General features: G+C 35.6%; 5 protein-coding genes, 2 long non-coding RNA genes and 5 pseudogenes across 16 annotated transcripts; 1 reads left to right on the forward strand and 11 right to left on the reverse strand.

Moving 5' to 3' along the window:
• Positions 1-27,156: 27,156 nt before the first annotated feature.
• Positions 27,157-29,618, reverse strand: LOC110268586 (uncharacterized). The gene is made up of 2 exons (XR_002356826.2): positions 29,175-29,618; positions 27,157-28,896 (listed from the first exon to the last, which is right to left on the reverse strand). It is a non-coding gene; the product is annotated as an uncharacterized LOC110268586 (long non-coding RNA).
• Positions 29,619-31,112: 1,494 nt separating this feature from the next.
• Positions 31,113-35,615, reverse strand: LOC148578644 (uncharacterized). Of its 2 annotated transcripts, none has more exons than XM_088501974.1 (7): positions 35,299-35,615; positions 35,036-35,169; positions 33,834-33,932; positions 33,612-33,726; positions 32,703-32,837; positions 31,911-32,088; positions 31,113-31,446 (listed from the first exon to the last, which is right to left on the reverse strand). In XM_088501974.1, exons 2-6 carry the CDS (start codon positions 35,137-35,139, stop codon positions 31,978-31,980), a joined length of 564 nt encoding a protein of 187 aa, XP_088358100.1. In that variant the 5' UTR covers positions 35,140-35,169; positions 35,299-35,615; the 3' UTR covers positions 31,113-31,446; positions 31,911-31,977. The 2 variants fall into 2 exon arrangements, with proteins under 2 accessions (XP_088358100.1, XP_088358099.1); XM_088501973.1 differs by having other exon boundaries at positions 31,850-32,088.
• Positions 35,329-41,651, forward strand: LOC148578645 (phosphoribosylaminoimidazole-succinocarboxamide synthase, chloroplastic-like; annotated as a pseudogene).
• A 3,837-nt stretch (positions 41,652-45,488) lies between these two features.
• On the reverse strand, positions 45,489-47,164 carry LOC107624684 (uncharacterized). Its single transcript, XM_088503137.1, has 5 exons — positions 46,942-47,164; positions 46,726-46,875; positions 46,154-46,566; positions 45,655-45,841; positions 45,489-45,595 (listed from the first exon to the last, which is right to left on the reverse strand). Exons 1-5 carry the CDS (start codon positions 47,162-47,164, stop codon positions 45,489-45,491), a joined length of 1,080 nt encoding a protein of 359 aa, XP_088359263.1.
• A 1,983-nt stretch (positions 47,165-49,147) lies between these two features.
• LOC148578646 (uncharacterized) lies at positions 49,148-73,251 on the reverse strand (annotated as a pseudogene).
• LOC148578647 (uncharacterized) lies at positions 61,331-62,576 on the reverse strand. The gene is made up of 2 exons (XM_088502094.1): positions 62,459-62,576; positions 61,331-62,370 (listed from the first exon to the last, which is right to left on the reverse strand). The coding sequence occupies exons 1-2, from the start codon at positions 62,574-62,576 to the stop codon at positions 61,331-61,333; spliced, it is 1,158 nt and encodes a 385-aa protein (XP_088358220.1).
• A 52-nt stretch (positions 73,252-73,303) lies between the features above and the next one.
• Positions 73,304-80,649, reverse strand: LOC110268589 (glutathione transferase GST 23-like; annotated as a pseudogene).
• Positions 80,650-81,210: 561 nt separating this feature from the next.
• Positions 81,211-84,427, reverse strand: LOC107619864 (phosphoribosylaminoimidazole-succinocarboxamide synthase, chloroplastic-like; the record flags this gene model as incomplete). The annotated part of the gene is made up of 12 exons (XM_088503138.1): positions 81,211-81,270; positions 81,354-81,411; positions 81,686-81,732; positions 81,813-81,863; positions 82,002-82,091; positions 82,183-82,272; positions 82,600-82,680; positions 83,048-83,136; positions 83,224-83,316; positions 83,683-83,812; positions 83,908-84,009; positions 84,182-84,427. Coding segments are annotated over 12 exons (1,137 nt in total), but the record flags the coding sequence as incomplete, so codon positions are not given.
• Positions 84,428-86,318: 1,891 nt separating this feature from the next.
• LOC148578648 (uncharacterized) lies at positions 86,319-88,227 on the reverse strand (annotated as a pseudogene).
• Positions 88,228-88,277: 50 nt separating this feature from the next.
• Positions 88,278-108,861, reverse strand: LOC148578649 (glutathione transferase GST 23-like; annotated as a pseudogene).
• A 151-nt stretch (positions 108,862-109,012) lies between these two features.
• LOC148578650 (phosphoribosylaminoimidazole-succinocarboxamide synthase, chloroplastic-like) lies at positions 109,013-115,665 on the reverse strand. 6 transcript variants are annotated; one of them, XM_088501969.1, is made up of 14 exons: positions 115,290-115,665; positions 112,938-113,368; positions 112,282-112,600; positions 112,007-112,108; positions 111,782-111,911; positions 111,325-111,411; positions 111,156-111,244; positions 110,704-110,784; positions 110,286-110,375; positions 110,105-110,194; positions 109,920-109,970; positions 109,792-109,838; positions 109,459-109,516; positions 109,013-109,375 (listed from the first exon to the last, which is right to left on the reverse strand). In XM_088501969.1, the coding sequence occupies exons 3-14, from the start codon at positions 112,594-112,596 to the stop codon at positions 109,316-109,318; spliced, it is 1,200 nt and encodes a 399-aa protein (XP_088358095.1). In that variant the 5' UTR covers positions 112,597-112,600; positions 112,938-113,368; positions 115,290-115,665; the 3' UTR covers positions 109,013-109,315. The 6 variants fall into 6 exon arrangements, with proteins under 6 accessions (XP_088358095.1, XP_088358094.1, XP_088358097.1 ...); XM_088501968.1 differs by having other exon boundaries at positions 112,282-112,607; positions 115,290-115,660; XM_088501971.1 differs by having other exon boundaries at positions 109,792-109,825; positions 112,282-112,607; positions 112,938-115,661.
• A 6,869-nt stretch (positions 115,666-122,534) lies between these two features.
• LOC148578651 (uncharacterized) lies at positions 122,535-138,891 on the reverse strand. 4 transcript variants are annotated; one of them, XR_015902536.1, is made up of 5 exons: positions 138,562-138,891; positions 138,299-138,432; positions 137,095-137,179; positions 136,873-136,987; positions 122,535-122,667 (listed from the first exon to the last, which is right to left on the reverse strand). It is a non-coding gene; the product is annotated as an uncharacterized LOC148578651 (long non-coding RNA). The 4 variants fall into 4 exon arrangements; XR_015902535.1 differs by lacking the exon at positions 122,535-122,667 and adding an exon at positions 124,703-126,058; XR_015902534.1 differs by lacking the exon at positions 122,535-122,667 and having other exon boundaries at positions 131,630-136,987; positions 138,299-138,389.
• Positions 138,892-144,179: the final 5,288 nt, after the last annotated feature.

The following is a 144,179-nucleotide window of genomic DNA, read 5'->3' on the forward strand; positions in this document are numbered from 1 at the left end:
GTGATGGAGTATGGGACCCCGAACCTTGTAACAATATTTCTATATAGGAATTTTCGACTTCTTTGAGTAGTGGCGTTAGCTAGGGGTTCTGCCTCGATCCACTTTGTGAAGTAGTCTACCCCTACTATGAGGAATTTAACTTGTCCCGATCCCTGAGGAAAGGGTCCGAGAAGGTCGAGTCCCTATTTTGCAAATGGCCAAGGTGAAGTTACGCTGATGAGCTCTTCTGGTGGGGCGATGTGAAAGTTGGCATGCTTTTGACATGGTGGGCATGTCTTTACGAACTCTGTGGCCTCCTTTTGTAGCGTTGGCCAATAAAATCCTGCCCAAAGTACTTTTTTGGTGAGTGCTTGTGCTCCGAGATGATTGCCACAGATGTCGCTGTGTACTTCTTCTAGAACTTCCTTTGTGTTGGAAGTTGGTACACATTTTAACAATGGGATTGAAATTCCTCTTTTATAAAGAGTATTGTTTATGATGGTGTAGTATTGTGCCTCCCGTTTTAACCTCTTTGCCTCCTTCTCATCTGTAGAGAGTGTTTCTGTTTTCAGGTAGTTAATTATGGGAGTCATCCATCCTTTATCTAGGCCTGTTATGGCTAGGACTTTCTCCTCTTCCGAGATTGACGGGTTCTATAGTGTTTCCTGGATGAGGCTTCTATTATTGTCCCCTGATTTGGTGCTGGCTAATTTTGAGAGTGCATCAGCCCGGCATTTTGTTCACGGGGTATGTGACAGATCTTATACTCCCTGAGTTGTCCGAGTTGTTCCCTGGTTTTATCCAAGTACTTTTTCATGGTGGGGTCCTTAGTTTGGTAGCTTCCTGCTATTTGTGAAGTGACCACCTGGGAATCGCTGAAGATGATGAGTCTTTGAGCCCCGACCTCTTTAGCCAGCTTCAAACCAGCTAGTAGTGCCTCATATTCAGCTTGGTTGTTTGAGGCAGGAAACCCGAATTTGAGATAAAGTTCGATTTGGGTTCCTTGATTACTTTCAATTATCACGCTCACACCACTTCCTGTTTTATTTGAGAGAAAGTTCGATTTGGGTTCCTTGATTATTTTCAATTATCACGCCCGCACCACTTCCTGTTTTATTTGAGGAGCCATCCACGTAAAGATTCCATTCTGAGGGGATTTCCGCGGTGTCTGTAAATTCTGTAATAAAGTCGGCTAAGTACTGTGATTTGATCGCTGTCCGAGCTTCATATTGTAGGTCGAACTCAGATAACTCGACTGCCCATTGTAAGATTCAGCCTGCTAGATTTGTTTTCTGTAATATCCCTTTTATGGGCTGGTTGGTCCGAACCTTAATGGTGTGAGCTTGGAAGTACGGGCGAAGTCGTCGAGATGTTACTATGAGAGCATAAGCAAACTTTTCTATTTTTTGGTAGTTCAGCTCGGATCCTTGTAGTGCTTTACTGGTGAAGTATACGGGTTGTTGCCCACTGTCGTCTTCTCGAACTAATGCTGAGGCTACTGCCCGGCTTCCTACCGCGAGGTATAGTATGAGTGGTTCTCCTTCTCGTGGCCGAGATAGTATAGGTGGCCGTCCTAGAAATCTTTTGAAATCTTGGAAGGCTTTTTCGCACTCTGTTGTCTATTCGAACTTTTTTCCTTTCCTTAGAGTAGCATAGAAAGGAAAAGATTTTATCCCTGATTTCGCTAAGAATCTGGACAAGACTGCCAACCTCCCGTTGAGTTGTTGACCTCTTTGACACAAGTTGGGCTCTTCATGTTGAGTATGGCCTGGCATTTATCTGGATTTGCCTCAATTCCTCTTTGTGTGAGCATAGAACCTAAGAATTTGCCCGCTTCTACTGCAAAGGTGCATTTTGCAGGATTGAGTCGCATGCCGTGCTTTCTTATAGTGTCGAACACTTGGACCAGGTCGGACAATAATGCCTCTTCACTTTGTGTCTTTATCAACATGTCGTCCACGTAGACTTCCATGATTTTTCCGATATGATCAGAAAAGACTTTATTCATTAGCCTTTGATAAGTAGCTTCCGCATTCTTAAGACCAAAGGGCATCACAATGTAGCAGTAATTTGCTTTTGGTGTTAAAAACGAGGTATTTTCTTGATCTGGTGGATACATGGGGATTTGATTGTATCCGGAATATGCATCCATAAATGAGAGGTATTTATATCCGGAGGAGGCATCTACCAGGGCGTCGATGCTTGGGAGTGGATAAGGGTCTTTTGGGCAGGCTTTGTTGAGATATGTATAGTCGGTGCACATTCGCCACTTCCCGTTTGATTTTTTCACCAAGACGACATTAGCTAACCACAGTGGGTACTTGACTTCTCTTATGAAACCTGCCTCCAGTAGAGCTTGTACCTGCTCCTCCACAACTTGGGATCTTTCGGGTCTGAGCTTTCTACGCCTTTGTTGTACTGGCCGAGATCCAGGGTAGACTGCTAGCTTATGACACATTATCTCGGGGTCTATGCCTGGCATGTCTGCAGCCTTCCAGCAAAGAGGTCGACGTTGTCTCGTAAGAACTGTACGAGTGATTCTTTTATGTCTCCTTTTAGTGTTGTGCCAATATTGGTTGTTTTGTCCGGGATGTCCCCGATATGGACTTTCTCTATTTCACCTTCGGGTTGTGGACGGAGTTCTTCTCGCCTCTGAACTCCACCAAGTTTGATTGTGTGGAATTCTTCTCCTCTGCCTCTGAGGTTTAGACTTTCGTTATAACAGCGGCGCGCCATCTTCTGATCTGCTTTTATCGTAGCTATCCCTTCTGCGGTTGGGAATTTCATGCATAGATGCGGAGTTGAAACTATTGCGCCGAGTTGATTTAATGTTGTCCGACCTATTAGGGCGTTGTAGGCTGAACTCACATCGACCACGATGTAGTCTATTTTGAGTGTTCTGGATTGATTTCCTTTTTTAAAGGTTGTGTGTAGCGGGACGTATCCCAGTGGTTGCACTGGAGTGTCTCCCAGTCCGAATAGGCTGTTTGGATATGCTTTGAGTTCTTTTTCTTCTAAGCCGAGCTTATCGAAGGCAGTTTTGAATAAGATGTCGGCGGAGCTTCCTTGGTCTATTAATGTGCGGTGGAGATTGGCGATTGCCAGTATGATGGTGATGACCATGGGATCGTCGTGTCCTGAGATGATACCGGATGCGTCTTCTTTGGTGAACGTGATTGCAGGGATGTTAGGTGCTTCCTCCTTTCCTTCGACATGATATACTTCTTTAAGATATCTTTTGCGGAATGATTTGGAGATTCCTCCTCCTGCAAATCCTCCGTGTATCATATGGACATGTCTTTCTGGTGTACGAGGTGATCGCTCGGTTCGTCCGACCTCCTCGTCCCTCCTCCTTTTTCTTTGTTCATCATCTCGGGTCGCCAAATACCGATCTAGTTTTCCTTCTCTTACTAACTTTTCTATGACATTTTTTAGATCGAAGCATTTGTTGGTGGAATGTCCACGGACACGATGGTATTCACAATACTCGTTTCGGTTTCCTCCTCCTCTTTTGCCTTTGAGTGGTCGAGTTGGGGTATTTTTTCTGTGTGGCAGACTTCCTTGTATACATCCACAAGGGATACCCGGAGGGGGGTGTAATTATGATATTTTTTAATTTTTTCCCCTTGTCGATCTTCCTTCTTTTTGGACTCTTTATCCTAATCCCAGTAGGTGAATCCGGGTTTTGAAGTTTTCCCTAGTCGAGAATTTTCTTCCATGTTGATGTATTTCTCTGCTCGTTCTTGCACTTCATCCAGAGATGTAGGATACTTCTTTGATATGGATTGGCTAAAAGGTCCCTCTCGTAGGCCATTGATGAGGCCCATGATGGCGGCCTCTGTTGGTAGACTTTGTATATCTAGACATGTTTTGTTGAATCTTTCCATGTAGTTTTAAAGACTTTTCTGATCTCTTTGCTTGATTCCTAATAGACTGGGGGCGCACTTAGCCTTGTCTTTTTGGATGGAAAATCTGGCCAGGAACTTTTTTGCTAAGTCATCAAAGTTTGAGATGGACTTTGGAGGTAGGTTGTCGAACCATCTGATTGCTGTCTTTGTGAGAGTTGTTGGAAAAGCTTTGCAGCGAACTGCATCTGAGGCGTCGGTAAGGTACATTCTACTTCAGAAATTGCTGAGGTGATGGTTGGGATCTGTAGTGCCATCGTACAAAATCATATCCGGAAGTTTGAAGTCCTTAGGGATTTTGGTCTTCATGATTTCCCTAGTAAACGGATCTTGATCTTTGTGAGCTTTATCCTTAGGGGTGGACCGAGTAGTTTTGGTGTTGAGGTCGGTTTCGAGTTTTAGAAGTTTATCTTCTAATTCTTTTTCCAGTTGCTTTAAACGATCTTGAAGCGCTACTATTACTCCCGGATTTGATGAGTTTTTGTCCCCGTTAGATTCTGGGGTATCTTTCAGTGTATTGCCTGCGTTTTTGTGCGGTGTTCTATCCTATAGATCTGAGTCGTGGTCGTTGTCATGGTCGTCCGCCATGGTGATGGGATGACTTCCAGGTTCCCCGGCAACGGCGCCAATGTTCCGAGGGTTACCTGAAACAGGAGGTCGATCTCGGATGAGAACTTCTGTACTGGTCGGTGCTGACGTGTCCGGCTGGTGAGTGGCGATCGGAGCGGTTGCGTCCAACTTGTTGGACCGATTGCACTGCTGATCCTTTGTCACCGGAGGGTGGGGGTACCTGCAAGGGACTCCGATGCTTAAGTTAGCAAGGGTATTAAGCAGGTTTTTAGTAGAATCTGAGTATGAGTTATACCTGGGTGCTCCAGTGTATTTATAATAGTTGTAGAGTGACCTTTTTAGATAAGATAAGTTAGTTATCTTATCTTATCTTATCTTTGAGTGAGGTCGTCTTATCTTCAAGGGAACCGCCCTTTATCTCTATAGGCTTGGGCTGCCTTTGGATTTGGGTCGTGTTCCTCTGTTTGAGCCCCTTACTGGGCTTTCTCGTCGATTTGACCGAGCTCTTTGAGAAGAGGTCGGGTATTCTGACCTGAAGAGGTCGGTCGCTTTATTACTGAACATCCCGGATCGGATAGCTCGACCCAGGGTGTGAACAGTTTCGTTTTGAATGCGGAACGTTTTTCTTTCTTCTTCTTTAATTTTTGGAAACGCGTGTTCCTTACCTTGGGAACGTGTGATGGTTTTTAATGCCCCATTAATTCTTTTAATGTTCCATTTCCTTTGCCTCCCGCTTTCTCATTTCATTTTGAATTACACTAAAACTTTCTCCTTTCTGTTTCTTCTTTCTCTTTTCTCGCTGTAACTTCCTTCTTTCTCTTTTATTCTTTTGATTCGTTTGTGCCTCTTCATTCTCTGGCTCCAAGTTTTCACGTCTTCGTGCCTTCCTTGGAGTGGTTGTTGGTGTGGGCTCGCCGTCGGTCTTCATCGCCTTTCTTACTTTTATAGGTTGGTCCTCTTTTCTTCTTCTTTCTTCCCGCATTTTTGGAAAGTTTTGATCTTGCTTGAGAGGTGTTCAAACTGTTTGGGTATTGTTCATACCCTGGGTCAAGCTATCCGACCCGGGATGTTCAGTAATAAGGCTACCGACCTCTTCAGGTCAGATTATCCGACCTCTTCTCAAAGAGCTCGGCCAAATCGACAAAAAAGCCCAGTAAAGGGCCCAAATAGAGGAACACGACCCAAATCCAAAGGCAATCCAAGCCTATAGAGATAAAGGCGGTTCCCTTGAAGATAAGCTGACCTCACCCAAAAGATAAGATAACTTATCTTATCTAAGAAGGTCAGCCCACGACCATTATAAATACACTGGAGCACCCAGGTATAACTCATACTCTGATTCTACTAAAAACCTATTTAATACCCATGCTAACTTAAGCATCGGAGTCTCTTGCAGGTACCTCCCACCCTCCGGTGACGAAGGATCAGCAGCACATCCAGTATAACAAGTCGAACACGACAGCTCCGGCCGCCACTCACAGCCAGACACGTCATCTCCGATCAGCCCAGAAGATCTCATCTGAGATCGGCCTACAGTTTCAGGTAACCCTCAGAACATTGGCGCCGTTGCCGGGGAACCTGGAAGTCATCCCATCACCATGGCAGACGACCATGACAACGACCACGACTCAGATCTAGAGGATAGAACACCGCACAAAAATACGGACACAACACTGAAAGATACCCCGGAATCTAACGGGGACAAAAACTCATTAAATTCAGGAGTGATAGAAGCGCTTCAAGATCGTTTAAAGCAACTTGAAAAAGAAACCCAGCATCAACGAGAAGTGGGAAAGGATCTACAAAGAGAGGTAAGGCGACGCCGAGAATTAGAAGATAAACTTCTAAAACCCTAAGCCGATCTCAAAGCCAAAGCTACTCGGTCCACCCCTGAGGACAACTCTCGCAAAGATCAAGATCCATTCACTAGGGAGATCATGAAGACCAAAATCCCCAAGGACTTCAAACTTCCGGATATGACTTTATACGATGGCACTACAGATCCCAACCATCACCTCAGCAATTTCAGAAGTAGAATGTACCTCACCGACACCTCAGATGCAGTTTGCTGCAAAGCTTTTTCAACTACTCTCACAAAGACAGCAATTAGATGGTTCGATAACTTACCTCCAAAGTTCATCTCAAGCTTTGATGACTTAGCCAAAAAGTTCCTGGCCAGATTCTCCATCCAAAAAGATAAGGCTAAGCACGCCCTCAGTCTACTAGGAATCAAGCAAGGAGATCGGGAAAGTCTTCACAACTACATAGAAAGATTCAACAAAATATGCCTAGACATACAAAGCCTACCAACAGAGGCCGCCATCATGGGCCTCATCAATGGCCTACGAGAGGGACCTTTTAGCCAATCTATATCAAAGAAATACCCCACATCTCTGGATGAAGTGCAAGAACGAGCGGAGAAATACATCAACATGGAAGAAAATTCTCGACTAGGAGAAACCTCAAAATCCAGATCTACCTACCGAGATAAAGATAAAGAGCCCAAAAAGAAAGAAGATCAACAAGGGGAAAAAATTAAAAAATATCATAATTACACCCCCTCTTCGGGTGTCCCTTGTGGATGTTTACAAAGAAGTCTGCCACACAGAAAAAAGATCCCCAGCTCGGCCACTCAAAGGCAAAAGAGGAGGAGGAAACCGGAACGAATATTGTGAATACCATCGCGTCCGTGGACATTCCACCAACGAATGCTTCGACCTAAAAAATGTCATAGAAAAATTGGTAAGAAAAGGAAAACTAGATCGATATCTGGCCACCCGAGACGATGAGCAAAGAAAAAGGAGGAGGGACGAGGAGGTTGGACGAACTGAGCGATCACCTCGTACACCAGAAAGACATGTTCATATGATACATGGAGGGTTTGCAGGAGGAGGAATCTCCAAATCATCTCGCAAAAGATATCTCAAAAAAGTATATCATGTCGAAGGAAAGGAGAAAGCACCCAACATCCCTGCAATTACGTTTACAAAGAAGATGCATCCGGTATCATCTCAGGACACGACAATCCCATGGTCTCACCATTATACTGGCAAATGCAAATCTCCACTGCACACTGATAGACCAAGGGAGCTCCGCTGACATATTATTCAAAACTGCCTTCGACAAGCTCGGCTTGGAAGATAAAGAACTTAGAGCATATCCAAACAGCCTGTTCGGACTGGGAGACACCCCAGTGCAACCACTTGGATACATCTCACTACACACAATGTTCGGAAGAGGAAACCAATCCAGAACACTCAAAATAGACTACATCGTGGTCGACGTGAGTTCAGCCTACAATGCTTTAATAGGTCGGACAACATTAAATCAACTCGACGCAATAGTCTCCACTCCACATCTATGCATGAAATTCCCAACGACAGAAGGGATAGCTACAATAAAAATAGATCAGAAGATGGCGCGCCGATATTATAACAAAAGTCTAAACCTTAGAGGCAGAGGAGAAGAATTCCACACAATTGAACTTGGTGGAGTTTAGAGGCGGAAAGAACTCCGTCCACAACCTGAAGGAGAAGTAGAGAAAGTCCAGATCGGAGACCTCCCGGACAAGACAACTAATATTGGCACGATTCTAAGAGGAGACATAAATGAATCACTCGTACAGTTCTTACGAGATAACGTCGATCTCTTTGCATGGAAAGCTGCAGACATGCCAGGGATAGACCCCGAACTGATGTGGCACAAGTTGGCAGTTTACCCAGGATCTCAGCCCATACAGCAAAGACGAAGAAAACTTGGGCCAGAACGATCCCAAGATATGGAAGAGCAGGTACAAGCCCTATTAGAGGCAGGATTTATAAGAGAAGTCAAGTACCCACTATGGCTAGCAAACGTCGTCTTGGTGAAAAAGTCAAACGGGAAGTGGCGAATGTGCACTGATTACACTGATCTCAACAAAGCCTGCCCAAAAGACCCTTATCCACTCCCAAGTATCGACGCTCTGGTGGACGCCTCATCCGGATACAAGTACCTCTCATTTATGGATGTATATTCCGGATACAATCAAATCCCAATGTATCCACCCGATCAAGAAAAAACTCGTTTCTAACACCAAAAGCAAACTACTGCTACATCGTAATTCCTTTTAGTCTTAAAAATGCGGGAGCTACTTATCAAAGGTTAATGAATAAAGTCTCTTCAGATCATATCGGAAAAATCATGGAAGTCTATGTGGACGATATGTTAATAAAGACAAAAAGTGAAGAAACATTATTGTTTGACCTGGTCCAAGTGTTCGACACCATAAGGAAGCATGGCATGCGACTCAATCCTGCAAAATGCACCTTTGCAGTAGAAGCTGGCAAGTTCTTGGGTTTTATGCTCACACAAAGAGGAATCGAGGCAAATCCGGATAAATGTCAGGCCATACTCAACATGAAGAGTCCAACTTGTGTCAAAGAGGTACAACAACTCAACGGGAGGTTGGCAGCCTTGTCCAGATTTCTAGCAGGATCGGCAATAAGGTCTCTCCCCTTCTACACCACTCTAAGAAAGGGAAAGAAGTTCGAATGGACAACGGAGTGCAAACAAGCCTTCCAAAATTTCAACAGATTCCTAGGACAGCCACCTATCCTATCTCGGCCACGAGAAAGAGAACCACTCATATTATACCTCGCGGTAGGGAGTCGGGCAATAGCTTCAGCGCTAATTCGGGAAGACGACAGTGGGCAACAACCTGTATACTTCATTAGTAAAGCACTACAAGGATCCAAGCTGAACTACCAAAAAATAGAGAAATTTGCCTATGCTCTCATACTAACATCTCGACGACTCCGCCTGTACTTCCAGGCTCACACTATTAAGGTTCGGACCAACCAGCCCATAAAAGGGATATTGCAGAAAACAGATCTAGCAGGCAGAATCTTGCAATGGGCAGTCGAGTTGTCCGAATTCGACCTTCAATACGAAGCTCGGACGGCCATCAAATCACAACACCTGGCCGACTTCATTGCAGAATTTACAGACACTCTGGAAACCCCACAGAATGGAATCTCTACGTGGACGGCTCCTCAAATAAGACAGGAAGTGGCGCGGGCGTGATAATTGAATGTAATCAAGGAACCCAAATCGAACTTTCTCTCAAATTCGGGTTCCCTGCCTCAAACAACCAAGCCAAATATAAGGCACTACTAGCTGGTTTGAAGCTGGCTAAAGAGGTTGGAGCTCAAAAACTCATCATCTTCAGCGATTCGCAGGTGGTCACTTCACAAATAGCAGGAAGCTACCAAGCCAAGGACCCCACCATGAAAAAGTACTTGGATAAAACCAGGGAACAGCTCGGACAACTCGGGGAGTATAAGATCCGCCCCATACCCCGCGAACAAAATACCTGGGCTGATGCACTCTCAAAATTAGCCAGCACCAAATCAGGGGGCAAAAATAGAAGCCTCATCCAGGAAACACTACAGAACCCGTCAATCTCAGAAGAGGAAAAAGTCCTAGCCATAACAAGTCTAGATCAAGGATGGATGACTCCTATAATTAACTACCTTAAAACAGAAATACTCCCTACAGATAAGAGGGAGGCAAAGAGGTTAAAGCGGGAGGCACAATACTACACCATCATAAACAATACTCTTTATAAAAGAGGAATTTCATTCCCATTGTTAAAATGTGTACCGACTTCCAACACAAAGGAAGTTCTAGAAGAAGTACACAGCGGCATCTGTGGCAATCATCTCGGAACACAAGCACTCACCAAAAAAGTACTTCGGGCAGGATTTTATTGGCCAACTCTACAAAAAGAGGCCACAGAGTTTGTAAAGACATGTCCACCGTATGAAAAACATGCCAACATTCACATCGCCCTGCCAGAAGAGCTCATCAGCGTAACCTCACCTTGGCCATTTGCAAAATGGGGACTCGACCTTCTCGGACCCTTTCCTCAGGGATCGGGACAAGTTAAATTCCTCATAGTAGGGATAGACTATTTCACAAAGTGAATCGAGGCAGAACCCCTAGCTAACGCCACTGCTCAAAGAAGTCGAAAATTCCTATACAGAAATATTGTCACAAGGTTCGGGGTTCCATACTCCATCACCACAGACAGTGGCACCCAATTCACAGATGCAGGCTTCAGAAAATTAGTAGCCGACTTGAACATAAAGTACCTGTTTACTTTCGTCGAACATCCCCAAGCCAATGGACAAGCCGAAGCTGCCAACAAAGTCATATTGGCCGAGTTAAAACAGAGATTACAGGACGCAAAGGGAGCTTGGGCTGAAGAACTCCCACAAGTCTTATGGGCATATCGAACAACGCCACATTCCACCACAAAGGAATCACCCTTCCGATTAGCGTACGGAGTGGAGGTAATGATCCCAGTAGAGATTGAAGAAGGGTCGCCTAGAGTAGTCCACTACAATGAAGAAGCCAACTCCCAACTGCAAGGGGAAGAACTCGACCTACTTCCGGAAGTCCAGGAAAGAGCTCGGATCAGGGAAGAAGCACTAAAGCATCGAATGGCTTCAAGATATAATCAAAAGGTAGTGCCACGAGGTTTCACGGAAAATGACCTCACCCTAATCTGAAATGATATCGGAACAACTCGACCTGGAGAAAGAAAGCTGGCAGCAAACTGGAAAGGACCCTACCGAGTCGTAGAAGTACTTGGGAAGGGCTACTACAGACTGTCCAAACTCGATGGACGAGAGCTTCCTAGATCGTGGCACGCCTGCAACCTAAGAAGGTACTATAGTTAGGGATGATAAAGGATCTTGGTATAAGGTACACTCTTTTTCCTGAAAAGGTTTTTTAATGAAGTACCAAGTTAAGACCTACAAACTATCCGACTTAAAGGGATGAAAAACTCCCGCATGTATATATTTGCACTTTCTTTTGAGTAAAATATGTTTTAGATATTCTACAAATTCTCAAGACGCATTAATCTGAAACATTCATCGTCCGATTATATAGCAACAGATCGGCAGAAAGTGAAAAACAAATTCACTGCACGATCACGATAAAGACCAACAGAGATGAAAACACAATTCATCTAAAGGTCGACCAAACAAAGATTGAACTCACCTTCTACAAATCGGCAAAGATGAAAATAGAATAATGCAAGAAGTTATCGAAAGTGATCCGGAGAAAGGACCTGACGAGGTCCTAATGGATTGTTAAATAATAACTTAAAGACTAGCCGACGTTAAGAAGTCAGACCAAGTCAACCAAAGTTATAAGTAAACCCTGGAAAGAGGTCTGGCCAACCCTATTAAAGAGGATTACTTTAACTTAGAAGGGCTCGACATGACGAAGTTGGCCCAAAACATAAAAGTTATAAAAGTAATCCCTGAAAGAGACCTGAACAAGGTCCAAGAAAGAGGATTACAAAAATAACTTAGAAGGGCCCGACATGGCGAAGTCGGCCCAAAACATAAAAGTTATAAAAGTAATCCCTGAAAGAGACCTGAACAAGGTCCAAGAAAGAGGATTACAAAAATAACTTAGAAGGGCCCGACATAGCGAAGTCGGCCCAAAACATAAAAGTTATAAAAGTAATCCCTGAAAGAGACCTAAACAAGGTCCAAGAAAGTGGATTACAAAAATAACTTAGAAGGGCCCGACATGGCCAAGTCAGCCCGAAACATAAAAGTTATAAAAGTAATCCCTGAAAGAGACCTGAACAAGGTCCAAGAAAAAGGATTACAAAAATAACTTAGAAGGGCCCGACATGGCAAAGTCGGCCCAAAACATAAAAGTTATAAAAGTAATCCCTGAAAGAGACCTGAACAAGGTCCAAGAAAGTGGATTACAAAATAACTTAGAAGGGCTCAACGTGAAGAAGTCGGCCCAAAACGTAAGGTAATCCCTGAAAGAGACCTAAGCAAGGTCCAAAAAAGAGGATTACTAACAACAACTTGGACAAAACCGACATGGCGAGATCGGGCTTCCGAAAGCTTTAGCGTTATACCAAGTAAATTCGGATAAAGACCCGAATGAGGTCCAAACAACACAAATTACTAGAAACAACTTCAGGAGGCCGACATTCACAACCTCAAAGGAACCAAGCCACAAGTATGAAAAACAGAGGCAATCCAAAGAGGTCGAACAAACGAGGCTCCAACACTTCCAAAAAACCAAGAAAGATAAAGACCGACATGATATTAAAAGCATGAAGTTATAATAGAAACAAGTTCAAAGAGGCTACCCAAATCAGCCCCAAGAACTTGGGAAGCTATTTTTGTTTTCCAAAAGGAAGTTGCTAAACAAGCAACTGAAAAGTGTCAACAGTCAGCAACATCACTTACAAAATAAAAAGTTTAAAAAATCCCACAAGCCAGGCAATCTACACCAGCAGTTAGAAAATTCAGTTAACATCAGAAGGCTTTGCGGCAGCATCGACACGGGGTGAAGGAGGGCGAGTCTGAAGAGGCACTGCATCCACCGTCCCGTCATCCCGATTTAATATCTGACAATTAGGCTCTGGTTCGGGATGACTAATCCCAGCAGGAGGAGCTGAAGAACTCGGCACAACAATGACTTTGGCGACCGGCACAGGAAGGGGTTCGACATCATCGTCATCGGGATCATCAAGGACAATCTTGCCATCCTTCACAACATTATCCAGACTGAAGAGAGTAAGGTCGGCCTCATGTGCAAGAACCTGAACCTGCTCCTTCAGGTTCTCATAAGCAGCAGTTACGTTGCCTACAAGGTAACCCTGGAGCTCGGCATAATCAACCCGGGCAGACTCCAACTCCTCCCTAAGACGCATCACCTCCCTGTAGGCCGTAACATAGCTATCCTTGTGCCTCAAAGCCGTGTCTTCAGCCAACTTTACAGAAGCCGCCAAGGCAATAGAACTAGCCTTCTCACCCTCCAACTCTTTCTCAAGCTTGGACACCTTCACCTCGAGCTCCTCCTTCAAACCTTTCATCCGATCGAACTCTAATTTGGCCTCCTCCATAAAGGCCTTCGTAGCATGAAGAGGAAGATCTTGAGCAGTCTGATATAAGGCCGCCCCCATATGTGCCATCTTGACACTACTTCGAGTTATAAAGTCTAAATGGTGAAGGAGTGACACATCATCCATAGGGAGGGCACCATAAGGACCGATCTGCTGGTCGACAAACCCAACAGCATCGAAGTCAGGGGCATCCAGATTGAAGGGTTCAACAGTTCGAGATCTTTTGGAAGGTGGAACAACCGGAGGAGAAGACGCAGCAGCAGCAGAAGACTGTGGAAGATCCACCACATGGACTCGAGGAGTAGGGATCATTCTCCTCGGGTCGGGAGAGCTCTGCACAGACGGTTTTGACGTCACCTGTGAAGACCCTTCCCCATCCGTTTTGGCCAAGATGTTCTGAGCGGCAGCAGCCTTTCTCGCCTTCTTGAAAGCTTTCATCGAGTCATTATTCTTGGCCATCTCTGTAAAATAGAAACCAGTAGTTTTACAGACCAGGAAAAGAGAGGAAAGCAAAGTAAAGACAAGAAGCAATATATATCAAGTAATACCCAATGCGGTTCGGACAAGGGAGGGGTCCTCCAAGGATTTCTTAGTATCTAGATGAGGAGGTTCCCCCCAAAGGTCCTCCAAAACAGTTACAAAAGCCTGCTCAATCTCGTCAAGTATTTCCCACGTATATCGAGATACTACTACATTCTGCTGCCAACACAAAGGGAAGGATGGCTCATCATTCGCTTCCAGAAAAAAGGGGCGAGCTCCCTCAACAGCTCGAACCTTGAAGAAATAATTCTTGAAGTCCCTAAAGGACTCGTCATACATGGTAAAAACCTTATGTCCTTGTGCAGATCTAAAAGAAACCCACGAGGCTTTCTTTTTCGAAGAAACCCCGGGCTTAGTTAAAACAAACAAGTAAAGGAAAAGAGTTTGAGAAGGGGTAACATCCAATTCTTTGCAAAGAAGCTGAAAAATCTTAATAAAATCCCAAGAGTTCGGGTGAAGCTGGGATGGAGCTACATTACACGACCATAGCAAATCGGTCTCAAAGGAAGTAAAAGGAAAAGTAATGTCCAACTGGCTGAAAAAATAGTCGTAAGCATAAAAGAAAGGGCGCTCCCCTTGGGTTGGGACAAGAAAGCAAACCCTCTCCTCGGAGTCAGGTGCCACCAATTCATAATTCCTCTCTTGACCTCTACTCTTGCAGAGACGGTGATGTTTTCTAAGCTCTACACAAAATTCAGAATTGGCTAAAGAAACACACAGCAACACCAGGGAGTCTAACCAATCAGACATTCCCTCGGGAACTTTAGAAGATGCCTCGACAATATTTTTGCAAGAAGACATGGCCAACTAGTCCTACAAACAAGAAAAGAAGAGCGTATAACTAAAAAACATATCGGACAAAAGTCAAAACAACTCAGCTAGTATAGTTCAGACAGCACAAACAACAAAAGGAAAACCCCAGGACCCACACCAAAGATCCAGGGGCATCCTTTGGAGGCAGTGACAGAGTAAGGACCCAGGAAAAATCTACAAGGCTAAAATCTGGACAAAACCCTCGACGAAGAAAAAACCCCCTTTTCCAGACAAACAACAACACGAAGAGAAAGACAAAGCAAAAGAAAGAACGTTATCTGCTACAAAGTCTATCAGCAAAGAAAATCACAAAAGGCACAGTCTTTTTCAAAAGATCATCAAACAGTTCATCAACCCAAAATTCCAAAATATGAAGGCGACAGTCAGAAATAGTAAGCAAACATGCAAACAAGCAAAACCTCAATCATCGGAAGAAACGCCAAAAGCATGCATTACAACAGTAAATTTGAGCATAACGACGCAAAAGGTTCAGACTTTCCAGCATACATTCCGAAAATTAAAGCTTTATCAAAAGACAACCGAAGGCAAAACGATGAAAGAAGTGAAGAAACAGAAAGAAAAATCAACCTGAACAAAGGAGGAAGCTTCGATAGGAGATGGAAGATGGAGAGACGGAATCGCCTTTCAAAGAAACACCCAGAAATTGCCAAATGACGCCGCAACGCAAAAAATGCAAAATTCAGGCGAGAACAGAAAGCGAGAGAATAAAAGGGGAAGTTACAAAGAGAAACGAAGAAGAGAAACCGTTTTTGTGTAAAATTCAAAATAAAAGAGCCAAGGGAAACGGAGCATTAAAAAGCAATTAATAAAGGTATTAAACCCTCGCACATTCCCAAGGCTAGGACGCTAATACAAAAAGCGCGCGCTCTCAGAGGAAAACGAAAGAAGAAACGTTCCACATTCAAAAATAAAGACTCTACAAAGAAAGAAAGAAGTCGACGAATGCTCTAGTTCGGCTTCATCAAAGAAGGATCGAAGTCCTAAGAACTAGGACTCGACCTCAAAAAAGACCGAGCTCGAGCAGGGGCACTGTTCATACCCTGGGTCAAGCTATCCGACCCGGGATGTTCAGTAACAAGGCGACCGACCTCTTCAGGTCAGATTATCCGACCTCTTCTCAAAGAGCTCGGCCAAATCGACTGGAAAGCCTAGTAAAGGGCCCAAATAGAGGAACACGACCCAAATCCAAAGGTAATCTAAGCCTATAGAGATAAAGGCGGTTCCCTTGAAGATAAGCTGACCTCACCCAAAAGATAAGATAAGATAACTAACTTATCTTATCTAAGAAGGTCAGCCCACGACCATTATAAATACACTGGAGCACCCAGGTATAACTCATACTCTGATTCTACTAAAAACCTGTTTAATACCCATGCTAACTTAAGCATCGGAGTCTCTTGCAGGTACTCCCCACCCTCCGGTGATGAAGGATCAGCAGCGCATCCAGTATAACAAGTCGGACACGACAGCTCCGGCTGCCACTCACAGCCGGACACGTCATCTCCGATCAGCTCAGAAGATCTCGTCCGAGATCGGCCTACAGTTTCAGGTAACCCTTGGAACAGGTATAGATTGTTGACTTCTCTTCTCTGTGTTCTTACCCTGTTGTTGCCTCCAAAGGGTGCCCCTGGACTTTCGTGTAAGTCCTGGGGTTTCCCTTTTACTGCTGTATCTGACACTTGATGTTTTGCTGTTATTGTCCGAATTGTTTCCTTATTTGCCTGAGTTGTTTGGTAGTAACCCCATTTTTCTTTTTCTCACTAACATTGCTAAGATGTCTACTAAGATCCCGGATGGCATGTCTGACTGGCTGGATTCCATAGTTTTAATGTGTGTTACTATGGCTGACCCTGAGTACTGTGTGCAACTTAGGAGGTTCCATAGAATATGTAGGGATAGGGATGAGGAGAAGAATTATGAGTTGGTGTCGCCGGACTCTGAGGAGAGGGTTTGTTTTCCTTCCTTAACTCCGGGGGAACGACCCTGACCTGATATGGTTAGGACCTTTTCTTCCTCCGAGGTTGATGGATTTTGTAGTATTTCTTGGATGAGGCTTCTATTATTGCCCCCTGGTTTGGTGTTGGCTAGTTTTGAAAGTGCACCAGCTCAGGTATTCTGTTCCTAAGGTATATGTCGGACCTCATATCCCCCGAATTGTCCGAGCTGTTGGTGCTGGTTAGTTTTGAAAGTGCATCAGCTCGGGCATTCTGTTCCCGAGGTATATGTCGGACCTCATATCCCCCGAATTGTCTGAGCTGTTCTCTGGTTTTGTCCAGGGTCCCCCAAATTGTCCGTGCTGTTCTCTAGTTTTGTCCAGGGTCCCTCGAATTGTCCGAGGTATTTTTTCATGGTGGGATCCTTAGCTTGGAATCTTCCTTCTATTTGTGAGGTGACTACTTGTGAATCACTGGACACGGTAAGCTCCTACCTTCTTAGCCAGCCTTAAACCAGCCAGTAGTGCCTCGTATTCAGTTTGGTTATTTGGCTCGATTTAGGTTACCTTATCGCTTTCTATAATTACACCTGCACCACTCTCGGTTTTGTTTGAAGAGTCATCCACGTAGAGATTCCATTTTGTGGGAGTTCCCGGGGTGTCAGTGTACTCTATAATGAAGTCGGCAAGATATTGTGATTTGATGGCTGTCCAAGCTTCATATCAAAGATCAAATTCGGATAACTCGACTGCCCACTATAGGATTCTTCCAGCTAAGTCTGTTTTCTGTAAGATGCCTTTTATGGGCTGGTTGGTCCGAACTCTGATAGTGTGAGCTTGAAAGTATGGGTGGAGTCATCGAGAAGTGAGTATGAGGGCGTAGGCAAACTTTTTCTATCTTTTGATCGTTTAGTTTGGCCCCTTGTAGAGCTTTGCTAATGAAGTAGAGGGGTTGTTGCCTACTTTCGTCTTCTCTGACTAGTGCTGAGGCTATTTCCCGACTTCCCACTACGAGGTATAATATGAGTTCTTCACTTTCCCGTGGTCTGGTAAGAATGGGTGGTTGCCCCAAGAATTTTTGAAATCTCAGAAGGCTTGTTCGCACTCCGTTGCCCTTTTCAAACCTCTTTCCCTTCCTTAATATACCTCTTTGAGGTGTCTTTTTGTGAGATGATTTAGAGATCCCTCCTCCTGCGAATCCTCCATTTATCATATAAACATGTCTCTCAGGGGTGTGAAGTGGACGTTCAACTTGTGCGACCTCTTCGGTGTGAGGTGGACGTTCAACTCGTCTGTCCTCTTTGGTGTGAGGTGGACGTTCAACGCGTCCGACCTCTTCGGTGTGAGGTGGACGTTCAACTCGTCCGACCTCTTCGTCCCTTCTTCTTTTTCTTGGTTCATCCACTTTATTGGCTAAGTACCGATCTAATCGCCCTCCTCTTGCCAATTTCTCTATGACATTCTTTAGGTCGAAACACTCGTTAGTAGGATGGTGGTACTCGTAGTATTCTGTCCGACTTCCTCCTCCTTTTTTGCTTCTGATTGGGCGAGGTGGTGGGATCTTCTCAGTGTTGCATATTTCTCGGTAAACATCCACAAGAGATAGGTTTCTCAGTGGGTTGGTCTTCTTTCTTCCTGGATTCTTTATCCTTGTCTTGTGGTGGTTTAGGAGAATCCGGTTTTTGAGCTGTCTCCCCTTCGGGAGTTCTCCTCCATATTGATATATTTTTCCGCCCTTTTGTGAACCTTGTTTAGAGATGTTGGGTACTTCTTGGATATTGAGTGGCTGAAAGGTCCTTCTCTTAGGCCATTGATGAGTCCCATGATGGCCGCTTCTGTTGGAAGACTTTGTATGTCAATGCATGCTTTGTTGAATCTTTCCATGTAGCTGTGAAGGCTTTTCCGATCTCCTTATTTAATTCCTAGCAAGCTTGGAGCGTGTTTGCCTTTATCCTTCTAGATGGAGAACCTGGCAAGGAACTTTTTAGCAAGGTCGTCAAAACTTGTGATGGATCTTGGAGGCAAACTGTCGAACCACTTTATTGTTGTCTTCATTAGGGTAGTCGGGAAGGCTTTGCAACAAATAGCGTCCGAGGCATTAGTGAGATATATTCTGCTTCTGAAATTATTGAGGTGATGGCTTGGATCCGATGTGCCGTCGTACGGGGCCATGTCGGGAGCTTTGAAGTCCTTTGGGACTTTAGCTTTCATGATCTCTTTGGTGAATGGGTCTTGATCTTTGTGGGGGCTATCTTCATGACTGGATCGAGCGGTCTTGGTTTCGAGATCGGCTTCGAGCCTTAAGAGCTTGTCCTCTAGCTTTCGACGTCGTCTTGTTTCTCTCCGAAGGTCTCTTTCGGCTTCACGTTCATGTTCAGCTTCTTGTTCTAGCTGTTTAAGGCGATTCTGTTGCTCACGGATAGCTTCCAAAATTTTTGTGTTTGGGGGTTGCTTATCTCCCCCATTTTGAGGTGTGTCTTTGGAGGTGGCGTCCGTGTTTTTGTTTGGCGTTCTGCCCACCAAACCAGAGTTGTGGTCATTGTCATGGTCGTCCGCCATGGTGTTTTTGTCTATGCTTAGGGAATTTCTACTCTAACCAAACACCGCTGTCCCACAGCCTTCGCCAACCTATCCTCCATGCGATCCCATCGCCATCGCCTTCCGAACCTCCTCAATCCCAGTAGAAAGCACAATTAATAACAATGCAAGTAATTCACAAGTAAAAGCATACGAAGCAAGTAGATCAAGTAAGCAAATAGGCATGTTATTTAATTAGGCATACAATTACAAGTCGGCAAAGCAAACAAACAGATAGAAAATGCATACGATGAATGCCTGCCCTACTGGCTATGATATCACATTGTCGGTTCAACTGCCAACCCGACACATCTCCATGGAGACGTCGCCCTTCAGAATTATCAATGGGAACCCCCGAGATATAGTGCTCGAATCATTGTCCAGGGTTTTGCGCCTGCACGCTCTATTGATCTGAAGGGATGCGAGTAGAATACTCTTGCCTCAGACCTCACATCTCAACGTAAGCGGGATTAACCACCGTCCTTACGCCGCCACCGCTACCTCGACAGGCGGGATTAACCACCGTCCCTGCTGGGTGCATAGCATCTCATAATCTCAGTAAAAACATTATTTCAGTGGTTTTCAAAAAAAAAATTTCAGTATACAGAGATTCATCATCTCAATCCGAGTCCTCAACTCATCTCAACCACTGTCCATTCATAACTCAGTTTCCAAATATCAAAAGTTCATCATTCCTCATCACATACATCAATCATCCTTCACCTAATGTCAAACCATTCTCAGCACGTCAGAAACCTAGGCCTCCGTTTTCTAATTTATCATAACATCATGTACTAGAACCCTTAAGTTATATCCCATGTTCTATTACTCAAAACTAGGCCCAAAAGTCCTAAAATGGTGTTATAGAGGCTTACAACCTTGTTAGGAAGGTAGAATAGTTGAAAAACAAGAAAAATTTGAGAAACAGGACGTGTGCGTCCGCACAGGGGTCTGTGCGTGCACATGCCCAGGAAATTTTTAAAAGTGTGCATACGCACAGGTGTCAAAACTAAAAAGGTCTATTCACACGCACAACCTGTGTCAGTGCCCCCAATAGACTGGCCTTCCCGACGTGTGTGTCCGCACAGGCCTGTGCATCCGCACAGGCCTGTGCGTCCGCACAGGTTGAAATTATTCTTTAGATATGCACGCGCACAAGCTGTGCTAGCGCTGCAAACAGAACGCAGTTCCCTGCCTGTGCATGCGCACAGGTGTGTGCATCCGCACAGGTCAAAATTTTTCGCAGGGTGTGCGTCCGCACGAGAGTGTGCGCTCGCACATATCAGAAATCATGAAAGTATGCAACTTTGAATGATCATAACTTCCTCTTCAAAATTTCAATTTTCATAAAATTTATATCGATTTAAAAGGTTTTCAAAGATCTTTAATTCTAAATAATTTTCAATCAATTTTGAAAACCGAGGCAAAAGTTATGATCGAACAAAGTTCATCAAGAACTAACTTTTACCCAAAATTACAATTTCCACAATTCCTTTATAAAACACAACCAAGACCAAACCAAACCATTCCAAACTCCAATTCTCATCAAAATCAACACCCTATGGCATATTACACCAAGCTTACCACATATTTCTTCACTTTACCTCGTCCTCAATCTCCATATTGATATATCACATATAATCAAACCTCATTAATATATTCCCAATCAATTAACATCAATATCACATTTATCAACATAATTCACTCCCCAACTTCAAAAATCATTCATCCTCATCATACCACTATCAATTATCAATATCTAACTCAAAAATCATCATTTTATCATACATCATCATACAATAGCATCCAACAACTCATCAACCATTCAAATCCAATCCTATCCTATGGGTCACTAGCCTAAGTGTCCATGAATATTATATACTACATAGAGGAAACTAAAATCATACCTTGGGCGATCCCCTATATGTCCAAAACTCAAAATTGAGCACTAGAGAGCTTTTAACCAAAATCCAAACTTTCACTTCCACTCCAATAAACACAATTAAGTTCCAAAAGCTCCCAAAGCCACAATAATCAAACTATATACATATAAATCACTTCAATCAACCTAGGGTTCCAATTAAATATAAATTCACAAGGGTTTAATGGCTCTTACCTATTCCAACAGATTTGGATGTCAAAACCCAATACTAAGCAAGGCTTAGAGCAAACCTAAACATCCAAAACACAAGATTTCACTCAAAACCAAACCAAAAAATTCGAATTTCACAAGGGCACGAAAACTGGGCAGAGAATCTCGAGAAACTTACCACATGGCCTAGATAGAAATGACGGGCTCGGCGAGAGCTTCGCGTAGCCGCTGACGGCACGCGAATTGGAGCACCGTAGCTCGAGATATCGCGACTTGAAGTGAGAAGTGAATAGTATTTTCCCCCTTCTCTTTTCTCTCTTCTCATGCAGCTGGTGTTTATGTTGTGTGAGTGGTTTATGGATGAAAAGGGTTCACTTAAAGGACTTATATATGTCGGGCTTGGGCCCAACTTGGTTCCGGTCCAACCCATTAGCGTTTTTAGCCCGTTTGGCCCAACTTCGGACCAAACTTTTAAAATTAATGCCTGGTTTTCCATTTCTAATGTTTTTCTAAGGTTTTTGACAGTTTTCACTTTTTCTCATGCAATACCGGGCAGAGTTGAACCGGTTCAACTGTTAGTTCGCAATTTTTTACGATTTTTCGTAGAAGACACATTTTCTGACTCAGAAAAATCCACTAAGTCCAAAAATCACCTTTAAATCCTCAAATTCTCTCTCTAACTTTTCGGAATCTAATTTAAGCAATATTAATTGTTTAATTAACCGGTTGATTAATTGCGGTTCTTACACACTACAGGCTTCAGGTACCATTTATTGTAAAGAATAACTTCACTTTTTCCACACATAAGCAACAAAAACTAAATTGAATCTAATTCCAAACTCAGAATGAAAATTAAATTGAATTCAGAATCGCACCAGCATTCAACAAATTAAATAAATTAACCATCAATAAAATTAACTCATGAAATCAGAAAATCAGAAATCCAGCAACAATATTATTTCAGAAAATAAGCAACTCAGAATAAGCAAAAATTAACAAAATCAGTAATTCAATATCGTTATCTCAGCAACTTAGAATCGGCATTATTACAAAACAAGCAAAAATATATTAAAGCAGCAATGCTTACCGGCGGCGAGGGAGGAAGGGAAGTGGCGGCGATGAAAGAATGAGAAGTGATGGCGACAACGACAGTTCCACCCGCCGGCAAGGGTTCGGCGATGAAAATGGGGTGGTGGCTGGGTATCGAAGAGGGTTTAGGGCTGGGTTTTTGAGTTTTATACTTCTTTCCAAGTTTTCAGAGGGAGAAAGGGCCAAAGGGTATCTATCGAAGAGGGAATTTTGATTTTTGAATCTGTTTTTGTTTTTTAATGAAAAAATAAAAACGACGGCATTTGGAGGCCTTTCGTTTTGAACTGGTAACACTCTAAAAATCGGGCTGGTCTAACAATTGTTAATTACTGGCATAGGGCTGGTCTAACAATTGTTATTTTATACTTGTAATTAACTAGATTGCATGCTTTAATAAGGTTTCAAATCACACTAATGAATCTTGTTCAGGTTCTTCCTGAAGCTCCTGAAGATCTTGTTTGCGATTGTCTTGGCGGTATTTCTCTAAAATTTTCTCCTTTTTTTCCACTTGATATGTGCTTCTTTGTGATAAATACACAAATAAATTGCCTATAGAATTATTTGTTTCTTGGTTTTGAGAATCAGGATTGCTTGAATTAATCATTCAATTTTTACACAAAGATGCTTCAACCATGGTTTTGGTTGCATGGCACGTCTGTCATGTCTAATCCTCATTCAAATAGATCTACCTGCTGCTTTATTTCTCCAAACCAACGTGTAATCTTGTCGTTATACTAATTCTGTTGGACAGATATATTTTCTTGTATGAGACTATAACAAAATCAAAGTTTGAGGTGCTGTCGTCTGAGGTAATCCATGTTTCAACATTTCATTTTGGCTATCTATTATCTGATAAAGTCATAGGAATATAACTCCATTTCCTTTTGCAGGAGCCAATACATGAGCGAATATCACGAAATGTTGCATCTGCACTGGCATCTTTGAAGTAGACTGGGAATGTTGGGACTTTTTCAATTCTGTATTCTATAGACCCCTTTCTGAGGATATATTTAAAACTTACAAGCAGCAAAAATTCTACCAAAAAGTGTTTTTTTAAATAAAAGAAATTATATAAATAAAGCTTAAAACCAAAAGACAGATGAACATTTAACTCATAGAAATCATGCTTGGTCTTTGCCAATTGCGCCATGTATTTAACTTGTATACTTATCAACCAAACCGATGTCTTTGGCACACATTGTTACTGAATAATGAATGATGAATATTTCATTAACTTATGTCACATTGCTCTGGATCTTTCTTTCTTCTTATACTCTCTCTCTTCACATGAAGTCTCAGGGAATATTGCTCTTCCAATTTTGCCTCCGATTCTCTTCTACAATTCCTCCGCCTCTCTTTCTCGTTGTCAGATCCATTTAGTTCTCTGTTTTTTTTAATTCATATATTATTTTTTTATTTAAATGTTGATTTAAAATTGTGTTTATATATTAAATTAGATTGGATCTGAATTTTTTATTTATTCTGTATTTGTTATTATTAATAGTTATAATTTGTTTTGAAATGGTGGTAGAGAGGTGGTTATGGTGATTTTAATGGTAGTAATTTGAATTGAAATAATGGTAAAAAAGTGGTGTTGATGGTTTGTGGTAGGGATAACATTGTCATTTTCTTAGAATCATAAATTACATATAGTGTTATGTCCTTGAGTACCAAACAAGTTCTCAAATTTCATGTGTCATTGTGTCTATGTCATTTTGTATATTTGTGTCTGTGTCTTATTTATCTCCACCCACTAACCAAACGAAGCCAAGTACACATTATTATTGTACACAGCTCTGCATATAATGCAGAAGTACTTGGCCTTGTAAACACGTTAATTCTCTGCACCTAGTGCAATTGATATTCAGTTCTTTACTTTTCTCTGAGTTTACTCAAAACGTGTTATCAATATCATGTTTAGTTTAAGATAAATATAGAGGCTGAATAGTAGATTTGTAATTTAAAAAGTTAAATGAGAATATTTTTGAAAAGAAATGTTATAAAAGTTTCAATCTTCGTCCCCAGAAATTTTAGTCCCGTATGTCCCAACTTTCTGGAGGTATTAAAGGGACTGAAATTTTGTGTCGGAACTGAAATTTTATTTCTAATCTCTAGTCACCAAACACAATACTCAGTCCCCAATCTCAATCCCAGTTTTAGGAAACAAACGCTATCTAAAAGTATTAAAAAAGAAAAAACTATTATTTATGAGCTGCGTTTGACCTTGTGATATTGATATTTACCATTTTTCATGACTAAGCTCGTGGTTCCTCTTTTTTAATATGGAGAGAATTTTGTGAATGACAATAAAAAGATACTACATTACATAAATGACAGTGTTAAGTTTTTTTTTTCCTAGATGTTAACTTGGTGAATTTTTTTTATTTAAAGAAATTTTTTAAAGATATTAGTTATCATGCATACAAACAAATATACTGATTTAACCCGAAAGCTATTTACCTTGAATTCCGGATTTCACACTATCTATGGAGACAAGGAGATTAAAAAAATGTGTGACAACAAGAAGGAGAACAAGGATAGAGATGAGCTTTATTTATTTTTCGATCATTATATTTTAAATAATGTGATCTTAAGTAGTAGTGAAGAAGAAAACAATAGTACAACTGGAGATATGGAATTTTCTAATGTTGCAATTTCTCATGAAATATAGGCCTCCACTTTTAAGTTTTAAGGAGGATGATAGTGAAGAAGTCACAATGTGCAATTTTTTTCCCAATAAGGCTGCAAGTAATTAAAACAATATCAGGTTCTCCAAGACTTGAATATCACTTCAATTCAACTAACGAAAGGTTCAATTCAATCAATAACATTATTACCTTGAATTAAGGACAACTAAAGAATGATCTTTTTGGGTTCTTTGTATGCTAGACTCTATGACAATGGTATATGCTCCACAATGACGTTTTAAGTTTTCTTCTTTAGCCTTTCAATTTCTTCCTCCATTTGATACACAATTAATGCTTTAATCATCACTAACACTTTTTTTCTCGTAGGCGACATGGAGTTGACGAGCTTTCAAGGGTCGCAATGTTCACCAATCACATACCTAAATTGGGAAAAGAATTTGTTTCAAAATAATGGTTAGGATCATGGAGAATAGGAGCAATATTGAAGGAAACAGAGTGTTATTTGTGCACAAATAGGCGTAGAAACCAATTTGTCTTTTATGTATGCGTGATATTTAACGTCTGACATAATAACTTACCGTGATAAATAAGATAGTTCTGTTAAGAGTTGGCGGAGCAAAATGGGTTAGAAACCAATGTGACTTACCAAATGAATTGTTGGGGATTAATAAGCTAATTAAATTTATTTGGGGATTTAAATGTCTAATCTAGAATTTGTTGGAGACAAAAATAGCATGGTTCTAAAAAATCAGACTGGACGATTTGATCGGATTAACTGATTTTTTTACCGGTCCGGTAAGGATAAAAACTGTCTGGTAAAAAATGGTATACAAACCGGTCGAACCAATAATTAACAATTGTTAGACCAGTCCGATTTTTGGAGTGTTACTGGTTCAGAACCAAAGTCCCCCAAACGCCGTCATTTTTATTTTTTCATTTAAAAAAAACATTCAGAATGATACCCTTTGGCCCTTTCTCGCTCTGAAAACTAGAAAAGAAGTAAAGAACTCAAAAACCCAACCCTAAACTCTCTTCAATATTCAGCCACCATTCTATTTCAGAGCTCAAATTCATCGCCAAACCCTTCTCCTCAGGTGGAAGATTTATTAAAATAAAATTGTTATAAGATATATGAATAAATCTTAGTGCTAGTCATATAACTTAAGAAAAATACTATATGAACAAATGTTTTTGTGTTGTCTCACTCTTTAATCCTTATTTTAACATCTAGCAAGTTCTTGTTATGTTGACACCTAAATTGTTTAGACTTAGTTGAATATCACTTGTATATCTAACACTGCTCATAAATAAACATGCTTATTTTGGATAATGTAACATAAAAAAAAAAGTTCTACAAATAAAAATATTACGAATATAAAAGGCTAGAGAGTAGATAATTAGTACGAAGAAAATTAGAATTCTTAAAAGAGAGAATAAAAAATTTTCAATTCAAATATTAAATTTTATTTACTATGCTGCACATATACGTCAAATATTAAATATTTTATATCGACTAACATATTAATATTATATTTCTAACACTTCAACATCTTTACAATGATAGAAAAAGTAAGAAATTATTAATTCCATCAATTGTATTTTTCCAGTAAAGCTCAATCTAGGTTTACAAGTTTTATCCAAACCAAGATTTTGAAATTAAAATTGAGCCAATCATCGAACTAATAGAGTTAAAAATTTCAAAGTTTAAGGTTTAACTGAGATTTAATTAAGACTAAATCAAATATAATAAAATAATATATTTATATATAAATATATATTCTTAAACAAATTATATTTTATTATTTTAAATCGTTTAATCATTAAAAACTAGGTCAGTAAATCAGTTACCCAAATTTTTAATTTTTGACCAGTTTTTTTTTTTTGTGACAATTTTTGACCAGTTTGCTAAAGACAATTGGATTTTACCCTAAACTAGATCGGTCTTTCTCGGTTAAAACTAATAAAACTAGTATGAATCATGATCCAAACACATTCTTTTTGTTTCACCAGCCTTATCTAATATTGGGGATGGCCAATAGAAAATCAAACGCACACCAAACTCCAAAAGAGATTATTTCTGAAAATTTTCTAGTGACTTAAGAGAGGGGAATTGAATTAAGAAAACACAATATATAGTAACTTTTACAGATTATACATAACCTAGAAAAACAAGAGATTATTTCTAATTTTATCTCGTAACACAGAAGAGAGAAAGAGAGATAGGTTGACACCAGGATATATAGCATGGTTTGGTCTCCTATTCACTGAGACCTACGTCCAATTTTTACCATAAATCACTCAAGAATAAAGAAGAAAACTCGAGCTTCATTGGCTGGATATGCAAACTATTTGTTGCTTTCTTCCTTAAAAAGAATATTCTCTTTTGTTCCTTCAGCCGTTGCATACAATCTGACATAGACCGTTTGGCTTGATTGAGGAGAACTTCCTTGTTTTACTTCACAATAAGTGCAACATCTTTTTTTTTTTTTTTGTGCTTGATATGTTGTGGAATATTGTATGCTTGTTGTTTTGTCCTTGATCATGATTTCCTGATATCAAAACCTGCAAAACATGAAATAGAAAGTTAGTCAATTTAGGCAAAATTAAATGTTTGTCATTATCAAGGTAGTTATGACAATGCTTGACTCAACAATCTCCTCTTTGATGACGAACACTTTTAAACTGAATCAGAGTGACAGGATAAAGATAACTTCCCTGATAATGCAACCAGCTAGCTCTCGTTGTCTATGTGCGCTAATGCCATAAGATAAATGAATAATCCATCATAAGAATAATATAAGCAAAACAAAATTCAAGCAAAACATTTGATAAGTCATAAATTAGTTTAATTTCTCTCTTTTTGTCATCAAGGATGAAAATTAAAAGCACCTACACCAGAGATAAAGTCCTAGTAATCCAAAGAAAATTAAAGGTTATTAAGGTCATCTTTCAGCAGAATAAAATAGGAGATAAAAAAAAGTCTCTTAAAAACTCAACTTCAACAGCAGTAGCATAGAGATATTTTTTGGTATCAGAGGTAAACTCATAAGATGATTCCTCTTCCTCTTCACCAGAAAAGTAGGATTCATTGTTGAGTTCATCAAGGTAGCTCTTGAGGATGTGCATCCGTTGCTTGGATTTTCTTAAGGCCAATTCTTGTTCACTTTCTTGCTTCCATTGGAGTTCAGTGCTTGTAATCATTAAGACAGTGAGACATAATACTTCTTGAATCAAATCTTTGACAATGCCTGCGAGAATCTTCAGCTTTGAACCTTTGGTAGGCTTCTCGGATCAATAAGCGAGTCTGGGATAGTAAAATATCCAGAAATCTCAGCATGGGATTGAAATTGTCCATCCAGCTATCTTTTTTATCGTACGTGTCCTTCCAATAGTGTTATTCTCCTCGTAATTTCATTAGAGAACCCAACCCTAAACCCTCTTCGATACCCAGCCACCATCCCATCTCAAACTCATCGCCAAACCCTTCTCCTCGGGTGGAGGGTGCTGTTGCCGGATGGAACCGATTGTGGTGCCGTTGTCGCCTGTGGAATGGCCCTCTTCTCATCGTTCCTCTTCTCGTTGCCGTCGCACGAAAGTCTGCGACTCCGTGTTGAGCTCGTGGCGTTGAGATCTCATTACTCTCTCTCTGCGTTGAGGTATCATCGTTCTCTCTCTTCGAGCTCAACGTCCCTCTTCGAGCTCTCTCTGTCCGAGCTCAAATCCGTCTCCGTCACTTTCTCATTCCTCCGTCGCCGTCACTTTCTCAGCAACATGGTTCTGACTTCAGAATCCAAACTAAACTGAAAACACATCAGCAACAAAAACTACATTGAATCCAATTTCAAACTCAGAATTCAAATTAAATTGAATTCAAAATCACACAAGCATTCAACAAATTAAATAATTAAGCATCAATAAAATTAACTCATGAAATCAGGCAGAAATCCAGTAACAATATTATTTCAGAAAATCAGAAACAACATTATTTCCAAAAATCAACAACTCGGAATAAGCAAAAATTAACAAAATCAGTAATTCAGTATCATTATCTCAGCAACTCAGAATCAGCAGTGCTTACCGGCGGTTTGGGAGGAAGGAAAGTGGCGGCGATGGAGGAATAAGAAGTGACGGCGACGGATTTGAGCTCGGACAGAGAGAGCCAGAGAGAGCTCGAAGAGGAACGTTGAGCTCGGACAGAGAGAGCAAAACGATGAGACCTCAATGCAGAGAAAGAGAGAGCACAATGAGACCTCACCACCACGAGCGCAACACAGAGTTGCAGACCTTCGTGCGATGGCGAAAGAAGAGAAACGACGAGAAGAGGACAGTTCCACAAACGACGTCGGCACCACAGTCGGTTTCGTCCGGCGGCAACAGCACCCTCCACGCGAAGAGAAGAGTTCGGCGATAAATTTGAACTCTGAAGTGGGATGGTCGCTGGGTATCGAAGAAGGTTTAGGGTTGGGTTTTTGAGTTCTATATTTCTTTCCAAGTATTCAGAGGGAGAAAGTGCAATTTTGATTTCTGAATCTGTTTTTTTTTTTAATGAAAAAATAAAAACAATCGCGTTTGGAGGCCTTTGGTTTTAAACCAATAACATTCTAAAAATTGGACTGGTCTAACAATTGTTAATTACTGGTATAGGACTGGTCTAATAATTGTTATTTTATACTTGTAATTAACTAGATTGCATGCTTTAATAAGGTTTCAAATCACACTAATGAATCTTGTTCACGCTCTTCTTGAAGTTCCTGAAGATCTTGTTTGCGATTGTCTTGGTGGTATTTCTCTAAAACTTTTTTTTTTCCACTTGATATGTGTTTCTTTGTGATAAATACACAAATAAATTGCCTATAGAATTATGTGTTTTTTGGTTGAGAATTAGAATTGTTTGAATTAATCATTTAATTTTTACACAAAGATGTTTTAATCATGGTTTTGGTTGCATGGCACGTCTGTCATGTCTAATCTTCATTCAAATAGATCTATCTACTGCTTTATTTCTCCAAACCAACGTGTAATCTTGTCGTTATACTAATTATGTTGGACAGATACCTTTTTTTGTATGAGACTATAACAAGATCAAAGTTTGAGGTGCTGTCATCTGAAGTAATCCATATGTTTCAACATTTCATTTTGGCTATCTATTATCTGATAAAGTTATAGGATTCAATTATGTATTCTATAGACCCTTTTCTGAGGATATATTTAAAACTTACAAGCAGCAAAAATTCTACCAAGAAGTGTTTTTTTAAATAAAAAAAATTATATAAATAAAGCTTAAAACCAAAAGACGGATGAACATTTAACTCATAGAAATCATGCTTGATCTTTGCCAATTGCACCATGTATTTAACTTGTATACTTGTCAACCAAATCGATGTCTTTGGCCCACATTGTTACTGAACAATGAATGATGAATATTTCATTAGCTTATGTCACATTGCTCTGGATCTTTCTTTCTTCTTAGACCAACCCGATTTTTGGAGTGTTACCGGTTTAGAACCAAAGTCCTCCAATCGCTATCATTTTTATTTTTTCCTTAAAAAAAACATTCAGAAATCAAAATCCCCTCTTTGATACCTTTTGGCCCTTTCTCGCTTTGAAAACTAGAAAAGAAGTAAAGAACTCAAAAATCCAACCCTAAACCCTCTTTGATATTCAGCCATCGCCGAACCCTTCTCCTCGGGTGGAGGATTTATTAAAATAAAACTGTTATAAGATATATGAATAAATCTTAGTGCTAGTCATATAACTTAAGAAAAATACTATATAAACAAATGTTTTTGTGTTGTCTCACTCTTTAATCCTTAGATCTTTTATTGTTTTTTTTTTAATTTTCTGTATATATATATATATATATATATATATATATTCTAATAATTTTTTTCTATAACCTAATATTTAGTAATATGATTATATATATAATTGTGCATTTTTAATTAAATTAGTCAAATATAAAATAAAAATAAATACATAATAATACTATATAATATTCTTCAAATAATAAAAATTATGCTTAAACAAATATATTTATAATGAACCAAAAATATTGGAATGATTATAATTTTGAATATTCATACATCTCATATTAAAATAAAAAAAAAAGTAAAATTAAATTAGCTTCTACAAAATGAATAGAGTTATTCCTTAGCACATCTATAATACACTGCTGTTTATATAATTGTAAACAATTAGCAACAAAAGTCTTCGTAAACAGAAATAAACTAATCGAGGAACTTACGCTCTCTATCAATAAACTAATCGAGGAACTTACGCTCTCTATCAATTAGTTCTTCCTTTGTCTCTCTAGCATTAGCCTTCCACCAAATATACTCATTGCTATCTAGCTGAAAACAAAATAAAAGGACACTTAACATAAAGAAATGTGCCATTTTATACCAAACCACAAGGGTTCTTAAATCAAAGTCATGAATTCTAGGAACATGGCAGTGTAAAATCAATTGCAGAAAACAAATGTTGTACAAATACAGAGCAACACCATGCACTTTTGCATCAAATAGAAACTGAAAATAGAGAAAATAAAATAAAAGCCTATGCAACTTGATTCTTTAATTTGAAAGCATGATAAGGAGTGAAGCAAAAGACAGTTACTAATCAGCAAGATTCACAAACTTGACAAAGGCATTAAAATAAATGAGCACTAAATTTTAGCAATCATAATTATTTATACTCTAACTATATCAGAATTGCAAATTGAGCAAGCAATATAATATAATTTGAAATACTAACAACAGAAACAGCAGAAAGCACTTCTCCAAAAGGACTTTGCACAACAGTAACAAGAGAGTACACTGGGATAACTGGGGCAAGAACAAGTGCAGAATTTTGGAAGAATGCAGCAGATTCCGAAGTCGTCTCTATCTTGGCAGCACGCATTTTGATTGAAGACAAGAGAAACTGAAACAGATCCTCCTCCTCCATTTTGATTGATGGAGGGAAGACAATTGCACCTGCAGCAATTGCATGGCCTGCAGCAGTGATACAAACAAAATTAGGAATCGCTCAGAGTTTCAATCTTCAAAGCTAAACAATATTAACATACTATTCATATGTGAAAATCAAAGAAAGAAAGGCAAAGTTACGGCAACAACATTGAGGAGTGTGATAGGATCAAGGTTAATAACTCAGTGTAGTACTACAATTAATAGTCAAGACTTAAATGCTGTAGTAGGTTAGGACATTACCAATAATTTAGAATGTCACCAGAAACTTTTCTGAATTTGACAAAACCAAATTCTATATGCATTGAAAAACCTAAGCAATGTGCATTAAGAGGTTGCATATCAGATAACCCGTCAATCGTCTGATGACAACAACTAAACACGATAAAGACAACAAGCAATGAATTATATAATGAACACATTTAATCAATAATTCTAATTCACTAAACTAACCAGAGATCTGGAACCAGTTAGACAATCACAGACATTTATAAAATTATTATTTCCTCTAACAGCAAGAAATCATCATTAATTCATTATTTATTGATGGCATCAATTGAATAAAACAAGCGAAATAGAAACTGCGTATCATTGAATCCAGTTGTGTAAATACTACTAAATAGCCAAGTAAAACACTGCACCTGAAGCCCGAGGGCCCATTTTCTCTCAACAGGGATCTGTGGTCTCATTCCTACTCGATAGTCCATATAACCTGGAAGGTGCCCAACAACTGGAGAAGAAACTTCACTGGAATGATTACGATTGAAACCAGCATCCTAAACAGTTACATTATAAAACCAAAAATAAGCTTTTCACAATATCCTAATTGAAAAGAGAAAACAAAGAAACCTAATATCAAGAATAGAAAATCTACAACTCCAGCACAAAATCCATAAGAACTCGTTCTAGCTAGAAAGATAGATTCCATCACATGGAGTGTAGAAAGAAATACTGGGCTGCTTCCCATTTGACACGGGTATAAAGTTAGAAGCAAGTTAAAAAGTCAGATCACTTTATCTTTTGTTGTAGTGGATGTGAAAATGACTAAACTAATTCACAATTATAAAAATAAAAAAAGAACCACAACAATTTGGATACCATCACAGCCTTTATCTTTTCTTTCTTGAATTACCTTTCATCTATATCAGTAAATTGAGTGAGATCATCTTGATTCACTCTTCCATTCTGTTTTGCTGTTTTGTTCCATGTTAGGTACCAGTTGTTAATACATTAATATCATGTCTTTCTTGATCCTTAAACTATTAACAAAACAGAGGCATAACAAAAATAAAGAGCAAGCTGAAGTTGATGCATGCCAAAAGAAAATTTTCCTAAACTTTCTTAGTAACAATCATCTGAATAACTATCAAGGACAACATCATGTACATCATCAAGACACTTCTGAGCAATCTCGATGCACTTCTCAAACATCACATCAAATTAATTAAGATTAAGAAGAGAACTAGATGAAGTTAGTGTTGTTGGTTGGGTTAGCTGCAGCCTGGTTTTTATATTGGAATTTAATCATGATGAATTGAAAAAAAACATACCTTAGCTGCTCTTGTTCTTGCCCTTGCCCACCTTGACACAGCAGATTCTTGTTTCTCCACATCAAAGAATGAAACTGAACTCCTTTTAAGAGCAGCAAAATCCAATGCCTTCCACCTTCATCATTCAAAAACATTCAATTATTTACATGTATAAGATAGAAATTTAATCAAACACCTAGCGCGCACCAACAAAAAAAAGGCATGTTTTCATGAAAAACTAACCATAGTTCCTCCACCACCACAGCACAATCTGCCCAGTATCTTCTGGTATGGTAACTCTTATAAACCTTCTGCAGCTTAGTGGCAGCTGCATTGAATTCGCTTTGGAGAAAAAGAAATTAACAAAAACACAAAAAATGCTTGACAATTAGTACTATAGTAGTAGTAGTAGGCAAGGAATCAAATTTCTGGAAGCTTTGGAGGAAGTTATGCATGTCTTCCATAAAGGACTAACTAACTATATATAGTATTTAAAAGAAACGACAATACAGGGGGAAATAAGAGGAAAGTTACAGTGGAACCCTACCCTACCATGTTATTAATTAGTAGGGGGCTGAGTACTCAGAATCAAATAATTTTAGGAGAGCGGATAACAGGCTGGAGACCGCAGCAGCACAGATAAATATTTCCGTCCAATTCTTCCTACTTTATTCATTCACTCTCATTAGTTTTATAGTAACCCTTTAATTTTAACGAAATTTCTGCACAATTATTATTTTCACTGGATGCGTAATTAAATAATAACACATTACAATTCTTTTTCTAAGGAATGGCCGTTTAATTGCAACAAGAATGAGAAGCTACATAAGAATTTATACAGCTGTTTTTATCCATATGTAACTCAAAACTTGGTTAATAAAACTCCTATTTCCACTGTGCTTCATCAAATAACAGTATTATACATTCTAGGACCAAGTTTTTCCCTTTTTCCCATTTGCTGTTATTTTTTTGACACATTTTAATTGGCTATTATCACTAAAATTCAAAGCATCTATGATCTATCTGTGTGTAATGGTGATCTTAGCTAAGACCTATTACCAACATCTTCAAATATTAGATAGGGAGTGAAATCTTTTTACTATTCCGACTAATTGATCCTAAGAGATATCATTAGAGATGATGCTTATTTAAGTCTTTAATTAGAAGATAAAGAGAATTCTTAGGTTTTTTTCCTGTTTTCATATTCAGCTGATATGCTTTCACGACAGTAACACAAATGACGCCTCATTTTAATTTTATATAATGCTTGCAGTTTTACCTAAAAACAATGGCAAAAATAGGCAAACAAAAGGAGGCAAAGTTTCATTATCTTAATCATCCTAATCATGCTTATAAACGTATCAACTTAAAAAAATAAAAAATAAAAACAGAATCAATACGGAGACAAAACTAAAGTAATGCAGCAGAGAGCAGACACCACTTACCACTCTTGGATAAAAACAAAAATCAGTTCGAATGCATCCTTTGGAAGTGTCACACCTAACTCTTCTTCGAGGGGTTCAGCTCCAAGCGTATCTGGCTCATGCATCAACTTGGTTTACTCTCAAATTTCAACATTCTAATTGAAATATAAGAAACAAATAAGAGCATAGTTGTTGTGTTTGTGATTACCGAGCAGAAACCGGTTTCTAAAATCGGAACCCTAAACCCCGTCAAATTTCAGAACCAAATAGAAATTAATACATACCTAATCAACGACGTGAGCACAGAGAGGACGATGAGAAGCGCAGAGATCGACGATGGTGAGGGCGGCGCAGCAACGATCAGTGCAGGAGGGTCGAGAAGGAGCGACGGTCGAGTGGTGAGTGTGTGCAGCGATGTGGTGAGTGCGTGCAGCGATGTGGTGAGTGGGGGGCGAAGACGGTCAATGGCGATAGCGAGAGGGTTTTCGATCTTAGCGTAGGTGAGCTCTTTGAAAGTGTTTTCTTCGGGCTTTGGAGGTGAGTGATGAGCTTTGGAGGGAAACGAAAAAAATTTCACCGAGTGTGAGTTGAGTGTGCTTTCAGGTAAAAAGAGGAAAAAAATTTACCGAAGTGTCAAGTTTTTGCTTCTAGATAGAGGTGGATGTTAGAATACTCCCTCATGTTTGGAGTTTTAAAATTTTTTTATATTATCAATATTGTAATATATGTTGGCACAATTTTTTAACAAGTATTCTATTAATAGAGTCTTTATTATATATTGATAACATCATCAAACAATTAATGCCAACAAATTATACTTTTTAAAGTTAATATTTAAAAAATTAACACTAACATAAAATTATACTTTTAAATAAAAATTATAAAATAATAATAAAATATTAATCTTCCACCTTTACTTATTAAGCAACATTTTTTCTTAATTAGTGTTTTATTAGTGTTAATTTTTTTATTGAAATAAAATAAAAAATTATTGTTTTTCATAACAATTTTTTTATTTTTATCTTTTAAGATTTATTTTGTTTTAGAATTTCATAAACTCATTCCAGTACGATCTAAATCATACTGGTATATTTTAATTTTTATTTAATCTAATTTTATTCACATAATTTAAAATTTTAAATTATAAAAATTTTAAATTAAAGGTTAAATAAATATAATTTCATTAATAACTTAATTTAATTTAATAAAAATAAACATATTCATATTATTATATTCATATGATTAATTATATTTATTCGATTTAAAAAAATAACTATATAAAATCATTAATTATAAATTAAAAAATTAATATACTCATATTATTTTTAATACGATTATGTTTACAATACTTCCTAATAGTTTGGTGAATCAACCGTGTATAAAGTTTTTAATTATTTAATAAATCAATACTCCATATATTTTTATTTTCAAATTAGTTTTTTGCAGTTAAAATTTTCATTATTTTTTTATATTTATTTTACCTCTTCTGCTTTAAATTAAAAAATCCTTTATATTTATTTTACCTCGTAGCTCTCTTTCTTAAATCTCACTTCTAACCAAATCTATCACCGTTGCACTACCGTCACCGGTGTCTTGTTTAACGTTACATATCCTTCGTCATTTTCTATTCGTATTATTTTTATTATCTTAAGTAAAAAATATCTCTAACTATATTTTTTAGGTAAGATTTATTAATCTTTTCAGATATTATGTACTTATATATACACTCTAGTATTATTAATTTGAAAGATTACATATATCTATCTCTTTTGTTGAGATATTTAAAAATCATATTTAACCGCTTTAAAAAAATAATACGAATATGCTTGTTTAAATAAAAAAAATTTAGAATAATAAGAGTATTATGTCCTTTTAATTCTTTTAAATTTTTATTTTTATCATAATTTTATAATAATTTAATGTCAATCTAAAAATAAAATAAATTTAAATTAAAACAAAAAATTTAACCCAAATAGAATTTAATAATTTATTGCTTATTTTCCCAAGACGTTGCAAACAGGATTTTGTCAGTTAAAATTCAGCAGAGCAGGGACAAATTGCAATGGAATTTGAACAAATCCAAGCAATATGATACAGCTTCAGGTTACAGAATTGGCTATTTATTTTACCATCCGCCTCTGGAGCTTTGCCCTAATTATATGCAGCAAAAAAAGCCGTGGATTGATCTATGGAAGTTGAACTTGCCTCACAAAATTAAGCTATTTATCTGGAAAGCTCTCCATGGCCGACTTCCGGTGCTTGCTCAGATTCATCACCACATCTCATCTATATCACCAATATGCCCCTGCTGTCATGAAGCAATGGAAACAGTCACTCATTGTTTGATCGATTGCTCTAGAATTAAAGACGTATGGTCTCAGAGTTATCTTCGTGACTGTCTTCTCCCTCAAAGTCCTAACGACTTTTGGACATGGTGGACTGCATCAACAGAGATACTTAACTCGTTGAAGAATGCTGACCGTAATCCTCAATTACTTGCCATCATTTGCTGGAACTGCTGGAAAGCTTGCAACCAGTTGATTTTTGAAGGTTCTATTTCTATGCCGTCTGCCATTCTAGCAAGCTATGTCCAAAGAACTCCCAGTTTAGGTCATCATCTCCATGAGGCAAGCTCTTAGTTGCATTCAATTTGATTTATCATTCTTTCTTCTTTAAGATTTTTCTTCGTTTTTCGACCACGCACCGTTGGATGAATGCCTTCAGTGTAGTGTTTTTGGGAAATCCTCACCTTTTATTATGCTGTCCTGCCTTTGGACATCTTTGTATTTCATTTTTCAATAATTAATGAAATATAACATACTATCTTTGGGAAAAAAATGATGATTCTTCTCTCTCTTCTTAATTAAGGAGCACTAAAACTCCAAACAAGTTTTTTCTCTTACTTTTAATTAAAGAGCACTAAAACTCCAAACAACTTTGGAGTATCAAATCACATCCCCTAGATACATTAGGCATCACTTTTGAAGTGCACCCAAAACTTAACAAATAAGTTATTCTCTAAAAGCGCTCTCTTTGATACGAAAAGTGCACCCAAAGATATCATCATACGGCTACGCCTTATAAGTAAGTTCTATAATACCTAAGGCTACACTTTTTAAACGATGCCACAATTGTGTTTCCTTTTCTCTTATAAAAAGGTAACACGGAGAAAAGCGTAGCCTATTCTATAAATAGGCTACGCTTTTCAAATGTAGCTTAAAAAAATGTGGCTGAATGGGTATTTTTCTTGTAGTCTCGTCGCCGTCGCACGAAGGTCTGCGACTCCGTGTTGAGCTCATGGCGTTGAGGTCTCATTGTGCTCTCTCTCTCTGTGTTGAGGTCTCACCGTTCTCTCTCACTCTCTGTCCGAGCTCAATGTCCTTCTTCGAGCTCTCTCTCGCTCTCTCTGTTCGAGCTCAAATCCGTCGCCGTCACTTCTCATTCCTCCGTCGCCGCCACTTCCTTTCCTCCATCACCGCCGGCTAACACTACTGCTTCAATATATTTTTGTTTGTTTTGTAATAATGTTGATTCTGAGTTGCTGAGATAATGATTCTGAATTACTGATTTTGTTAAATTTTGCTTATTCTGTGTTGCTGATTTTTTGAAATAATGTTGCTAATTTTCTGAAATAATATTGTTGCTGGATTTTGATTTTCTGATTTCGTGAGTTAATTTTATTAATGGTTAATTTATTTAATTTGTTAAATACTGGTGTGATTCTGAATTCAATTTAATTTGAATTCTGAGTTTGGAATTGGATTCAATTTAGTTTTTGTTGTTGTTTAGTTTGGATTTAGAAGTCAGAACCATGTTGCTGATTAATGGATTAGAATCCCAAAAACTAAATATGATTATATGCTTTGGCTCTGTTATATTCAACAGATTTAAGAATTTGTGATTGAATTGAACTTTGTTTTGTGTTACGAATGTATGATTCTTGGTTAGAGGATTTTTACTGTTCTGTTCTTTTATGTGAGATGGAAATGATACTCTTATTAAAAGTTATTGATTACTAGATTATTAGAAGTTATTGTTTATTACTTGATTGAAACTTAGAAATTAATTAAAAAGATTTATTTTGTGAACTTTTAATGATAAATTACGGACATTTTGAAATTAGTTTAGAAATTATTAAATTTGAATAAATGAAATTATATATTGAATTTTTAATAATTTTATTGTATATTTAAGCAAATCGGTTCAATCACGGTTCGATCCCAGTTGAACCATTGAACCTATCACTCGATCAGTTCAATAACCGGTTTGGTTCTTGCAACCTTGGAAAGTAGGTCAATACTCCTAAAAAGTTTGCAATGCGATGAGTGAATCCATGTTTATGGCTGCTGCGTTAAACCCTCCCAAAACCCCCCTTCAAACTCAACCTCACACCCGCTTTTCCGCCTGCCCCAACCTCCACCGCACTCACTTTCAAACCAAACAACAACTTCCCCACATTCTCCGCCACCGTACAACCACAAAAACACGCCGCTCTACTTGACACTCTTCTCAACAGCACACGCAAGAATCAAGTGCTCCAATCCATTAGAACCACCTCCCCCTTCAACTGCCTCTCCGAAACAAAACTTCACCATACAGTTCCAGTCCTTACCTCCAAAACCAGGGAAAAGGTGCATATTTCCCTCTTTGATCCCTCTCCAATTTATCTACTCATTAATACAAATGAATGGAAGTTGAGATTTCTGGTAAAATTGCAACAGTAATATAAAAGCAGAAAATATTGACTAAAAAAAATCATCTAAAAAATTAATGAATTTGCTTATTTGTGGTCTTATGGCACAAGTTAGAGACATATGATAATGGAGAGTACCTTGTTCTAGTTACGTTGATAGAGTCCTTGCCTCAATTCCCTTCAAGGGACATGTTTTGTGTTCTTATTCTCTATCCTTGTTCTCTGTATGAACTGTTTACTTGGTTCATCATGGATCACACTCAATGTTCTTTATTCCCACTTGTAGGTGCTTAACCAGACAAGCTTGTGTTGGTTTGAGAGAACCTAACATATAAATGCTAATTCCGTTGTGTCCATTCCTGATCCTAATGTTATCATAGCAAAGAAATGTTCTATTTTTCTGTTGAGTTTGTTGGTGAGTGTTTTGTTAATTGGTATTTCGGATTGGTGCTTGCATACACATTTTATCAAATGATTTCAATGGCTATGAATTGGCATATATGTTTGGTATAGGTTGTGGAGGAGGAGTTAGTTTGCTGGAAATGATAGCTTGAAAAGTATGATAGAAATAGATTATATTTTCTCGGAACTGGGATAAAAGTAAACATTGCAATTATCATTAAGTGCTCTAAGTTTATTCATGCTACCCAAATTTCAACATGCCATGCTCATTCTTTATTCATGTTGCCGTCAATATTATCAAAATATTTTCTTTACAAAAGTGTAGATGAAGATTCTAGAAACTATTTGTTGACACCTTATTACGGCTGGTTTGTAGCTAGAGGGTTTGTGACCGGAAGGACTAATACTTCACTATGGACAGTCTATAATAAAGGCATTCGGAACTATTGTGGCAATGTCCTCCCGATAGTGAGGTCCCTATATTTTTTGTTTTGCTTTCTTATAATTGTTTGTCTCTTTATTTTATAGGCTATATTGTTATACAACACATAACAAGTTTGGTAAAAAACCAAAAGCTAGTTGAAAATATATTCACGCCTACAACCAAAGTTGCAGATCATGATGTTCCTGTACTTCCAGATGAGGTATTATTCCTTGTACTCTCATCTGCATCTATCTTTTTAATACATTTGAAGTTATAGTGGAGGACTAGATTTAGAGACCCAAGAAATGAATAGGCAGATCAAATAATGTTGCAAGAATAAGAAACAATAAGCAGATTTATCTTATTATGCTGTTTTTTCTTCGTCTTTTTTTAAGGCAGCGTCAATGTTTTTCTGGATAATATTATTTTCTTAAGAGCCTAGTTCATATCATACAGTACAATTGCTTCTTGATACTAGTGAGGATATGATTAATGATGGATAACATTTTTACCATTTTTTAATAGTTTTCTTTTATCTAACCTTTTCAATTTTTTTTATAATCCGTTTCCCTTGCAGATTATAGAAAGGGGATTAATGACAAGAGCTGATTATGAGGAAGTCTGCAGAAAAGCTTTAAGTCTTTTGAATACCGTCAGGTAATTAAGCATTTTATCATGTCATTTATAAATTTGGTGAAACAAAAAAAAGTAATGGCATGCCTTCTCAATGTATCCCGAGATAGTAACGACACACTCTCAATGTATGTGCTATCTGTTATTTGGATTATAGAGATGAATAGATGGTGTAGACTTATTCTTCAGAATTGTCGGTCTGTTGCACTGGATCACTTCTAGTTCAATGAAAATCTCGAACTTGTCCGTGTATTCTTTTCAATAATGCTTTACTGGAACAAAAGTATAAATTGCATTTCTCTATGATGAGTGGGAAGCTTATCATTATTCTTGCTGTGATGCAATTTGACTTTTGACATTGGCTTGCTTTGATGAAATTTGAATTTCCAGTGGCTTCAGAACATAGCCTTATATTGGTTGACACAAAGTATGAATTTGAGAAGGCAAAAGATGGTTCAATTATGTTGATTGATGAGGTTCATTAGAATCCCTGATGTTTATTAGATTCTAAAATGCACTCCACACAATTTATCAATATAGAATAGAGTTTCGTTTTAGAAGATATTAGGTTGCCAATTCTTATCTTGAACGCTTTAAAAATGGTTTGAAGCCTGAAAATGTTAATAAGGTGCTCTATCTGTATCAATAACTTTATTTCCTATGTAGAGTGCATTATATTTTATTTTTTGCTTAAAGATTTAGGGATATGTTAGCTTATTCGGAATAAAATAACATATCCCTAAACCTTTAAGCAAAAAATAAAATATAATACACTCTACATAGAAAATAAAGTTACTGATATATATAGAGCACTTTATCAACATTTTCAGTCTCTAAACCATTTTGAAAGCGCTCAAGATAAGAATTGGCAATCCTCTACTTGAATCAGGAGTGTGCACCTGCAATTTTCAAAAACTAAACTTTTATTCTATATTCTTAAATTGTGCAGAGTACATTTCAGAATTTAATAAACATCAAGGATTCCAATGAACCTCATCAATCAACATAATTGAACCGTCCTCTGCCTTCCCAAATTCATACTTTGTGTCAACCAATATAAAGCCATGTTCTGAAGCCACACGTGGGAAATTCGAATTTCATCAAAGCAAGCCAATGTCAAAAAGTCAAATTGCATCACAACAATAATAACGATAAGCTTCCTGCTCATCACAGGTATTTATACTTTTGTTCCAGTAAGGCATTATTGAAAAGAATACATGGACAAGTTCGAGATTTTCATTGAACTAGAAGTGATCCAGTGCAACAGACCGACAATTCTAAAAAATAAGTCTACACCATCTATTCATCTCTATAATCCAAATAACAGATAGCACATACACTGAGAGTGTGTCGTTACCGTCTTGGGATACATTGAGAAGATATATCATTACTTTTTTTATTTCACAAAATTTATAAATGACATGATAAAATGCTTAATTACCTTACCGTATTTAAACAGACTTAAAACTTTTCTGTTGACTTCCTCATAATCAACTCTTGTCATTAACTCCCTTTCTATAATCTACAAGGGAAATTGATTATAAAAAGAATTGAGAAAGCTAGATAAAAGAAAACTATTAAAAAATAGTAAAAACATTATCCATCATTAATCATATCCTCGCTAGTATCAAGAAGCAACTGTACAGTATGATATGAACTAGGCTCTTAAGAAAATAATATTATCCACCTGAAGAAGAAAAACATTGACGCTGCCTTAAAAAAAAAAGAAAAAAATAACATAATAAGATAGATTTGCCTATTGTTTCTTATTCCTGCAATATTATTTGATCTGTCTATTCATTCCTTGGGTTTCTAAATCTAGTCTTTTACTGTAACTTCAATTGTACTGAAAAGATAGATGCAGATGAGAGTACAAGGAATAATACCTCATCAGCCAGCTTTTGGTTTTTTACCAAAACTGTGATGTGTTATATAACATTATAGCCTATTAAATAAAGAGACAAAAAATTGTAAGAATGCAAAACAAAAAATATAAGGACCTCACCATCCGGGAGGACATTGCCACAATAGTTCCAGATGCCTTTATTGTAGACTGTCCATAATGAAGTATAGTACTTCCGGTCATAAACCCTCTAGCTACAGAAGTAATAAGGTGGCAACAAACAGTTTCTATAATCCTCGTCTCTGCTTTTGTAAAGAAAATATTTTGATAAAATTGAGAACAATATGATAAAGAATAAGCATAGCATGTTGAAGTTTGGGTAGTATGAATAAACTTAGAGCACTTAATGATAACTGCAATATTTACTTTTATCCCAGTTGCTCCGGGAAATTCTATTTTTATCGTACTTTTCAAGCTATCATTTCTAGCAAACTAACTCGTCCTCCATAACCTATACCAAATATATATGCCAATTCATAGCGATTGAAATCATTTGATAAAATGTGTTTGCAAGCACCAATCCGAAATACCAATTAACAAAACACTCACCAACAAACTCAACGGGAAAAACATAACATTTCTTTGCTATGGTAACATTAGGATCAGGAGTGGACACAACGGCATTAGCAGTTATATATTGGGTTCTCTCAAATCATCACAAGCTTGTCTAGTTAAGCACCAAGTAAACAGTTCATACAGAGTACAAGAATAGAGAATAATAACACAAAACCTGTCCCTTGAAGGGAATTGAGGCAAGGACTCTATCAAATGCACTCTGTCATAAGACCATAGGTAACCAAATTCATCAATTTTTTAAATGATTTTTTTAGTACAATGTTATGTGCTTTTATATTACTGTTGCAATTTTACCAGAAATCTCGACTTCCATTCTTTTGTATTAATGAGTAGATAAATTGGAGAGGGATTAAAGAGAGAAATATGTACCGTTTCCCTGGTTTTGGAGGTGAGGGCGGGAATTGTATGGTGAAGATTTGTTTCGAAGAGGTAGTTGAAGGGGGAGGTGGTTCTGATGGATTGGAACACTTGTTCTTGCGTGTGCTGTTGAGAAGAGTGTCGAGCAGAGCGGTGTGTTCTTGTTGTTGTGGTTGTGCAGCGACGGAGAGTGTGGGGATGTTGTTGTTTGGTTTGAAAGTGAGTGTGGAGGAGGTTGGGGGAGGCGGAAGAGCGGGTGTGGGGTTGATTTTGAAGGAGGTTTTGGGACAGTTTAACACAGCAGCCATAAACATGGATTCACTCATCGCACTGCAGGTTTCAGGTACCGTTTATTCTAAAGAATAACGGCACTTTTTTAACACATAAGCAATAAAAACTAAATTGAATCCAATTCCAAACTCAGAATGCAAATTAAATTGAATTCAGAATCGCACCAGCATTCAACAAATTAATAAATTAACCATCAATAAAATTAACTCATGATGTCAGAAAATCTGAAATCCAGCAAATTCCCTATTTGAATTAATTTATGGGTAAACTATTCTTTGTTGTCCTTTTGTTAGTTTTGGGTTAAGTTTTATTTTGTTTCTAGATTTTATTGCCATATTTTTATATTTTAATCAAAATTAAATATTTTTTCAAACATTTTTTATTCTTTAAATCTTTTTTCAGAATATTATTTTTTCTTTTATTATTCTTCTATTATTTTTACTATTAAACACTAATTACCATTATGGTTCCTATAATTATGATTGTTGCTGTTATTTAAAAGAAAATAATAATAGAAAAATGAATATGTTGGGAAAAAATTAATTTTAACAAAACTAAAATTAAATAAAATAAGATGTTTGAAATAAAAAAAATGCAAATATTAAAAACAAAATAAAAATTTAGCACTAAAACTTTATGCTTCATAAAGATTCACTTAAGCTTGTATGTTGTGCATTTAATAGCCTATGTTAATTGTCTCATGCGTGACCTTATGAATTATGATCATTTTGTTATACTGTGTAATTGACTCTTATTAATACAGCCAGACCTAGCTAGTAGCTAGAATCAACTAGTTAATACACGTGGTGTGCTCTTATTTTGGTTTACATGAGATCTGTGTAATTTTGTTCAAAGGCTCTGAGCAATTTATGCTTTCCTACTATTACCAGGTCAAAAATAAACATGCAGTGATTTTTTTTTTTGAAAAGAAAGAGCTCAACACAATACAGTGGAGCAGTCAAATAGAAGCTAACAATCAAATAAAATAAACATAGTACCAATAAAAGAAGCTTCTTGTCATTTCCGGCATTGCCATCAACAACTAAAGGGATCTACACAACTCCACTCTTTGTGGCTCAACACAGTCATGTGAGTGATATCTTCAACACCTTTGCTTTTATTCTGGAAGATCTTTCTATTTCTCTCTAGCCAGATATTCTAAACGATCGCACAGAAGCATCTCAGTCGTTGCTCTCTATCCTCTCTCCTTCTTGGTCCCTCTGTCCAACTCAAAAAATGTTCCCTCATTGACCCTGCAACAGACCATTGTTGTCCAATCATCGCTAACCAAGCACTCCACACCTGTCAAGTAAAATCATAGCATAGAAACAAGTGGTGCACGTGCTCCGCATACTTATTACATAGAACACAGACGTTGTTGTCCTGATTAATGATCCCCAACCGGCTTAACCGTTCCTTTGTATTCACCCTATCCAGTAGGACAAACCAAGCAAATAGTTCTACTCTAGGGGGAACTAACCCTTTCCAGATGGTCTTTGTAAAGCTGTAGCTTGTCACCTCCTCCGGGAGTATCGCTTCCTGCAAAACCTGAACAAATGAGTTAGTTGTATAAATTCCTTGTCTCTCATATTTCCATACTACCTTATCCTCTCTGTTAACTACTAGTTACACAGGTCTCAATGTCTCATGTAATTGACCCAGTAGGCCCAACTCCCATTGAAAGAGCTCTCTCCTCCATTAGAAGTTCCAAATCCATTCTAACCCGTCCCAAAACCCACAATCCCCTATAACAGATCCACGTTGGTTTGAAACAGAGAAAAGCCTGGGAAACCGCTCTTTTAGAGGCCCACCAAGCAACCAAATATCCTCCCAAAACCGCGTACGGCGCCCATCACCAACCTCCATAGACAAGCCTGTAATCATCTTATCCTTTATATGGTCATTCACTATATATAGATGGCAGATATCCTTCCACGGTCCTCCTCTAATAGGTAACACTTGAGTTGACAGCATCTCATAGGGGTTCAGATTATAGCAGGAGCAAACCACCTTCTTCCACAATGGGCAATCCTCCTTAGCAAACCTCCACCACCACTTAAACAACATAGCGGTGTTACAAACCATAGCATCCCCAACTCCCAACCCGCCTAGTTTTTTCGGGGCCTGCACCACTTCCCATTTGACTAATGCCATTCCATTACTACCATCATCCTTACTCCACAAGAACCTCCTTTGCGGTGAAATCAATTTCTCAGCAATAGCTTTCAGCAGCTTGAACAAACTCAAATAGTACACAGGCAGACTATTTAAGACTGATTTTATCAGAACCAACTTCCCAGCCTTATTCAAAAGTTTAGCTTTTCACAGACTGAGCTTCTCCTCGACTTTGTCTATTATAGACTTCCAGGTCTTCACTAACCTCGGATTTCCTCGTAAGGGGATACCCAAGTATTTAACTGGAAGGGTCTCACCTTTACACCCCAGCAACTGGCACATATTCTGGATCCATTGTTCTTCACAGTTTATCGGAATCAAGCTCGACTTGTCAAAATTAATACTGAGACCTGACATCAACTCAAAGCATCTCAATAGCCGCTTGTAATTCTTGATAGTGTCCTCCTCTGGTGGGCAAAACAGAATCGTATCATCAGCAAATTAAAGATGTGACAGAGCTACACTATCCCTACCGATCAACAAAGGTGATATCCGCCCACTCCTGACTGCCTCTCCCACCAACCGATGTAAAACATCCACAACCAGTACAAATAAGAACGGAGAAAGTGGGTCACCTTGTCTCAGACCTCTTTCCATCTTGAACGGCTTGGAAGGTGACCCATTTATCAGAACCGACATAGACGCTGTGGAGACACACTCCATAACCCACGATCTCCATTTATGGCCAAACCCCATTTTTTGCAGTACTATGTCCACAAAGCTCCACTTGACTCTATCATATGCCTTTTGGAAGTCTAGCTTGATTAGGGCCGCCTCCTTTTTTCTCACTTTAAGCCAATTTACTGTTTCACATGCGATAAGTGCCCCCATCATGTATCTTCCTACCCCTTACAAACACACTCTGAGTTTCCCCTACTAATGCTGGCATCACTGGTCTTATCCTCTTGACCAGCACCTTGGAAATAACCTTGTAAACGCATCCTACCATGCTGATAGGTCGTAGATCTTTAATCTCCTTTGCCCCTATGAACTTTGGTGCTAACGCCACCCAAGTGATGTTAGAGTCTGTTGGCAACCTTGACGTCTGAAAGAACCCCAGCACTGCAGCCGTGAATTCAGGCCCAATCTCGCCCCAACACCTCTTAACAAAATTCATGTTGTACCCATCGCACCCTGGTGCCTTAGAAGACTCACAATCCCACACAGCTTCCCTGATCTCCTCAGCTGTCAGCATCACCTCCAACTTTACAGCATCTTTCTGCTCTATCCTACTTACCAAACCATCTCTGAAGCTCAGCATAGGGGAATTTTCCTGGCGATATAAATCTTTGTAGTACTCCTTGATAGCAATTTTTATTCTAGCTTGGTTCCTCACCAATCTACCGTCTATTATCAATGTATCAATCCTATTGTTCCTCCGTCTTGCTGAGGCTATGTTGTGAAAGTATCTTGTATTTTTGTCCATCTCCTTTGCTTGACGTGACCGGGACATCTGTTTCCAATGGACTTCTTTTCTGACATACCACTTCTCACAGCAAGTAACCAACACCTTTCTTCTAGCCTCCATCGTTCCATCATACACGCCATTGCTTACCAAGTCATCAATCTTCTTGATTTCTTCCTCAAACTTCGTAATCTTCTTGTCCATGTCCCCAAAATTAGTCTTATGCCAATTCCTTAACAGGATTGTCAAAGCCTTCAACTTGTCAGTGAACTGCATCTCCCCCAAACCTCTCCACTCCTCCTTCACGAAGCTAAGAAAGCTTGCATGAGTAAACCATGAATCTAGGCTTCGGAATGGCCTTGGACCTCCTCTCTGCCTCATGTACTCTAAGATGATAGGACAGTGAGAATTACTACATCTCAGAATGTGATTATGTCTGAGTTAGTTATAACTTTTATTTTATTTTATTATGCATAGTTACTAGTTTACAATTATTTATGTAAAGTTTGCACATCTAAAAATTCCAAAAACTACACACTTGAATTTTTAGAACTATACATCCAAAATGCATGTTGACTAATCATTGGCTAATTTTTATTTTTCTTTAATTTTATCCTATTTTAAAAATACCTAAATGTTGCAATAACTGCTATTAGCTGTAATTATATTAACATATACTATAATTTTATTATCTGAAATGTGACCTATTCTTTTTGATAAATTTATGAAAAAGGAATCATGCTTGTATAAATTATTTAAATCCCTCGTCATTGTTGCATTCTACATTATCCAATAAATATTCTAACATCAAAGAATATAGATATATTTTTCTCATAGAAAGTACAGTGTGGCTCACAATCCTCCAGCTAAGCACATAAATATATAAGGTTCTTTACATTAATGAATGGCTAAAACAAAAAAAATGAAGTTGTTATTCAAGAATCAAAATCCAGCAATAAGAGCTATGTTATCTCAATTAGTTTGTTAAAGACTATTCAAAAAATATATTTTTATTTATAAATCATACATAATAGATCAAGCTGCATATTAATTTATATACCAAAAATTAGCAAAATGCACTTCCAGTGTACAATAATATATAATTAAGAAAATATAAGTTGATGTAGGACATCAAAATTAAAATAAAATAATATGAATTGACAGAAATGTGGTTGGTACACCAAAGAATGAATGGTATGATCTGTTAGTGTTAAAAAAAATGGAAAAGTGACAAATTGTGAGACCGAACAACCTTTTACACTGTTATACATGTATTATGACTTTTTCTTTCTTCCTTCTTCTAAAAGAAGTGGTGCTACAATGGTATCACATGTTTTCTGGTGAGGGACTACTCCCTTTAGAATCATGTAGTCATGCAATGCAATCACCTCATTAGGACTACATGTCTTGATGAAGTGAGTAACAAGTGTAGTGTATGTTACAAAATCAGGACGAATACCCTGGACAATCATCATCTTCATCAATTCTTTTGCTTCTTCCTCGCAACCACACTTGCAGAGAAGGTTTATCAGTGTATTATACGTGACTCTACTCACAGAAATTCCCAAGCTCTTCATTTCCATAGTCAAATTAAACACTTTATCAATCTGTCCACCAGTTCAATATCCACTAATTAAGGTATTAAAGGTCGTTGCATCAAATAATCTTCTCTTTCGTAATTCATCAACTATGTATTCTGCAGCATCTATTGAGGCCATTTTACACAGACCATTAATGACAGAATTGTATATTGTCAAGTTAGGCTTCTCATCCATCTTTATCATCCAATCAAAAACTTGAAGCGCATCGTTTGTGTTACCTAGTTTACAGTAAACATCAGGAGCCAGGCCACGAGTAATCATGCTGCCCAATAGTTGCTTGGCTACTGCCATGTTTTTCTTTTTGCATATATAGTTAAGAAGTATGTTGTGAGAAAAAGAATCCTGTATTAGATTATGTTCTAAAATCTGGCTATGAATCTTAAGAGCTTCAGTCAGATATCCATTTCTGCAAAGGCCTTTGGTAAGGATTGCATAAGAGTACTGATCAGGGCATATATGCTTATCAATCATGTCAGCTAGTAGCAAAGAAGCTTCCTCAATACTTCCTTCACGATAAAACCAATGTAAAATCGAATTGTAAACAACATTATTAGGGACCAATCCCCTTTCCACCATTACATACAGAGCCTCAGTGCCTCCTCCAAACTTCCCCACCTAGCATAACCATCTATCAAAGTAGCATATGTTCGAACACTCGGCTCTATACCTATCTTGACCATTTTACGAAGCATTTCTTCTGCAAGTAATAATTTCCCATTCTTGCAGAATCCGTTGATTATGGAGTTGTAAGTAACAGAATTGGGCCAAACAAAATCCCCTGACATCATGGTCATCTTTTTAAAAAGTTTCAAGGAAAGACCCAAGTTGCCAATCTTGCATGCCGCGTCTATGATTATGTTAAACGAGACTACACTGGGGAAAATTTTACCCTTCATCATCCTATATAACACTGACATAGCTTCCACTAGTCGGCATTCCTTACACAGAGCATAGATAACTAAGTTAAAAGTATTCACATTTTCCATGTAACCAAAAGAACCCATTCCTCTATACAAATTGTTGAGTTAAGAAATTAACCAAATTAATTAGTGATGACAAACATTATTTTTGGACAAAATAAATAATTAGTGTTGATTAATTATATTTACTTATTACTAATTGTTTATTGTTGCAGGCCAAAATTCCATAGCCCAAATGGAATGAAAAGCAATCAGCAAGGATGGTGGGCTGAAAACAAAATTAAGAGCCCAAGGAAAAGCAAAGAAAGAAGCCAAAGAAATCAAAAATGGGCCAAGCATATCACTACCCGATCCAATCCCGAATTGAATTTCAATTCCCTCTCACTTGCTTTCACCAAATAAACGTTCCTTTCCTCTCTATCTCAGTCAAGTCAGAAACTCAGAAAAGTAAGAAAGAGAGAAAGAGCTTCTTCCCTAAGCTAGTAACCAAAGAAGTAAGAGAGAGAAGGTTTAAGCTTGAAAGACAGAATGTCAAATCAACAAGTTCAAGCCAAATCAAGCTTAAGAAGAGATCAAAGGTAAACCATTTCCTCATACATGCAAATCGGTTTCTTCTCTTCTTCCCAACTCTCTGTTCTATCCGAAATGGGATACAAGGGAAAGAAGATTTCTGTTCTTCTCTGCTATGTATCCACTGTCTTAAACATGACTTGGGGACCAAGTTGGTTTTCAAGGGTTCAGATCAAGTTGACCATTGGAAGATTTCTATGGTTGCTGCTTTATGGCTTTCGGTCAAGGTGAGGAAGTCAGAAGAAGAGTTTCTACTCTGGGGAATAAGGTGAAAAAGTGAATCTGTAGGTTGGTGAAGCTCAAGGCTCAAGGTGTTGACCTTGGAAGAAGAACCCAATAACATGCAAGGAGATAAAAGAGGTTCCTCTACTTGGATAATGCTTTCTTTAAAAGAAGCATTCGGCCAATACTGAAGAACTGTATCTGAGGTTTGCGAATATGGTTTTGCACATAGCAAAGAGGCTGCTGATGAAGTCAATCTCCTTCATGTTTTACTGATTGTAATGTACTTTTCTAAGTTTATCTTTCTGTAATTTCTTGTGAGAAAAGGCATTGTGAGAAAGCTCAAGTAAAAGCCATGAGTGAAAAAAGGCTGAGTGATACACTTGAGAAAAAAGCCTAGAGTTATTTCAGATTTCTTTAGGTATGTTTATGTCTTGTATCTTGTACCTGTGAGGTATCCTTTTCTTAGTTGGGTTAGCACTAAGAGTGAAATAGTTAGGTATTAGCATAGCCAATGTCAAGTTAGGTTAGAACTTGAGTGTGAAAGGATTGGGTCAATCCTATGAAATTGGTGTATGTAATACTATTAACTATAGTAAAAATTCTTCCACTGTTGTGGAGGAGACTGGATGTAGGTTGCATAGCACAAGGCAACCGAACCAGGATACATGCTGGTGTTAGCTTCTCTCTTCTCTACTGTGTTCTGTTTTCTGATATTCATGAGACAAAAATAAATTGTCTCATAAATTTTCGCTGCTAAGTACAAACAGAATCAGAATTGAAAGTTTATTTTAAAGGGTCATAATAGCAACTAAAAAGGAAGGCATAGATTCAACCCCCCTTCTCTAAGCCTACTACAACCTTCAATTGGTATCAGGAGCTAAGGTCTCAAGAATCAAGCTTAACCACTTAGAGCAAAGATCCAATGGCGAACAACTTGGGCACAACCACAGTTGCCTACACCCTCACTGATGGCCAGTCAAACAACCGGCCACCTTTCTTCAACGGGAAGAACTACTCCTACTGGAAAGAAAGGATAAGGATTTTCATCCAATCCATTGACTACAACATATGGAAGATTATTGTGAGTGGTCCCAAGATCCCAACAAAAACAAATGCTGATGGAGTGGTGACTCCAAAAGAAGAAGCTGAATTGAATGAAGATGATAAGAAGAAGATAGAGCTGAATGCTAAAGCAATCAACCTTCTTCACTGTGCTATCAGTTTTGAAGAGTACCGGAAGGTGTCTAGATGCAAGACAGCCAAAGAAATCTAGAAAAAACTCCAGGTTACACACGAAGGCACTAAACAAGTCAAAGAAACGAGGATTGATATGCTGCGAAAAGAGTACGAGATGTTTAGCATGAAGGATGGAGAAAGCATTGATGAAGCGTTTGAGAGATTCTCAAATCAACAACCTTGATGCTATGGGTACAAACTATGTAGAACAAATCTTGGTGAGAAAACTCCTTAGAAGCCTCACAAAAGAATGGGAAAATACTGCCACTGTCCTAACCGAGAGTAACAACATAAATCCCATAACCTATGATGAGCTGAGAGGAAAACTCCTTGCCTATGAAGCCACACACACAAACACAAACTCAAAGAAAAAGGGAATAGCTCTCAAGTCACAAATAGAACCAAAAGAGAGTGAGTCTAGTGATGGTATTTCAGATGACGAGCTTTTGTTTTTTGCTAGGAGATTTAGAAGGATGATGAAGAACAAGGGCAAATACAAGGGTTCAAGTTCAAAGGAGCACAAGCTCGACTTGAGCAAGGTGACGTGCCATCACTGCAAGGAGGCTGGACACTTCAAGCTAAACTGTCCAAAGCTCAAAAAGGAGGACAAAGGAAAGAAAGAAAGGAAGAGAGTACTCATGACAGCTTGGGAGGATCTTGAGAACGACTCAAATGAAGAAGAAGAATCTGAAGGAGATGACAAAGATTACTTCATGGCTGGAAACAACAATCTTGATGAGATAAATTACTATGATTTGACCATTGAGGATTTACATGCTATTATTGATGATCTCACTTTAAACACCTCAAAATTGTTTGACAAGTACAATGAATGCAGATCTGAAAGAGATGTGTTAAGAGCTGAAAATGATTTTTTAAAAGAAAAAGTGAAAAAAACTGAATGTGCTTTGGACATCATTGAAGAAAACAGATTTCTGAAATCTGAACTTGAAAAATTAAAAGGAAAGCACATTGTGGATCCTTCTCATGAGTTAATTGCTGAAAATGAAATATTAAATGATATGATTAAAAGGCTAAATGGTGACTTAGCAAAATTTGCTCAAAGTTCTAGTAACTTGGACAAATTACTTGCAAGTCAAAGACCATTATTTGAAAAATCTGGTTTAGGCTACATAGCCAAGGAAGATGCAGTTTCCAATACTTCCTCTATAAAATTTGTGGCTTCTTCATCAAATACCAAATCCATACCAAACAAATCGGGTATTGGATATGTTTCAACTTTTGAAGAAAAATTTCATGAAGTATACACAAGTGAAACTGAACCTTCACCAAGAACTGATCTGAGTTCAAACCGGCCAGGTTTGGGTTACATTTCGAAAAATGAGGCTGTTTTCAAGAAACCACCATTTTACGACAAAACCTCATTTTTTTAGCGACATGGCGACCGACCTCTTCAGGTCCGACTAGCCGACCTCTTCTCAAAGAGCTTGGTCAAATCTACAGAAGAGCCCAGTAAAGGGCCCAAATAGAGGAACACGACCCAAATCCAAAGACAATCCAAAGCCTATAGAGATAAAGGCGATTCCCTTGAAGATAAGCTGACTTCACTCAAAATAAGATAAGATAAGATAAGATAACTAACTTATCTTATCGGAAAGGTCAGCCCACACTACTATAAATACACTGAAGCACCCAGGTATAACTCATACTCTGATTCTACATAAAACCTGTTTAATACCCATGCTAACTTAAGCATCGGAGTCTCTTGCAGGTACCCCCACCCTCCGGTGACAAAGGATCAACAGTGCAGTCAGTCCAACAAGTCGGACACGACAGCTCTGGCCGCCACTTACCAGCCGGACACGTCAGCACCGACCAGTACAGAAGATCTCACCCGAGATCGACCTCCAGTTTCAGGTAACCCTCGGAACATTGGCGCTGTTGCCAGGGAACCTGGAAGTCATCCTAACACCATGGCAGACGGTCATGACAATGACCATGATTCAGATCTGGAAAACAGAACACCGCACAAGAACGCGGACACTACATTAAAGGATACTCCAGAATCCAACGGGGACAAAAACTCATCAAATCCGAGGGTAATAGAAGCACTTCAAGACCGTTTAAAGCAACTTGAAAAAGAAACTCAACAACAACGAGAGGTCGGAAAGGATCTACAAAGAGAGGTACGGCGACGTCGAGAATTGGAAGATAAACTACTGCAATTAGAAGCCGACCTCAAATCAAAAGCTCCTCGGACCACTTCTGAGGAAAACTCACGCAAGGAGCAAGATCCATTCACCAGGGAAATCATGAAAACCAAAATTCCAAAAGACTTCAAACTCCCGGATATGACTTTGTATGATGGCACTACAGACCCCAATCATCATCTCAGCAACTTCAGGAGCAGAATGTACCTCACCGACGCCTTAGATGCAGTTCGCTGCAAAGCTTTTCCAACAACTCTCACAAAAACAACAATCAGATGGTTTGATAACCTACCTCCAAAATCTATCTCAAACTTTGACGACCTGGCCAAAAAATTCCTAGCCAGATTCTCCATCCAGAAAGATAAGGTCAAACACGCCCCCAGTTTATTGGGGATCAAGCAAGGAGATCGGGAGAGCCTCCGCAACTACATGAAAAGATTTAACAAAACATGCATGGACATACAAAGCTTGCCAACAGAGGCCGCCATCATGGGACTCATCAACGGCCTACGAGAAGGACCTTTTAGCCAATCTATATCAAAGAAGTACCCTACCTCCTTAGACGAAGTACAGGAGCTAGCAGAAAAATATATCGACATGGAAGAAAATGCTCGGTTAGGAGAAACTTCCAAATCTGGGGTCCCCTGCCGAGACAAAGACAAGGAATCCAAAAGGAAAGAAGATCGGCAAGGGGAGAAAATCAAAAAATACCACAATTACACCCCTCTCAAGGTATCCCTAGTCGACGTATATAAAGAAGTCTGCCATACGGAGAAAATACCACCAGCTCGGCCACTCAAAGGCAAAAGAGGGGGAGGAAACCGGAATGAGTATTGTGAATATCATCGAGTGTGAGGGCACTCCACCAACGAGTGCTTCGATTTGAAGAACATCATAGAGAAATTGGTGAGGGAAGGAAAACTAGATCGGTTCCTGGCAACCCGAGATGATGATCAAAGAAAGAGACGAAGGGACAAAGATACCAGACGAACCACGCGATCACCTCGTACACCAGAAAGACACGTCCACATGATACACGGCGGATTCGCAGGGGGAGGAATCTCCAAATCATCTCGTAAAAGATATCTCAAAGAAGTATATCATGTCGAGGGAAAGGAGGAAGCACCCGACATCCCTGCAATCACATTCACTAAAGAAGACACATCTGGTATCATCTCGGGGCACGACGACCCCATGGTCATCACCATCATACTAGCAAACGCCAATCTCCATCGCACATTAATAGATCAAGGGAGCTCCACCGACATCTTATTCAAAACTGCCTTCGACAAACTCGGCCTAGAAGACAAGGAGCTTAGGGCATACCCGAACAGTCTGTTCGGACTAGGAGATACCCCGGTACAACCACTGGGATACATATCATTACATACAACCTTCGGAAAAGGGAACCAATCCAGGACACTCAAAATAGACTACATTGTGGTCGACGTGAGTTCAGCCTACAATGCTCTCATAGGTCGGACAACACTAAATCAACTCGGTGCAATAGTCTCGACTCCATATCTATGCATGAAATTCCCGACTACAGAGGGGATAGCCACAATAAAAGCAGATCAAAAGATGGCACGCCGATGTTATAACGAAAGTCTAAACCTTAGAGGCAGAGGAGAAGAGTTTCATGCAATTGAGCTTGGCGGAGTTTAGAGATGAGAAGAACTCCGTCCGCAGCCAGAAGGTGAGATAGAGAAGGTTCAGATCGGAGACACCTCGGACAAAACAACTAACATCGGTACGATCCTAAAAGGAGACTCGAAAGAATTACTGGTACAATTATTACGAGACAATGTTGATCTCTTCGCATGGAAAGCCGCAGACATGCCAGGCATAGACCCCAAGCTAATGTGCCACAAATTAGCGGTCTATCCAGGATCTCGGCCGGTACAGCAGAGATGAAGAAAACTTGGGCCAGAACGATCCCAAGCTGTGGAAGAACAGGTACAAGCACTACTGGAGGCAGGGTTCATAAGAGAAGTAAAGTACCCACTATGGCTAGCTAACGTCGTCTTGGTGAAAAAATCAAATGGGAAGTGGCGAATGTGCACCGACTACACCGATCTCAACAAAGCCTGCCCAAAAGATCCTTATCCACTCCCAAGTATCGACGCTCTGGTAGACACTTCATCCGGATATATATACCTCTCGTTTATGGATGTATATTCCGGATACAACCAAATCCCCATGTATCCACCAGATCAAGAAAAAACCTCGTTTTTGACACCAAAAGCAAATTACTGCTACATTGTGATGCCCTTCGGTCTCAAGAACGCAGGAGCTACTTATCAAAGGCTAATGAATAAAGTCTTCTCAAATCACATCAGAAAAATCATGGAAGTCTATGTAGACAACATGTTAATAAAGACACAAAGCGAAGAGACACTATTGTCCGACCTGGCTCAAGTATTCGACACTATAAGTAAGCATGACATGCGACTTAATCCTGTAAAATACACCTTTGCAATAGAAGCGGGCAAATTCTTAGGTTTTATGCTAACACAAAGAGGAATTGAGGCAAATCCGGATAAATGTCAAGCCATACTCAACATGAAGAGCCCAATCTGTGTCCAAGAAGTACAGCAACTCAACGGGAGATTGGCCGCCCTATCCAGGTTCTTAGCAGGGTCAGCAATAAGATCTCTATGCTACTTTAAGGAAGGGAAAGCAGTTCGAATGGACAGCAAAATGTGAACAAGCCTTCCAAAACTTCAAGGAATTCTTAGGACGGCCACCCATCCTATCTCGGCCACGAGAAGGAGAACCACTCGTATTATATCTCGCAGTAGGAAGCCGGGCAATAGCCTCAGCACTAGTCAGAGAAGACAAAAGTGGGCAACAACCCGTCTACTTCATTATTAAAGCGCTACAGGGATCCGAGTTGAATTACCAGAAAATAGAAAAGTTTTCCTACACCCTCATTATAACATCTCGACGACTTTGCCCGTACTTCCAGGCTCACACCATTAGGGTTCGAACTAACCAGCCTATAAAAGGAATATTGCAGAAAGCAGACTTAGCAGGCAGAATTTTACAATGGGCAGTTGAGTTATCCGAGTTCGACCTCCAATATGAAGCTCGGACGGCCATCAAGTCACAGTATCTGGCCGACTTCATCGCAGAATTCACGGATACCCTGGAAACCCCTACAGAATGGAATCTCTACGTGGATGGCTCTTCGAATAAGACTGGAAGCGGCGCAGGTGTGATAATAGAAAGCAACCAAGGAACCCAAGTCGAGCTCTCCCTCAAATTTGGTTTCCCGGCCTCAAACAACCAAGCGGAATATGAAGCATTACTAGATGGTTTGAAGCTGGCTAAGGAGGTCGGAGCTCATAAACTCAACATTTTCAGCGATTCGCAAGTAGTCACCTCACAAATCACAGGGAGCTACCAAGCCAAAGACCCCACCATGAAAAAGTACTTGGATAAAACCAAGGAACAGCATGGACATCTCGGGGAATATAAGATCTGCCACATACCCGCGAACAAAATGCCCAAGCTAACGCACTCTCGAAGCTAGCCAGCACCAAACCAGGGGGCAACAATAGAAGCCTCATCCAGGAAATGCTACAGAACCCGTCAATCTCGGGAGAGGAAAAATCCCTAGCCATAACAAGTCAGGACCAAGGATGGATGGCCCCCATAATCAACTACCTCAAAGCAGAAACACTGCCCATAGAAGAAAAGGAGGCAAAAAGGTTAAAAAAGGAGGCGCAATACTACACCATCATAAATAACATTCTGTACAAAAGAGGGATCTTAATACCATTACTAAAATGCGTGCCGACCTCCAACACAAGGGAAGTGCTAGAAGAAATACACGGCAGCATTTGTGGCAATCATCTCGGAGCACGAGCTCTTGCCAAAAAAGTACTCCGGGCGGTATTTTATTAGCCAACTCTACAAAAAGAAGCTACAGAATTTGTAAAGACATGTCCACCATGCCAGAAACATGCCAACTTTCACATCGCGCCGCCAGAAGAGCTCATCAGCGTAACCTCACCTTGGCCATTTGCAAAATGGGGACTTGACCTTCTCGGACCTTTCCCCCAGGGATCAGGACAAGTTAAATTCCTCATAGTAGGGGTAGACTATTTCACAAAATGGATCGAGGCAGAGCCCCTAGCCAACACCACCGCTCAAAGAAGCCAAAAATTCCTATACAGGAACATTGTCACGAGGTTCGGGGTTCTATACTCCATCACCACAGACAATGGCACTCAATTCACAGACGCAGGCTTCAGAAGACTAGTAGCCGACTTGAATATAAAGCACCAGTTCACCTCCGTCGAACACCCTCAAGCCAATGGACAGGCCGAAGCCGCCAACAAAGTCATATTGGCTGGGTTGAAACGGAGACTGCAAGATGCAAAGGGAGCTTGGGCCGAAGAACTTTTACAAGTCCTATGGGCATATCGAACAACGCCACACTCCACCACAAACGAATCACCGTTTCGACTAGCATATGGAGTGGAGGCAATGATCCCAGTAGAGATCGAGGAAGGGTCATCCAGAGTAGTCCACTACAATGAAGAAGCCAACTCTCAACTTCAGAGGGAAGAACTCGACCTACTACCTGAAATCCAAGAAAGAGCTCGAATCAGGGAAGAAGCGCTAAAACGTCGAATGGCCTCCAGATATAACCAAAGGGTAGTACCGAAAAGTTTCGTGGAGAATGATCTCATCCTAATCCGAAATGATATAGGCACAACCCGACCAGGAGAAGGAAAGTTGGCAGCAAACTGGAAAGGACCCTACCGAGTTGTAGAAGTACTTGGGAAGGGCTACTACAGACTGTCCGAACTCGACGAACGAGAGCTTCCCAGATCATGGCACGCCTGCAACCTAAGAAGGTACTACAGCTAGAAAAAGTAAAAGATCTCATTATTGGATGCACTCTTTTTCCTGAAAAGGTTTTTTAATGAGGCACCAAGTGAGACTCAGACACTATCCGGCTTAAAGGGATGAAAAAATCCCATATGTATATATTTGCACTTTCCTTTAAATAAAATATATTTTTAGATATTCTACAAGTTTTCAAGACGCATTAATCTAAAGCATTCATCGTCTGATTATAAAGCAACAGATCGGCATAAAGTGAAAAAACAACTTCACTGCACGATCACGATAAAGAAAATCGTCCGATAAAGGTGAAAACGCAATTCACTTAAAAGACGATCTAAAGATAGCAACCACCTTCTACAAATCGGCAAAGATGAACACAGAATAATATAAGAAGTTATCGAAAGTTATCCGAAAAAAGAACCTGGCGAGGTCTTATGGATTGCTAAATAATAACTTAAAGACTGGCCGACGTTAAGAAGTCGGACCAAGTCAGCCCAAGTTATAAGTAAACCCTGGAAAGAGGTCTGGCCAACCCTATTAAAGAGGATTACTTTAACTTAGAAGGGCCCGACATGACAAAGTCGGCCCAAAATGAAAAAGTTATAAAAGTAGTCCCTGAAAGAGACCTGACAAAGGTCCAAAAAAGAGGACTACAAAATTAACTTAGAAAGAGGACGACGCAAAAAAGTCGACCTCCTACAAACAAGTTATAAAAGTAATCCCTGAAAGAGATCTGACAAAGATCCAAGAAAGAGGATTACAAAAATAACTTAGAAGAGATCGATATAACGAAGTCGGTCTCCTACAACAAACAAGTTATAAAAGTAATCCCTGAAAGAGATCTAACAAAGATCCAAGAAAGAGGATTACAAAAATAACTTAGAAGAGATCGATATAACGAAGTCGGTCTCCTACAACAAACAAGTTATAAAAGTAATCCCTGAAAGAGATCTGACAAAGATCCAAGAAAGAGGATTACAAAAATAACTTAGAAGAGATCGATATAACGAAGTCGGTCTCCTACAACAAACAAGTTATAAAAGTAATCCCTGAAAGAGATCTGACAAAGATCCAAGAAAGAGGATTACAAAAATAACTTAGAAGAGATCGATATAACGAAGTCGGTCTCCTACAACAAACAAGTTATAAAAGTAATCCCTGAAAGAGATCTGACAAAGATCCAAGAAAGAGGATTACAAAAATAACTTAGAAGAGATTAAGTCGGTCTCCTACAACAAATAAGTTATAAAAGTAATCCCTGAAAGAAACCTGACAAAGGTCCAAGAAAGAGGATTACAAAAATAACTTAGAAGAGATCAAGTCGGTCTCCTACAACAAATAAGTTATAAAAGTAATCCCTGAAAGAGACTTGACAAAGGTCAAAGAAAGAGGATTACAAAAATAACTTAGAAGAGGACGACGTAGTCGGCCTACTACCAAACAAGTTATAAAAGTAGTCCCTGAAAGAGACCTGACAAAGGTCCAAAAAAGAGGACTACCAAAATAACTTAGAGGACCAACTTGAAGAAATCGGTTATGGATCGAGAAAACTGAAAAACAAATTGGACACACACAGCCACAACCTCAAAGGATCCAAGCTACAAACTATAAAGTACAAAGCAATCCAAAGAGGCCAAGCCGCAAGGTTCCAACACTCTCAGAAACCAGAAGAGATACCAAGTTAAGCGCAAAAAAGCATGATATAATCTACAAAGTTATAAAGCTTCAGAGGCCACCAAAATTTACCTCAAAAAGCTAGCAAGCTACTTTTGTTTTTTAAAAGTTGCTAGACAAGCAACTAGAAAGTGTCGGCAAAACAATAAAAGTTTAAGAGTCCACAAGCCGGGCCAGCTTCACAAATATCCAGAGAGAAATCAACAAACATCGGGAGCCTTCTTGGCAGCATTAGGATAAGGAGAAGGAGGGCGAGTCTGAATAGGCACAGCATCTACCGTACCATCGTCCCGGTTTAAAATCTGGTAGTCAGGATCAGAAGCAGGAGGGCCGACCTCGGCAGGAGGAACAGTAGGAGCTGACACCTTGGCAGAAGGCACAGGGAACGGTTCGACATCATCATCATCCTCATCATCAGGGACAATCTTACCATCCCTAACAACGTTATCCAGGCTGAAGAGGGTGAGATCGGCCTCGGGAGCAATAATCCGAACCTGCTCTTTCAGGTTCTCATAGGCAGCAGTTACACTGCCAACAAGATGACCTTGGAGCTCGGAGTAATCAGCTCGGGCATTCTCCAACTCCTCCCTCAGGCGCATCACCTCCCGATAAGATGTCACATAACTGTCCTTATGTCTCATAGCCGTGTCCTCGGCCAGCCTCACAGAAACCGCCAGAGAGATGGAACTTGCCTTCTCATTCTCCAAATCCTTCTCCAACTTGGCTACCTTTACCTCAAGCTCTTCCTTCAGGCCCTTCATACGATCAAACTCCTGTTTAGCCTCCTCCATAAAGGCTTTGGTGGCATGGAGAGGAACATTTTGAGCAGTCCGGTATAGGGCAGCCCCCATATACACCATTCTAACACTACTTCGAGTTATAAAGTCCAGATGGCGAAGGAGCGACACATCGTCCATAGGAAGGACACCGTAGGGACCGATTTGCTGATCCACAAATTCAATTGCATTAAGGTCAGGAGCATCAAGGTTGAAAGGCTCAGCTATTTTTTGTTTCTTGTTGGGAGGAGCACCAGAGCTAGAGGCAGAAGTCGGTGGAGGGTCAGCCAGATGAACTCGAGGAGTGTGGATCACTTTCCTCGGGCCAGGAGAACTCGGCACAGGCGGTTTCACTTGCACTTGGGAGGATCCTTCCCCGGTCGCCTTGGCCGAAATATTTTGAGCAGCAGTCGCCTTCTTTGCCCTCTTGAAGGCCTTCATGGAGTCATTGTTTTTTGACATCTCTGCAAAATCAGCCACAGTAAAAGGTTACAATCACAAGATAAGGAAGTCAAACTAAGAAACAAGCATAGAAACAAGTCAGGCAAATACCCAAAACAGCCCGGACCAGGGATATGTCATTTAAAAACCTTTTGGTATCAAGATGGGGTGGTGCCCCCCATAAATCCTCAAGGACAACAACAAAGGCACGCTCAACATCGTCAAGCATCTCCCAAGTATAGCGAGACACTCTCGCATCCTTCTGCCACTCCAGAGGAAAAGAGGGCTCATCATTTTCATCAAGAAAAAAGGGACGAGCCCCTCGACAGCACGAACTTTGAAAAAGTAATTCTTGAAATCCTTAAAGGATTCATCATACATAGCAAACACTTTATGGCCCTGGGCAGACCTGAAAGAAACCCAAGAAGTTTTTTTTTCGAAGAACCACCAGGCTTGGCAGAAACAAACAGATAAAGGAAGAGAGTCTGAGAAGGCGTTACACCTAACTCTTGGCAAAGTAGCTGAAAAATTTTGATAAAGCCCCAGGAATTCGGGTGAAGCTGTGATGGGGCAATATTACACGACCACAACAGATCGGTCTCAAAAGCAGTAAAAGGAAAAGTAATGTCCAGTTGGCTGAAGAAATGTTCGTAGGCATAGAAGAAGGGACGCTCCCCCTCGATGGAGGTCGGAAAACAGACCCTCTCATCAGAATCAGGAGCAACAAGCTCGTAATCCCTCTCCTAGGCACTGTTACCACAAATCCTATGACGCTTCCTCAGCTTTATGCAAAATTCAGCATCCACAACAGAAACACACATCAAGACAAGGGAGTCCAGCCAATTGGACATCCCCTCGGGAACTCTGGAAGACATCTCGACAATGTTATTGCGAGAAGACATGAGGCCAACTAATCCTACAAATAAGAAAAAGAGAGGGGATTACTAAAAATATCTCGGACAAGGGATAAAACAACTCAATCAAAACAATACAGTCAAACAAGCAGAAAAGGAAAACCCCAAGACCCAAACCAAAAATCTTGGGGCATCCTTTGGAGGCAGTAACAAAGCAAGGTTCTCAGGAAAAAATCTATAACTCGCATCCCAGCACCTCTCAAACAAGAAAAGAAGACGGCAAACAGCAAGAGTGCATCCCTAAACATCAAGGCACGACAAGAAGAAACCACCAAAGATGCAACCTTTTTCAGAATCAGACAAAAGCAATCTTCAAACAAAATGAGAAAAAGATGCAGATTCTCTGGTTATTGGTATCAGACAGAAATAACAGAACATGCAAAAGCCCTAAAAGGCATCAAGTAACAGGAAAGGCAAAAAGGATCTTACAGAAGATGAAGGAACTCCTAGAACACATAACAATTAGGTGCGACAAAACAGAAAGATCCAAACTTTCTCTAAAGCAAAATCAAAACTTGATCACAAAGCCAAAGTAGCGAAAGAGAAAGAAAATACGAATGGAACTCACCTGGAGAAGGAAGAAGCTTCGAAGGAAAGAAGGAGGCATAAAAATGGAAGCTGCCCAGAAAATTCGCCGAGCGACGCCGCAACGCAAGAAAAAGCAGAAACAAGGGCAAGAAACAGAGAGCGAGAGAACAAAGGAAGAAAATGTGAAGAAGTTACAAAAGACCAAAGAAGAGAAACCGTTTCTGGGTTTTCAAAAATCAAAATAAAGCTTCAAAGGAAAACGGGGCAATTAATGCTAATTAATGAAAGTATTAAACCCTCATACGTTTCCAAAAGCGCTGATATAAAAGCGGGCGCTTTTAAAGAAAAACGTTCTACATTCAAAAGATTCTACAGAAGGAAAAAATCGACTAAAATGCTTGAGTTCGGCTTCGCTAGAGAAGGACCGAAGTCAAGGACTCGACCTCAAAAAAGAAGACCGAGCTCAAGCAGGGGCACTGTTCATACCCTAGGTCGAGCTGTCCGACCTGGGATATTTAGCGACATGGCGACCGACCTCTTCAGGTTCGACTAGCCGACCTCTTCTCAAAGAGCTCGGCCCCAGTAAAGGGCCCAAATAGAGGAACACGACCCAAATCCAAAGGCAATCCAAAGCCTATAGAGATAAGGCAGTTCCCTTGAAGATAAGCTGACTTCACTCAAAATAAGATAAGATAAGATAAGATAACTAACTTACCTTATCGGAAAGGTCAGCCCACACTACTATAAATATACTGGAGCACCCAGGTATAACTCATACTCTGATTCTACATAAAACCTGTTTAATACCCATGCTAACTTAAGCATCGAAGTCTCTTTCAGGTACCCCCACCCTCCGGTGACAAAGGATCAGCAGTGCAGTCAGTCCAACAAGTCGGACATGACAGCTCTGGCCGCCACTTACCAGCCGGACACGTCAGCACCGACCAGTACAGAAGATCTCACCCAAGATCAACCTCCAGTTTCAGGTAACCCTTGGAACAGGATATGTTTCAACTTTTGAAGAAAAATTTGATGAAGTATACACAAGTGAAACTGAACCTTTACCAAGAACTGATATGAGTTCAAACCGGCCAGGTTTGGGTTACATTTCGAAAAATGAGACTGTTTTCAAGAAACCACCATTTTACAACAAAACCTCATTTTTGAAAGGTAAAAATGTTCAAAGAAATTCTGGTGAAAATGCTTTTGCAAAGAGGAATAACTTTAAGAAAAACCAGTTTGTCAAAAGGAATGCATCTCCTCCAAAAATCAGAAAATTTCAACACTTTAATAATTTCAAGCAATATAACTCACCCCAATTTCAGCGACACACATCAAAAAATCATTATGTCGATTGCAAGAAAATTGGTCACTCATATGCACAATGCTTCATTGAAAAAAGAGTTATAGGAAATAAAGTTTACCATGTTGTTTGTGATTTCAATGCACTTGGGCAACCAAGATGGATTAACTTCAAAGGATCCAAATTAATTTGGATACCTAAGGCTACTTGAAACTCTTCATGCAGATTTGCCTAGCATCCAAGAACAAAAAGGACATGTGGTACATGGATAGTGGATGTTCAAGGCACATGACTGGAAGGTCAACCTACTTCATCAAACTAAATAAGTATGATGGAGGTTTTGTGACCTTTGGAGATGATGGTAAAGGTAAAATCATTGCTGTTGGAAAAGTAGGTAATGAACAATCTACTTTTATTGATGATGTACTTTTGGTATGTGGTTTGAAGCACAATCTTTTGAGTATAAGTCAGCTGTGTGACTTAGGATATTTGGTAGTTTTCAAAAGACTTGAATGCTGTGTTGTTAATGAAAAGACAAATGAAATGATGTTTGTTGCCAAACGTTTTAATAATATGTATGGACTTACTCTTGATGAACTAAAGGATCAAAATGTAGCTTGTCTTCACTCTAAAGAATCTGAAAAGTGGTTATGGCACAAGAGATTGGGCCATGCAAGTATGTTTCAAATAAACAAACTTGTAAAGAAAGAATTAGTAAGAGGTCTTCCTTTGATATAGTTTGACAAAGACATCACTTGTATGCTTGCCAAATGGGAAAACAAATAAAAAGTTCTTTTAAACCAAAGGAAGACATCTCTACTAAAAGACCACTTGAGTTGCTACACATTGATTTATTTGGTCCAACAAGAACTCAAAGCCTAGGTGGTAAACATTATGGTTTAGTAATTGTGGATGACTATACTAGGTTTGGTTGGGTTTTATTTCTTGCACACAAAAATGAAGCCTTTTCGGCCTTTGAACCTTTTTGCAAGAAAATTTAAAATGAAAAGGATTTGAAAATCTCTTCTATAAGAAGCGATCATGGAACTGAATTTGAAAATAATTTATTTGAATCCTTTTGTGAGGAATTTAGAATATCTCACAACTTCTCTTGTCCAAGAACACCACAACAAAAATGGTGTTGTGGAAAGAAGAAATAGAATCATACAAGAGATGACAAGAGCTATGCTTTGTGAAAGTAATGTTCCAAAATTCCTTTGGGCTGAAGCGGTTAACACGGCTAGCCACATTTTGAATAGAACAATCATAAGAAAATTTATGAAGAAAACCCCTTATGAACTTTGGAAAGGCTACCCACCAAACTTAGATTACTTGCACATCTTTGGATGCAAATATTTTGTTTTAAATAACAAAGAAAATTTGGGTAAATTTGATCCAAAGGCTTATGAGTGTTTGTTTGTAGGATATTCCACAACTAGTAAAGCATATATGGTTTATCATCAAGATGCTAGAATTATTGAGGAGTCCATACATGTTACATTTTGTGATACTAACTTGGTACAAAGCATTTTGGAAGATTGTGATGCAGGAAATCAAGCACAAAAGGAAGTTGAAACTGTGCAAAATCAAGAGAATGGAAATTCTGTTCAAGCTGAACCAGAAACTGCTGTTGCTAAAAATTTAAGAGACAATTCTATTTTGTCTCACGAATCTGAAGGATACCCTGAAGCCAGCAGCACCTAGAATCCCTTGGTAACTGAATCTGCCTCCAAGTCCACCAGACCTCGTGAATGGAGATTCTTGAAGAATTATCCTGAGGAATTTGTCATTGGGGACGTCTCTCATGGAGTGCAAACACGGTCCTCCACTAGAAAGGCAAATGAAGGATCAAACATTGCCCTTCTTTCACAAATAGAGCCTCAAAATGTCAAGGAAGCCCTTAGTGACCCTTCTTGGGTTAAAGCTATGGAGGATAAGCTTCTTGAGTTTAAAAAGAACTAAGTGTGGACTTTGGTCCCAAGGCCAAGTGGAAAGAAAGTGACCGGAACCAAGTGGATATTTCGGAACAAGTTGGGAGAAGATGGTAGCATTGCAAGAAACAAGGCAAGGCTAGTGGCACAAGGATATGACCAAGAAGAAGGAATAGACTTTGATGAATCCTTTGCCCCTGTTGCCCGAATGGGAGCCATAAGACTTCTCTTAGCTTATGCTGCATTTTGTGGTTTTAAATTATATCAAATGGATGTGAAATGTGCATTTTTGAATGGTGTGATAGATAGAGAAGTGTATGTGGAGCAGCCTCCTGGTTTTGAAAATAAAGAGCATTCTAATCATGTTTTCAAATTATCAAAAGCTCTCTATGGTTTAAGACAAGCTCCTAGAGCTTGGTATGAGAGAATTAGCTCATTTCTTTTGAAAAATGGTTTTCAAAGAGGCACCACTAACACAACTCTATTTATCAAGAATTCTAATGATTCTTTTATTCTAGTCCAAATATATGTTGATGACATTATTTTTGGATCAGCTAATGAATCCCTTTGTTCTGAATTTGGAAAACTCATGACAAGTGAATTTGACATGAGTATAATGGGTGAACTTAATTTTTTCCTAGGGCTAAAAATTAAACAAACTGAAAAAGGTATTTTCATTTATCAAGAAAAGTATGCCAAGGAATTAGTTAAGAAATTTGATATGAAAAATGCCAAACCTATGGGAACTCCCATGCATCCTAATTCAAAATTAGATAAGGGAGAAACTGAGAAAGATGTTGATGAGACTAGGTATAGAGGAATGATTGGTTCTCTTATGTACTTAACTTCCTCTAGACCCGATATTGTGCAAAGTGTTGAATTGTGTTCTAGGTTCCAATCCAAACCAAAAGAGTCACATCTTTCTGCAGTTAAAAGGATCATTAGATATGTTCATGGCCCATCCAATTTTGGTCTTTGGTATCCTAAGATTGATGATTTTTCTACAGTTGGTTATTGTGATGCAGATTTTACTGGTGATAGAGTTGATAGAAGGAGCACTTCAGGTTTATGTTGCTTCCTTGGAAAGTCCCTAAATGTTTGGTCAAGTAAGAAGCAACCAACTGTGGCCTTATCCACTGCAGAGGCTGAGTATATAGCTGCTTCTTCTTGTTGTTCTCAACTTCTATGGTTAAAAACACAGCTTGCTGATTACAAACTAAATGCTAAAAATATTCCCTTGATGTGTGATAATATGAGTGCTATTAATATTTCTAAAAATCCAGTTTTGCACTCTAGGACTAAGCATATTGAAGTGAAATTTCACTCAATAAGAGAAGATGTCCAAAAAGGGGATATTAGTATTCAATTTGTTAAATCAGAGGAGCAATTAGCAGATATTTTTACAAAACCATTAGCTGAGGATAGATTCTGCATGCTTAGGACTTGTCTAGGAATTTTGAGTTATGATTCTTTATTTGAAAAATACTGATGTATTTGCTGGAGCTTTTTGTCTCATAAACAGGTATGAGATAATTCTGGGCAGATGATGAATATTTCCTTCAAATCAGCGTGTTCTGGGCTCGTTTCAAGTGAAACTCAATCTGGGCCAACTTCAAAATTCAGATCATGAGTGGTCCAAATGTGTTTCCTTAAGTCCAACCATCTCTGGGCCCAAATATGAATGTTACAATTTTTGGTTAATAATTTTTGTTGGCCTGTGTGATTAATTTTTTTTGAAAAAGTTTTATTTTAATTTTTTTTCAAAAAGGCTTTTCAGTTTGATTTAATTTTTTCTTTTTAAGGATTTCAAAAATTTAAAATTTAAAATTTCTTTGTTTTTAAAATCAAATCAAATCTTTCTTTTATAAGGTCATGTCTTTTCAAGTCTTTTCAAATGGTGATGCAATTGCATGGTTTTGGAAATCTACTTTTGGGTACGGTTACCAACACTCCCTCTCTTCCCTCCATAACTCCTTCTCTATCCCTTCGGTTCTCACCACTACCCTCATTACTCTTTTTCTTCTTAAACCAAATAACCACCAAATGAGGAAGAAAACCATAGCACACAAGCCTCCTCGTGAAAAGGTGTATAAACTTCCATCCAAGCCTTCAACTCGCTCCCAAGATAGAACCTTCACACCTTCACCATCTCCTCCTACCTTTCCTCCTCGCACTGCTCCCATGGCGCAAACCAAGACCACACCAAGGTACCCTGCCCCTGCCAAACTTACGCCACCACCTAAGGCAACGCCATCCAAACCAAGCTCTTCGAAACCTGGCTCATCCAAGGGTAAGCGTTCTGCTGTTGAAGAACCTGTTCCTGAGACAGCAAAACCTAAGTCAAGGTCTGTTCCTGTGCGCTCACAAAGAGGTAACCTTCATCGCCCTCTCAAATCTGTTAGAGAACCAGACATTGATCCTTTTGCTCACAAATCACACTACATGACATCTCACTCAGACTATAACCCCCATCGTTTCAAATCTGCCATGAACCACGATTTTTATAAGGGAGTTATTCAGTATCGTACTCTATGTCCCTCCTTTCTTGCGAATTTACCTGATTTGAAAAAGAAAGGTTTTTCTTTTGTTGAAAATTTGGAATTTTTAGACTGGAATCACCTTTTCAAAATCAAAAAACCTGTATATCCTTAGTTAGTCAAAGAATTTTATGCAAACATGACTTACCATGAAGGAAGTGTGCATTCTTATGTTAAGGGCAGAGACATTATTTTGAATAATGAAACTGTCAGTGATTCTTTGAAGTACACTGATGTTGGGCCGTGTGCTTACACGTCTGTAAAGTGGGATGAAGGAGTTGGTATTTCTTACCATGATGCTTTGGCTCATATCTGTGAACATGTTTTCTTAATTGATGGCATCACACCCACTCACAAAGCCCTAGGATATGAACGTGCTCAGTTGCACCGAATTGTCAACCACATTTTACTTCTTCAAAGTGGTTCATATCAAAGGGTATCTTACACAGACATACTGGTTTTGTATGCCCTAATCACTAAAACAGAAATCTCTTTTGCCTATTTGATGGCTAGATACATGTTTGATTCTGTTAGAAGTGAGAAAGATAAAGCACTACCTTATGGCATGTTTTTAAGTTGCATATTTGAGAATTTTGGTGTTGACCTGTCAAATGAGGATTATGAAAACAGACATTCATACCTAAAAGGGGGTGGTTCAGTGAAACAGCAAAAGAGACTAACTTGATCTGAGAGAGTGGCTCTAGATGATGATGATGAAGAGTTCATTCCAGATGACTCTCCTCCTCCTTCCACCGAGGGTACTTCCATCTCTACTGGGAAGAAATCTGCTCTGCTGAATGTGGTCAAGGATATCGCTCAAGAGTTTGTTTCCCAATCAAATCACATGATTGCCATGAGCAAGGAACAAAGGAAGCTAGCTAGCAAGCATGAGAACTTTCTGAGAAAATCAAGGGATAGGGTGGCTGTGCTCATGACCTTCATTGATAATCTTCAAAAGGATGAAGACATTGCCACTGATGTTGAAGAAGAAGCTGTTTCGAAGGGGAATGGTTTTGATGCCTAGGATTTGTCTCATGAAATTTGCTGCTGCTGCTGCTGCTCTCTTTTTGTCTCATGAACTCTGTTTTATTTTGCTACTATTAAACTGTTTTATCTTGGATGACTGTAATAACTCTAAATACTACTGCACTGTTGTTAGTTAGTTAGAACTTTGGACTGTGATCTAACCTTTTCTTGCAGGATTTGTATTGTTGTTTTTGTTGATTATCCGCCCTTGATGACAAAAGGGGGAGTAAGAAAATAGGTGCATTAAAACTTGATTACACATGCTGAATCCCTTTTGCTACTGATATTAGCTTGATGTTGGGCTGATTATATAGTGTTGCTTATCTGATATCCCTTAGATAAATGTGTATAGCTCTTCATTGTGGTCTCTTTAAGTGTAATATAAAATAGGAACAAAGAGGAGGCATAAATCAAGGGGGAGCTAATCTTGAAAAGGAAAGGGGAGCAACACAATAGCAAATGACAAAAATCAAAGGGAGTTTCTAAACTTACTCAAATTCATTTCCTTTTTATTATTGCTTAAACCATGTTTGTCATCAAGGGGGAGGTTGTTGAGTTAAGAAATTAACCAAATTAATTAGTGATGACAAACATTATTTTTGGGCAAAATAAATAATTAGTGTTGATTAATTATATTTACTTATTACTAATTGTTTATTGTTGCAGGCCAAAATTCCATAGCCCAAATGGAATGAAAAGCAATCAGTAAGGATGGTGGGCTGAAAACAAAATTAAGACCCCGAGGAAAAGCAAAGAAAGAAGCCAAAGAAATAAAAAACGGGCCAAGCATATCACTACCCGATCCAAGCCCGAATTGAATTTCAATTCCCTCTCACTTGCTTTCACCAAATAAACGTTCCTTTCCTCTCTATCTCAGTCAAGTCAGAAACTCAGAAAAGTAAGAAAGAGAGAAAGAGCTTCTTCCCTAAGCTAGTAACCAAAGAAGCAAGAGAGAGAAGGTTTAAGCTTGAAAGACAGAATGTTAAATCAACAAGTTCAAGCCAAATCAAGCTTAAGAAGAAATCAAAGGTAAACCATTTCCTCATACATGCAAATCGGTTTCTTCTCTTCCTCCCAACTCTCTGTTCTATCCGAAATGGGATACAAGGGAAAGAGGATTTCTGTTCTTCTCTGCTGTGTATCCACGGTCTTAAACATGACTTGGGGACCAAGTTGGTTTTCAAGGGCTCAGATCAAGTTGACCATTGGAAGATTTCTATGGTTGCTGCTTTATGGCTTTCGGTCAAGGTGAGGAAGTCAGAAGAACAGTTTCTACTCTGGGGAATAAGGTGAAAAAGTGAATCTGTGGGTTGGTGAAGCTCAAGGCTCAAGGTGTTGACCTTGGAAGAAGAACCCAGCAACATGCAAGGAGATAAAAGAGGTTTGCTGTTCACTCAAAAACTAAGGAGAGAAAACCAGAGTGTGAGAATAGAGTTCTGCAAAGAAGTTCCCCTACTTGGATAATGCTTTCTTTAAAAGAAGCATTCGGCCAATACTAAAGAACTGTATCTGAGGTTTGCGAATCTGGTTTTGCACATAGCAAAGAGGCTGCTGATGAAGTCAATCTCCTTCATGTTTTACTGATTGTAATGTACTTTTCTAAGTTTATCTTTCTGTAATTTCTTGTGAGAAAAGGCATTGTGAGAAAGCTCAAGTAAAAGCCATGAGTGAAAAAAGGCTGAGTGATACACTTGAGAGAAAAGCCTAGAGTTATTTCAGATTTCTTTAGGTATGTTTATGTCTTGTATCTTGTACCTGTGAGGTATCCCTTTCTTAGTTGGGTTAGCACTAAGAGTGAAATAGTTAGGTATTAGCATAGCCAATGTCAAGTTAGGTTAGAACTTGAGTGTGAAAGGATTGGGTCAATCCTGTGAAATTGGTGTATGTAATACTATTAACTATAGTGAAAATTCTTCCACTGTTGTGGAGGAGACTGGATGTAGGTTGCATAGCACAAGGCAACCGAACCAGAATACATGCTGGTGTTAGCTTCTCTCTTCTCTGCTGTGTTCTGTTTTCTGATATTCATGAGACAAAAATAAATTGTCTCATAAATTTCTGCTGCTAAGTACAAACAGAATCAGAATTGAAAGTTTGTTTTAAAGGATCATAACAGCAACTAAAAAGGAAGGCATAGATTCAACCCCCCCTTCTCTAAGCCTACCACAACCTTCACAAATTCCAAAACCTATCGATTTCATTCAATTGCAACAAGTGATTTAGGAAATTGTTCCAAGCATGAATAAGAATGAAACAATCCCGGCTCCTTAAATTATAGATGACATCGTAAGCACTTTCAGTAGCCCCAACCTGAGTACAAGCCCTCACCAATGCATCAAAAGCCGTAATACTAGAGCAACATCTTCGATAACTCTCTATCAATACTTCCAACAACACCAATGGAGGAGTGCCCTCTTTAGTAATCAAGTTTCTCAGAAGAAATAATGCCTCATCGAATCTTCTTGACTTCACCAGCACATGAACCAAAGTGCAATAGGAATCTAATGAGTGAGGGAACAACCCTCCAACCCAGTTATAAAAATCTAAAGCCAACTGTGGCGAGTTCTGGAACAACTAAGAATTAATGACATTTTTTTTTTACATTCTTCTTTAATTCTTAGTTGTTCTAGTTTTAGTCCTAACAATAAACTTGGTAAGATGGCATCACATATAATATACGATATGTGAATGGAAATACCCTTCAAAGGGGATGATGTCTACGCTTGAAGGAATGCCTTGGTGTTATGGAGCAATTTATGCCGAGGAGGCATGAGTTCTTTGATAATTGGAATGTCAATAAAAGCATGGAACCATGAGTAAAGCTTAGGCATTACTCTGCATCAATAAGGTTGATGGCCACAACTTCCTCAACTATTCCGATCCAGTATGGAAGCCAGCCAATAGCAATGTCTGCAAAGCCAATGTTATCACCTCCAAAGAAGCGTTTTCCCTCAAGTCCAACCTCAAGCTTCTTCAGATTCTCTCGAGCTTCTTCTGCCGCCTTCTGTTGCTCTTCTCCTACATTGGAAAATGCTGCCACAACCGTTGGCATACACTGTGAAGAGTTAAAAGTCACACACAATTAAATTAACTCGTGTCCACAAAAAATAGCCACTAAATCAACAACTTGCATATAATACATATGAGAATACAAATATATACTGAAAACAGTGTCTATCTATCAACTCTTTTGAGCTTTTCTGATGTGCACAAATAATAATTTATAAATATGCCTCATATGGGAGTTTAATAGTAATTATTATTTTTTTACATTTACCACAAATTCCTTTCGTTTTTGCTTCTCTTCGTACGCACTCCATTCAACCCTAAGTCCACATTTTTCTCCATCCTCTGCCACCGTGACTGTGTATTTCTTCACCGCCGCCGCCGCCTGAAGCTCTGCTCTGTTCAATTGGAGCTATAATTCAGGTTTCCTCTCTCAACATTGTGCTTCATTTCTAACTTGATTTTTCGATGTTATGAAAAGTAAAATCATATTTTTACTTGTCAATGTAGAGTTAATAGTGTGAGTTGTGTTTGGAAGTTGATTTAGGGTTTGATTAATGAGTTCCTAGATTTGTCAATTGCATAGAATTTTTCAATTAAGAACTTAAAGCGATTAAAAAAAATGGTGGAAAGAAGCTGTGATATTTTTCTACATCTCCTCAGTGATGACAAGTCATCCTAGCCTATTTTAGCTAGTCTTTTTCTTTTGTTTTCATTAGAATTATGCACTTTCTTGAGCTACAAGCAAGCGAATTGAGTAGATTTTCATGTTTCCCTTGATTGAACCAACCATATATGAATTCATGTCATTTCATGAGGTTTTAGGCTATATTTGTTGCATATTATGAAAGATTGAATATCTCATGATTTTGAGCATAGCTTTGATGAGTTTGGTTGATTAATGATAGGTGAAGAAAGCTTGGAGAAAGGTTGAAGCAAAGAGGAATGGCTAGGAGTGAAGAGAGGACAATGGAATAAGTGAAATTGAACCAGGAAGCAAGAAGTTAGCCCCAACGTTAGCCCCCTAACTTGGAGGCTAACGTTGGAACTTGAAATTTCCTCTCTGGCCATCCCACGTTTGCGCCAACGTTAGCCCCCTAACTTGGAGGCTAACGTTGGCACATAAATATTCAAGGAAGAGGAGCAAAAGTTAGCCCCAACGTTAGCCCCCTAACTTGGAGGCTAACGTTGGAACTTGAGAAGATCTCCCCTGGGCACCAACGTTTGCGCCAACGTTAGCCCCCTAACTTGGAGGCTAACGTTGGCACATGAATTACAAAGGGAGAAGGGCCAACGTTTGCGCCAACGTTAGCCCCCTAACTTGGAGGCTAACGTTGGCGCCACAAGCACACAAGGCAAGGCCAACGTTGATGGCAGCAAATTATGTGGGCTGCTATGAAAAGTTGGAGCCAAAGTTAGACCCCTAACTTTAGCTCCAACTTCAGCTCCAACTTTTGCAAAACTCAAACCCGGTTCAATTGGTTCACTTTGGTTCTTCTCCAAACTCCAAGAGCAATCAACCAAGGCCTCTTTCAACCCAATTCCACCAAGAGCAAAGGCCCAACTCAAGGCTTGAGGATCAATTGAAGAAAGTGTATAAATAGGATAGAATTCAAGTTATTCGGGGAGCTTTCTTTTGGAATTTTCATAATAGTTTTCGGAGAGCTTTGGATATTGAGTGATCTTTAATTTCTTTGTCTTGGGGAAGGAGAATTCACTTCTCTTCCTCTCAGTTTTATTGTTTTCAATTTCAATTACAATTGTCTTGGATCTTGGGTTGGAGAATTGGAGAAATTCTGTTTCAATCTCATCCTTGGATCTCTCTGCTTTATTTCCTGAATTTGAATTTCCGTTTCTATTACTTGATTCTCATCTACTTTCCTTGCAATTTACAATTCCCTTACAATTGTTCTTGTTGGATCTAGGAAGGCATTGAGATCTAGACTTGGTTTTCTAGTCTCTGGGTCCTGAGATCTAAATTCCCATTTTAATTCTCTGTTTACTGCTTTCTATGTTCATTTACTTTTCTGCTTCATATCCGATTCAATCCCAATTCTCTTTTACTCTTCTGTTTGATGCTATTTACTTTCCTTTGTTTAAATTCTGCAAATCCAATCCCCAATCCCCTTTACATTTCCAGCCATTTACATTTCTTGCACTTTAAGTTTCTGCCATTTAATTTCTTGTTCTTTAAGATTCAGCACTTTAATTCCCTGTTCTCTTTACTTCCATGCAATTTAATTTCTGCAAGTCACAAAACACTCAACCAAATCTTGATTCGCTTGACTAAATTAACCACTAAGCTAAAATTGCTCAATCCTTCAATCCCTGTGGGATCGACCTCACTCCCGTGAGTTTTTATTACTTGATACGACCCGGTACACTTGCCGGTTAGATTCGTGTGTTTTGGGAGAAATTTATTTTTCACCAAAATAACTCATCACTCAGCCCAGTACCTCATTGTCTCATTCATTCTCAGTATCTCTCTTCTCTCTTCGCGTCATTCGTCTTCAGCCTCAGAGTGGTGGCGTGGGTCTCAGCGAGTCAGCATCGTCGTCAGCGCTGTGGTGCTCTACTTCCAGAGTTTCAATGGAGCCTCAGACTTAGGTATATATGAATTTGCTTCATTGATTGATTTCATTTTTTTTTTGTTCCTTTTATGTTCTTGATGTATGAATCTGTTTCGTTGAATTCATTCAATTGTTTTTTTGTTGTACTTATTATTTTTTATGAGTTTATTTCATTCATTTCATTCAATTATTTGTTTTGTTCTGATTATTTGGTTGTTTGAATTTTTTTGGGTTCTGTTTATGAGGGTTAAAAAATTTTGGTATTTGTTTTTATGATTTTGATTTCAATTTCTGTGTTTATGTTTCTGTTCATGATGTTCTAGTTCAATTTCTGTGTTTATGTCTCTTAAATCTTAGGGGCAAATGATGATGATGAGGCGGAGCAGAACCATCCATTGCATCAATCAAAGAAGAGTTTAAATTTCTTTGTTTATGTTTCTTTAAAATTATGCCTGGTCCGTTTGTGATGTAACAGAATAATTTTGAACTGGCCTGACTCAATCTTGTATTTGATTTATATAATAAACATATTCTTAATAATTTTTTGTAGTTCAAAATTTGTTAGCAAAGTTAGCAGTGTACCAAAATGTGTAATTTGGAACTAGATTATTCCTATGGATTTCTTTCCATAGTAGTTGGATCTCTGACAGGGCAGAATATTTATAGGACAGGATAGAAGCTCTGACATTTGAGGTTGTGTTCTCTGCCTAAGTGCCTAACTGTTTCAAAAATTGTTTCTACTTGTTTATTCAAGGTTCTTCGTATACTGAATGGTGACATGGTCATGGACACGAGTTTGTAGATGCAGCAACATTACAGCGGTCTTCTGTTAGAAGAGCCACTTGAATCATTTAGTGGGAAACTATCTCTTGACAAATACATGCCTGCATATTGGGATAGGGACAACAAAGCAAGAAGGACTTCATGTGAAGATGACATTTAAAAAGGGGTCGATACTTGATCAAAATTGAAAAATGCTTTTTAATGGTTATGCTAAATATGTTTATTTTCTCTCCTATTTTGTAGTTTTGCATTTTTCTAGCTATCTATCTACAATGAGATCTAATTTTGCATTTGTGTATAATAGCAGGGTGAAAGTAGGATTGGTAAAAAATATAGAAGCTTTTGAAATTCTTCTAGGAAAATCATATACACACTATTGTGCCTAAAAGGGCCGCTTTCTGGTGGTGCCTTTTGACCATGCTGTCTTCTTTTATAAGATTTGATGCTAGTATAATTTGGATGAAGTATGATGTATCATTGATATTTTCTTTTCCGAATTGCTTTTAAGTAGTTTTTTATACATTAAGTTGTTACCGATGAATGAATAATTTATTTTAGACTTTTAGTTAATCATATTGCAAGTCTTCAATATTGCTTTATATTGAATCCTTCGTGGAATCTAAATGATGAAAAATTGATGAAGAAACTTAACCATTCTTTTTATACTTACAATATACAGTTTTGTATGATTTTTTTGTGTTTTGATCTTACATCCTACACCATATCAAGAAAACTTTGGTTAATATTTTACCTCCAATTCAACCATCGAAGCTTTATGCCATGCTAAATTGCCATTCAAATCAGTTATGCAATAATCAAAAGCTTTTCAAGTACAATTTCATGACAAGAAAGTTTTATGTCTGTCAAAGATTCGTCTAAACCAAAGTTACTAACCATATGAAAACCTAAAGAATATAGCTAAAAAATTTGGAAGATGTCATTAATATATATGCATGAAAGTAATAATTCTTCAGATATCAACCTCAAAGTTGCAAGAAATCCAATATGATTTTCACAAGGAAAAAAGAGCAAGTTTCTTGGCCAAAGAAAAAAGTTATCCAAATTTATTGAATTCAGCTATACACATAACATTATAAACAACCAATTCAATATAATAAAAAATAAAAAATGGAACAAAAAGAATCATCTAGGTTCACTAATAACAAAACTGAACTCTTTAGCTCAAATAAAATAAAATTATTCAATAAAATAACAATTGAGACATTCTTTCATCCATTTTCTTAGTACATCAGAAGATAGTGATAACTACATTTCTTTTCAAGAATGACACAAGGATTATGTTCCCATTCACATATCATCATATATGGCGGGTACATCACTCCCTCAATTGGATCCTCCTTGATCAGATCCAAATGTAGTTTGCCTGCTCATGTTGGCTCGCTGCACCAACCGTACTAAGACTTGAACCACTTCTGATATTGGTGGTTGGAATTCAGGCTCCAGCTGTGCCAAAAGTTTATTAGTAGAATGAAACAAAAATATGCTAAAAGGTTTTATGACCACCTGCTCCCAATCTCCATTGGTGAATGAAATTTCACTCTTGATTCTGATGCCTCTATTGTCATGGACTTAACTTAGACTCACCAAATTAGAAGTTTAATAGACCTAAACCACACAAAAGTAAAAACAAGCCAATAAGTCAAAATGAGAGAATACTAAACCAAGCTTAATGCTCATGCATTTAGTTATTTTTCCTAGTTCTATGAATAGTAAGAAGCATTTGGGACATAATGGTCAGAGGGGATATATTTCAAGAGTAGTGGACTTTCAAATTTCCATGGCAAGGCTCAAAGGAGTTGACCAGAATAGTTTTGCTGTCATATTTAACTGTTCATATTTAACTATTGAAACAAGGCAGGTAGGTAACCATATTACAATTTATTCTAACACAAAGGAGAAAAATCACAATAAAGTAATTAACGTCTTCTACAAACAATAGAATCATAATGAAAAAATCAACAAAATTGCAACCCATGAAGCTCCCTTTTATATCCACATAATCAGAAATTGAATGCAAGTACTATGTAAATTCTTATTTTAAACCTTCTTCCAGTAATATAGCATAAAATTTTCAGAATTAAATCTTTGCACACAAAAAATTGTTATCGTACAATCTGCAATTGTGATTTTGTTGAATTTGCTTTCTATATTATAGTAATTACAATCTTGAGTGTAGTTCTACTGAGATCTAACAAGTGATTTCTCAGAAATTGGCATTGAAAAAATTCTTACGAGATTCGAGAAGGAGCTCGAAACCACCAACGGGGCGTCAATGACCACAGTAACACATGATTATATCCCCATCCGTGTCTTCTTGTCACCTAAACCATGTAATCTTGCTCTTCCCCTTCACCATTGTCCTCGACAACATCGGTGTCATGGCATTCTTGGCATTAACATTGGTAACGCTGGCATTCGGGATGATGTCGTCGGCATTCGTCCAAGAAAGCATTTCCCAGATTAGCACACAGAGACAGAGTAGGATTTCGTTTTAATCTGCCTTACCCAGATCAGCAGACAGGCAGGGAGGGTTTTGTTTTACTCTAAGGAAGAGGATGGGTCTTTTTAGAATTTTGAAACATATTATATCCTTTGATTTAATTTTTAAAAAGTTTTAAATTAATATCATCTCAACCGTTGGATTTTTTTTAACATAATCCAATGATCTTAATTACATGGTGCATCATTGTGTTCAAAATGCTTGGACTGATTTTAGACTGATAACATATATATATATATATATATATATATATATATATATATATATATATATATATATATATATATATATATATATATATACATAAAGCTGATTTTTCATGAATAAATACGTAACATTTTTTAAAATTATCCTTCATTTGTAATAAGAAATTCTATCATCTTTGTGAAGTACACAATTTTGACTCCACATTTAATTATAACCACTTATTTATAGAAATTTGTGCAATTTGTAATATGTCTAAAATCTAGTAATAAAGACAGAGACACAATTTTAGGTCATATTTTTGTCTCTATATTTTGGAGTTATTCTTAAGTGTATGGAGAATAAATCATTATTCTTGCTCTCATTAATTAATTGTCTTGCACATAAGCATTACAGGTAAAATAAAAATATTAATAAAAAAAAACTAACATCAAACTAAGACAATAAATAGTCAAGAGTATGAGCATTTATCTGCTCTCATAGCACACACAGAAAAATTCTATATTTTGTGTCTGAATATATCTTTACTAAAAATAAATGCTTTTAGTGTTTTTAGTAACTAAATGATTCAGAGGATTTGATAATTCATAATAGTCTCTAAAACTATTTTTCTCAGTTCTATAAATGATTGATACTAAATATGGAGTTGCAACTCTCTTACCTTGTCATCAACAAATTTGGACCAGAATCTTACCAAGGCCCTTTCATAAGGAGAATGTGGAAGAAGAGGGTTTTGCTTCCAAGTCTCATCAATATAATCAAGAATGAGCAGTGATTCAGCAAGGGGCTTACCCTGGTGCACAAGAACAGGTACCTTTTTGTAGACAGGGTTGTATTTAAGGAGCATGTCACTCTTGTTGTTGCTGAGATCTTCTTCCACATATTGGCACTCTATTCCTTTAACTGCTAGTGCCCACTTCACTCTTAGAACAGCTGGACTACCCCAAAATCCTATTAACTTCACTGAATCTCCATCCATCTTTTTGTCTTCTCAATTAATTTGTTAATCCAAAAGGAAAACTAATTGAATAAAGATGACTTTGATATCAATACCCAAAAAAAAGGATGGCTTTGCTATCCTTCAAAATATACCTATTTAACCTTAAAAATTAAGATAAAAAAATTCCCTAAACTACAAAGATGACTGATCATAGTTATATTACCAAGCAAAGAAGCAGAGCAATATTCCCTGAGACTTCATGTGAAGAGAGAGAGTATAAGAAGAAAGAAAGATCCAGAGCAATGTGACATAAGTTAATGAACTATTCATCATTCGTTATTCAGTAACAATGTGTGCCAAAGACATCGGTTTGGTTGACAAGTATACAAGTTAAATACATGGCGCAATTGGCAAAGACCAAGCATGATTTCTATGAGAGTTAAATGTTCATTTGTCTTTTGGTTTTAAGCTTTATTTATATAATTTCTTTTATTTAAAAAAACACTTCTTGGTAGAATTTCTGCTGCTTGTAAGTTTTAAATATATCCTCAGAAAGGGGTCTATAGAATACATAATTGAAAAAGTCTCGACATTCCCAAGCTACTTCAAAGATGCTAGTGTAGATGCAACATTTCGTGATATTTGCTCATGTATTGGCTCCTGCAAAAGGAAATGGAGTTATATTCCTATGACTTTATCAGATAATAGATAGCCAAAACAAAATGTTGAAACATATGGATTACCTCAGACTGCAGCACCTCAAACTTTGATTTTGTTATAGTCTCATACAAGAAAATGTATCTGTCCAACAGAATTAGTATAACGACAAGATTACACGTTGGTTTGGAGAAATAAAGCAGCAGATAGATCTATTTGAATGAGGATTAGACATGACAGACGTGCCATGCAACCAAAACCATGGTTGAAGCATCCTTGTGTAAAAATTGAATGATTAATTCAAGCAATTCTGGTTCCTAAAACCAAGAAACACATGATTCTATAGGCAATTTATCTGTGTATTTATCACAAAGAAGCTCATATCAAGTGGAAAAAAAGGAGGAAGTTTTAGAAATACCGCCAAGACAATTCGCAAACAAGATCTTCAGGAGCTTCAGGAAGAACCTGAACAAGATTCGTTAGTGTGATTTGAAACCTTATTAAAGCATACAATCTAGTTAATTACAAGCATAAAATAAAAATACCTCATCTTCATAAGGGTTGCAGTGATTTTTGAACCACAGCCTCAAGAACTCCTAAAAATTTATTTTTTAAAAATCAACAGATTATTTAATTGTCCATATTTTATGAATGAAGAGAACAAAAACTAGTAATTTAGAATAAGCTAACATATTCCTAAACCTTTAAGCAAAAAAATAAAATATATAGAGCACCTTATCAACATTTTCAGGCTCCAAACCATTTTGAAAGCGCTCAAGATAAGAATTGGCAATCCAATATCTACTTGGATCAGGAGTGTGCACCTACAATTTTCAAAAATGAAACCTTATTCTATATTCATAAATTGTGTGGAGTGCATTTCAGAATCTAATAAACATCAGGGATTCACTGAACCTCATCAGTCAACATAATTGAACCGTCCTCTGCCTTCCCAAATTCATACTTTGTGTCAACCAATATAAGGCCATGTTCTGAAGCCACACACTGGAAATTCAAATTTTATCAAAGCAAGCCAATGTCAAAAGTCAAATTGCATCACAACAATAATAAAGATAAGCTTTCCACTCATCACAAGGAGATGGTATTTATACTTTTGTTCCAGTAAGGCATTATTGAAAAGAATACATGGACAAGTTAGAAATTTTCATTGAAAAATAAGTGTACACCATCTATTCATCTCTATAATCCAAATAACAGATAGCACATACATTGAGAATGTGTCGTTACTGTCTTGGGATACATTGAGAAGGCATGTTGTTATTTTTTTTCGTTCACAAAATTTACAAATGACATGATAAAATGCTTAATTACCTGACCGTATTCAAATAGACTTAAAGCTTTTTTGCTGACTTCCTCATAATCAGCTCTTGTCATTAATCCCCTTTCTATAATCTGCAAGGGAAATAGATTATAAAAAGAATTGAGAAGGTTAGATAAAAGAAAACTATTAAAAAATAGTAAAAATATTATCCATCATTAATCATAACCTCACTAGTATCAAGAAGCAAATGTACTGTATGATATGAACTAGGTTCTTAAGAAAATAATCTTATCCACATGAAGAAAAACATTGACGCTGTCTTTTTTAAAAAAAGAAGGAAGAAAAAAACATCATAATAAGATAGATCTACCTATTATTTCTTATTCCTGCAACATTATTTGATCTGCCTATTCATTCCTTTGGTCTCTAAAACTAGTCTTTCACTGTAACTAATTGTATTGAAAAGATAGATGCAGATGAGAGTACAAGGAATAATACCTCATCTGGAGTTACAGGAACATCATGATCTGCAGCTTTGGTTGTAGGTGTGAGTATATTTTCAGCCAGCTTTTGGTTTTTAACCAAACCTGTTATGTGTTATATAATATTATAGCCTATTAAATAAAGAGACAAACAATTGTAAGAATGCAAAACAAAAAATATAGGGACCTCACCATCTGGGAGGGCATTGCCACAATAGTTCCGGATGCCTTTATTGTAGACTGTCCATAATGAAGTATCAGTACTTCCGATCACAAACCCTCTAGCTACAAACCAACAGTAATAAAGTGTCAACAAACAGTTTCTGGAATCCTCATCTCCGCTTTTGTAAAGAAAATATTTTGACAATATTGATAGCAACATGAATAAAGAATGAGCATAGCATGTTGAAGTTTGGGTAGCGTGAATAAACGTAGAGCACTTAATGATTACTGCAATGTTTACTTCTATCCCAGTTGCTCCGGAAAAATATATTCTATTTCTATCGTACTTTTCAAGCTATCATTTCCAGTAAACTAACTCCTCCTCCACAACTTATACCAAACATATATGCCAATTCATAGCCATTGAAATCATTTGATAAAATGTGTATGCAAGCACCAATCCAAAATACCAATTAACAAAATACTCACCAACAAACTCAACAGGGAAAACAGAATATTTCTTTGCTATGGTAACATTAGGATCAGGAGTGGACACAACGGCATTAGCAGTTATATGCTGGGTTCTCTCAAACCACCACAAGCTTGTCTGGTTAAGAACCTGCAAGTGGGAATAAAGAACATTGAGTGTGATCCATGATCAACCAAGTAAACTGTTCATACAAAGAACAAGGATAGAGAATAAGAACACAAAACCTGTCCCTTGAAGGGAATTGAAGCAAGAATTCTATCAAATGCACTTTGGCGATCAGTAGTAACCAAAACAAGGTACTCTTCACTATCATATATGTCTCTAACATGTGCCATAAGACCACAAGTAACCAAATTCATCAATTTTTCAAATGATTTTTTTTAGTACAATGTTTTTGCTTTTATATTACTGTTGCAATTTTACTAGAAATCTCAACTTCCATTCATTTGTATTAAGGAGTAGATAAATTGGAGAGGGATTAAAGAAGGAAATATGCACCTTTCCCCTGGTTTTGGAGGTGAGGGCAGGAACCGTATGGTGAAGATTTGTTTCGGAGAGGCAGTTGAAGGGGGAGGTGGTTCTGATGGATTGGAGCACTTGGTTCTTGCATGTGCTGTTGCGAAGAGTGTCGAGCAGAGGGGCGTGTTCTTGTTGTTGTGGTTGTGCGGCGGCGGAGAGTGTGGCGAAATTGTTGTTTGGTTTGAAAGTGAGTGCGGAGGAGGTTGGGGGAGGCGGAAGAGCGGGTGTGAGGTTGATTTTGAAGGGTTTTTGGGAGGGTTTAACGCAACAGCCATAAACATGGATTCACTCATCGCACTGCAGGCTTCAGGTACCCTTTATTGTAAAGAATAACGCCACTTTTTCAACACATAAACAACTCAAAACTAAATTGAATCCAATTCCAAACTCAGAATGAAAATTAAATTGAATTCAGAATCTTTCCAGCATTCAATAAATTAAATAAATTAACCATCAATAAAATTAACTCATGAAATCAGAAAATCAGAAATCCAGCAAATTCCCTATTTGCATTAATTTATGGGTAAACTATTCTTTGTTGTCCTTTTGTTAGTTTTGGGTTAAGTTTTATTTTGTTTCTAGATTTTATTGCCATATTTTTATATTTTAATTAAAATTAAATATTTTTTCAAACATTTTTTTATTCTTTAAATCTTTTTTCGGAATATTATTTTTTTCTTTTATTATTCTTCTATTATTTTTACTATTAAACACTAATTACCATTATGGTTCCTATAATTATGATTGTTGCTGTTATTTAAAAGAAAATAATAATAATAGAAAAATGAATATGTTGGGAAAAAAATTAATTTTAACAAAACTAAAATTAAATAAAATAAGATGTTTGAAATAAAAAAATGCAAATATTAAAAACAATTAAAATTTAGCACTAAAACTTTATGCTTCATAAAGATTCACTTAAATTAACTTGAAAAAAAATTAAGTGAAATCTAATCTTTAAATAACTTATTCAATTGAGAGAGAGAGAGAGAGAGAGAGAGAGAGAGAGAGAGAGAGAGAGAGAGAGAGAGAGTAGGTTAAGCTTGTATGTTGTGCATTTAATAGCCTATGTTAATTGTCTCATGCATGACCTTATGAATTATGATCATTTTGTTATACTGTGTAATTGACTCTTATTAATACAGCCAGACCTAGCTAGTAGCTAGAATCAACTAGTTAATACATGTGGTGTGCTCTTATTTTGGTTTACATGAGATCTGTGTAATTTTGTTCAAAGGCTTTCAGCAATTTATGCTTTCCTACTATTACCAGGTCAAAAATAAATATGCAGCGATTATTTTTAGAATTACTACATCTCAGAATGTGATTATATCTGAGTTAGTTATAACTGTCATTTTATTCTATTATGCATAGTTACTAGTTTATAATTATTTATGTAAAGTTTGCACATCTAAAACTTCCAAAAACTACACACTCGAATTTTTAGAACTGTACGTCCAAAATGCATGTTGACTACTTATTGGCTAATTTTTATTTTTCTCTAATTTTATCTTATTTTAAAAATGTCTAAATGTTGCAATAACTGCTATCAGCGGTAATTATATTAACATATACTATAATTTTATTATCTGAAATGTGACCTATTCTTTTTGATAAATTTATGAAAAAGGAATCATGCTTGTATAAATTATTTAAATCCCTCATCATTGTTACATTCTACTTTATCGAGTAAATATTCTAAGTTTCTAACATCAAAGAATATAAATATATTTTTCCCATAGAAAATACAGTGGCTCACTGGCTCACAATCCTCCAGCTAAGCGCATAAATATAGAAGGCTCTTTACATTAATGAATGGCTAAAAAAAAAAATGACGTTATTCAAGAATCAAAATCCAGCAATAAGAGCTATGTTACCTCAATTGGTTTGTTGAGACTATTCAAAAAATATATTTTTATTTATAAATCATACATAATAAATCAAGCTGCATATCAATTTATGTATCAAAAATTAGCAAAATGCACTTCCAGTGTACAATATATAATTAAGAAAAGATAAGCTAATGTAGGACATCAAAATTAAAATGAAATAACATGAATTGACAGAAATGTGGTTGGTACACCAAAGAATGAATGGTATGATCTGTTAATGTTAAAAAAAAAAATGGAAAAGTGACAAACTGTGAGACCGAACAACCTTTTACACTGCTATACATGTATTATGACTTTTTCTTTCTTCCTTCTTCTAAAAGAAGTGGTGCTACAACGGTATCATATGTTTTCTGGTGAGGGACTACTCCCTTTAGAATCATGTAGTCATGCAATGCAATCACCTCATCAGGACTACATGTCTTGATGAAGTGAGTAACAAGTGTAGTGTATGTTACAAAATCAGGCCGAATACCCTGGACAATCATCATCTTCATCAATTCGTTTGCTTCTTCCTCGCAACCACACTTGCAGAGAAGGTTTATCAGTGTATTATACGTGACTCTATTCGCAGAAATTCCCAAGCTCTTCATTTCGATACTTTATCAATCTGTCCGCCAGTGCAATATCCACTAATTAAGGTATTAAAGGTCGTTGCATCAAATAATCTTCTCTTTCGCAATTCATCAACTATGTATTCTACAGCATCTATTGAGGCCATTTTACACAGACCATTAATGACAGAATTTTATATTGTCAAGTTAGGCTTCTCATCCATCTTTATCATCCAATCAAAAACTTGAAGCGCATCGTTTGTGTTACCTAGTTTACAGTATCCATCAATCACAGTTCCATATGTATAAACATCAGGAGCTAGGCCATGGGTAATCATGCTGCCCAATAGTTGCTTGGCAACCGCCATGTTTTTCCTTTTGCATATATGGTTAAGAAGTATGTTATGAAAAAAAGAATCCTGTATTAGGTTATGTTCTAAAATCTGGCTATGAAGCTTAAGAGCTTCAGTCAGATATCCTTTTCTGCAAAGGCCTTTGGTAAGGATTGTATAGGAGTAGTGATCAGGGCATATATGCTTATCAATCATGTCAGCTAGTAGCAAAGAAGCTTCCTCAATACCTCATTCATGATAAAGCCAATGTAAAATCGAATTGTAAACAACATTATTAGGGACCAATCCCCTTTCCACCATTACATTACAAAGCCTCAGTGCCTCCTCCAAACTTCCCCACCTAGCATAACCATCTATCAAAGTAGCATATGTTCGAACACTCGGCTCTATACCTATCTTGACCATTTTACGAAGCATCTCTTCTGCAAGTAATAATTTCCCATTCTTACAGAATCCGTTGATTATGGAGTTGTAAGTAACAGAATTGGGCCAAACAAAATCCCCCTAACATCATGGTCATCTTTTTAAAAAGTTTCAAGGAAAGACCCAAGTTGCTAATCTTGCATGCCGCGTCTATGATTATGTTAAACGAGACTACACTGGGGAAAATTTCACCCTTCATCATCTTATATAACACTGAAATAGCTTCCACTAGTCGGCATTCCTTACACAGAGCATAAATAACCAAGTTAAAAGTATTCACATTTTCCATGTAACCAAAAGAACCCATTCCTCTATACAAATTCCAAAACCTATCGATTTCATTCAATTGCAACAAGTGATTTAGGAAATTGTTCCAAGCATGAATAGTAATGAAACAATCCCGGCTCCTTAAATTATAGATGACATCATAAGCACCTTCAGTAGCCCCAACCTGAGTACAAGCCCTCACCAATGCATCAAAAGCCGCAATACTAGAGCAACATCTTCGATAACTCTCTATCAATACTTCCAACAACACCAATGGAGGAGTGCCCTCTTCAGTAATCAAGTTTCTCAGAAGAAATAATGCCTCATCGAATCTTCTTGACTTTACCAGCAGATGAACCAAAGTGCAACAGGAATCTAATGAGTGAGGGAACAACCCTCCAACCCAGTTATAAAAATCTAAAGCCAACTATGGCGAGTTCTGGAACAACTAAGAATTAATGACATTTTTTTATTACATTCTTCTTTAATTCTTAGTTGTTCTAGTTTTAGTCCTAACAATAAACTTGGTAAGATGGCATCACATATAATATACGATAGTAATGGAAATAGCCTTCAAAGGGGATGATGTCTACGCTTGAAGGAATGCCTTGGTGTGATGGAGCAATTTATGCTGAGGAGGCATGAGTTCTTTGATAATTGGAATGTCAATAAAAGCATGGAACCATGAGTAAAGCTTAGGTATTGACTCTGCATCAATAAGGTTGATGGCCACAACTTCCTCAGCTATTCCGATCCAGTATGGAAGCCAGCCAATAGCAATGTCCGCAAAGCCAATGTTATCACCTCCAAAGAAGCGTTTTCCCTCAAGTCCAACCTCAAGCCTCTTCAGATTCTCTCGAGCTTCTTCTGCTGCCTTCTGTTGCTCTTCTCCTACATTGGAAAACGCTGCCACAACCGTTAGCATACACTGTGAAGAGTTAAGAGTCACACCCAATTAAATTAACTCGTGTCCACAAAAAATAGCCACTAAATCAGCAACTTGCATATAATACATATGAGAATACAAATTTATCTACTTAATATATTAAAATTGGGTTTTCCCAACTAATGAAAGTGAGGTGTCGATCCCTCGTGACTCCGTTTTCCCTCCAAAATAAATACACTTTTCTCTATTCTAAATTATTTTATAAAAAATATTTTTATTATAATTATATTATAATTAATATTTAATGAATAATACATAATTATACTAATTTAAGAATATATCTTCATTATAATTATATTAAATCACTATTTAATGCATTATTAAACTACTTTTTAATTATCAATTGAAAATACTTTTAATAATAATAATAATAATAATAATAATAATAATAATAATAATAATAATAATAATAATAATATATGATAATGATATGATAATGGCACCGGTCGTGGTAATGATGATAAAAATATTTTATTCTAATCATAAAATGATCAAATCTTATGATATTAATAACGCAAATTAATTTTAAATATTTTTAGTCATTTTAATTATATTAATTTTAAAAATATTGATATAATTATAATTCTTATTTATTATCCAATAATAATAATAATAACTTGAAAAACCTGTATATAAACTATTTCAATTATCCGTGTATTATTATTAAAATTTTATCTACTTAATATATTAAAATTGTGTTTTCCCCCAACTAATGAAAGTGAGGCGTCAATTCCTCATGAATTTATTTTTCTGCCAAAATGAATGCATTATTTTCTCTTCTAAGTTTATTTTATAAAAATATCTTTATTATAATTATACTATAATTAGCATTTAAGTAATAATGCATAATTATACTAATTTAGGAAAATATCTTTATTTTTAGAAAGTACTATTCTCATGTAATGAAAGCACTATTCTCTCTTTTAAAATTATTTTTAGAAAAATATCTTTATTATAATTATATTACAATTAGTATTTAATGAATAATGCATAATTATACTAATTTTAAAAAATATATTTATTTTTAAAAAGTACTATTCTCATGTAATGAAAGCATTATTCTCTCTTCTAAAATTATTTTTAGAAAAATATCTTTATTATAATTATATTACAATTAGCATTTAATGAATAATGCATGATTATACTAATTTAGAAAAATATCTTTATTATAATTATATAAAATAATCTACTTAATATACTAAAATTGGATTTTTCCCTAACTAATGAAAGTAAGGTGTCAATTTCTCATGAATTTATTTTCTTTTCAAAATAAATATACTATTCTCTCTTCTAAATTTATTTTAAAAAATATCTTTATTAGAATTATATTACAATTAGAAATTAATGAATAATGCATAATTATACTAATTTAGAAAAATATCCTAATTATAATTATATAAAAAATTAAACATAAATTTATAATTCTAATTGCCATAAATATGTTACTAATGTTCATAGTGGTAAATTGATATTGCAATAATTAATTTCTATAATTATTTTTGTACTACTAAAGGCTATATATAGTGTTTCTTTGTGGTTAGTGAGTCTAAATCTAAGAATCAAAGCATTCTTTTTTTCTAATCTATTATTCTTCTTTGATTGGCCAATTGTTTCTAAGGAGCTTTGTAGGTCAAGTTCAACTCACATCCCCTCCATGTTTTCTACGTTTGTCCGAAAATATTTGAAGTGGAGCATATAATGAGATTGAATTTCCTCAATTTAGATTCAGTTTCGAAAAATTTGTGTTAACCTTGAAAATGCAATTCAAATATTGGTACTATATTTAAATTTTCTTCTATTAAGCTTTTTGTATTAAAAATAATTTTATAACATATTGTGATTTTTTTCAGAAACTACCGGCTTTCTGGTGCATTAATGTAATACTATTGAAGAGAATAAAAGTCAATTTAGTTTGACAATTTTAACAAGAAGATAGTCTAAATTTGTACGGATTCTATGTGTTCGATCGTATGATGTTATTTCGGTTGGTTGTTACGAGAATAACTCTAATCTATACGTATTTAAGGATTAGAATAGATTAAATATTATTTAAGTAATTTAGTTCTAATATTGGTATTATTTTATTAAATTAGTTTTAGAGAAATTTAAATTGTTGTCTCAATTTATATATTATGACTATTCTTTTTGGATATGTTATTTTTAAACTTTTTAATATGAAAATTTTTTCTTTTTTTTTTTATTTTTAAGTTTGTTTTTTTTTTTGATATATGTATCACCTTTTTTTTATTTCAGATTAGTAATGTAATTATTAAGAGAAATATAATTCATCAATAGATTAGAATGATTAAAAATTTAATTATATTGTGTGGACACAAGATTGATTAATTAAGATTAAGGCGTGAAAAAAAAGAGTCATAATACGTGATTTTGCTTTCTTGCTAATATATAAAAATACGTGAAAAATTTTTAAAATATCACCATTAAAAAAAATTTGTTAGTCATGCATATAAAAAGAGATTGGAGGGGATGAATGGGTATAAAAAATAAAAAATTATTATTTGATTAGAAAAAAAATAATTATATATATATATATATATATATATATATATATATATATATAATCTTAACAAAAAAATAATTAATATATGTGACTTAAATTTTTATATGTACAATTAATATATATATGTGTGTTATAAATGAATATTTAGAATTATATAACAAAATTATTATATATGTATAGATAAATAAAAAATTATTATAATTTATGAAAATTACAACATTAATAATAAAGAATAAAAAAAATTATCGAATAATTATAGACTCAAAAAAATTAATTATGATAAAAAAATTAATATATATGATTTAAATATATTTACATACAATTTATATATATAGATATATAAACTATATAAAGAAGTATTTAAAATTAGGTTTGATTACTCTATTGGTCCCTATAGTTTCATAAAATTTTCAATTAGGTTCTTATACTTTTTTTCTTTCTAATTGGGTCCCTGCACTAATTTTTTTTCAATTAAGTCCCTCTTAGTAGTAATTGGCTTAATTTTATAGGGACCCAACTAAAAAAAAAAAAAGAATTGGTATAGGGACCTAAATAGAAGAAAAAAAAAAGTGTAGGGACCCAATTAAAAAAAAAATTGGTACAAAGACTCAATTAAAAGGAAAAAAAGTATAGGAACCTAATTGAAAATTTCGCGAAACTATAAGGACCAACAGAGTAATTAAACATTAAAATTATTTAACAAAATAAATATATTCTAAAAATAAAAAAATTATTAACTAAACAATTGATATATATACATATAAATAAATACAAAAATTAGTATGATTTATGAATATTATTATGCGTATGATGGTATTAATAGAATAACAAAATCATTGAATGATCGTAGGCTAAAAAAAATATTTATAATAAAAAAATAAAAAAATAATTAATATATGTGACTTAATATATATGTATACTTAAATAAGGAAATATTTAAAATTATATAAATAAAATAAGTAAATGTATCTTATGAATAAAAAATTTATTGACTAATCGATCAATATATACTGGTAGTACAAATAAAAAAACCATTAAATAAAAAAAGAATAGTATGTTTTTAATTTTGGGAATAAAACGTAAATAATTATAATATAATAATTTCTTTAATTATTAATATTTATAATTGTTATTTTAAATCATAAATTTAGAAAAAAAGTAGATTAACAAAAACGATTAATAACTATATTAGAGTTGATACATATAATACTAGATTAAGAAAAAATAAACGCATAACATGTTACTTTTTTATTAATCAAATTACTACAATCAACTTAATTTCAATAAAATAATTTAAAATTATAATTTTAACCTTATCACATGCATAGTACAAATTATTGAACAATTTATTATCATGTACATGGCATGGATTATTAAACAATTTTTCATATATTAATTATATTTCGTTACGGTATTAAGACTTTGAACATAATTTTAATTTAATTTTGGACAATATCAAAAATAAATAAATAAATAAATATATATATATATATATATATATATATATATATATATGATATGATATGATATGATATTTAGGTATTAATTATTGTTATTTATTAACTTATTTTTGGTATTTAATTATTAAAATATTATATATTAATTATATTCCGTTTACCGTGTTAAGACTTTAGACATAATTTCAATTTAATTTTGAAAAATATTGGAAGCAAATATATATATATATATATAATATTAAATTAAAAGAGTAGATTTTAATTTTACATAAAATAATATAATAGATATAGAGTATAAATAAATTTACTTGACAAATATAATTATTCATAGTGTGATATTTTATTACGATAACATATCTTTGTGTATCGGCTCCCTATATAGCAATAACATATATATATATTTCTTTTTAGCTTATTATTTTTCTATCACATGACATATTTATTATTATATTTCAAATTTAGAGTTTCTTTGATCTAACATTGCGGTGAAAGAATGGCAAGCAAAAAAAAAATGAAAAAAAAAATATAGGAACATTCCAAACATAATTACGGCTAATATTTTTTTCTTTGGTTTTCAAATATATTATTTATTTTATTTATTTAGAGTAATAACTAAATTTATTATAACTGTAGTACAATTATCCTTAAACTATTAGTATTATTAGTATATTTTAAAATTTTTGACATATTATTAGTATATATAATAAGCAATAGTAAATTTTCTTTCATGTTTATCATTTAAAAAATTTATAATTTTGATATAGTCTTTATTCTATTTTTTTTCCATGCTAATGACGAGGACTATGATTCTATCAATAGTATCACCTATAGTAGATTATACGAAGAGAAATTATGGAAAATAAAGACAATAATTATAAGCCTATAGAAAGTCTAATCCAAGTTTGACAAGAGCAAGACGGCTTACATAGAAATAGTTCTAATAGATGATAAGATTAGTTGATTCATTTACTAAATTTTTTCAAGTAATGCTAAGTTCAATTTATAAATAAAGTTTAATTTCGATGTACTGACAGTGTAAAGCGTTTTACACAGTCGTGCAATCACATCTGTTCTTTTTAGATGACCATTCACGCGGTCAATGTGAAAGGTATTTATTTTTATTGATGTGTCATTACGTAATTGGATGCACGTGTAAAACTACTTTACACTGTTAGTGCATCAAAATTAATTCTTATAACTATTTGTAGTTCATATTTTAAGTTAATTTTATTAGTACACCATTTCACAAGTTAAAGACAATTCTTTTTAATAGCTTTTATATTTAATTTATTTTGCAGTACGATAAAATTCATTGTTCAATCAAGAATTATTTGATAAAAATATTTGAGAATGAATTGGTAAAAAGGAAGGTCTATGTCTTTTCAAATTTTGAGATTGAGAAATCAAGCAGAATATATCTTGTGACTGTACACACGTGCAAAATATATTTTAAGAGTTTATATTAACCCACACAAAATTATTTTCCTTTTGATTTTAAATTTTGCCAAAAAATTGTATAATAATATCATTTTATTGATAACAAAAATTTTAACAGTTTATTTATGAAAATATTTGAAATTGTATTGTGACTTTTTTAAAAGGTATATTCATTTATTAATATACTATTGTTAGTTTTATCGTTTAAAATAAAATAAATCAGTAAATTCTCTTTATTTTATACACGTACGAAGTTATAATTTCTTATATTATTCACTCATTTGTCCTTAATTTGGTACTTTTAATTCAATTTTTTTTGTTCAATTAGATGTTATTGGACTCCTGAGTGGAAAAGAAAAACTTATATCATGGTCAAAAATAGAGAGAAGTGACCAGTACATTGTGATTGATCTTCATGATTTGCAGTATGTAAAATTTTAATATTTTAATATGAATATTTCTTTTGGTAATAATTATGTGTTGTGGTGCAAATTTTTTTTTCTTTATGTATTACTACTTACTCTCTTAATTCTCGCTTTCATTCAAAAATGAGAAAAAAATAAGATGTATACTATGAGATCAATTTACAATCCAATTACTTGATCATTTATATGATCACTGAGTAACTGAATATATAATTTATTCTCTAATTTATAAAATTTAACAAAGATATTGGTAACATATTGGTTTCGCATTTATTTATATATTTTATTTATTTATGTTATATTTGTAATTACATTATATCTATTTTTATCAATATATTTTTTAAAAAAAATACCGTTAGTGTTAGTACATGGTGTATTAAATAAATTAAATGGTAGAAACACGTAACTATTTTTTTTTTCAGTCAAGATTCAGTAAAATACTATAATTTAGACTTGCAATATCAATATATTAATAATAAAGTGGAGAAAAAAATGTAATATTATATCAAAGAAAATTTTTTAAATCATAATTGTAATTTATGATTGAAATCATAATTTAAATATTTTAAATGGAATAATCTATCTACTTAATATATTAAAACTGGGTTTTCCCCCAACTAATGAAGATGAGGTATCGATCTCTCGTGACTCCGTTTTCCCTCTAAAATGAACTTTCCTATTCTCTATTCTAAATTATTTTATAAAAAATATCTTTATTATAATTATATTATAATTAATATTTAATGAATAATACATAATTATACTAATTTAGAAACATATCTTTATTATAATTATATCAAATCAATATTTAATGCATTATTAAACTACTTATCAATTATCAATTAAAAATACTTTTAATCATTTTAATAATAATAATAATAATAATAATAATAATAATAATAATAATAATAATGATAATGATAATTACCCGTGATATCATTTATTGAAAAAATATAACATAAAAAATATCATTTATTTAAAATGCCATTTATTGTATATAATTCATAAAAAAATATATTTCACTTTTATTATTGATTAGAAGATAACTTATTTATATTTTGATTAATTTTATTTATTATTATTATTATATTTAATTTACAGAAAGATAAATTAATAACCATATTATTATTTATCAATAAATTAATATTGATAATGATTACATAAAAATTATTTAATATTTAATATTTTTATATTATTTATTTTTTATATATTTTGATATATTTATAAATATTTTTTATTATTTTTATATGCTATATGTTTACCTCCACTATTTAAAATTTTTGGATTCGTCACTACTTTTGAGCGTGTTTCTTAATTTATTTTTTATAATTCATTGAATACAATTTATTACAGTAAATTAATTATATCAACTAATTGATTTGATTAGATATTTAAATATCACACGATTTATTATAATTCATATCAATCAAATAATTGTAATTTATTATATCAATTATTTTATTTCATTAATTTATAAGGTACATAATAACATAGATGATTCGTTACTTATAATGATTAAATACAATAAATACAAATTAATTTAGTTTAAAAAATCATTGTGTCATATGTTTTCCTATTTATTTTTTTAATTTATTAAATCCAATCAATTATAATAAATTAATTATATCAAGTAATTAATTAAATCAATTATTTCCTAATTTATTTTTTTGAATTCAATAAATCAAATAAAATCAATTATACTAATTATTTGTATCAACTAACTGATTTGATTAATTCTTAAAAATATTTTTATTTAATTTATTTTATTTATTTAAATACATGAATTATAACTGATTAGTTATTTAATTTTATTACGATAAATATGAAATTCTATTCCGAGTATAAAAATATAAAATTTTATTCCTTCCATTTTTATTTTACCACTATAAAAGACCATATATGCTAGAAGAAAATATCGTTCATTTATCAATTACTCTTTCATTAGGTAGCTTTTACAACAATTCTTTTTCTTCCTATGAGGCGTCGTCGCAAGAAATCAACTATCGTGGATACAAACCACCACACACTCTTCAACTCCCGTGTTCATCATTCAGAGCAATATATGATATGTTATCCATGAAGCATTTATAGACCATGGTGTTATCATGTATGCATAAATAAAAAAATTTCCGTAATTAAGCTTAAGTCATTTACCTGTTTGTGTGGTATATTATAGTGTGAAATTACTTTCAATTTGTGTTGTGCAATGATATTATGGTTTAATTTAAACTTTTGTTTTAGAACTGTGTTATGATTTTATCGCATCATTTTCTCTTAGATATCAAGTTGATGTATTTTTATTTATTATTATTGAAACGGATGTGATATAAAATTTGTAAAAAAAAAAATAAAATTCTCACACTTAATTTATTTTATTGTAGTCTTTTATCTCTTCTATTTCTTTTTATTTTCTTCTTATTCATTTTATTTTTTTTAAATATCATATAATTTATTATAATTTATACCAATTAATTAATTATAATTTATTATATTAGTTAGTTTAATTCATTAATTTATAATATGCATGATAAAATAGATTATTTGTTACTTATACGTTTATTCTTCTAAAATCTAAATCTGAATAATTATATTTTTAGTTTTAGTTATGAACAAAATATTATTAATAATAAATGATAATTAACCACTCATATTTTTAATCAAAGTGTTTAGATGATTTTTATATTTATTAATATTAATTATTGATTATTTTTTGTCAATAAATCATATTATAATTTTATGTTAGTTCATAATTGATTAATGATTAATATTCATGAAGCTATGTTATTCTAAATATTTTATTTAAATGTATTTTAAACATAAAAATGTATTATTTTTAATAAATCATACTTTTACTTTTTTTAATTATTCTAAAGGAATATTTTATCAAATACTAATTAAAGCCATCCTTCCATTTGCTTTTACTAATTTATTATCTAATTATTATATAAAATTAAAATTATATTAATAAATTTAATATTAAAATTAATTTGGTTTTTTATTTAGAGTGTTTTTCGATTTTTTTAATCTAATCAAACAAAACTATTCAATTATAAATAGTCACTTCTATCTTATTTTATATTATTAACTAATTAAAATTACTAAAATTTAATAATACAATTCTGTTTTATATTTTTATTTTTAGTTCAATCCATCTAAGCTATATATAATTATTTTAATTTTTATATTTTATAATGTAATACTACAAACATTAATAGCAAAATAACATAGTAAATTTTCATGTTTTAATATTAAATATAAAATTAATACGTACAAAAATTTTTAAGCTTTTAAATCAATACGAATCATTGTAAATAATACTTATTTATGGCATAAACAAAGAAATACAAAATCTTAAGTTTAGCATATAAAAATTTAGGAACATGTTATATGTAGAAATGTAATCGCATAGTATCATTTTTTTTAATGGTGTAGACCAACAACTCTAATTTTATTTCACGGTCAAATTTAAAAAAAAAGTTGTAATTTTAAAGGTAGTCAGAAAAAAATAACAAAATTAATAAAAAAAATAGCTAACTTATATTATTCTATTAATTTATTTAATATAATAAATTATTTTTATTTATATTAAGATTAATTTTAAATATTTTAAAATAAAAAGTATAATTAATTATAATTTACATCTTAAATTATGTTGAGTACATGATATTCTATTGTGCTGCTAAAAGTAAAAATGAGATAACAAATATAATTTTATTTCTTAATTCAGTATATTTATTTATATTTTATACTTTTTTTACGATTAATTTTGTACGATGTTGGTATATTAAATAAAAATACCTGTTATAATAACAAAAAATAAAATAAAATTTCAATCAATAGTTTTATATTCTTTACTTTTTTTTTTCAATTTTATTTTGGATTTTAATTTATTACTAAAAGGTAGTGAAATTCTATTAATACTGAAATAAAGTTGCAAAAAGGTCCATAGGGTAGAATAAGTAAAATAATGTGATACCCATATTACAACATCCAAATGAAACAACCTAAGATCTAAAATGTTTATCTTTCTCTTTCTCCCGTCTATTATATTATCGATTCTATTATATAAAAATCGATTTTTTACATTTAATGATAGAATCAACGTAGCATGTTTCTGAGAATGTTTCTTAATTTATTTTATTTAACTCATTAAATACAATTCATTATGATGCATTAATTATATCAACTAATTGATTTGATTAGATATTTAAGTATCACACAATTTAAAATTATGTATATTGATTTGATTTTTATGATATATAAATTTAAGGAATAAATTAAAATAATATAACTTATTACTTATTTAATTTGAATACAACAAATACAAAATTAATTTAGTCAAAAGTTTATTATTTTCTAATCTTCTATACATAAAAATGACAAAACAAATTGTAAAAATAATCTTTTTATCATTTTTGCTATTTTAATTTTATTTTCTTTGCTTTTTTTATGTGTACTTTTATTTTACATTAACTTTGTGTATTTAATAACAAAATATACTCATATTAATTCTATCATATAATAATATATTTTTCTCCTATGTTAATCAAAGAATTTCAATAGTTATCAACTACATCTAATAGAATGATTGAGAAGTGAGAACTACGACAAGTTAAACCCAGATTTAAAATGCTGAAACGAAGGAAAGAAAACAGTGGATATATGATTAGAGAAAAATATATAATAACGAGAAATATATAAAATTGGATTTTTCCTCCAACTAATAAAAGTGAGGTGTCAATTTCTCATGAATTCATTTTTTCTCTAAAATGAAATCACTTTTTTCTCTTCTAAATTTATTTTAGAAAAATATCTTTATTATAATTATATTACAATTAACATTTAACGAATAATGCATGATTATACTAATTTAGGAAAATATCTTTATTATAATTATATAAAATCAATATTTAATACATTATCAACTAATAAAAGTGAAGTGTCAATTCCTCATGAATTCATTTTTCCTCCAAAATAAAAGCACTATTCTCTCTTCTAAATTTATTTTAGAAAAATATCTTTATTATAATTATATTACAAGTAGCATTTAATGAATAATGCATAATTATAGTAATTTAGAAAAATAAAATAAAGTCCAGTAATTTATCTTTCGACTACACACGTATGTAGAATAACTTTTAAGAGGGAGTCACGTATAGTAAATACGGTCGATGATTGTAAAACTGTATACTAACATTGATATAATATTATTTCAGGTATATGTTTTGCAGGTATCAAAGAAAAGTGTTGAGTTATTTTTTGGTGGGTTTAAATTATTTATTGTTTATTAGAGAATTTTGTGCATTAGAATTCTCTAATAATTTATTATTTATTTTGAGCTGATTTTGATATGTTCTTACTTGACAGTAAAACAACATATAAAAAATTTTTGGTGGGTCTAAATATTACTAGGTTATTTATGGTCACATTGAGTATATATGTTTGATTTATTGAAAAAAGTAAATTACTAAAACTAATTAATAACTATTTTAGAGTTAATACATTTAATACTAGATTAAGAAAAAATAAACAATACATAATATGTTACATTTTTATTAATCAAATTATTATAATTCAAATTAATCTTAACAAAAGAATTTAAAATTATAATTTCAATCTTATCACGTGCATGGCACGGACTATTACACTTGTTTCATTTAAAAAATTCATAATTCAAACATAATTTTTATACACTTAATAGCTACATTTGAGTTAATACATTTAATATTATATTTAAAAAACACGAACAATGCACATCATATTATTTATTTATTAATTAAATTATTACAATTTAAATTAATTTTAATAGAATAATTTAAAATTTTAATTTTAATTTTCTCACGTGCATGGCACGGGTTATTACACTTGTATATACTGAAAACAGGATCTGTCTATCAACTCTTTTGAGCTTTTCTGATGTGCACAAATAATAATTTATAGATATGCCTCATATGCGAGTTTAATAGTAATTATTATTTTTTTACATTTACCACAAATTCCTTTCGTTTTTGCTTCTCTTCGTACACACTCCATCCTCTGCCACCGTGACTGCGTCTTTCTTCACTGCCGCCGCCGCCTGAAGCTCTGCTCTGTTCAACTGGTGGAAAGAAGCTGTAATATTTTTCTGTATCTCCTCAGCCCAGTACCTCATTGTCTCATTCATTCTCAGTATCTATCTTCTCTCTTCGCGTCATTCGTCTTCAGCCTCAGAGTGGAGGCGTGGGTCTCAGCAAGTCAGCATCATCGTCAGCGCTGTGGTGCTCTACTTCCAGAGTTTCAATGGAACCTCAGACTTAGGTATATATGAATTTGCTTCATTGATTGATTTCATTTTTTTTGTTCCTTTTATCTTCTTGCTGTACGAATTTGTTTCATTGAATTCATTCAATTATTTTTTTTTTATACTTATTTTTTTGTTAAGGTTTTTTGTATGAGTTTATTTCATTCATTTCATTCAATTATTTGTTTTGTTCTGTTTATTTGGTTGTTTGAATTTTTTTGGGTTCTAGTTATGAGGGTTAAAAAATTTTGGTATTTGTTTTTAGAGTAAAGTATCGTTTTTGTCCCTAACGTTTGGGGTAAGTCCTATTTATGTCCCTAACGTTTAAATCGTCCTATTTGTATCCTTAACGTTTATAAAAGTGATTCAATGTTATCCTACTATCAATTATACTAACAAATCAGATTATATTTTTCAATTATTCTCACTTGGATATATTTATTATCAATTAGGTCTCACTTGGATGTGATCGATTTTAATATTATATCCACTATTTGTGTTTAGATTCAATTATGTCCCTAGAAAAGTAAATTATGTAAATATTGTAGGAATTAGTTTCAACATTTGATGAGTTATTTTTCGGAGTAGATCATCGATTCTATCCCAGACATTTGTATTCTAACATCAAGAAGAGATTTTTAAAACTCAAACTAAAGCATTCATGATGTGTAATTGACGGCAGGATAACATTGAATCACTTTTACAAACGTTAGGGATACAAATAGGACGATTTAAACGTTAGGGACATATAGGATTTACCCCAAACGTTGGGGACAAAAACGATACTTTACTCTTGTTTTTATAATTTTGATTTCAATTTCTGTGTTTATGTTTCTGTTCATGATGTTCTAGTTTAATTTCTGTGTTTATGTCTCTTAAATCTCAGGGGCAAATGATGATGATGAGGCGGAGCAGAACCATCCATTGCATCAATAAAAGAAGAGTTTAAATTCCTTTGTTTATGTTTCTTTAAAATTATGCCTGGTCCGTTTGTGATGTAGCAGAATAATTTTGAACTGGCCTGACTCATCTTGTGTTTGATTTATATAATAAACATATTCTTAATAATTTTTTGTAGTTCAAAATTTGTTAGCAAAGTTAGCAGTGTACCAAAATGTGTAATTTGGAACTAGATTATTCCTATGGATTTCTTTCCATAGTAGTCGGATCTCTGACAGGGCAGAATATTTATAGGACAGGATAGAAACTCTGACATTTGAGGTTGTGTTCTCTGCCTAAGTGCCTAACTGTTTCAAAAATTGTTTCTGCTTGTTTATTCAAGGTTCTTCGTATAATGTTCGGTGACATGGTCATGGACACGAGTTTGCAGATGCAGCACCATTACAGCGGTCTTCTGTTAGAAGAGCCACTTGAATCATTCAGTGGGAAGCTATCTCTTGACAAATACATGCCTGCATATTGGGATAGGGACAACAAAGCAAGAAGGACTTCATGTGAAGATGACATTTAAAAAGGGGTCGATACTTGATGATCAAAATTGAAAAATGCTTTTTACTGGTTATGCTAAATATGTTTATTTTCTCTCCTATTTTGTAGTTTTGCATTTTTCTAGCTATCTATCTACAGTGAGATCTAATTTTGCATTTGTGTATAATAGCAGGGTGAAAGTAGGATCGGTAAAAAATATAGATGCTTTTGAAATTCTTCTAGAAAAATCATATACACACTATGGTGCCTAAAAGGGCCGCTTTCTGGTGGTGCCTTTTGACCATGCTGTCTTCTTTTATAAGATTTGATGCTGGTATAGTTTGGATGAAGTATGATGTATCATTGATATTTTCTTTTCCGAATTGCTTTTAAGTAGTTTTTTATACATTAAGTTGTTACCGATGAATGAATAATTTATTTAGACTTTTAGTTAATCATATTGCAAGCCTTTAACATTGCTTTATATTGAATCCTTCGTGGAGCCTAAATGATGAAAATTTGATGAAGAAACTTAACCATTCTTTTTATACTTACAATATACAATTTTGTATGATTTTTTTGTGTTTTGATCTTACATCCTACACCATATCAAGAAAACTTTGGTTAATATTTTACCTCCAATTCAACTACCAAAGCTTTATGCCATGCTAAATCGCCATTCAAATAAGTTATGTAATACTCAAAAGCTTTTCACGTACAATTTCATGACAAGAAAGTTTTATGTCTGTCAAAGATTCGTCTAAACCAAAGCTACTAACCATATGAAAACCTGAAGAATATAGCTCAAAAATTTGGAAGATGTCATTAATTTTTTGATTGAGAAGGGGGATAGAGGCCCAAAACAAGAAAACTAATTAGCCATTTACTATTCTCGCAAACACTCGTTGCCTCCTATCAGCTTCAATTGTTGGAACAAGAAAGGGGAGAGGCAAAACAAAATGGTGGAGCCCTGCCGGAAGATTATGGGCATGCTTGGCTAGAACGTCGGCACTAAAATTGGCTTCTCTCAAGACGTGTTTCACTCGGAAGTCACCTGGATTTGCCTGGAGCTCTTTAATTGCACGGATGAGGGAGGTGCTATTATGGAGGTCCGTAGATGCATGCTGCAACAGATTCACTGCACAGGTAGAATCTGTCTCTACTTGTACCTTCTCCATTCCCATATCAATTGCAATTTTAAGACCTGTGTAGATTGCCCAAAGTTCTGCTTTAGTAATGGTTACCTTTCCAATGTTCATCATCAACCCTGCCATAACCAGGCCGTTCGAATCTCTGAGAATGCCGCCACACGAGCCAGAATTTGAAGTTTGCAGGACCGAGCCATCAACGTTAAGTTTGCTCCAGCCCGCTTCCGGTGGCTTCTAACCAATAAGGATCGAGTTTGTCACTCTGAAGGTTTTGATGCTTCTCTCTGTAAGGTCTAACGCTTCTTCATAGTTTCTGGCCACCCCTCTAATTTCTGGGATTACTCTTTCAAAAGGGATGTTATCTTGATTGAAAATTAATTCATTTCTTTTCCGCCAGATAATATTACAAGAAGTGAGAAAGAAAGTGGGACATGAAGTCCCACAGCTAGTGCGAGAAGTCCTGGACAGGTTATCGTAGAGCCAGTCTTGGAGATTCTGGCTGAAGAAAGGGTCCTGCAGGTCTCTATTTGAGTTGCTCATCCAAATGCCTTGGGCGTATGGGCAGTCCCTCAGCACATGGAGCAGACTCTCTTCAAGATTCGGGCATCTCGGACAGCAATCATTATCGGTAAGCCCCCGAACACTTCTTTTTAGATTAGTTAGCAGCGCGTTATGGCTTAGGAGCCAAGCAAAGGTTCTCAGTCTCTGGGGAACCCTGGTTTTCTAGCAAATTCTATAAATCTGGTCTGAGTCCCTATCTTCAACATAGTAGCTTTTGTAGGCTCATTTGATAGAGAAACTGCCCTGAGGTTTTGGTAGCCATCCTAGGGAATCCGGTCCGAGGGAGTGGTGGGGAGCTTTAACAGTACGAATCATAACGATAATCTCCTCTGGGATTAGCTGAGCTAACCTCTCCCAATTCCAACATCCTTCCGTCGTAGCATAGGTTGCTAAATCCTCGTCAGCTCTGTCTTCCCCGATCTGTTCCATCGATAACTCGCTCAGATCTGAGATACCAGGAATCCAGTGATCTTTCCAGAATTTAATGCTTCTTCCATTTCCAATCCTCCAGATTAAATTGCTTTGAAATCGGTCCCAAATTTTAACAATACCTCTCCAAGCATTAGAGCACTTCGCTTTTTTAGTAACCTTTGGAATAAGGCTGTCCCCGCAACTATACTTCGCTTTCATTACTTTCACCCAGAGAGCTTGTTCATTATGCACCAGCCCCCAAGCTAATTTCATGAGAAAAAGGTCGTTGGATTCTTGAGCCTTCCGCAATCCTAGCCCTCCTAATTCCTTTGGCTGGCAAATGGTATCCCAATTCAAAAGATGAATTTTCTTGTTCTCTACATTAGATCCCCAGAGAAAGTCTCTACACATTTTATCAATTTTATTACAGACCTCCTTAGGCATCTTCATTGTTTGCATAGTATAGCTCGGAATGGTAGACAAAACCGATTGAACAAGGGTGCATCTTCCGGCAAGAGAAAGGGTTTTCATGTTCCAACTTGACAATTTGGCCTGCATCTTGTCTAGAATTGGTTGAAAGTGGTGTTTTTCGCACTTCTCGTAGATGAGCGGTACGCCGAGGTAATTTCCTAAATTGCTGGTTAGCGGAATACCAAGATCTTTGCTGAGCTCCTCTCTTCTGTTGTGATTAACATTCTTGGAGAAAAAGATGCAGAATTTGCTAGGGCTGACTTTCTGACCAGAAGCTTTACAAAAGGTCTCCAAAGCTTCCTTGATTACTCGAACCTGCTCCTTGCTTGCTTCCGCGAAAAGAACGAGATCATCTGCAAAACAAAGATGAGATAGATGAGGACCATTCCTAGTCAACTTGATAGGTTTCCATTTTTTCTGCTCTATTAAGGAGTTAATTAGTTGAGAGAGTCTTTCAATACATAGGACAAAAGATAAGGGGATAAGGGGTCTCCCTGTCTAATGCCTCTTATTGGGTTGAAAGTCTCTGATGGAGAACCATTCCAAAGCAAACTCATAGTGGGGGAGGAGATGCAGAAGTGAATAACATTCACAATATTCTTCGGGATGCCAATATCTTTGAGAGTGTCAATGATAAAATTCCAATTTAGACGGTCATAGGCCTTCTCCAAGTCTATTTTGATTGCCATGAGTCCTTTACCACTAGCTCTCATCCTCATAGTATGGATCACCTCTTGTGCTACCAAAATGTTATCTGCACTAATTCTTCCTGGGATGAAACTAGCCTGGGTGTTAGAGACAATGTACCCCAAGTGCGCCTTTATTCTTTCTGCAATAACTTTAGTAATAATTTTATAGCAGACGTTACAAAGACTGATAGGTCTGAACTGTGCAAAGTTTTCAGGTGAGGGAACTTTAGGAATGATAGAAATTAAGGTTTGGTTTGCTCCAGCTATATTCTCAGGATTTCTAAAGATCATATGCACCCAATTCACCACCGAATCAGATACAATGTCCCAGGAATGCTGGAAAAATTTTGTTGGCAGTCCATCACTTCCTGGCGCCTTCCAGCTTCCCATATTGAACACAGCATGTTTAACTTCTTCATGGGTAATATTTCTGCTCAAATGGTTTAACTCAGCCTCAGTCAGCCTAGGGAACTTACCTGTGACAGGAAAATCAGGTAAAAATAAATTGTAGTTATTAGGAGCATATAAAGATTTGAAAAAGGATACTCCGAGCTCCTTCAGTTCTTCCACGTTATCAATCCATTCATCCTCGCTATTTTTTTAGAGCATGAAATCCAATATGATTTTCACAAGGAAAAAGAGCAAGTTTCTTGGCCAAAGAAAAAAGTTATCCAAATTTATTGAATTCAGTTATACACATAACATCATAAACAACCAATTCAATATAATAAAAAATAAAAAATGGAACAAAAAGAATCATCTAGGTTCACTAATAACAAAACTGAACTCTTTAGCTCAAATAAAATGAAATTATTCAATAAAATAACAATTGAGACATTCTTTCATCCATTTTCTTAGTACATCAGAAGATAGTGATAACTACATTTCTTTTCAAGAATGACACAAGGATGATATTCCCATTCACATATCATCATGTATGGCGGGTACATCACTCCCTCGATTGGATCCTCCTTGATTAGATCCAAAAGTAGTTCGCCTGCTCATGTTGGCTCGCTGCACCAACTGTACTAAGGCTTGAGCCACTTCTGATATTGGTGGTTGGAATCCAGGCTCCAGCTGTGCCAAAAGTTTATTAGTAGAATGAAACAAAAATATGCTAAAAGGTTTTATGACCACCTGCTCCCAATCTCCATTGGTGAATGAAATTTCACTCTTGATTCTGATGCCTCTATTGTCATGGACTTAACTTAGACTCACCAAATTAGAAGTTTAATAGACCTAAATCACACAAGTAAAAACAAGCCAATAAGTCAAAATGAGAGAATTCTGAACTAAGCTTAATGCTCATGCATTTAGTTATTTTTCCTAGTTCTCTGAATAGTAAGAAGCATTTGGGACATAATGGTCAGAGGGAATATATTTCAAGAGTAGTGGACTTTCAAATTTCAATGGTAAGGCTCAAAGGAGTTGACCAGAATAGTTTTGCTATCATATTTGACTGTTCAGATTTAACTATTGAAACAAGGCAGGTAGGTAACCATAGAAATTTACAATTTATTCTAATACAAAGGAGGAAAATCACAATAAAGTAATTAATGTCTTCTACAAACAATAGAATCATAATGAAAAATCAACAAAATTGCAACCCATGAAGCTCCCTTTGATATCCACATAATCAGAAATTGAATGCAAGTACTATGTAAATTCTTATTTTAAACCTTCTTCCAGTAATATAGCATAAAATTTCCAGAATTAAATCTTTGCACACAAAAAATTGTTATCGTACAATCTGCAATTGTGATTTTGCTTTTCATATTATAATAATTACAATCTTGAGTGTAGTTCTACTGAGATCTAACAAGTGATTTCTCAAAAATTGGCATTGAAAAAATCTTACGAGATTCGAGAAGGAGCTCGAAACCATCAACGGGGCGTCAATGACCACGGTAACACATGGTTATATCCCCATCCGTGTCTTCTTGTCACCTAAACCATGTAATCTTGCTCTTCCCCTTCACCGTTGTCCTCGACAACATCGGTGTCATGGCCTTCTTGGCACTAACATTGGTAACACCGGCATTCGGGATGATGTCGTCGGCATTCATCCAAGGAAGCGTTTCCCAGATTAGCACACAGAGACAGTGTAGGGTTTCGTTTTAATCTGCCTAACTGCCTTACCCAGATTAGTAGACAGGTGGGGAGGGTTTCGTTTTACTCTAAGGAAGAGGAGGGGTCTTTTTAGAATTTTGAACCATATTATATCCTTTGATTTAATTTTTAAAAAGTTTTAAAAATTAATATCATCTCAACCGTGGGATTTTTTTTAACATAATCCAATGATCTTAATTACATGGTGCATCAGATGTGTTCAAAATGCTTGGGCTGATTTTACACTGATAATAATATATATATATTTTTTATTTATACACAAATACATAAAGCTGATTTTTCATGAACAAATACGTAACATTTTTTAAAAATTACCCTTCATTTGTAATAAGAAATTCTATCATCTCTGTGAACTACACAATTTTGACTCCACATTTAATTATAACCACTTATTAATAGAAATTTATGCAATTTGTAATATGTCTAAAATCTAGTAATAAAGACAAGAGACACAATTTTATGTCATATTTTTGTCTCTATATTTTGGAGTTATTCTTAACTGTATGGAGAATAAATCATTATTCTTGCTCTCATTAATTAATTGTCTTGCACATTAGCATTACAGGTAAAATAAAAATATTAATAAAAAAAAAACTAACATCAAACTAAGACAATAAATAGTCAAGAGTAAGAGCATTTATCTGCTCTCATAGCACACACAGAAAAATTATATATTTTGTGTCTGAATATATCTTTACTAAAAATAAATGCTTTCAGTGTTTTTAGTAACTAAATAATTCAGAGGATTTGATAATTCATAATAGTCTCTAAGACCATTTTTTTCAGTTCTATAAATGATTGATACTAAATATGGTGCTGCAACTCTCTTACCTTGTCATCAACGAATTTGGACCAGAATCTTGCCTGGGCCCTTTCATAAGGAGAATGTGGAAGAAGAGGGTTTTGCTTCCAGGTCTGGGTTTTACTTCCAAGTCTCATCAATATAATCAAGAATGAGCAGTGATTCAGCAAGGGGCTTACCCTGGTGCACAAGAACAGGTACCTTTTTGTAGACAGGGTTGTATTTAAAGAGCATATCACTCTTGTTGCTGAGATCTTCTTCCACATATTGGCACTCTATTCCTTTAACTGCTAGTGCCCACTTCACTCTTAGAACAGCTGGACTACCCCAAAATCCTATTAACTTCACTGAATCTCCTTCCATCTTTTTGTCTTCTCAATTAATTTGTTAATCCAAAAGGAAAACTAATTGGATAAAGATGACTTTGATATCAATACCCGAAAAAGAAGGATGGCTTTGCTATCCTTCAAAATATGCCTATTTAACCTTAAAAATTAAGATAAAAAAATTCCCTAAACTACAAAGATGATTGATCATAGTCATATTACCAGGCAAAGAAGCAAAGCAATATTCCCTGAGACTTCATGTGAAGAGAGAGAGTATAAGAAGAAAGAAAGATCCAGAGCAATGTGACATAAGTTAATGAAATATTCATCATTCATTATTCAGTACAATGTGTGCCAAAGACATCGGTTTGGTTGACAGGTATACAAGTAAAATACATGGCGCAATTGGCAAGACCAAGCATGATTTCTATGAGAGTTAAATGTTCATCTGTCTTTTGGTTTTAAGCTTTATTTATATAATTTTTTATTTAAAAAAACACTTCTTGGTAGAATTTCTGCTGCTTGTAAGTTTTAAATATATCCTCAGAAAGGGGTCTATAGAATACAGAATTGAAAAAGTCCCGACATTCCCAGGCTACTTCAAAGATGCCAGTGCAGATGTAACATTTCGTGATATTCGCTCATGTATTGGCTCCTGCAAAAGGAAATGGAGTTATATTCCTATGACTTTATCAGATAATAGATAGCCAAAACGAAATGTTGAAACATATGGATTACCTCAGACGACAGCACCTCAAACTTTGATTTTGTTATAGTCTCATACAAGAAAATGTATCTGTCCAACAGAATTAGTATAACGACAAGATTATACGTTGGTTTGGAGAAATAAAGCAGCAGGTAGATCTATTTGAATGAGGATTAGACATGACAGACGTGCCATGCAACCAAAACCATGGTTGAAGCATCCTTGTGTAAAAATTGAATGATTAATTCAAGCAATTCTGGTTTCGAAAACCAAGAAACACATAATTCTATAGGCAATTTATTTGTGTATTTATCACAAAGAAGCACATAAAGTGGAAAAAAAAAAGGAGGAAGTTTTAGAAATACCGCCAAGACAATTCGCAAATAAGATCTTCAGGAGCTTCAGGAAGAACCTAAACAAGATTCGTTAGTGTGATTTGAAACTTTATTAAAGCATACAATCTAGTAGATTACAAGTATAAAATAAAAAATACCTCATCTTCATAAGGGTTGCAGTGATTTTTGAACCACAGCCTCAAGAACTCCTAAAAATTTATTTTTTAAAGATCAACAGATTATTTAATTGTCCATATTTTATGAAGAGAACAAAGACTAGTAATTTAGAATAAGCTACCATATCTCTAAACCTTTAAGTAAAAAAATAAAATATATAGAGCACCTTATCAACATTTTCAGGCTCCAAACCATTTTGAAAGCGCTCAAGATAAGAATTGGCAATCCAATATCTACTTGAATCAGGAGTGTGCACCTACAATTTTCAAAAATGAAACTTTATTCTATTTTCATAAATTGTGTGGAGTGCATTTCAGAATCTAATAAACATCAGGGATTCACTGAACCTCATCAATCAACATAATTGAACCGTCCTCTGCCTTCCCAAATTCATACTTTGTGTCAACCAATATAAGGCCATGTTCTAAAGCCACACACTGGAAATTCAAATTTCATCAAAGCAAGCCAATGTCAAAAGTTAAATTGCATCACAACAATAATAAAGATAAGCTTCCCACTCATCACAAGGAGATGGTATTTATACTTTTGTTCCAGTAAGGCATTATTGAAAAGAATACATGGACAAGTTAGAGATTTTCATTGAAAAATAAGTGTACACCATCTATTCATCTCTATAATCCAAATAACAGATAGCACATACATTGAGAATGTGTCGTTACTGTCTTGGGATACATTGAGAAAGCATGCCATTATTGTTTTTCATTTCACAAAATTTACGAATGACATGATAAAATGCTTAATTACCTGACCGTATTCAAATAGACTTAAAGCTTTTCTGCTGACTTCCTCATAATCAGCTCTTGTCATTAATCCCCTTTCTATAATCTGCAAAGAAAATGGATTATAAAAAGAATTGAAAAGGTTAGATAAAAGAAAACTATTAAAAAATAGTAAAAACATTATCCATCATTGATCATAACCTCACTAGTATCAAGAAGCAGCTGTACTGTATGATATGAACTAGGCTCTTAAGAAAATAATATTATCCACATGAAGAAAAACATTGATGCTGTCTTCTTTAAAAAAAAGGAAGAAAAAACCAGCATAATAAGATAGATCTACCTATTGTTTTTGTTTCTTATTCTTGCAACATTATTTGATCTGCCTATTCATTCCTTTGGTCTCTAAAACTAGTCTTTCACTGTAACTAATTGTATTTTAAAGATAGATGCAGATGAGAGTTCAAGGAATAATACCTCATCTAGAGTTACAGGAACATCATGATCTGCAGCTTTGGTTGTAGGTGTGAGTATATTTGCAGCCATCTTTTGGTTTTTTACCAAACCTGTTATATAACATTATAGCCTATTAAATAAAGAGACAAACAATTGTAAGAATGCAAAACAAAAAATATAGGGACCTCACCATCTGGGAGGGCATTGCCACAATAGTTCCGGATGCCTTTATTGTAGACTGTCCATAATGAAGTATCAGTACTTCCGGTCACAGCCTCTAGCTACAAACCAACAGTAATAAAGTGTCAACAAACAGTTTCTAGAATCATCATCTCCGCTTTTGTAAAGAAAATATTTTGATAATATTGATAGCAACATGAATAAAGAATGAGCTTAGCATGTTGAAGTTTGGGTAGCATGAATAAACTTAGAGCACTTAATGATAAATGCAATGTTTACTTTTATCCTAGTTGCTCCGGGGAAATATATTCTATTTCTATCGTACTTTTCAAGCTATCATTTTCAGCAAACTAACTCCTCCTCCACAACATATACCAAGCATATATGCCAATTCATAGCCATTGAAATCATTTGATAAAATGTGTATGCAAGCACCAATTCGAAATACCAATTAACAAAATACTCACCAACAAACTCAACAGGGAAAACAGAACATTTCTTTGCTATGGTAACATTAGGATCAGGAGTGGACACAACGGCATTAGCAGTTATATGCTGGGTTCTCTCAAACCACCACAAGCTTGTCTGGTTAAGAACCTGCAAGTGGTAATAAAGAACATTGAGTGTGATCCATGATCAACCAAGTAAACTGTTCATACAAAGAACAAGGATAGAGAATAAGAACACAAAACCTGTCCCTTGAAGGGAATTGAAGCAAGGATTCTATCAAATGCACTCTGGCGATCAGTAGTAACCAAAACAAGGTACTCTCCACTATCATATATGTCTCTAACCTGTGCCATAAGACCACAAGTAAACAAATTCATCAATTTTTCAAATGATTTTTTTTAGTACAATGTTTTCTGCTTTTATATTACTGTTGCAATTTTACTAGAAATCTCGATTTCCATTCATTTGTATTAATGAGTAGATAAATTGGAGAGGGATTAAAGAAGGAAATATGCACCTTTCCCCTGGTTTTGGAGGTAAGGGCGGGAACCGTATGGTGAAGATTTGTTTCGGAGAGGCAGTTGAAGGGGGATGTGGTTCTGATGGATTGGAGCACTTGGTTCTTGCGTGTGCTGTTGCGAAGAGTGTCGAGTAGAGCGGCGTGTTCTTGTTGTTGTGGTTGTGCGGCGGCGGAGAGTGTGGGGAAGTTGTTGTTTGGTTTGAAAGTGAGTGCGGAGGAGGTTGGGGGAGGCAGAAGAGCGGGTGTGAGGATGATTTTGAAGGGGGTTTTGGGAGGGTTTAACGCAGCAGCCATAAACATGGATTCACTCATCGCACTGCAGGCTTCAAGTACCGTTTATTGTAAAGAATAATGCCACTTTTTCAACACATAAGCAACAAAAACTAAATTGAATCCAATTCCAAACTCAGAATGAAAATTAAATTGAATTCAGATTCGCACCAGCATTCAACAAATTAAATAAATTAACCATCAGTAAAATTAACTCATGAAATTAGAAAATCAGAAATCCAGCAACAATATTATTTCAGAAAATAAGCAACTCAGAATAAGCAAAAATTAACAAAATCAGTAATTCAGTATCATTATCTCAGCAACTCAGAATCAGCATTATTACAAAACAAGCAAAAATATATTGAAGCAGCAGTGCTTACCGGCGGCGAGGGAGGAAGGGAAGTGGCGGCAACGGAAGAATGAGAAGTGATGGCGACAACGGCAGTTCCACCCGGCGGCAAGGGTTCGGTGATGAAAGTGGGATGGTGGCTGGGTATCGAAGAGGGTTTAGGGTTGGGTTTTTGAGTTCTATACTTCTTTCCAAGTTTTCAGAGGGAGAAAGGGCCAAAGGGTATCTATCAAAGAGGGGATTTTGATTTCTGAATCTGTTTTTTTTTAATGAAAAAATAAAAAAGACGGCGTTTGGAGGCCTTTCGTTTTGAACCGGTAACACTCCAAAAACCGGGCTGGTCTAACAATTGTTAATTACTGGCATAGGGCTGGTCTAACAATTGTTATTTTATACTTGTAAATAAGGTTCTAAAAACAGGACCGATCATCAAACCGCTCTAGTCACTGGTTCACTGGTTTACTGGTCCAACCGGTCCAACCGATGGTTCAACCGAAAAAACCGTTATAGAATAAAATAATAAATAAATTATAAATAAACATCCTAAAATATTTTCCAAATTTAAAACACTACACAAAAAATCATCAACCAAATTCATATGATCTTATCAAAATACAAACTCAAAAGTTAAATAGTAAAAAGAAATATCTAAATATTAAATTTTGACTTTGAGGGTTAACAGGATCACTTAACACCTCAGATTCTAATTTATTCTAATTTAGAAATGTCAGGAGAGTGAGGAGACAAAGGATTATCAATTTCAAAAGAATGTTGAGATAGAAAATGTTGATCATTCTGTGGTATTATGCTAACTGAACATGAACCTGAACCTTGCAAGATGACATTTTCGGTTTAATCTTAGGCAGCGTTGCGTTCATCTGTTGTAAGAGAGCTCTCTTAGCAACAGATTCTTCTTGCTGAGCAAGCCATAAACGGGATCTAGTGTTGTTTCCAAGTTGAGGTATCAACATAACAAGTAGTCATTGAATAAGAAAGCATAACATATCACCAACTACCTATACACTTTGACTCTCCTTCCACTACCATCATCATCATTCATTAGTTTATTTATATATGGCATTGGCAGGTAGCTACCTACTCATTCAGCAACAACCAGCATTTGATTTGATTTCCATTTTTAGCATTCAACAACAACCATTACAAAACAGCAGCATAACAACAGCAGCAGCTTAACAAGTCACTAATCAGAAATTCCAAATTTAATTAGCAATCCTATTCTTGTTTCGTGCATTTAATTACTCATAAACAAAACTCAACTCCACTTGAATTGTTAATTTAACCTTGGTCTTATGGAATCATAAATAGGAATACATTACATTGCTCTTTCTTCTAAAATTCAAGCAACAACATATGATTTCACAATTTAAAACCTTATTCACCAGCTTCTCTTCTAATTCATTTGGAATATGCACAAATGCACTTTACAGTATCCAAATATCCAAATACAACAACTCAATAATCTCAAGTTCTCAACTCTCAAGCATAGTTGTAAGAACCGAACCGGTCATCAAACCGGTTAGGCTACTGGTTTACTGATTTACTGGTTCAACCGATAAATCGCTAGTTAAACCGATAAAACTGGTCCCACATAAATAAAAAATATAAAATAGTAAAAAATTTGAAAAATTTAAAATACATATCATCAATAGTATCTTAATTTGACACAATAAAAATAATAATCTTTAAAATTAGTTGTACTACTACAATTGAATTAATGTTCTCGGACAATATTCAATCACTCCTGAATTCACCATCATGGCATGTTCATCCAACTTATAGCAGGTAATAATAATAATAATCCTATCCTTGTCATATAGTTTTAGTTCATATATATGGTCACCTTATTCAAATTAAAGTCTTAAAAAGCCTTTCAAAATCACATTATACTATTGATTCTTTTTTCTAATTTCAAAACTAACAATAAATTTTCCAACACTATGCAGCAACATTATTATTAAAGGCACCATCAACATAAAAATCAACAATCTGCCATTAACTAGTTCAACAATATAACAAGTTATAACTCAACAATATATACATGATCAACAATTTGCCATTAACCTATCAGTTATTCACTCCCTTCAACAAATTAAAATCTAGTTTGCAGACCAATCTGGATGAGACAGATTCTGGCACAGCAATGTTACATCAACAAAAACAACTATACCCACTACGAATCAGAAAAAAAAAATCAACAATCTGTCATTAACTAGTTCAACAATATAACAAGTATAACTCAACAATATATACATAATCAACAATCTGCCATTAACCTATCAGTTATTCACTCCCTTCATCAAATTAAAATCCAACTAAATAACTAAAAAAAACAGAGAACATATTTCACAGTTTGGAGACCAACCTGGATGAGGCAGATTCCGGCGACGGAGAGACAGCACAGCAGCAGCGACGGAGGAGACGCGACGGAGAGGTAGCACCGCAGCAGCGACGCAGGAGACGCGACGACGATGACGAGAGACGCGGAGCCACGAACCCGACGTACTCGGACACACTGTGAAGCCGGCGAGACGAAGCAGAGGAAGAGAACCTTCGAGACTGAGAGAGACTGCGAGGAAGAGAGTGTTGGTGTGATGAGGGGAGGAAGAGACTCGAGAAGTTGAGACTCGAGATTGTTGGTGTGATGAGGTGAGGAAGAGAGGCTTCCAGAGCTCCAGCCTCCAGGTCCAGGGGTCAGGGGAGGGGTACTGGGGATTGGGGTAGCCGTTTAGGCAGCGTTAGGGCTTTTTCTCTCTTTTTTTAAAGAAACAAAACGACAGCGTTTTCGGCAAGAAAAGAAAAGAAAAAAAAAAAAAAAGAGATTTCCGAACCGGCCGGGTTTCACAAAATCACAGGTTTGCCGGTTTGAATCCAAAACCAGGCGGTTCAAACGGTTCTCTCCGGTTTTGTTCTTTATGCGGTCGATTTACTCAACCGGACTGGCCAAATGACCAGTCACCGATTTTTTGGTCGAACCGGCCGGCCCGGTCCAGTTCTTACAACTATGCTCTCAAGGACAGCAACAGGTATACAACAAAAAAAAAAAATTAACATCGAAAGACAGAAGTAGAACCATAACAGAATCAAACAAAATCAGTCAATCACTATAAAAACTAAAATTCAAAATAGAAATTAAAGACAATAGAACTACAAATTATCAATCCTAAACCACAGACAACAATAATTGAAGAAGAAAAATGAAAAATCAGTAAATCACAAATTCAAAATTATTAATTAACAATATTCAACCATTATTCAACCTATTATTCAGCCTAAGAATTCATAGATTAATTAACAATTATTCAACCAATAAGGCCATAACAAGTTCAGAGATTATTCAACAATTATTGTTAAAAAAAAATAGTAAAATACCTAGAAGAACAGAGCTGGTGGCGACGGTGGAGCAGAGCTTGCGACGGAGGAACAAAGCTACGCGACGGAGGCAGGAGGCGAGCTCGGCAACTGTGCTTCCACTGCTGAGAGTCTGAGATGTTAGCTGAGTGAGGGACCGACTGTGCTTCGAAGCTCCAACCGGCGACGGCGTCAGGAGCAGTCCGGCGGCTGAACGAAAGGGAGGGATTGAGCTCGCCGGTGTTGAGAGGAACGGCCAGCTCGAGGATGATGGGAGGGACGAGAGAGGGAGTGTGTGCTGCGCTGTTGGAGAGTTGGAGGGAGTTAGGGTTGGTAGGGTTAGGGGTGTTTTACTGAATGCTAAACGGCTGCGTTTTGGCGTTTTTGTGCAAAATAAAAAAATCGGCCAGGTCCCGGTTCGGTCCGATCGACTGATTCTCGACCGGTTCAGCAGTTTGAAAATGGTTTTGATTCTGGGGATTTTTGATGTTGAACCGAACCGTACAAGTCACCAGTTTGCGGTTAAACCGGTCAGACCGGCCGGTTCGGTCTGGTTTTCAGAATGTAATTAACTAGATTGCATGCTTTAATAAGGTTTCAAATCACACCAATGAATCTTGTTAAGGTTCTTCCTGAAGCTCCTGAAGATCTTGTTTGCGATTGTCTTGGCGGTATTTCTCTAAAACTTCCTCCTTTTTTTTTTCCACTTGATATGTGCTTCTTTGTGATAAATACACAAATAAATTGCCTATAGAATTATGTGTTTCTTGGTTTTGGGAATCAGAATTGCTTGAATTAATCATTCAATTTTTACACAAAGATGCTTCAACCATGGTTTTGGTTGCATGGCACGTCTGTCATGTCTAATCCTCATTCAAATAGATCTACCTGCTGCTTTATTTCTCCAAACCAACGTGTAATCTTGTCGTTATACTAATTCTGTTGGACAGATACATTTTCTTGTATGAGACTATAACAAGATCAAAGTTTGAGGTGCTGTCGTCTGAGGTAATCCATATGTTTCAACATTTCATTTTGGCTATCTATTATCTGATAAAGTCATAGGAATATAACTCCATTTCCTTTTGCAGGAGCCAATACATGAGCGAATATCACGAAATGTTGCATCTGCACTGGCATCTTTGAAGTAGCCTGGGAATGTCAGGACTTTTTCAATTCTGTGTTCTATAAACCCCTTTCTAAGGATATATTTAAAACTTACAAGTAGCAGAAATTCTACCAAGAAGTTTTTTTAAATAAAAGAAATTATATAAATAAAGCTTAAAACCTAAAGACAGATGAACATTTAACTCTCATAGAAATCATGCTTGGTCTTTGCCAATTGCACCATGTATTTAACTTGTATACTTGTCAACCAAACCGATGTCTTTGGCACACATTGTTACTGAATAATGAATGATGAATATTTCATTAACTTATGTCACATTGTTCTGGATCTTTCTTTCTTCTTATACTCTCTCTCCTCACATGAAGTCTCAGAATATTGCTCTGCTTCTTTGCTTGGTAATATGACTATGATTAATCATCTTTGTAGTTTAGGGAATTTTTTTATCTTAATTTTTAAGGTTAAATAGGCATATTTTGAAGGATATCAAAGCCATCCTTCTTTTTCGGGTATTGATATCAAAGTCATCTCTATCCAATTAGTTTTCCTTTTGGATTAACAAATTAATTGAGAAGACAAAAAGATGGAAGGAGATCAGTGAAGTTAATAGGATTTTGGGGTAGTCCAGCTGTTCTAAGAGTGAAGTGGGCACTAGCAGTTAAAGGAATAGAGTGCCAATATGTGGAAGAAGATCTCAGCAACAAGAGTGACATGCTCCTTAAATACAACACTGTCTACAAAAAGGTACCTGTTCTTGTGCACCAGGGTAAGCCCCTTGCTGAATCACTGCTCATTCTTGATTATATTGATGAGACTTGGAAGCAAAATACTCTTCTTCCACATTCTCCTTATGAAAGGGCCCAGGCAAGATTCTGGTCCAAATTCGTTGATGACAAGGTAAGAGAGTTGCAGCACCATATTTAGTATCAATCATTTATAGAACTGAGAAAAATGGTCTTAGAGACTATTATGAATTATCAAATCCTCTGAATTATTTATTTACTAAAAACACTGAAAGCATTTATTTTTAGTAAAGATATATTCAGACACAAAATATAGATTGGGACGTTTCTCCCATGGTGAACCAGGTGTCATACAGACTATCTGCCGGCTCATTCAAGTCGACCACGTACTATGCCTGATAATCCGTTGCCTGAACCTGGATCTCTGGCATCTGTGCATGGTGAGCTGGGGCATCGGACTGGATCTCTGGCATTTGTGGATGGTAAGCAGGTGCATCAGCCTGGACCTGGGGATGTTTGGCATCTATGTCCGTCATCATGCTTTGCCCTTTAATGCTTCACATACTATGTATAACAATTCTTTGGAGTTAATTTTCACTGACATATGGGAGCCATCTCCAATCATCTCTAGAAATAGAATGAGATGTTATATTAGTTTTGTAGATATTTCAATTAAGTATACTTTTGTATATTTCCTAACTAATAAGTCACAGGCACTTAATGTCTTTCAAACTTTTCGAAATCAGATTGAAACCCTTACTGACCACAAGATTAAAGCCTTACAAATGGATAATGGTGGAGTTTGTGTCAAATTCTTTCACTACCTTCTTATCTCGGCATGGTATACATACAACATAGACTTTTTTGTCCCTATACACACTAAAAACAGGATATTGTAAAGAGGAGACACCGAAGTATTGTTGAGATTGGCTTATCTTTATTGGCAACATCCTCCATTTCTATAAAATTTTGGGAGGATGCTTTTGGAACTGCTGTTTACTTGATGAATCGGCTACCTACTATTGTGCTTAACTACACCTTTCCATATGAAAAATTATATCAAAGAAAACTAGATTAGTTTGATAAATGTCTTTGGGTGTTCTTGCTTTCCTTAACTAAGACCATACAATAAGCATAAACTTGAATATAGTTATGAGAAATGTCTCTTCCTTGGTTATGATTCTCAATTTTGTGGATATAAGTGTATGAATAAAAATGGAAAGGTGTATATGATTCTCTTCCACAAAATGAGTTGTTTTTAAATCACTCTAGCTACAATACTAACACTAATTCTGCAGCTATGAATTCTATAGCTTCTTATTACAGTGTGTCTTCCATTTCCACACATCAATTTGTGCCTACTTCACAAAATCAAAGTTCACCACATGATGTGACAACTAATTCTCTACCAATTGAAGAGACTTTAGGTGGAAGTGGATCAACTCAATATATAAATCATGAGCACATATCACAAGACAGTACCTCACGTAGTGCTTCTCAGGGGGCTATTGACCAAAGACTTGATTTCCACTCAATTCAACATCAACAACCCACCACAAGCACACACAAGATGGTAACACGGTCTAAACTTGGTATTTACAAACCAAAAGCATATTATGCACATAATGAGATTGATCTATTTCAACAAATACCAAAATAGTCACACAAGCAATCCAAACTCCTCATTGGAAGGATGCTATGGATGCTGAGTTCAGGGTATTAAACCAATGCAATATGTGGACTTTAGTTAATTCACCACCCAATGCAAACATAATTGGAAGCAAGTGGGTATTCGCTATCAAAAGAAATACAAAAGGAGAGCTAGTAAGATACAAAGCTCGTCTAGTTTTTGCATCAGTCGAAGGCATAGAGTATGAGCAAATTTACTCACCTGTAATAAGACCCTCTTCAGCAAGGATTGTTTTGACTTCAGCTATCACTCAAGGATGGGTCTTGCATCAATTTGATTTTAATAACACATTTTTAAATGAAGTTTTGATTGAGCAGATTTTTATGACACAGCCACAAGGTTATGAGGATTCGAATCCTAACCTTGTTTGCAAGTTGAATAGAGCATTATACGGTTGAAAACAGGCACCGAGGGCCTAGTATCTCACATTAAGGGACACATTGATAAGGTTTGGGTTTGTAAGTACTCACTCTGATGTATCATTGTTTGTAAGAAAACTGCAAAATCAGTAATTTACATGCTTATATATGTCGATAACATAGTGGTAACAGGAAATAATTCAAGTGAAATTCAGTACTTAATACAATAATTAAACAAAATCTTTCCTCTTAAAGACCTTGGAAATCTTAGTTTCTTCCTTGGAATAGAATTCACACATTTGCAGGGTGGAAAATTTCATTTGTCACAAAAGAAATATGCTTTAGAGATTCTTCGAAAAGCAAACATGGAAAATGCAAGCGAGATGCCTACACCAAAGGTGGCAAACTTGAAGCTCTATGCAAATGACTCCGACCCGTGTCATGATCTGCAACAGTATCACTCTATAGTAGGAGCTCTTCAATATTTGACAATGGCACGGCCTGACCTTGCATTCTTTGTGAATAGGGTGTCACAGTTCATGCATAACCCAACATACAATCCCTGGAAGGCTGTGAAAAGAATCTTGCGGTACCTGAAAGGAACGGTAAGTATGAAATTTTATTTTCCAGCTATACTGACTATAGACTGTTGGAGTTTGCAGATGCATACTAAGCCAGTGATCTCAATGATCGACGTTCTATAATAGGCTATTGTGTATACTTAGGGACAAACCTCATCTCATGGAAGTGTCACAAGCAGTCAAAAGTGAGTCATAGTAGCAGTGAGGTAAAATATTGTGGCCTTACGTCTGTGCAGTCAGAGATGGTCTCTTTGCAGCAGCTTCTTACTGAGCTTGGAGTTCCACAATTGGTAGTGCCAACGATCTACTGCGACAATTAGAGCGCTGTACATTAGCAGCAAATCCAGTACTTTACAGCCGGTGCAAACATCTGGAATTAGACCAACATTCGTTGAGGGAAATGGTTAATAAGAAGGAATTATATGTAGTTAACATTCCTGTCCTTGATCAGATAGTAGATGTATTAACAAAACCATTATCTGCCAGATTATTTGATGGTTTTAAAGTCAAATTTCGGGTCAGCAATTTACTTCCCCAAAGTTTGAGGGGGGTGTAAGTGATATAAATGAAGTAGGATAGCAGTAATTAGAAAATCAAGATCAAGAAGTGTTTGTTGAGGTTGTTACTTTAAGTACACAATATTATTGTACACAACTCTGCATTTATATAATGCAGAAGTACTTGGCCTTGTAAACACGTTAATTCTCTGCATCTAGTGCAATTGATATTCAGTTCTTTACTTTTCTCTGAGTTTACTCAAAACGTGTTATCAATATCATGTTTAGTTTAAGATAAATATAGAGACTGAATAGTAGATTTGTAATTTAAAAAGTTAAATGAGAGTATTTTTGAAAAAAAAAATGTTATAAAAGTTTCAATCTTCGTCCCCGGAAATTTTAGTCCCGTATGTCCCAACTTTCTGGAGGTATTAAAGGGACTGAAATTTTGTGTCGGAACTGAAATTTTATTTCTAATCTCTAGTCACCAAACACAATACTCAGTCCCCAATCTCAATCCCAGTTTTAGGAAACAAACGCAATCTAAAAATATTAAAAAAGAAAAAACTATTATTTATGAGCTGCGTTTGACCTTGTGATATTGATATTTACCATTTTTCATGACTAAGCTCGTGGTTCCTCTTTATTAATATGGAGAGAATTTTGTGAATGACAATAAAGAGATACTACATTACATAAATGACAGTGTTAAGAAGTTTTTTTTTCCCTAGATGTTAACTTGGTGAATTTTTTTTATTTGAAGAAACTTTTTAAAGATATTAGTTATCATGCATACAAACAAATATACTGATTTAACCCGAAAGTGTGTGACAACAGGAAGGAGAACAAGGATAGAGATGAGCTTTATTTATTTTTCGATCATTATATTTTAAATAATGTGATCTTAAGTAGTAGTGAAGAAGAAAACAATAGTAAAACTAGAGATGATAACGTTGTAGATATGGAATTTTCTAATGTTGCAATTTCTCATGAAATATAGGCCTCCACTTTTAAGTTTTAAGGAGGATGATAGTGAAGAAGTCACAATGTGCAATTTTTTTCCCAATAAGGCTGCAAGTAATTAAAACAACATCAGGTTCTCCAAGACTTGAATATCACTTCAATTCAACTAACGAAAGGTTCAATTCAATCAATAACATTATTACCTTGAATTAAGGACAACTAAAGAATGATCTTTTTGGGTTCTTTGTATGCTAGACTCTATGACAATGGTATATGCTCCACAATGACGTTTTAAGTTTACTTCTTTAGCCTTTCAATTTCTTCCTCCATTTGATACACAATTAATGCTTTAATCATCACTAACACTTTTTTTCTCGTAGGCGACATGGAGTTGACGAGCTTTCAAGGGTCGCAATGTTCACCAATCACATACCTAAATTGGGGAAAGAATTTGTTTCAAAATAATGGTTAGGATCATGGAGAATAGGAGCAATATTCAAGGAAACGGAGTGTCATTTGTGCACAAATAGGCCTAGAAACCAATTTGTCTTTTATGCATGCGTGATATTTAACGTCTGACACGATAACTTAACGTGATAAATAAGATAGTTCTGTTAAGAGTTGAAGGAGCAAAATGGGTTAGAGACCAATATGACTTACCAAATGAATTGTTGGGGATTAATAAGCTAATTAAATTTAATTGGGGGTTTAAATGTCTAATCTAGAATTTGTTGGAGACAAAAATAGCATGGTTCTAAAAAATCAGATCGGACGATTTGATTGGATTAACCGATTTTTTTACCGGTCCAGTAAGAATAAGAACTGCTTGGTAAAAAATGGTATACAAACCGGTCGAACTAGTAATTAACAATTGTTAGAGCAGCCTGATTTTTGGAGTGTTACCGGTTTAGAACTAAAGTCCCCCAAACGCCGTCATTTTTATTTTTTCATTTAAAAAAAAACATTCAGAAATCAAAATCCCCTCTTTGATACCCTTTGGCCCTTTCTCGCTCTGAAAACTAGAAAAGAAGTAAAGAACTCAAAAACCCAACCCGGTAGCGTTTGGTGGAGAGACAGAGACGGAAAGACTGAGACTAAGAGACAGAGATTGAAATAAATTTCAGTATTCTATTTGGTACAAAGTGGGAGACAGGAATTGAAATAAGAATAAAACTCTAATTTAATTTGCACAAGGGTAAAATTGAAATTAATTAATTGAAATGAGAATATTTTAGATATAAAATATTATTAAAATTTCAGTCTCCATCTCTAAAAATTTTAGTCCTCTGTGTCTCTACTTTTTGAAAGTACTGAAATACTAAAATTTTTGAGACAGAGATAGAAATTTTAGTACCAGTCTCTGAACTAACAAACATAATATTGAATCTCAATCTTCCGATTTTTGTCTCAGTACCTCAAAACAAACGCTACCCCTCTTCGATATTCAGCCACCATTCCACTTCAGAGCTCAAATTCATCGTCGAACCCTTCTCCTGGAGTGGAGGATTTATTAAAATAAAATTATTATAAGATATATGAATAAATCTTAGTGCTAGTCATATAACTTAAGAAAAATACTATATGAACAAATGTTTTTGTGTTGTCTCATTCTTTAATCCTTATTTTAACACCTAGCAAGTTCTTGTTATGTTGACACCTAAATTTGTTTAGACTTAGTTGAATATCACTTGTATATCTAACACTGCTCATAAATAAACATGCTTATTTTGAATAATGTAACATAAAAAAAAAAAAAGTTCTACAAATAAAAATATTACGAATATAAAAGGCTAGAGAGTAGATAATTAGTATGAAGAAAATTAGAATTTATAAAAGAGAGAAAAAAAATTTTCAATTCAAATATTAAATTTCGTTTACCATGCTGCACATATACGTCAAATATTAAACATTTTATATCGACTAACATATTAATATTATATTTCTAACACTTCAACATCTTTACAATGATAGAAAAAGTAAGAAATTATTAATTCCATCAATTGTATTTTTCCAGTAAAGCTCAATCTAGGTTTACAAGTTTTATCCAAACCAATATTTTGAAAATTGAGTCAATCGTCGAACTACTAGAGTTAAAAATTTCAAAGTTCAAGGTTTAACTGAGATTTAATTAAGATTAAATCAAATATAATAAAATAATATATTTATATATAAATATATATATTTTTAAACAAATTATATTTTATTATTTTAAATCGGTTAATCATTGAAAACTAGGTCAGTAGATCAGTTACCCAAATTTTTAAATTTTTGACCAGTTTACTAAAGACAATTGGATTTTACCCCAAACTAGATCGGTCTAATAATCAATTCTCGGTTAAAACTAATAAAACTAGTATGAATCATGATCCAAACACATTCTTTTTTTTCACACAGCCTTAACTAATATTGGGGATGGCCAATAGAAAATCAAACGCACACCAAACTCCAAAAGAGATTATTTCTGAAAGTTTTCTAGTGACTTAAGAGAGGGGAATTGAATTAAGAAAACACAATATATAATAACTTTTACAGATTATACATAACCTAGAAAAACAAGAGATTATTTTTAATTTTATCTCATAATACAGAAGAGAGAAAGAGAGATAGGTTGTCACCACGATATATAGCATGGTTTGGTCTCCTATTCACTGAGACCTACGTCCAATTTTTACCATAAATCACTCAAGAATAAAGAAGAAAACTCGAGCTTCATTGGCTGGATATGCAAACTATTTGTTGCTTTCTTCCTTAAAAAGAATATTCATATATAGAGAATTCGGTTTACTGTTGATGGAGAGAAGTATTTTCTCTTTTGTTCCTTCAGCCGTTGCATACAATCTGACATAGACCATTGGCTTTATTGAGGAGAACTTCCTTATTTTACTTCACAATAAGTGCAACATCTTTTTTTTTTTGTGCTTGATATGTTGTGGAATATTGTATGCTTGTTGTTTTGTCCTTGATCATGATTTCCTGATATCAAAACCTGCAAAACTTGAAATAGAAAGTTAGTCAATTTAGGCAAAATTAAATGTTTGTCATTATCAAGGTAGTTATGACAATGCTTGACTCAACAATCTTCTCTTTGATGACGAACACTTTTAAACTGAATCAGAGTGATAGGATAAAGATAACTTCCCTGATAATGCAACCAGCTCTCGTTGTCTATGTGCGCTAATGCCATAAGATAAATGAATAATCCATCATAAGAATAATATAAGCAAAACAAAATTCAAGCAAAATATTTGATAAGTCATAAATTAGTTTAATTTCTCTCTTTTTGTCATCAAGAATGAAAATTAAAAGCACCTACACCAGAGATAAAGTCCCTAGTAATCCAAAGAAAATTAAAGGTTATTACGGTCATCTTTCAGCAGAATAAAATAGGAGATAAAAAAAAGTCTCTTAAAAACTCAACTTCAACAGCAGTAGCATAGAGATATTTTTTGGTATCAGAGGTAAACTCATAAGATGATTCCTCTTCCTCTTCACCAGACAAGTAGGACTCATTGTTGAGTTCATCAAGGTAGCTCTTGAGGATGTGTATCCGTTGCTTGGATTTTCTTAAGGCCAATTCTTGTTCACTTTCTTGCCTCCATTGGAGTTCAGTGCTTGTAATCATTAAGACAGTGAGACATAATACTTCTTGAATCAAATCTTTGACAATGCCTGCGAGAATCTTCAGCTTTGAACCTTTGGTAGGCTTCTCGGATCAATAGGCGAGTCTGGGATAGTAAAATATCTAGAAATCTCAGCATGGGATTGAAATTGTCCATCCAGCTATCTTTTTTGTCGTACCACCTCCTTCCAATAGTGTTATTCTCCTCGTAATTTCATAAGAGAAATCAACATTATTAAAAGCAAATATCATTGTAAGAAATGTAACACAGCAGGGTAGTTTTTTTTTTTTTTTTCACACACATACATGTGCGTCATCATTAAATAACCAAAGAAAATATTAATTCTGTGAATAAGAGCATATAAAATATTAATTAGTAGGGGGCTGAGTACTCAGAATCAAATAATTTTAGGAGAGCGGATAACAGGCTGGAGACCGCAGCAGCACAGATAAATATTTCCGTCCAATTCTTCCTACTTTATTCATTCACTCTCATTAGTTTTATAGTAACCCTTTAATTTTAACGAAATTTCTGCACAATTATTATTTTCTCTGGATGCGTAATTAAATAATAACACATTACAATTCTTTTTCTAAGGAATGGCTGTTTAATTGCAACAAGAATGAGAAGCTACATAAGAATTTATACAGCTGTTTTTATCCATATGTAACTCAAAACTTGGTTAATAAAACTCCTATTTCCACTGTGCTTTATCAAATAACAGTATTATACATTCTAAGACCAAGTTTTTCCCTTTTTCCCATTTGCCGTTATTTTTTTGACACATTTTAATTGGCTATTATCACTAAAATTCAAAGCATCTATGATCTATCTGTGTGTAATGGTGATCTTAGCTAAGACCTATTACCAACATCTTCAAATATTAGATAGGGAGTAAAATCTTTTTACTATTCCGACTAATTGATCCTAAGAGATATCATTAGAGATGATGCTTATTTAAGTCTTTAATTAGAAGATAAAGAGAATTCTTAGGTTTTTTTCCTGTTTTCATATTCAGTTGATATGCTTTCACGACAATAACACAAATGACGCCTCATTTTAATTTTATATCATGCTTGCAGTTTTACCTAAAAACAATGGCAAAAATAGGCAAACAAAAGGAGGCAAAGTTTCATTATCTTAATCATCCTAATCATGCTTATAAACATATCAACTTAAAAAAATAAAAAATAAAAACAGATTCAATACGGAGACAAAACTAAAGTAATGCAGCACAGAGCAGACACCACTTATCACTCTTGGATAAAAACAAAAATCAGTTTGAATGCATCCTTTGGAAGTGTCACACCTAACTCTTCTTCGAGGGGTTCAGCTCCAAGCGTATCTGGCTCATGCATCAACATGGTTTACTCTCAAATTTCAACATTCTAATTGAAATATAAGAAACAAATAAGAGCATAGTTGTTGTGTTTGTGATTATCGAGCAGAAACCGGTTTCTAAAATCGGAATCCTAAACCCCGTCAAATTTCAGAACCAAATACAAATTAATACATACCTAATCAACGACGTGAGCACAGAGAGGACGATGAGAAGCGCAGAGATCGACGATGGTGAGAGCGGCCCAGCAACGATCAGTGCAGGAGGGTCGAGAAGGAGCGACGGTCGAGTGGTGAGTGTGTGCAGCGATGTGGTGAGTGCGTGCAGCGATGTGGTGAGTGGGGGGCGAAGACGGTCAATGGCGATAGCGAGAGGGTTTTCGATCTTCGCGATGGTGAGCTCTTTGAAAGTGTTTTCTTCGGGCTTTGGAGGTGAGTGATGAGCTTTGGAGGGAAAGGAAAAAAATTTCACTGAATGTGTGAGTTGAGTGTGCTTTCAGGTAAAAAGAGAAAAAAAAATTCACGAAGTGTCAAGTTTTTGCCTCTAGATACATTAGGCATCACTTTTGAAGTGCACCCAAAATTTAACAAATAAGTTACTCTCTAAAAGCGCTCTCTTTGATACGAAAAGTGCACCCAAAGATATCAACATACGGCTACGCTTTATAAGTGATTTCTATAATACCTAAAGCTACACTTTTTAAACTATGCCACAATTGTGTTTCCTTTTCTCTTATAAAAACGCAACACGGAGAAAAGCGTAGCCTATCAAATAGGCTACGCTTTTCAAATGTAGCTAAAAAAAATGTGGCTGGATGGGTACTTTTCTTGTAGTCTCGTTGCTGTCGCACGAAGGTCTGCGACTCCGAGTTGAGCTCGTGGCGTTGAGGTCTCATTGTGCTCTCTCTCTCTCTGTGTTAAGGTCTCATCGTTCTCTCTCACTCTTTGTCCGAGCTCAACGTCCCTCTTCGAGCTCTCTCTGTTTGAGCTCAAATCACTCGCCGTCACTTCTCATTCCTCCGTCGCCGCCACTTCCATTCCTCCATCGCCGCCGGCAAACACTGCTGTTTCAATATATTTTTGCTTATTTTGTAATAATGTTAATTCTGAGTTGCTGAGATAATGATTCTAAATTACTGATTTTGTTAATTTTTGCTTATTCTGTGTTGCTGATTTTCTGGAGTAATGTTGCTGATTTCCTAAAATATTGTTGCTGATTTTGATTTTCTGATTTCCTGAGTTAATTTTAATAATGGTTAATTTATTTAATTTGTTGAATGCTGGTGTGATTCTGAATTCAATTTAATTTGAATTCTGAGTTTGGAATTGGATTCAATTTAGTTTTTGTTGCTATTTAGTTTGGATTTAGAAGTCACAACCACGTTGCTGAGTAATGGATTAGAATCCCAAAAACTAAATATGATTATATGCTTTGGCTCTGTTATATTCAACAGATTTAAGAATTTGTAATTGAATTGAACTTTGTTTTGTGTTACGAATGTATGATTCTTGGTTAGAGGATTTTTACTGTTCAATTCTTTTATGTGAGATGGAAATGATACTCTTATTAAAAGTTATTGATTACTTTATTATTAGAAGTTATTGTTGATTACTTGATTGAAACTTAGAAATTAATTAAAAAGATTTATTTTCTGAACTTTTAATGATAAATTACGGACATTTTGAAATTAGGTTAGAAATTATTAAATTTGAATAACTGAAATTATATATTGAATTTTTAATAAATTTATTGTATATTTAAGTAAATCGGTTCAATCACAGTTCGATCCCAGTTGAACCTATCACTTGATCAGTTCAATAACTGGTTCAGTTCTTGCAACCTTGGAAAATAGGTCAATACTCCTAAAAAGTTTGCAGTGCAATGAGTGAATCCATGTTTATGGCTGCTGCGTTACACCCTTCAAACTCAACCTCACCCGCTTTTCCGCCTCCCCCAACCTCCACCGCACTCACTTTCAAAGCAAACAACAACTTCCCCACACTCTCCGCCACCGTAGAACCACAAAAACACGCCGCTCTACCTGACACTCTTCTCAACAGCACACGCAAGAATCAAGTGCTCCAATTCATTAGAACCACCCCCTTCAACTACCTCTCCGAAACAAATTTTCACCATACAGTTCCCGCCCTCACCTCCAAAACTAGGGGAAAGGTGCATATTTCCGTCTTTGATCCCTCTCCAATTTATCTACTCATTAATACAAATGAATGGAAGTCAAGATTTCTGGTAAAATTGCAATAGTAATATAAAAGCAGAAAACATTGACTAAAAAAAATCATCTAAAAAATTAATGAATTTGCTTACTTGTGGTCTTATGGCACAGGTTAGAGACATATGATAATGGAGAGTACCTTGTTCTAGTTACTACTGTTGATAGAGTCATTAACTCAATTCCCTTCAAGGGACAGGTTTTGTGCTCTTATTCTCTGTATGAACTATTTACTTGGTTTATCATGGATCACACTCAATGTTCTTTATTCCCACTTGCAGGTTCTTAACCAGACAAGCTTGTGGTGGTTTGAGAGAACCCAACATATAACTGCTAATGCCGTTGTGTCCACTCCTGATCCTAATGTTATCATAGCAAGAAATGTTCTGTTTTTCTATTGAGTATTTTGTTAATTGGTATTTCGGATTGGTGCTTGCATACACATTTTATCAAATGATTTCAACGGCTATGAATTAACATATATGTTTGGTATAGATTGTGGAGGAGGAGTTAGTTTGTTGGAAATGATAGCTTGAAAAGTATGATAAAAATAGAATATATTTCTCCGGAACTGGAATAAAAGTAAACATTGCAGTTATCATTAAGTGCTCTAAGTTTATTCATGCTACCCAAATTTCAACATGCCAAGCTTATTCTTTATTCATGTTGCCGTCAATATTATTAAAATATTTTCTTTACAAAAGTGTAGATGAAGATTCTAGAAATTATTTGTTGACACCTTATTACGGCTGTTTGTAGCTAGAGGGTTTGTGACCGGAAAGATTGATACTTCACTATGGACAGTCTATAATAAAGGCATTCAGAACTATTGTGGCAATGTCCTCCCGTTGGTGAGGTCCCTATATTTTTTGTTTTGCATTCTTACAATTGTTTTTCTCTTTATTTTATACGCTATAACGTTATATAACACATAACAAATTTGGTAAAAAACCAAAAAGCTGGTTGAAAATATATTCACGCCTACAACCAAAGTTGCAGATCATGATGTTCCTGTACTTCCAGATAAGGTATTATTCCTTGTACTTTCATCTGCATCTATCTTTTCAATACAATTGAAGTTATAGTGGAGGACCAGATTTAGAGACCCAAGGAATGAATAGGCAGATCAAATAATGTTGCAAGAATAAGAAACAATAGGCAGATTTATCTTATTATGCTGTTTTTTTCTTCTTTTTTAAGGCAACGTCAATGTTTTTCTGGATAATATTATTTTCTTAAGAGCCTAGTTCATATCATACAGTACAATTGCTTCTTGATACTAGTGAGGATATGATTAATGATGGATAATGTTTTTACTATTTTTTAATAGTTTTTTATCTAACCTTTTCAATTCTTTTTATAATCCGTTTCCCTTGCAGATTATAGAAAGGGATTAATGACAAGAACTGATTACGAGAAAGTCAACAAAAAAGCTTTTAAGTCTTTTGAATAGGTAATTAAGTATTTTATCATGTCATTTATAAATTTGATGAAATGAAAAAAAGTAATGACATGCCTTCTCAATGTATCTCGAGATAGTAACGACACACTCTCAATGTATGTGCTATCTATTATTTGAATTATAGAGATGAATAGTTGGTGTAGACTTATTCTTCAGAATTGTCAATCTGTTGCACTGGATCACTTCTAGTTCAATGAAAATCTCGAACTTGTCCATGTATTCTTTTCAATAATGCCTTACTGGAACAAAAGTATAAATACCATTTCTCTATGATGAGTGGGAAACTTATTGTTATTATTGCTGTGATGCAATTTGACTTTTGACATTGGCTTGTTTTGATGAAATTTGAATTTCCAGTAGCTTCAAAACATAGCCTTATATTAGTTGACACATTATGAATTTGGGAAGGCAGAAGATGATTCAATTATGTTGATTGATGAGGTTCATTGGAATCCCTTATGTTTATTAGATTCTAAAATGCACTCCACACAATTTATGAATATAGAATAGAGTTTCGTTTTAGAAGATATTGGGTTGCCAATTCTTATCTTGAGCGCTTTCAAAATAGTTTGGAGTTTGAAAATGTTGATAATGTACTCTATCTGTATCAATAACATTATTTTCTATGTAGAGTGCATTATATTTTATTTTTTGCTTAAAGGTCTAGGGATATGTTATTTTATCCCGAATAAAATAACATATCCCTAAACCTTTAAGCAAAAAATAAAATATAATGCACTGCACATAAGAAATATAATTACTGATATATATATATAGAACACTTTATCAAACATTTTCAGGCTCCAAACCATTTTGAAAGCGCTCAAGATAAGAATTGGCAATCCTCTACTTGAATCAGGAGTGTGCACCTACAATTTTCAAAAACAACTTTATTCTATATTCTTAAATTGTGCAAAGTACATTTCAGAATCTAATAAACATCAAGAATTCCAATGAACCTCATCAATCAACATAATTAAACTGTCCTCTGCCTTCCAAAATTCATACTTTGTGTTAACCAATATAAAGCCATGTTCTGAAGCCACACGCGCGGGAAATTCAAATTTCATCAAAGCAACACCAATATCAAAAAATCAAATTGCATCACAACAATAATAACGATAAACTTCCTGCTTATCACAGGTATTTATACTTTTGTTCCAGTGCAACAGACCGACAATTCTAAAAAACAAGTCTACACCATCTATTCATTTCTATGTTCCAAATAACAGATAGCACATACATTGAGAGTGTGTCGTTACCATCTTGGGATACATTGAGAAGGCATATCATTACTTTTTTCATTTCACAAAATTTATAAATGACATGATAAAATGTTTAATTACCTTACCGTATTTAAACAAACTTAAAACTTTTCTATTGACTTCCTCATAATCAACTCTTGTCATTAATTCCCTTTCTATAATCTACAAAGGAAATTGATTATAAAAAGAACTGAGAAAGCTAGATAAAAGAAAACTATTAAAAAATAGTAAAACATTATCTATCATTAATCATATCCTCGCTAGTATCAAGAAGCAACTGTACGGTATGATATGAACTAGGCTCTTAATAAAATAATATTATCCACCTGATGCTGCCTTAAAAAAAAGAAAAAAAGAGCATAATAAGATAGATTTGACTATTGTTTCTTATTCCTACAACATTATTTGATCTGTCTATTGATTCTTTGGGTTTCTAAATCTAGTCTTTTACTGTAACTTCAATTGTATTGAAAAGATAGATGCAGATGAGAGTACAAGGAATAATATCTCATCAGCCAACTTTTGGTTTTTTTTACCAAACCTGTGATGTGTTATATAACATTATAGCCTATTAAATAAAGAGACAAACAATTGTAAGAATGCAAAACAAAAAATATAGGGACTTCACCATCCGGGAAGGCATTGCCACAATAGTTTCAGATGCATTTATTGTAGACTGTCCATAATGAAGTTTAGTACTTCCGGTCACAAACCCTTTAGCTACCGCAGTAATAAGGTGGCAACAAACACTTTCTAAAATCCTCCTCTCTGTTTTGTAAAGAAAATATTTTGATAATATTGAGAACAATATGAATAAAGAATGAGCATAGCATGTTGAAGTTTGGGTAGCATGAATAAACTTAAAGCACTTAATGATAACTGCAATATTTACTTTTATCCCGTTGCTCCGAAAAAATATATTCTATTTTTATCGTACTTTTCAAGTTATCATTTCCAGCAAACTAACTCCTCCTCCACAACCTATACCAAATATATATGCCAATTCATAGCCATTGAAATCATTTGATAAAATGTGTATGCAAGCACCAATCCGAAATACCAATTAACAAAACACTCACCAACAAACTCAACCGGAAAAACATAACATTTCTTTGTTATGATAACAATAGGATCAGGAGTGAACACAACGGCATTAGCAGTTATATACTGAGTTTTCTCAAATCATCACAAGCTTGTCTGGTTAAGCACCAAGTAAACAGTTCATACAGAGAACAAGGATAGAGAATAAGAACACAAAAACCTGTCCCTTGAAGGGAATTGAGGCAAGGACTCTATCAAATGCACTCTGCCATAAGACCACAAGTAACCAAATTCATCAATTTTTCAAATGATTTTTTTAGTACAATGTTATGTGCTTTTATGTTACTGCTGCAATTTTACCAGAAATCTCGACTTCCATTCATTTGTATTAATGAGTAGATAAATTGGAGAGGGATTAAAGAGATAAATATGCACCATTCCCCTGGTTTTGGAAGTGAGAGCGAGAACTGTATAGTGAAGATTTGTTTCGAAGAGGTAGTTGAAAGGGGAGGTGGTTCTGATGGATTGGAACACTTGGTTCTTGCGTGTGCTGTTGAGAAGAGTATCGAGCAGAGCGGCGTGTTCTTCTTGTTGTGGTTGTGCGGCGGCGGAGAGTGTGGGGAAGTTGTTGTTTGATTTGAAAGTGAGTGCGGAGGAGGTTAGGGGAGGCGGAAGAGCGGGTGTGGGGTTGATTTTGAAGGAGGTTTTGGGACGGTTTAACGCAGCAGCCATAAACATGGATTCACTCATTGCACTGCAGGCTTCAGGTACCATTTATTCTAAAGAATAACGCCACTTTTTCAACACATAAAGCAACAAAAACTAAATTGAATCCAATTCCAAACTCAGAATGCAAATTAAATTGAATTTAGAATCACACCAGCATTCAACAAATTAAATAAATTAACCATCAATAAAATTAACTCATGAAGTCAGAAAATCAGAAATCCAGCAACATTAGGCTTGTTTGGGTGAGCTTCTAAGAAAAGATCTTTTTTCGAGTTATCTTTTTTTAAAAGATCTTACGAAAAAAATAAAAGTAATTTTATGTTTGGGTATCTCATGTATCAATTATGTTTGGATATAACAATATAGAAATACTTTTTTGTTTATTTATTACATGAAAAACATCTTTGTTTTAAGAAAAAAAGATCTTTTAAAAAAAGATGTAAATTACATCTTCTCAAAAAAGATATTTTTTTTTCTAGTGCTTTTATTTTTACTACTAGAAATTTGCCAAACACGCCAAAAAAGGATCTTTTTTCAATCCTTTTTTCATTGAAAAAAGATCTTTTTTTATCAAAATAACGGCCACCAAACAAGCACAATATTATTTCAAAAAATCAGCAACTCAGCAAAAATTAACAAAATCAGTAATTTAGTATCATTATCACAGCAACTCAAAATCAGCATTATTACAAAACAAGCAAAAATATATTGAAACAGCAGTGCTTACCAGCGGCAACAGAGGAAGGAAAGTGGCAGCAACGGAAGAATGAGAAGTGATGTCGACAACAGCAGTTCCACGGGGCGGCAAAAGCACCCTCCACCCGAGGAGAAGGGTTCGGCGATGAATTTGAGCTCTGAGGTGGGATGGTGGCTCGGCATGGAAGAGGGTTTAGGATTGGGTTTTTGAGTTCTATACGTCTTTCCAAGTTTTCAGAGAGAGAAAGGGCCAAAGGTATCGATGAGGGGATTTGATTTCTGAATCTATTTTTTTGTTTTAACGAAAGAATTAAAACGACCGCGTTTGGAGGCCTTTGGTTTTGAACCGGTAACACTCCAAAAACCGAGCTGGTCTAACAATTGTTAATTTATACTTGTAATTAACTAGATTGCATGCTTTAATAAGGTTTCAAATCACACTAATGAATCTTGTTTGCAAATTATCTTGGCAGTATTTCTCTAAAACTTCCTCCTTTTTTTTCCACTTGATATGTGCTTCTTTGTGATAAATATACAAATAAATTACCTATAGAATTATGTGTTTCTTGGTTTTGGGAATCAGAATTGCTTGAATTAATCATTCAATTTTTACACAAAGATGCTTCAACCATGGTTTTGGTTGCATGGCATGTCTGTCATGTCTAATCCTCATTCAAATTGATCTACCTGCTGCTTTATTTCTCCAAACCAACGTGTAATCTTATCGTTATACTAATTCTGTTGGACAGATACATTTTCTTGTATGAGACTATAACAAAATCAAAGTTTGAGGTGCTGTCGTCTGAGGTAATCCATATGTTTCAACATTTCGTTTTGGCTATCTATTATCTGATAAAGTCATAGGAATATAACTCCATTTCCTTTTGCAGGAGCCAATACATGAGCGAATATCACGAAATGTTGCATCTGCACTGGCATCTTTGAAGTAGCCTGGGAATGTCGGGACTTTTTCAATTCTGTATTCTATAGACCCCTTTCTGAGGATATATTTAAAACTTACAAGCAGCAGAAATTCTACCAAGAAGTGTTTTTTCAAATAAAAGAAATTATATAAATAAAGCTTAAAACCAAAAGACAGATGAACATTTAACTCTCATAGAAATCATGCTTGGTCTTTGCTAATGGCGCCATGTATTTAACTAGTATACTTGTCAACCAAACCGATGTCTTTGGCACACATTGTTACTGAATAATGACTGATGAATATTTCATTAACTTATGTCACATTGCTCTGGATCTTTCTTTCTTCTTATACTCTCTCTCTTCACATGAAGTCCCAGGGAATATTGCTCTGCTTCTTTGCTTGGTAATATGCCTATGATCAATCATCTTTGTAGTTTAGGGAATTTTTTTATCTTAATTTTTAAGGTTAAATAGGCATATTTTGAAAGATATCAAAGCCATCCTTCTTTTTCGGGTATTGATATCAAAGCCATATTTATCCAATTAGTTTTCCTTTTGGATTTACAAATTAATTGAGAAGACAAAAATAAGCTTTTCACAATATCCTATTTGAAAAGAGAAAACAAAGAAACCTAATACCAAGAACAGAAAATCTACAACTCCAGCACAAAATCTATAAGAACTCGTTCTAGCTAGAAAGATAGATTCCATCACATGGAGTGTAGAAAGAAATACTGGGCTGCTTCCCATTTGACACGGGTATAAAGTTAGAAGCAAGTTAAAAAGTCAGATCACTTTATCTTTTGTTGTAGTGGATGTGAAAATGACTAAACTAATTCGCAATTATAAAAATAAAAAAAGAACCACAACAATTTGGATACCATCACAGCCTTTATCTTTTCTTTCTTGAATTACCTTTCATCTATATAGTAAATTGAGTGAGATCATCTTGATTCACTCTTCCATTCTGTTTTGCTGTTTTGTTCCATGTTAGGTACCAGTTGTTAATACATTAATATCGTGTCTTTCTTGATCCTTAAACTATTAACAAAACAGAGGCATAACAAAAATAAAGAGCAAGCTGAAGTTGATGCATGCCAAAAGAAAATTTCCCTAAACTTTCTTGGTAACAATCATCTGAATAACTATCAAGGACAACATCATGTACATCATCAAGACACTTCTGAGCAATCTCGATGCACTTCTCAAACATCACATCAAATTAATTAAGATTAAGAAGAGAACTAGATGAAGTTAGTGTTGTTGGTTGGGTTAGCTGCAGCCTGGTTTTTATATTGGAATTTAATCATGATGAATTGAAAAAAAACATACCTTAGCTGCTCTTGTTCTTGCCCTTGCCCACCTTGACACAGCAGATTCTTGTTTCTCCACATCAAAGAATGAAACTGAACTCCTTTTAAGAGCAGCAAAATCCAATGCCTTCCACCTTCATCATTCAAAAACATTCAATTATTTACATGTATAAGATAGAAATTTAATCAAACACCTAGCGCGCACCAACAAAAAAAAGGCATGTTTTCATGAAAAACTAACCATAGTTCCTCCACCACCACAGCACAATCTGCCCAGTATCTTCTGGTACGGTAACTCTTATAAACCTTCTGCAGCTTAGTGGCAGCTGCATTGAACTCGATTTGGAGAAAAAGAAATTAACAAAAACACAAAAAGTGCTTGACAATTAGTACTATAGTAGTAGTAGTAGGCAAGGAATCAAATTTCTGGAAGCTTTGGTGGAAATTATGCATGTCTTCCATAAAGGACTAACTAACTATATATAGTATTTAAAAGAAACGACAATACAGGGGGAAATAAGAGGAAAGTTACAGTGGAACCCTACCCTACCATGTTATTAATTAGTAGGGGGCTGAGTACTCAGAATCAAATAATTTTAGGAAAGCGGATAACAAGCTGGAGACCGCAGCAGCACAGATAAATATTTCCGTCCAATTCTTCCTACTTTATTCATTCACTCTCATTAATTTTATAGTAACCCTTTAATTTTAACGAAATTTCTGCACAATTATTATTTTCTCTGGATACGTAATTAAATAATAACACATTACAATTCTTTTTCTAAGGAATGGCCGTTTAATTGCAACAAGAATGAGAAGCTACATAAGAATTTATACAGCTGTTTTTCTCCATATGTAACTCAAAAACTTGGTTAATAAAACTCCTATTTCCACTGTGCTTCATCAAATAACAGTATTATACATTCTAGGACCAAGTTTTTCCCTTTTTCCCATTTGCTGTTATTTTTTTGACACATTTTAATTGGCTATTATCACTAAAATTCAAAGCATCTATGATCTATCTGTGTGTAATGGTGATCTTAGCTAAGACCTATTACCAACATCTTCAAATATTTGATAGGGAGTGAAATCTTTTTACTATTCCGACTAATTGATCCTAAGAGATATCATTAGAGATGATGCTTATTTAAGTCTTTAATTAGAAGATAAAGAGAATTCTTAGGTTTTTTTCCTGTTTTCATATTCAGTTGATATGCTTTCACGACAGTAACACAAATGACGCCTCATTTTAATTTTATATCATGCTTGCAGTTTTACCTAAAAACAATGGCAAAAATAGGCAAACAAAAGGAGGCAAAGTTTCATTATCTTAATCATCCTAATCATGCTTATAAACGTATCAACTTAAAAAAATAAAAAAATAAAAACAGATTCAATACGGAGACAAAACTAAAGTAATGCAGCAGAGAGCAGACACCACTTACCACTCTTGGATAAAAACAAAAATCAGTTCGAATGCATCCTTTGGAAGTGTCACACCTAACTCTTCTTCGAGGGGTTCAGCTCCAAGGGTATCTGGCTCATGCATCAACTTGGTTTACTCTCAAATTTCAACATTCTAATTGAAATATAAGAAACAAATAAGAGCATAGTTGTTGTGTTTCTGATTACCGAGCAGAAACCGGTTTCTAAAATCGGAACCCTAAACCCCGTCAAATTTCAGAACCAAATACAAATTAATACATACCTAATCAACGACGTGAGCACAGAGAAGACGATGAGAAGCGCAGAGATCGACGATGGTGAGGGCGGCGCAGCAACAATCAGTGCAGGAGGGTCGAGAAGGAGCGACGGTCGAGTGGTGAGTGTGTGCAGCGATGTGGTGAGTGCATGCAGCGATGTGGTGAGTGGGGGGCGAAGACGGTCAATGGCGATAGCGAGAGGGTTTTCGATCTTCGCGATGGTGAGCTCTTTGAAAGTGTTTTCTTCGGGCTTTGGAGGTGAGTGATGAGCTTTGGAGGGAAAGGAAAAAGATTTCACCGAGTGTGTGAGTTGTGTGCTTTCACGTAAAAAGAGGAAAAAAATTTACGAAGCGTCAAGTTTTTGCCTCTAGAGTAGATGTTACAATACTCCACTGTTGTTTGGAATTTTAAAATTTCTTTTTATTAATATTATTATAATATATATTGGCACAGTATTTTAGAAGACATTATATTAATAGAATTTTTAATGCATATTGATAAAATTATTAAGCAATTAATATATTATTCTTGTAAAACTATAAAAAAATATTTATATTTAAATTATAAATACTTATTAATAAACTTTTATAGAACTCGTTAATACTTTTATTATACTTTTAACATACACAATATTTTATTCTTCTATTTTATATCATATTTTTATTATACTATAAAAATTATTAATAAGTACAATAAAACATATTAGTAAGTATTATAAAAAATATTATTGAATAATTATTTTATTATATTCATTAATATTTTTTATAGTAACATTTAAATATGGTATAAAAAAAGGAGTGAAAATAAATATAGTGTAAAATAGAGGAATAAAAAAATAGTCTAACAAATTACCAAAATTTTGAATGATCTGTGTCCTAACAAAAGAAAAATGGATTCATGTAATTAAAGATGTTTTTATTTGTTTTGAAAATTAAAAAATTACTTTAATTCATTTAAATATTTTTTTCATATATTAGTCTTTTATAATTAAATTTAAATTTTGAATTTCTAATATTAGTAAATAAAATTAATTATAAAAATTACAAAATTTGAATCCAAAAAATTATTTTTAAAAGAGACATCTTGAAATGAATATTAATTTTAGTAGATGGGTGTTTGACAATATTTTCCAAAAGGGAAAAATGAAAAATTATTATTCTACATTCTAAAATGAAATTTATTTTTATTTTAAAATTTTAATACGTTAATAGTTTAATATATCTAAATGTATAAACCTCATATTTCTAAGAAATTTTCTCAAAAATAATGTTAATAAAATGTTTATACGTATAGATATCTAGAAAATAATTGATACATAGAAAAAAATATTGTTTAAATTTAAACAATAGCTTATGTTGTGACATGGATAGATAAGGATGATGGATGTCCATTCATGAGAACTGAGAAACACATTTTTCCTATGTTGAAGGAAATAAATTCTTAGAATGAAGAAGTTTGAAACGTAAACTTTATGTGCCTATAAATACATGTACTGAGGCAAAGGGAATATACACAGAAATAATAAAATACTATTTTCTCTCTTGAGTCACTACTAATAGTTTTCTCTCTCTTTCTTTTATTACTGCATATAAATAAAAGAATAATTTTATTGAGCTAATTATATTAATACTAGAGTCTTCTATTTACACATCTCTATTTTATATGTAGTATATCTTTTATTTATTTTACAACACGTTATCAGCACGAGACTCTTATCAAAATTTAGGAAGACTCAGGTAACAAATTTTCATTATGTCGAAGCTCTCTCATCTTGAATTCAATGCTCTTGATATTTCTGGAAACCATTATTTATCATGGATATTAGATGCTGAAATCCATCTTGATTCAATGGATCTTGGAGATACCATTAAGGCTGAAAATAATGCATTCCAGAAGAATAAAGCCAAGGTCATGATTTTTCTTCGTCGTCATCTTGACGAAGGATTGAAAAATGAATATCTCACATTAAAAGATCCTACAGATCTTTGGAAAGACCTTGAAGAAAGGTATAATCATAAAAAAACGGTGATACTTCCTCAAACCCGATATGAATGGACGTACTTGCGTCTACAGGATTTTAAATCCATAAATGAATATAATTTTGCAATGTTTTGAATCACCTCACGAATGAAATTATGTGGGGAAAAGATAACTGATCATGATATGTTGGAGAAAACTTTCTCAACCTTCCATGCCTCGAATGTGCTCCTGCAGCAGCAGTATCGAGAAAAAGGGTTTAAAAAATATTCCGAGTTAATTTCTTGTCTTCTTGTTGTTGAACGCAACAATGATTTGCTCTTGAAAAATCATGAAGCGCCCAGCTGGCGCCGCCCCATTTCCTGAAATAAATGCGGCAAATTACCCCAGAAGAGGTAAATGGCAATCTTTTAATAACAAGAAAAATTATGGAAGGAAAAGGAATTATGTTCAAAAGAGAGGATCTTACCAGAAGTGGGATAAAGAAAGAAATATTGGGCAAAATAAATCAACAGATGATAAGTGTTTCCGTTGTGGTGGAAAGGGTCATTGGTCACATACCTGTCGTACCCCAAGGCACCTAGTCGATCTTTACCAGGCATCTTTGAAAAAGGATGACAAAGGAAACGAAACAAATTTTGTTTCAAATGATGCTAAAAATTCCACCACTCATTATGATGTATCTGATTTCTTTGAAGATCCTGAAGGAAATATTGGTCATTTGATCAATGATGGAATAGTTTAATATGTGAGATTGTTAAGTATCCATGCAAATAAATAATGTAAAGAACTTATTGTTAAGTTTTATTTTTTGTGTATTTAAGTTTCAAATGTGATGTATATAAATAATGAAATATTAATGTTTATGATTTTTGAAATCATTAAATGTGTCATGTTTAAAAAACAAAGTTTTAGTATATGACATTATTTTTATGTACTGTATTTCTTACAAAAAATAATTTCGATCAAGTATTCAATTTAACTGTGCATACTACTCATTTTATGATTATTTGTCTTTGAAGAAAATGGCAAGGATATATAATGAAGATGTGGTATGCCTTGCGGATAGTGCAAGTTCGCACACTATTCTCAAAAGTGATATATATTTTACCCATCTGGTACCAAAAGAAGAATGTGTTAATACTATTATTGGCTCAGGCAATGTGATAGAAGGTTTTGGAAGAGCTATAATTTTGTTTCCTGGAGGAACAAAATTTATAATAAACAATGCACTATTATCTACCAAGTCTCTGAGTGTAACACCCTACCATACGGAGTCTTATGCTTAAGTCATAATTCAGAGATGGTAAGGTATTACGACCTCTAAAATAAAAAAATTTAGTACGAATAGTAGTATGAATGATGCTTATAACTAGGAGCCTTTGAAGAAAAAGGGGTAAACAAAAATCGTAACTCGAAAAGCGCAACACTCCGATCGATAACGTAGCGAACAAGAATAACCAAAGCGAGATATATATACGAAAGGGTGTCAAAAACGGGAATATCAAAACTCAAAATTCGGTTGCGAAGATAACCGGTCCGAGCATAGCAATATATACATATAATAAAATAAGAAAAACCCCAAAGGGACATAAAAACAGAGAACCTATTCTCCAAAATCTCCTATAAGAGGAGTCATTACAGTTTGTATTATGTAATGGAGATAAAAGTATCTAAGCAAAACATATAAACCAAGACAGAGTCCCGAGAACAAAGGATCTTCGCTAATCCAGAAGTCTCCAGCATGCCTCAACGAGAAGCCTCGCGTCCTGCATTTGAAAACCACAAAATCCGCATGGGTGAGAACCAGAGGTCCCCAGCATGGTAAAAGCTTCCACATATATAATACATAATAATAGAGGAAAGCCGAAGGCAATCCTAGAACTTCCTCCAAATAATATCAAAGCTTATAAGCAAGCTAAACCGTAAGTGACAACTGACTAAAGATCCTTCAGTCTAACTAATACTTTCCTTTCCAATTCCTTCAGACCTCTCAACCACCAGCAGGAGTAATATATAGCAAACATAGTTATATCAGACAAGAGATTTACAATTAGGAACAGATAAGGCATTTAGACAGTTAGCAAGTAATATACAGTCAAATAGGCAATCTCAAACAATTCATATAGTATGCATATGATGAATGCATGTCCCTAGTGGCTGATGATATCATCTGTCGGTTATAGAGCCAACCCGACAAGTCTTGGTAGCTAACCATTGGACTGTCCCTCTATCGTGTCTCCCCAACTCGAGTTATACTCAATATAAATTTGATCATAATCATGATCCATATCCATCACCCTCACTGGTGAATATTTATGGGGGTGAGCTCCTCTGGGGCTTTCACAGTGCCCGGCCACCCTGACGACATAGGGTCAAAAGAGTTTCGAGTCTCAACCTGGAGCACGTGGTGGCTAGCCACTGCTTCCTCCCAGGGAAACCCTCATCTCCGATAGTGGAAGTGCAAACATTCACAATTCATTCAACAGCATATATGCATTTATACTTAGCCATAATCATGGCTCCGCCGTAACACGGCAATAATCCAGCCATCCGGCTCACGGTTAAATCCATAACCAGCCAATTCATTAACAATTAGGGCCCTTCGGCCCATGGCATAACAAGCACTTCCACCGCCATCCTCTGCATCTCACATAATCATCTTTGATCCTCATTGATCATTCATTTTTCCCTTGCTTCACTCGCAAGTTACCACATTCACTAGCTTCTTGTCTCATTGCTAGGCATATCATAATGATTTAAGACATAAATGGTGAGATCGGAGGCTTAGAAGTATGAAATTTGGCTTTTAAAACTCAAAAATCAACTTTGGGATGAAAATAGGGCCACGCGTACGCGCACTCCACGCGCACGCGTGGATGGCCACAAACCTCATCGACGCGCAAGCGTCATACGCGCGGACGCGCGGGTTGAAAAATAGCCAAATGGCGCGCAAGCGTCAGCCACGCGTACGCGTAGGTGCTCTTGCGCCCCAGGCACAAAACTGGCACAACTCTGGCACAACTCTCTGGAAAATGGCTGGGCACTTGGTGCAGCGCATCGGCGCGCTCGCACACACCACGCGCACGCGTAGATGGTGCTTTCTCGAAGAACGGCGCGTACGCGCCAAGTGCGCCTACGCGCGGGGGTCATTCTGCTAAAAATTTTCTAAGTTAAAAGCTGCAGAATTCACAGATTCAACCCCCAATCTTCCGATGGACATAACTTTCTCGTTTTAAATCGCTTTTCGCCCGTTCGTCGAACGGCATGGACATCTCGGATCCAATTTCATTTCTAAATAAGTTTGGTACAAAATGGGGAAACGTAGTCCAAGTTATGTCCTGTCAAAACATGCCCAAAAATCATATTTTCATACAAAACCACAAGGTGCCATTTTCAAAACAAACCATTTTCAACTCTTTTCAAAATCAACCCAAAACATGCCAATTTCAACCCTTTTTGAAATCAATCAAAATGTACCAAAATCAACATCAAGCCATCCTCAACTCACACATTGACACTTTACCAAAATTTCCAAAACCACCATCCAACCATTTTAACACTTCTCAATCAAGTGGCTAAAGGATAAACACAATATCATGTCATACATCCTTCCTCATCCCAATTTCCAATAATACTATTTCCA

This window comes from Arachis ipaensis, chromosome B1, assembly GCF_059453495.1.
Source record: "Arachis ipaensis isolate K30076 ecotype BB chromosome B1, ASM5945349v1, whole genome shotgun sequence".
NCBI classification, from domain to species: Eukaryota; Viridiplantae; Streptophyta; class Magnoliopsida; order Fabales; family Fabaceae; genus Arachis; species Arachis ipaensis.

What these genes read in the sequence shown, in the direction of transcription:
- LOC148578644 (XM_088501974.1), bottom strand. Translation starts at nt 35,139, where the DNA reads ATGCATGAGCCAGATACGCTTGGAGCTGAACCCCTCGAAGAAGAGTTA. An exon ending in TTTGTTTTTATCCAAGAGTG is followed by an intron (nt 33,933 to 35,035) that starts GTAAGTGGTGTC and finishes TTTTCTCCAAAG; the next exon opens with CGAATTCAATGCAGCTGCCA. An exon ending in GTGGTGGTGGAGGAACTATG is followed by an intron (nt 33,727 to 33,833) that starts GTTAGTTTTTCA and finishes TGAATGATGAAG; the next exon opens with GTGGAAGGCATTGGATTTTG.
- LOC107624684 (XM_088503137.1), bottom strand. Translation starts at nt 47,164, where the DNA reads ATGGGGTTTGGCCATAAATGGAGATCGTGGGTTATGGAGTGTGTCTCC. An exon ending in GATATCACCTTTGTTGATCG is followed by an intron (nt 46,876 to 46,941) that starts GTAGGGATAGTG and finishes TTTGCCCACCAG; the next exon opens with AGGAGGACACTATCAAGAAT. An exon ending in TTACAGGCTTGTCTATGGAG is followed by an intron (nt 45,842 to 46,153) that starts GTTGGTGATGGG and finishes TCATTTGTTCAG; the next exon opens with GTTTTGCAGGAAGCGATACT.
- LOC148578647 (XM_088502094.1), bottom strand. Translation starts at nt 62,576, where the DNA reads ATGCTTGACGATGTTGAGCGTGCCTTTGTTGTTGTCCTTGAGGATTTA. An exon ending in CCTGGTCCGGGCTGTTTTGG is followed by an intron (nt 62,371 to 62,458) that starts GTATTTGCCTGA and finishes CTGATTTTGCAG; the next exon opens with AGATGTCAAAAAACAATGAC.
- LOC148578650 (XM_088501969.1), bottom strand. Translation starts at nt 112,596, where the DNA reads ATGAGTGAATCCATGTTTATGGCTGCTGCGTTAAACCCTCCCAAAACC. An exon ending in TTTCCCTGTTGAGTTTGTTG is followed by an intron (nt 111,412 to 111,781) that starts GTGAGTATTTTG and finishes GTTTGTAGCTAG; the next exon opens with AGGCTGTGACCGGAAGTACT. An exon ending in GCAACCCTTATGAAGATGAG is followed by an intron (nt 109,839 to 109,919) that starts GTATTTTTTATT and finishes AATCTTGTTTAG; the next exon opens with GTTCTTCCTGAAGCTCCTGA.